We start from the raw sequence: 106,102 nt of genomic DNA, 5'->3' as shown, positions 1-106,102 counted from the left end.
GCCCACGCCGCGTCGCTATTGGCCTAATAGCATCACGTGGGCCCTCGCGCCGTGCATCAGCGCCATTTTTCTCGAGAAGAGTCTACGGAGTGGCTAGGAGCTCATGTTGGCTGAAAGAAAGGAGAAACGAGGAGTGAAGGCGGAGGAGGAGAGCGTCACTACCTTACGAAGTTTTTTTAGTAGACCTCACTCCACGCTTCCCGCTCTATACTTCCCCCTATCTCGTCCAACCGCGTTGAACGCGTTTCGCACTTACGTGAGGGTCTGGGAACCTCTTCGCGGTGTGCCCTGCTTCGGGAAGGTTCGTTTTGGACATTTTGAACACGCCAGCCGTAAAGTTGCAGGCTGCGCTGCCAATTGCGTCCTTGCGCCGTCTCCATACTGTGCATGTTTCTTTTCGTAGATTCTAATTGTTCACTGCGCTCCGACTCAAAAATACTTTTGCCGCATTCGGAATTTCAAACCATTGCTTAGCCGTTGCGAGAGCGCATCCCCGTTCACGTTGAGCATTCGAGGTGCCTGGACGCCACAAGCAACAGGCCGAAAGAGGGAGGCGTGAAACACGAGACGTAGGATACCTGTACCTTTATTACAGTATAAAGTATCTTTTTTCATTTTGTACATTTCTGACAGAATTTGTACAAAGCCACGCATTTGACAGCGGAACCGGTCACAAGGGGAAAAACACATACCTACTATTAAAAAAAAAAAAAAAACGTATTATTTACACTTTACATATGTACAAAAATGCATGGGAAAAAGGAAAGCTTTCGTTAAGTCATTCTCATCGTGCCTCCACACTCCAATACAATGAAACAAGAAACATATAATACAGCACAGTCTAGGACGCTTGAGCAAACTTATTAAAACACACATGCACGCACACACTGCTTTTTCGTACATTTGCTTCTATTTCACAGTATTCGTAAGGCATTGAGGCAGGCAGAATGGTATTGGATTGTCACTTCCATACCACGCGTAGAAAAGTTTTTTCATATGCTTCTTGGAGCCACAGATATCGACACATGCGTCTGAAGAAAAGTAAGGGCAGCACAAAATCGTTTGGCTATTCTAAGGGGAAAGAAGACTACTTATCTAAAAGAAAGTGCATCTATACACACACGCTCAACAACAGTGTACGGATTACACAATCCCCCCCAGCCCCCCAACCGACCAGGCACTTTCTGCAGGCTTCGCCTAGCTTCTATAGCTGCGTAACAGTATGTTCACACATCAGTTATATATATTTATATATATATATATATGTATATACTTATATAATCTTTCTGTTACCAAAGAGTGGATGGAATAGTTTTTCTTTTCAGAGTGATTTGCACGTGCACGTACCACAAGAATGCGCTTTTGCTGAAAACATTCACAGGTTTGCTTAGCATGCAATAGACATGAAAGAGATGCAGTGAGGCACTAAGGCCTTGGCCTGCTAACAAAGCTGTAGCCACGGCAGCAGATGTGATAAGTGTTTTCACCCCAACGAAAGATGCTACAGCATCCTCAGTTTCCCTGCATTCCCCCCAACCTGAGCCCTAACAAGAGACGCAGACAACGACGACGTTGCTGCTACAGATTTTGGCACTTCTTTGTGTGTTCTTTCATAAGTAAAAACGAGAGGAAGAAAGAATAAACAGACACAACAAGCTAGAGAAGAGGAGTGCAACATGACAAGGTGCCCTAAAAATGGCTTTTCAGCCCAACCCTGTTTTAACTTGCAAAGCCTACTAGACTGCTAAAAAGAAAAGTGCCACAGGAGGCGCCACCAATCAAAACTCCATCTCTCCCTCACAAGAGTTTAATGCCGAGTTCCATGGGCAGGTAAAGTGACAGAGCGTTCGCACAACTCCAGACCTGCTGAGCACAGTGTTGGTAGAAGCTCAGTGCCTTTGCTTGCAGCAAGGCCTCCATAGAAAGCATAGAAAGCTAAATGGGGAAAGGTTACATACGGAGGCCACATGGTGACGCAGGTGTGAAAAATGTGAGATGTGTGATGAAGAAAGGGGACTAGGCCCTCCCCTGCTAGAAGGATAGGGTCTGCCCAATATGGAAGACATGAGCTGCATACACGGAGGGCCACGTTTGCGCGGTCAGGAAGGCAAACCAGGCTGGGCACCCACTATGCACAGTTCTAGAGAACGAGACATTTCCCCACAAAGTGCGGTGAGGTGGACAAACGTGTACCCAAAGCTTGGCAATCATGCTTTCAAGCTGTCGATTGGGAAGAAGCAAGCTCCCACAACATGTTAAGAGGAAACAATAAAAGGCACATCACATTCCTACACAATGACAGGTGGGCTTGGTCAAGATGCTGTACTTTAGAAGAAAAGGTAAAAGTTGTGACGAGTGAGAAGAGAGAGAAAGCATAGCAATAAACATGAAACACTAACACACATTAAAGCATGTTGGACTCATTCACACACTTCCTTTCATACAGATTTTCGAAGATGCCATGTGCAACATATGTATGAGCTACATGGAAGCATTTGCATGCATTTCAAAGCAAATTATCAACAAGGTGCCTTGGGGCAACTGAAGCATCTTTTTTCAGGTTGTCTGGTCAGAATTCAAAGGAAGCAATATCTTAAACTGCAACAGCACCAAGAACACTCATTTAGCTAGTTTTGAAAACGGTGTGCAGGCTGTATTTGGCTGCCCTGGCCAAGGTTAGTGCTAAGCAACTCAGCAAAGCTGCCAGTCAAAGCTCAGAGGAAAGTCATGACAAATGAACAGTGTGATAAGAGTGGCAAGGGAAATGTGGAACACTCGTCTTGACCCTTCAAAGGAACAGGAGATGCAACCAAAGCTTCTACAAATGCACCTATGAGATAAAAATGCCTCCATCAAGGTTTGACTGTGGGGCGGGGGTCTGTAGAGAGCCAAGTCAATTTGGACAGTGCAAGAGACAAGCATTGGGGCATCAAGTGCTCACCCTAGCCCTAAAGGCTGTGCTGTGCCACAAGAAAGGAGTTATTGTGATGACCTGATTAAGAACAAGTAGAAAAGAAATGCACAGGTGACTCGAAGCTTTTTAGGAAGCAAACATCTGTTCTACAATAAACATATCTCTCAGGCTGGGCACCGGTTTATGAGAAGAATGAGCACAGGTGGGCGAGTCTGAGAGCTTGAAAGGTGAAGATGACTCAAACAACACGCATCTGATTTAAGTAACTCCATTCTTCATGCTTACCATAATAATATTAAAAAATAACTAGATACAGTAAACAGCGCGAGTTCTCAACAAATTAACACACTACACACTGTCCACATGCTCAACACGCAGCTGCTTGCAAAGATACCGAGTTGCAGCAAAGGGGATACAGACACACCAAAGAGAATGCAACAAGCAATTTGTACTCTGTTCTTTTCCTTTCAGGAGAGGCTTTAGAGAAATGAGAGCAGGGGTAAAATGGGAAAAGGAGGCTGTGCTGAGAGACATCACACGCATATATATATATATCTATATATATATATATATAAAGGCATAGCAGGCAGTCCTTTCTTCCCTACTCAGCGGGAACCACGGTAATAAATAAGCTGACTCGCATGAAGGAAGAAGCTGCTTCGGGCAAGCTAGTACCTTTTGCACTTTGCAACAGAGACTTCAACACTAGGGGGAGCAAGTGGGTCGTCCTCTTTTAAGAGAACAGAAATGTTATGAGAATAGCATAGTGCTTCCTCTCATCAAGGTTAACACATCTCACAAATGATCTTCCCCAGCATTTCACCAAGCAGAATATAGGCTACACGTGACAGTGCAACAGGCTGCCTTTTCTACCTGCCTCACAGATTCTTCGGTCAACACATGTTGCACAAACTTGACACCGGTTATCATAGACTACACCATCAAGCGCTGTATTCATCTTTGCAAGCATCTCGACCATATCAGCTAATGAAAGAGAGAGGGAGGGAGGGGCATCGACATAAACTTACAGCACAAGTCTGGCACATTTTGCATGGAAACCAACAGTATTATTTTAGCGATTTTCTGAAAGACACTGAAATGGTTAGAAAAGATGATATTCAAGCACATAACTTGACAAAATATATAGCTAAATAAATACCAAGACAAGGAATGTTGCCAAATTCTGTAACATGGTAAAAATTGTTTTCAATTTCAATGCCCTTTGCAGTGCCAGGCAAGTTAAATTCATTCCATCATGCTAGCGATTGATGCTCCTACACAAGCAACATGCAGTCATCCAGCTGACGGAAGAACAGTCAAATCATGGGAACAGATGGCCTCAGTACTTGCCTTGGCAAACAGTTTACAGTAGCAATACTAAACTTTAATAGATTTTGAAAAACTGACACTAAATGTGCGTAATACACCAGCATAAAAACCATTTCAGTGTCTTTAATGGTCACAATTAAGACAAGTACAGCTGTAAAGCTAGTGTAAAGAATAGCTGAAGTGTTTCCATCTGCGCTTTGAGCAAGGACAGAACTATTGAATGTGACTGATTTCAGCACATCCTTTCAGAACACACAACAGAAGCATCGGCACAAGCAATTTCTGCTTCTAAACATTTGCCTTTACAGTTAACTGGAGCAGGCACAAGATAGCTGCTAAAACCTCTGCCCAGGGCTACATTCAAGATACAGTAGCAACAAATATACAGCTACACAGTGCCAATAGGAACAGAACTTTTTGCAATATGAAAAATAGGCACTAGTCTTTATGGAATCTAGACTTTTACAACATTTATGTGAATGCAGCCATATTTTATGTACTCAATATGGTATTTCAATGGATTTTTTGTTTTGAAGACATCCATAAGTGCACACACTATGTGTACTCCACTCTTTGCTAACCTGGCAAATAGCACGTACCCAAAACACCCCACAAGAAATGAAAAGCCACATCCCTTTGGTCAAGTAATGCAAGGAATAGGACTACACAAGTCGATCAAGGGCTTGAAATGCATTTTCTAATGACCAATAAGCATATTCATATTCGTTACTCTCTGCCTTGGCAGGTGAGCATGGATTAGAGTACACAGTAGCAAATGAAAAGGTCAACATAATGTGCAATGACGGACTGGGTAGTACAGAGCAACTCGAACATAGCGGCACCTAAAGTCGGTAACAGTCCATCTTTACAGTGCTCTATGCGAGTTAACAAGATGGCATTTACGCAAAATTAAGCTGTGCTCTGCACAATGTTTCAATTTCAAGCTCTCAGACGTGAGGCTTTGATGCTGAAAAGTATGCGATTGGTATACTTGTATACTGATCATGGTAGTTAGATCTTAATGACTGCAAAGCGTGCCCCTGTTAACTGCTTAAATCAAACGACTCATTGTAGCGGATTTTGATCCTCAGTACATACACAAACGAAAGCATGGCAGGTCCATGAGAACAAAACCCAAAATCAAGTTTTTGATAAGCACACTAGAAGAATGGGAGCAGTGCATTTCGAATGCTTGAATAGCTCTTAACTGCAGATGACTAATGATAGCAAAAACTACACTATCTGTTAACACATGGTTTCATAACATGCGCGCCTCGGAGAACACCGGGCTTGTGGCATACGAGCCAATTGTGAGGGTACAATACAACCAATCAGCTGTGAAGAAGTACAATGCGACGACCTGGCCTAATCAGTCGCAACGCAACGCTCGTTTGCCTCTTTGCGCACTCAAGCCAGTTGTTTCCAGCTGAATGGTCGGGGAGCAACAAAGCGAATGAAAGAGACGGTGCCACTTCAGCCTACCCGAGGAACTTCCCGCGCACACGTAACCAGAAAGCTTTCACACACCCTCTGCTTCCTCGGCGCAAACCGTAAAGACCACAAAAAGAAAAAGCCTCTCCCTACCGGGGTCTCGCTCCCTGCCACGACGAACGCGTCCGCGCCGCCTTCATAGCGACGGGACGCAGCCGCTGCCGCGTGTCCGGCCGACACAAGCACGGGGAGTGGGGCAGTGCGAGAATGTTAAGAAAAAAAAAAAAAAATAAAGAGGTCAGGCAGACCCGCAACCCGCGACAACGGCACGGGAGCCTCTCGTCCAGCCGGGGCCGAACAAAGAAAACGAGAGTTCTTTTTTTCTTTTCTTTTCAGCCCCATCACCTGGGCGGAGGCGGCGTGGTGCGAAAAAACAGTTCGAGGGAGCAGGGCAGTGCGGTGACGACCTGGCGGACGTAGTTGGGGCCCCAGCCCTTGACGAAGGAGATGCGCGCCACGTTGGGCGCGTACGGGCCGTCCCACGAGACCGACGGGATGCTGCGGTAGAAGCGCGCCCGCTCCCAGTCGAAGACGCGCAGACAGTAGCCGGGCAGCACCTTGAATACTGTGAGGTTGCGCACCGTGGGCACGTCGAGCGTCGGCGACGCCACAAACACGGCGTGCTGGGAGCGGTTGTAGAGCCAGACGCCGTCGCGCTCGTGCAGCAGGGTCAGGCCCTGGCCGATCTTGGCACGCGTAGTCCGCACCACGTCGCGCTCCTCCTTGCACGGCGCGCCGGGGGAAGAAGAGCGCTCAGCCAGCGAGTGCAGCCGGAGCGCCTCTTCGCGCGCCGACGAGGGAGCGCACTCATCGAAGGTGACATGCAACCACGGCCGCTGCACCGAGTACAGGTCTCCCACGCGCTCGTTCAGCTCCCAGTAGGCGATGCGGCACCACGGTTCGCCGTCGTCCCCGCTGGCCTCCCCGACTGGCCCAGCGGTGCAGTCCACCACAGGGGTCGTCGCCGAGTAGCCTGCGTACGTGAGAAGGGAAGTACGAGATCAGAGACACAGTTTGCATTTCAAGTTGCGCCAGCGAAGCGCCCGGACTACGGCGACTTTCGAGACCCGCTCCTGGCGTCCTGTGAACACCAGACGCGCGTCAGACTGCCACGCAAGCCCGAAACACAGCCTAAAAATTGCAACAGGTAGGGAGGTGGCCAAGGGCGGCTTGGGCCCTGTACAGCGCGGGTCGGCGTACTCAATCACAAGTGCTGCGCTCAGCAATTCAAACGCGGTTGGGGACACTGAGCTGATGCATTGCGGCATACAATGAAAGCAGAGCCGTACCGAGTGAATGGGTCTTCTTCGTGATTTGGGAGAGGGAAAATACGTTCCCCAGCGCTCACTGGTGGCGCAAGAAGCGCCGGCCGCAAGCACTGACACAGCCTGCGAAGGTAATGGTGAGCGAGGGACCTATGCTGCACAGTGCTGTCGGACACAAGTGTGAGCTCTGGGCTGACTTAATTGGCGAGTTTCGTATGGGTGGAAGTTTTTATAAAAAGGTGTTCTAGCACTAAGTACGATGCGGACACTGAATTCGGTCGCCAGGCCTATGTCCCACACGATCGCGACGCTTGCCACCTTGCCAATCAGCAATGCAACAAAAATTGCACTGCCCCGCGCCAGCTTTCACTCTTGCTTCACTACTGCTTCAAAGCTACGGCGGCGACCCGGCTAGAGGGAGAGAAAAATAAAGAAGCGCCCTAATGAGCTGAAAATGAGCGTCTACGTCGACGTCTCCACCATCTGCCACACACGCGTAACGGGCGAAAACCTGCGACGCCAACGACCCGCCAGAATAACCCCCTTTATTATTTTTTTTAATCTCCCCTCCGATACCGGCCACCGTATGCCTTGGGGCGGTCTACCACTGGCGCCGCTGCAAAGCCCCGTCCCTCGAAGGCAGGCAGCTGCTAGCGTGGCCAGTCCGATTCAAAAGACGTGCACGCGCACTTCCCGCCGCATGCCCCCCCCCCCCCCCCCCCCCCCCTCATTTGCTCGAGGAACCCCAGCAGAGGACAAGCCAGCAGCGGTCAGTCAGCAGCGAGACAGACGAACGGCGCCTGGAGGCCCTTCCCCCCTCCAACCCCGTCGCGTCGCCGCCGACGACGGCCCAGCAAGGAAACCGCTCTCTCGCTCAACATCTCTGCCGCCAGTCAAGATGGAGGGAAAAAAAAAGTGATAAAAATGGTGGGCGACCGGCAGGCGCGGCGGCAAGAAAAAGCATAGACCACCACCGCAAGGGGGCTTGCCGCAGCCGACCCAGAATTGCGAGACGCAAAACCTTTAAAAATATCGCGGGCACGATCGAGCGAAAATACTACGTCGCGGTAGCAGCGTCGGCGCGAGCGAACGCGAAGGCCTTCCTGGCGCCGGCTCCCGAGTACAAGCGAAGACCAAGTCCTTGGCTCAGACAAGGCTTTCAGCGAGAAAAAGCTGGGGAGAAACGCGGTGGGCTGAGAGATTCTGAAAAAAAAAAAAGAAAAAAAAAAAAAGACCCTGCGCGCAGAGAACCCAGCGCAGTGGGCACCTAATTTGATCGGCGAGCTCCGTCGAGAAAACTTGAACCATTTTTTAAATCGCTGCCTTCGTAACCAAGACCCAACTAGTGGATACATGTTGCGGGGTGCGACTCCACAGGCTCATCGTTTAAAATCGTACATTTGCCAGAACCGGAACAGCGATAGACACGCACATATATCGCTGAATTGCGACACGTCTTTAGCCAAAGCGATTTGCGATGTGACGGCAGGCACGTTGGCGCAGCAATGCAAAGACTGGGCACACCTGTACCAGCAGTGAGGACGCCAACGGGTGTGCTGCTATGTTCTCTTATCACACAACTACCTTGCAACCAAACAAACTCCTCTTCGTGGAACTGAGCTCACATACCAAATTCTATTCACGGGGAATGGCTGCCAAAGAGGTGTTTCTGGCAGAAAGCCTAACATCGGAATTCAGAAGGCAAGCCAGCGTAGCTATAGAACCGTGACCGTACGGATGGGATAAGGCAGAGTTGCAATTTCTAGCAAATCGTAACGGATGGAAACAACTTTATTTTAGCAAATAGTAATCGTCCTGCGAAACCCACCGCTTATTCTGGCCTCTAGGCACCGAAACAGCGCAACAAGAACTTGACTTGCCGGTTTAAAATACTGACAGCCGATTGTTACTGTAAAGAACGCAAGACGGCGCCCAGTTGCCGTTACCTTTTGCGGTATCGATTTACAGTTAACAAGTGAGGGCATGAACAGTGGCATGACACGCTATTTACAACCGCCTATTCGAGGAACAAGTGAAACTGTTGCGTTACAAGCGAGTTTCGAGTGGCGCACATGGCAGTGCAATTAGCGTGATTTCAACCACGCAAAACGTAACCGACGTTATGCAGCAGAAGGCTCGCGCAGCGTTCGTAAACAACCACGCTAAAAAAAGAAAATAACCCGCAAGAACGAGGCATGAGCTTGGCATCGCAGAAATACCTGATGCGGACGACAAGGACGAGGCCGCAGCGTTGCACCGACGGCGCAGAAGTGCGCGCAGCGCGATGACAAGACGCCGAAGTCTCTTGACAATTCCTTTCGAGAGACGGAGATACTTCTTGAGCCGGCGCAGCCAGGCCAACACCAGCACGCGGCAACTGCACACAGTACGTTCCATGGCGGCGGACGACGCTATGCAGGAGGACGTCGGCATAATCAAGACTACGCTGTCGCAGTGGCCGACGGCGCCAGGGATGTAGATTCAAACGACGACATCGCGCCGCCGCCAGCGCACGAAGAGTGACGCCGCTGCTGTCGAGGCCGCCATTGCGGCGCCCCTGGATGCACGCGTAGAGGGGGGTTCGCTCGTCGCACGTAGACTCAACTCGGCGCCGGTTGACGCGAGAAAGCGCGCGCGGGGGGCCGTCCTCATTCTCTCGCCAGCAACGCACTCCCTCCACCTCCTCTCTCCAGCCCTTCCTCCTCTTCGCCTCTTTCCACACTTCCGTATACGCTTGCCGACACCGTCGACAGATGACGCCAGCAGCAAAGGAGGCATAAAGCCAGGAGGCGCGCCGCTGCGATGTGCGAGTACGCCGGCGCAAACGCGCCCGTCGATCCGAACGAAACTTTTGTTATTGTGGTTGTTTATGTTCTGGTATGACAAACGCAAACCGGAAAAAGCACTGTCTACTGTAACGCTGTAACTCTCAAGAACGCAAACGAAAAAGAGTAGGCACAATGGCCCTGCCTCACCATGGGCAATGCATGATACGCTGAGGGCTATCCAGAGCGATAAAATAAAATAAAAGGATATGTGCCTTGCGGCCTGAAGTGTTTCAGTTCATGTTGGAGGGCCGTGCAGTGATCGATCCATATTGCGTACCCAGCAATTCGAAGCTCTGAAATTTAAGTAAACTTTTACGACTCTTGCTCGGAAGTGTCCTGCAATCCCAACCGCACGGTCCAGTTCTGCTCGCGCGTACTGAGGAGTGAAACGTTCCATTAAGTCTGCAACACAAGCGAACTTTATCGGTCGACAAGTGCAACGGACAGCGAGTGAACTGCTTCCTTACTGTCTCCCTGCAGAGCTGTCTTTATTCTGTTGAGACCCACCTGCATGAGCAACAAGAGTTCCAGAACTTTAGTTTGTGGTTAGTTAGCTACGACACGGAACGCTTTACATACAGGGCGACATGTTCTCAACAGGCCAAACTACCGACTCCGTTTTGACGCGCAGAGCGTGTGTGGAAAGCGTCGCTGCGATGGGCACAGCGGTGGGAGCAGTAGCAGCTATTTTGCTCTGACCGAGTTGCTTCAGTGCAGGTTTCGATACGGCAGAACAAGGTAACCGCGCTTCGTCGATGTTTACTATGAAACTTTAGTAAATGCCTCCCGTTAGGCTGTTCTAGGAGTAACCTCAACAGATGAGCTATGACCTCACGTGCTTACTAGAAACTGCGTGCACCGTTAGGGGCACCCTTCTGGCAGGCCGAGTGCCGGCTTCTGGCTCTTATAACCCTGCACGGAACTAGCGAGAGAAAGAAAAGTACGGGACGTGGATGGCGCCTCCAGCTCCGGCAGGCCCCGAGTGACGTCGCTTCCTTCGTTTTCATATATCGCCGGCGCGACGTCGTGGCTCGAGCCAAAAATACTTTTCATCCGGGCGGACAGGAGGAATGCATCTGCGAGGATGCCGTCCAAAAGCGTTGCCCCTGATCGCGCCTCGAGCTTAGCGACGTCAGAACAGTAGCAGCGGCCCGGGGGAAGCTTCTCTCGGCAGATTTCCATGTCTCTCCCGCGCATGCCACGGCGGGGTTAAAGAATTCCCCCCACCGCAGCAGAGTTGGAACGACTCCGCGGAGTCATTCTGAGCGCAGCTCGGCGCGAAACGAAGACGGGGCGAGCGGAGGAGGCAGCAAAACCACTCGCCAGGTGTGTCACAAGCAACCAAAACGACCGCTCATCTGCGCGTACAGGTATAAGCTTACGAAACCTGGCGCGAGAGCAGACGTCATAGGCGGAACGCCTCTGAAAAAGTGTACCCTCATTGTAAACTAAACGCGTTCGCGAACTTTGAACGAAACATACCGTTCCTTCCGCAGTCCCGTTTTGTCGCATCCTGCTCCTGCTAATCGACGCTCGCGTGTGACCAGGACGCTAAACATTTATTCCGCCGTAAGCATAAGCCTCTCTTAACCTATAGGAAAACGCAAGGTTAGAAAAAGTGGCGGCAGTTCCTGATATATGAAGGCGAGGCCTGACACCTAGGCCCAGCTTACAATGCAATTCGTCGTCATCGCGCGAATTTATTAGCTTGCGATATCCACGAGGTCCCACGGACCGCCCGATCTCAAGAGTCCCCGATCCCAAGCAGTTATCGGCAAAGCTGGCGAAAAAATGTGCCGTGCCGGCCACAGCCTTTAAATCTATGCAAACCTTATTACTATTCCATCTTAACTGCGCGTATACAATGTGCGCAATAATTGTGCGCTAATTTGGTGTCGCGTAGACGGCCCCCGTCCTTCTGGGCCCGTCGGTTTGGTCTTCTTCCTTGCGACTATTTCCGGCTGCAATCCTGGGCCGGCGTAACGTGTGGATTCCCTTTCGCTCGATTCTATTCCCTTCTTGTTCATCATCCACCGTCAGCCGATAGCGGCGATAAGTCCATGGGCGGTACACCACTCGGGCCACTGACGATGCGCAAAAAATAAATAAAAGAAAGAAATGTAATTGAAATAGAATAGTTACATTAATGCAGACCTGTTCGTCTAGCACAACGTTTATGTTGGACCTCGGCGCGCCTGCGTTTAGTTATACCTGCGCGCGCACGTTGGCAGAAATAAGCGGGAGCCCTGCGCCCTCGGTTATGCGCACTTGAAGGCGTCAGCGGGTCGATCGTGCAGACAGTTAACGATAACGCTCCTCCAGTGAGCAATAACGTCTAACTAGCTGCAGTAAAAGTAAAACTGCATCCAGTCAGTCAGGGGCTGAATTCACAAAGATTTTTCGTTCGGCAGTGTTGTTTGCCACTATAGCCGGTCGCCTTCGTTTAGTGCGTCCAAGGGCGCGCTATTAGCTAGTACCTGCTCTTATGGACAGTCCTATATAACGTGAGAACTTTCTGTGTGTGTGTGCGCGAATACAGGACGAGAATGCGCTTTGCCACAAAGAACGACAGGAAGTGCTGCGGCGTGTAACCGTCAAACAAAGCGGAGGCTTTAATCGGGGCCCATTGCTTACGCGGTTACTGGGAGCGTATAGTTCTGTATTTGGCGAAGACGCCCGGAGGTCTTGTCCAAACGTGCTGCCGGAAGCGTCCTTCGCCATTCAGACAAAAGAATCGCTCGCTCCCGTTTGCTGGGACCAGCGTACCTGAGAAGCAGCGGGCCTTGGCGCCCGATCATTCGTCCCTCAACTTTCGGGCTCGACCTTCTTCCGCGCTAAACGGCAGCTTGGTTCGCTACTAGACCGCACTCAATGCGCAACGATCAAGAGGCGAGGCTGGGTCTCGCCGTTTACTTCTGCGAAATGTGCTACATTGACACAGAACGTCCTTCTTCCTTTCTTCTTCATATCCCCTCATGTTATCATTCGTTAAACATTTTACCGTCTGCTGAGAAGCCGACAATGCAGCAGTTGTCATGCCATCACTTTCAATTTCATCGAAATAAATCACTCACTCCACGTAGTTGGGCGTACAGTGTGATTCAGCAAAATTTTAAACTGCGCGAAGAAGACGGGACATGAACAGTAACATATATATGACGCACACACTGCGCTTTATGTGTGCATCTATGTTTCTGTTCATGTCCCGTTTTCTTCGCGCAGCAGTGGCTACAGGAAGCGCGACCTCGCACCTCCAATGGCCGATGCGTGGCTCAGTTTACTTCACCTGTCGAAGACATCTCTCTGCGTACCGTCTTGATTTCACTATGTAATGCAGCGATGGTTTACGGCCTCGAATACAAGTCAGGCGTGTCCTGTTATAATAGGTGCCCAACTAACAGGCGGTATGCACGGCCACCGCGTGGTCGCCTAGTGTTGTACAGCCAGCACGACAAAAACTGCGCGCTAACTCGGCCCACATATCCTATATAGCAGCGATGTGGAAGCTGTGAATAGGGCGACAATATGGCGTGCGTGACGTCACGTGAACACTCTTATACACGCTTACGAGACGAACACATTGGCACGTACAAATCTCAATACACGTAAATCGAAGCGTCCTGCAGACAACAGCACAAACAGATGGACAAACAAACGCGGCGAAGGAGATACGTTCGCTCGGGTGATAGCGATATGTCCGCGCAGTGCCAGGCCAGCAAAATAACAGGAATATATTCGCACGTCCGCTTACCTCGCTATTTTGGCCACAAACGGACGACGTACTGCAGGAATATCTCCACCTTGCATGCAGGCGCAATAATGTTCGAGGGCACATATTGGACACGTACTCGTGACGTACTATCCATGCAAAAGAACTACCGTTCAAAACATAGTGAATGAAGGCCGAGAACCAGCTGGAAGCCATACAATTATTCCGTGGGATTCTGGCCAACAGCGCAGACATTCCGTTTCCAGGGCTCTGCAGACGCGAGTAGCAAAGGAAACGGCGTGCCTCTAAGTGTTACCCCTAACAAAGTCTGCCCAAGAAGCCGTGAAATAGTCGAGGTTTTCTAGAGCTTTAGGCCAACTCAGCAATGCGGAATGCAAACATAGATAGAACTGCCGATCGTCGCGGAGAACAATGCTGCTGCTGACAGAAAGTAAGCCGCAGCTGGGCACTGCATGCACTTAGCAGGCGAACAGCGTGGAAAAAATATGCGGACAAAGGAGAAGCGCGGTCGCGGCTAGGACCGACGAAATGCGCGCTTCTGGCGTCTTGCGATGTGGCGGTACGTTACATATGCATGTCCCCGAGAAACACACAAACCGAGGTGAAGGTCCGGAGACTATATTACGCCTTACCGACCAATTACGATTTAATAAATTCTCTATTTCCATGGCGAGTGAGAGATTGAAAATATTTCCCCTATTCAAGTGACCGATATGTATACATATATCCCTTACCTTATTCTCATTATATGGGTTTACACAGGATGAATGACAAACAAACCAAAGCTCTCGGTCTTCCTACAGCCGACTTCCCATTCTTTCGCTCACCTACACTTCAGTGAGACACGACGCGGGTGAGAATAATCAGAGTGAGAGTTGGGGAGGAGGGAGTACGGGCGATTACGATACGTCGCACGCACAAGGAGACTCGTTGGACTGGCAAAGAAGGTTAAGGGGAAAGAGGTTGCCTTGCCGCAGTTGATGCCCGCCTAGCGCACAATGATAAGGGACGAAGCGAGATGAATAAAAAGGGAGAGAGAATTCCATGAACCCATCGCTTTTTTTTTTCTCTCAAGCAGCGGGCTGCTGCTGCAGAGCCGGCGCGTCGTGACGCACGCCGCATTCGTCATGGACAAGCGGCACGTAACGGCAGCCGTCGCAAAAACCGCGCAAGAGGCTAGCGAAGTGCCCGAGAAAATTTGGCCTCTGGGAAAGATCTCTCTCGTCTCGGACTTCAAACGCACGGCCGCCAAGGCCTCACAGCCCCGCCGTTAGCCTTTCACCGCTGACGTAGAATGGGGCACATTCGCAGCACTCTTGTTATATGCCTTGGCCACCCAAAAATCCATTTGCCGGGCGGCACGCTATAATGACAAGGCGACCGTCAGCAAACCCCAGAAGTTCGGTTCCGCGACGACAGAAGAGCGAGATATGGCGCGAGCAAGCCAGCGGTAGATCTATTTGCGACGATTCAGCGTACTCGGAAAACTGCTGCATGTTGTCTGGATGTCACTCTGCTCTGAAACTGCGACAGGTGAGCCTAAAGAGGGCAAGAGTCAACCGGAACTCCCCTCGCTGCGCACGTCAGGGTACCGACTCCCCTTCACCTCATTCCGCCCCCCTATTTCCTCGAACCAGTAAGGGAAGGTCACGCGCTTGCGGGGACGGAGACAATACCAATTAACGCACATACACAAGAAAGAAGGCAACAGATACACAATGCCATGTCTCTATTTCGTCGAAGAAGCGTCAGCGCCGGGGTCCTAATTGGTCAGAAAAACTGCCTTCTCGGTGGCAGCCCACGACAGGGTGCACACAGCAAATGCAGCGGCAGCCGGCGCCCCGCCTTGCGCAGACACAAAGTGACAACAGCAGACCGCCGGGCAGACAGTCGGTCGCACGACCGCGTCCCCAAAAGCTAAGCAGCAGTGCGGTCGAGAGCACAGCGGCGATAGACGCCACCGCACTAGCTGCCGGGCGCAGAGAGAAGAGGAAGGTTTTCTATGATTAGCAGGAGGGCAGCCCGAGCGACCGACCGCGCGCCGTGCTGGTGGTGGCTGCTGCTGCGGCGGCTGCTGGCGGAAGCAACAAACATCGTCTGCGGCGGCGCCGCCGCCGGTGATGTACGAGCGAAGGCTGGCGCCGAAACTCGCCGGCGCCACCGGCTCTCCCCAATCCCCTCTCTCCCGAGTCGGCGCCGCCGCCGCCGCCGTCGCGTCGGAGCCGCCGCCCGCGATCCAGGGACGCGATAAAAGGCGACCGCGGACACTGCGCATGCTCCGATGACGCTCCCGCGCTGCCCGCGCGTTGCGAGGGGAGGCGAGAGAGAGAGAGGCAAGCAGCAGCGTGCGTGTGTATGTGCGCATAGTGGGAGGGGTCGTCGTCGTGCGTACGTACGTATTCGCCCGTACGATCACTGGTCTCGTCGTCGCCGCCGTCAAACGCTCCCTCGGACAGATGTCGCGCGCCGCACCGCACGCCGGCGCAAGCGTAGCACGCCCACTAAGCCAGAGGCGCCAAAATCGATTAGCCTCTTTACCGTTTCTTTTCATTCTTCTCGCACCCATGCCGACGCGTGCCGTCGCGAAACACGTGCTGTGCGGCGTCAGCCGCAGACCGGAACGGTTTTTGTCAGCACCTAGTGGCGTCGTTCTCTGCGATGACAAGGACACTTCCCTTCACGCGCAAGGACTTCGAGCGCACTGGGTGCACGTGTAGCGCATTGTTGCTCTTCTAAAAGCCGCGTGAAAGGGGTAAGCGAGCAGGCTACGTATAGCCAATTGGAACGTCGTTAAGCCTGCCCTACAAAGCCTACAGCAGAAGTGCTGCTGTCCTACATCGGCGCGTGACTCGGACACTGTGATATTAGGTAGGCTGTTATACGCATGCCAGCATCATCGAATGCAGACAAAATAAGCGGCACCAAAGCGGTGCACAGTGCTAATAAATTAATATCTGATCTGAAAACGTTTAGCTCAAGAACGTGCTGTCGTTCGTTCTCTTCGGTGCTGACAAACGCTGAAAAGGGACCGCCTGCTCTGGAATCCCATATTTTGTCTTCACTGTCGCTGGCGCCCGTCAGAGCTGGTAACACGGCACGAAATAAAGCCAGCATGACACTCGCCATGGTTCAAGATGTGACAGCGCGACTTTGGACGAGAACATAAGATCAGATAGCAAACGAGGGCCACGCAGAACCAACTAGCCCTATCTTTGACGTTAGCTACCTGCGCTATACTCTAACCTATTCCGTCAAAGGTCGGCCGGCAAGCGTCCGACGTACGCACGGTCCGACGGCTCGAACAGCGGCAGCGAAGGTCGCCGCGGCCGCTCCAACAACGGTGTTTACTCTCCGCTGGAAACCCGCGGCTGTCCGGCCACAGGGAACGACTTCGCGAGAAGTCAATAGTGCTCCCCGACCAAGTTGTAGAAGCCAGACCGGCACAAGCAAAGAGAATTCAGAAAGAAAGAAAAGGAAAGGGGGGTCGGAGGGATACGGCAGCAGGCGACGCGCGCTCCGACACGGAGGGAGAGGCTCCTCGGCTCGGTGAAAGCGGCGCCGGGGCGACCACGACGCGAAGGTCGCGCCGGCGCCACCGCATACGACAGGAGACGACAACGCGCGCGTGTCCCTCAGACCGACAAGAGACGTCGATGACGCGATGCCACCGGTTAAATATGATTACCAAGTGGAAGGCGTTTTAAACCTGCTGTGCACGTGGAAAGGCGCGCCACCCACAATTAGGAGGGTGAGAGAAAAAGAAATTTCCCATCGTCTGGCGCTGAGCCCTGGCGCGAGATGGCAGCGCCGTACGAGGCGAACATCTTTCCGAGTGAACGAGACTTGTCGGCGGTCCGATACATTCATATTCGTCATCCAATTTGTTGACAGGTTCAATCTGTCAGGCCTGCTGCCCGCTTTCTCGTTTGCTAGATTTTCGTGTTTGTGAACTCCCGACTTTGACCAGTCTCAATGGACACTTGTTTGCTTTAGTGAAGCCAGCCGTCTCTCTCTCTCTCTCTCTCTTTCACACATATACGGCAGACTTAGTTTAGCTTTTTGATCAAACAACGCGTTTAATATGTGTTTGTCACGAACATACATACGCGTTTGTACGCGCCGTCCCTACACCTTTAGCATTGCAGCGCCGTACGAGGCGAACATCTTTCCGAGTGAACGAGACTTGTCGGCCGTCCGATACATTCATATTCGTCATCCAATTTGTTGACAGGTTCAATCTGTCAGGCCTGCTGCCCGCTTTCTCGTTTGCTAGATTTTCGTGTTTGTGAACTCCCGACTTTGACAAGTCTCAATGGACACTTGTTTGCTTTAGTGAAGCCAGCCGTCTCTCTCTCTCTTTCACACATATACGGCAGACTTAGTTTAGCTTTTTTGATCAAACAACGTGTTTAATATGTGTTTGTCACGAACATACATACGCGTTTGTACGCGCCGTCCCTACACGTTTAGCATGGCATAGCGTACGCACTTGTCTGACAGGACAGTAAGGCAATAAACTAATGAATAATTTTTTTTTGTGCAGCAAACGGTTTTGATGCTACGACGGTGCAGTCAAACGGCATCAAACTTACGTACACGGTGTTTTTGGCCAACTTCTCCCACAACTCACTTTATCAGCCACTGAAATACCTTACGGCTTCCTCGTATTGAAGCTTCGACATCGCTCTCCGGGCTCTTATATTAACTCTGTATCCCCTTGTCACCATCAATAGTGCCAATCGTTGCCGATATAAAAACTATCGTTATCTTGTCATTACGCCATCGCGCAGCCGCCTCTCTCAGACCTTCGCCACACTGCGCTCGATACAAACCGTTATATATCACGGATAAGCCAGTTTCAAGCTGTTATCTACACTCATACCAATGTAATACTTGTAATACTTATCTTTCTTCCTGCCCCTTCCTGAAGTGCAAGATAGCGCCAACCGGGCGATACAATGGTTAACCTCCCTCCTTTCCCACCTTCATCTTATCTCTGTCTCCTCTGACTGGTTGCAAGCATGAGTAATCGTTATTTAGCAATGAACACAGCCTTGCTTGAATAAGCACTAGTTAAAGTTATCCAGGTGTGAGGTTAGGTACTCCTGCAGTGGACATAAAATAGGCTGATGATGATGATGAACGTTATCCAGAGAGGAGTACAGCCTCCTTAATACTTAACCCGAACAGCTTTCTTTCGGATGACGCTGGAGATTGATGGTTGGGAATGGTTCTTTTAAAATGCTAGCATTAGGCGTCTTCCTTCCAAAGCACTGGATGTTTGCTCCTTAAAAACCTGCATTTGTTAAAATTAAGCCGCTAGAGACGCATATTCATGGTTCGGGTAGAGTCTGACGGCGGATGTATAAGTTAGGAAGTGAAGTTGTAAATACAGAACAAACAATGTCTCATTAAAAAAAGTACTACGCTATATTGCTTCTAAACATTTATTATTATTATTATTATTATTATTATTATTATTATTATTATTATTAATCGCTATCCTTCTTGCAGGGAGGCGCGAAAGTTGGATCCAAGCCTGCAGTTTACTGGAAACGCCGTAGAGGGCCATTGTATAGTGGTCTGAGTTTTTCATTCTAGCAACTATAAAGATATCGCGCTTACCACGCGTTTCGTTTTCGTCGAATTATCGAAGCATGACTGCATCTCTTAGTTATCATCGTACAATAAAACACTTATTGTTATAGTTTGCCCGGTCGCTTTAGCTTTCTCGACCAACAGCGAAATCAGTCCCACCTACCTGCAACAGCTTGTGTCTGCGACAGCATAAATAAAGTGCGTACAAAAGTAGCCTTTTCTTGATCTTTATTTTCACGTACAAGGCGTTGCTACAACAGACTATAATTCTATTATCAAGTCTTTTGATTAATTATTCCCACTGAAAAATATAAGGCGCGAAAGACAAGACACGGCGGCAGGCGAATGGTCTTCGTTTGAAGTTGTTCGAATAAATACGCAGATCGCCTGTTTCCCACACGCAGAAGTATCTAGCTTGTTTTAAAACGGGTCAGAAACTGTCGCGCACTCCAAGATGGGCAGCCACGAGGCAAGCATTTTGCAAGCCCACTAGACCGCGTTCCCGGGCAATAAATAACTCACGTGCAACATTGCGTCGAGGTACATAGCTACGAAACGCAAATAACGATTTGTTATGCGAAATCATTAATCCCGCTTGCAGTGGCAGCGCTGCCACTCGCCACGTTGTCGGAAGGAGGGGTCCGCATATTTTCCATTTCCTGGCTATGCGCCCATCTCTCTCTCTTTCTCTCTCTCTCTCTCTCTCTCTCTCTCTCTCTCTCTCTCTCTCAGCCTTCTTTCCGGCAGCTAGCTGTCGCGGCATCGCGTTAAAACCAAACCACGTCAAGGAAACGGTGGAATCTTGAATCTTGTCCAGAACCGCGCTTTACGTCCGCACCAATGCAGAGAAGCGGCAGCGAAACAACACGGATAACAGATACCACTGCCAGCGGAGAGAATCAAGGCACACGAGACACGTGGCGCGCGCCTAGCATTTAAATAAATAACTAAAATGTTAAAGGAAAGCATTCAAGCTATTACGGGTGTTCATACTTTATTCTTGCACTATGTACGAAAAGGCGGGGACAGGAAAACAGAAACAAACGCCCTTTTGAACATTATTACGGGTGCCTCTTAGCGCAGTGTGCGTCAAAACTGTAGTTTAGTGTACGCTCATGCAGCTTGAGCACAACCGAGCCGATCCAACGTACACTGCAAAACGTAGACTACAGGAGGGTCGATGGTGGCGGCATCTTGGTTAACCAAGATATATCTGACCATGACCTCCGAGATACGGCGTCGCGCCGAAAGATGTCGGAGGTCCGTGTGTGGTGCAAACGTATCCGTAGCGGCATCAGCGTACCGAAGTATTTCTTGCAGGTTTTCTTTTTCGAAGGGAAGTGCCGCGCACCACAAGAACGTTCTTAGCTCGTTTGTGGTTGACGACATCGCCGCGAGATGTTTTCAGCGCCGTTACTGCGTCGGAATACATTTTACGGTGCACCCCCGTTCATGCTGAATCTAACAACCTTGCGGATCCCTTGAAAACGTTCGCTGATCGATTTCGAAGATGTGCGTCTACATAAACAGTGCGCGGATCCGGACTAATGTTCTGGTATTTTACGCTGGTATTTCTTGACACCGTCGATCACTGCATCCGGCCTACTCAATAAACTGAAGTACTATGGTTTTTGCAGACAGACTGCAGAGTTTCTCGGAAGTTATTGAAAAAACTGCCAGCAAGGTAGTTGTAATGAATAACTTCATGTCGTACCTACGGCGAAACAGAACACGTGTTCTCCAAGGATCACTCCTGGGACTTTTTTTATCATTTTTTTTTCTGTACATTAATGACTTGCCCAATGCGCTAAGATCTGCAAAAATACTGATGTATGCCGATGATACAGTGATGATATTAACAGGAGATGATGTCCAGGATGTTCAAAGGAAAACTAATGCCGAGCTGACTAACATTTTTAGATGGTTAGCCGCAAATAAATCAACAGTTAAAGCAGAAAAATACTCAATGCCCTTCCACTTTGTGAAGAAGGATGACCAGCGAAGCTGTGTATGTGGGCCCCTTAATGACGAACTGCACCTCCTTCGCGGGTCCTTCCGGCATAGCACTATATTCGGGATTTTTTTTTTCCTACACGCGGACATGATAGTGGAGAAAGTAGACCTTAACAGCTTCGCTGTAAAAATTCACGATCGTTCATTCGAGATATCAGCCTGTAGATATATCTCCAGGTAACATAGTACTTAATGACAATCGTCTCGTTTAAATATCTTGGCGTATTAATAGACTGTCGCCCACACTGAAAAAACCGCATTAATGCGCTATGTAATAAGTTTTCGAGGATATGTTATCAATTATTACAAGCCCGAAATTACGTTGACAGCAAAACACCCTATATTTCGCATTCATACATATTCATTTAACTATTGTGCTGAAAAGCGGGCGTGGACTTTCAGTACATACGTTCAGCCGGTAAGTAAAATTCATAAAAGTGCTAAATAATTATTACTCACTTTGACACATTTCATCATAGCAAACAGCTATTCAAAAATATGCAGGTATAATTAAAACTCGATCTAACGAAAACGGATTTTACGAAGTTCCCGATAAAACGAAAAAATTTCCATTCCTCGGCAGGTACCCATAGTGTTCAACGTTTTCATCAACTTGACTTAACGAAACTAACCTGTCCGAACTCGATTTAACGAACGTTCTCCTGAAATAAATGAACAAAAAAGCGGCGATTTCTTCAATTTTGACACAGACGGGTCTTTCTCGAGCATGCGCTCTAGAGCTATCGCGTTAAAACATCTAGGAGCCATGGTAACGGCCCTAGCTTTACTTTGACGAGGCTGCACGCCGCACGCATGCGCAGAACAGCGCTCTCAACACCGTTTTCGGTATGGGCGGCGGTGGTTGCTTTACTTACTTCATGGTTTATGGTACAGATGGCTGGATTAGAGGCAGGTACACAGCTGTTACAATTTTAGATTTCGAAGGACCGAAAAAAATCCCTTTTCAATTTTACGAACTTCCCGATTTAACGAAATAATTCGAGCGTGGTCATGACTTCGTTAAATCAAGTTTAAACTGTACTGCCATTTGAGCTATTAGTGCAACTAACGACTGTTCTAGTTACTAATGGTAGAGTGAAACATAAACATCCTCTACTCGCGTCCCTGTTCCGGACGACCTCATGTGTCACTAGGAATGAAGCCTCGTAAACTTCAACTTACCTCCATTTCACAACATACCTGGAGAGCGACAAACACAAGTTACTGGTGCTAAAGTATGTGACTCTTTGCCACTAGAACTAAAGGAAGACTAAAACTTCAATACCATAGCGAAAAAAGTATTTCTTCTCATTAATTATGTTACCACGACATTGTCTTCACGTCTCCTCACCCCGTATTAATACCTTGATATATGCAAAACTTTTTTTAATGCGATGCATTTTCTGGCGAATATTTGCTACTTTGATAGTATCTGTCTAGCCGCCTACGTCTTGATGGTCGTTTTGTCAACTTGGTAAGTACCAAAATTGGCATAGTAAGACAAGAGTGTATGAGGAATATAAATGATAGGTCATGACATGAATGACATGACATGCATGTCATGTAGGTCATGAAACAGCCGGATACGTCGTGGTGCTCTCATGGTCGTTGCGTTAACTTGGTAGGCTCCCTGCACACTGTTTCGCATAACATGAATTTCCACACGGCGTGGGATTTGCCGGCTTTTTCTTTTTTTCCGAGTGAAGATTTCTATTATCTAATGAGCCAACAAGAATTTCAAACTACGGTTTGTCAACGTCGTGTGTATAACGTATTAGTGTTCAGTGTATTATATATAGTTAAGCGTCTTTTCTTGTGGCTTCGTCGTTATTTTGTTTTCTCGTCCTTTCTTCTCCTCATATACAAGATGAAGCTTTGTCTATTGTTATCGTGATTTCAATGCGAGTACAAAATCTATACCTGTGTGCCTTACTGCACTTCCGCATTGGACCCATTACTAGACTTTGCCTACGTGTCCAAACTCATGTAAATTCCTGCACGCGTCTTGTCCAATAAGACCGAGTTGAATCGAATTGAAAATTGGTGCACTTGACGTGCCCACAAATCACGGAGCACGACTCATGCGGCAGGAACTTGTGTGTATAATCGAATCCGGACACAAGGTCGCGGTACACACACACACACACACACACACACACACACGCACACACACACACACACACACACACACACACACACACACACACACACACACACACACACACACACACACACACACACACAGAGAGAGAGAGAGAGAGAGAGAGAGAGAGAGAGAGCGCATTCGTTGCGATGAATGTGTATTGGTACAGAAAATGAACAAGAAATCCTTTAGAAGGCCAACAAGAACTTTTGTGAGGGGAACGGAGCATCGATCGCTCGCAGGAGTTCTAATCAGGCGCATTAAGTGTTCCCTTACACCCATGCCCAACTACACGATCTTGCTGGTTTGAACTTGGATTTCAGAGCCTCCCCATTCCGGTCCGCAACCAGCACGAAACGCACATGGGTGGGCGCGCGTTTAGTACAAATGTGCGGTCTCGTGGCGAAACCGAGGCAAGGCCTTCCAACTTTCTCCGCATTTCCGACTCGGGCCGCGTTTCCTGCTGCTTACGCGCGGCGTGCGAAATCGGAGGGTGCAAACAAACGAGCACCGTGCCAACAACGCCGCTGGTTGCAAGTGCCCAGACGTTGTTGCCTCGTTGCCGCCGTTGTCACGCAAGGGAAAAAAAAAAAAAAAGAACACTCTCCCTTGAATACGGTGCCAGACCGAGCACCGTTTATCCTCATTGTGGTAGTTTACAGGCACAGAGGCGATTGCTGGCGCAGTCTTTTTTTAAGTGTAGCAGTCCAATTAGAGGGGTTCTCGGGCTAACCAAAATGCCGTACAAATAATAGCCGAGAAGAGTGGACAACACGAGCGCTGACTGCAAGAGATTTACTGTTGAACAAGATGCTGAAGAAGAAGAAGAAGCAGGGCGCGTATAGAACCACACATTCCACTTTCTTCTTTTACAATTCTCGCCACTGACCCTCACGTCTGCTTAGGCCACTGATATATCTTCGTGATTAAAAAGAATTCACTGTTTTTCTTAAAACGACAATTTATCTGTAGCAAAAGCGAGATGCCACGAGTGCTTCCAACACTTCATTGACGATAGTTATTAAGATCTCGTGTATAATACACACACACACACACACACACACACACACACACACACACACACACACACACACACACACACACACACACACACACACACACACACACACACACACACACACACACACACACACACACTGTTATCTGGTTCTCAGCACCATGGCTATTAAGCTTTGGCACAGGATTCATGTAACTATCTAGTGTCTTACATTTTCCTGCTTGCTTATTATACCCGATCTGCGTTTCCCGTCCACTCTTTGGCTGACAGTATGCGCCCGGCTCCTAGTACGCCTTTGTTGCCGTACAGATCCTTGTATAATGTCGTTTTCAATAATGCTAAGCCAGTAAGGACTCGCAGGCGGGGCTGCGTTCGGTTTATGTACGTTGAGAAACACCGTCGAGACGAAACACAGCGGTCTTCCGCAACTCTTTATTTATACAGACAGACCGAGCAGAGAACGCGGCCACATGGCTTTTCTGCAATCACACAAAGGCCTTCCGCGTGCCGCGAACCAAGCAACCAATCAGACGGGTTTACAAATCTCAAACGCACTCACCGTTTACACGGCGCAGGGTCCTGACACACGCTATTGCTAAATGCTACGAGCGTGCGTCACGCCATGCGCACCGGTGGCAACAGTCCTTTACAAATCACGTTTATTCGGACGGTTACGCAACGTAAAAGTTGATAAATAAACTACATACGCGAGGTCCCACGTGCGACAGTGGTTTCCGGTGTGGCACGCTATCCTCACAGAAACAAGAAAGTTTTAAAGCGTGGTTGAAGGAAGCGCCACAAGATGGCGCTAGCAGTACTGCTTGCTGCTGCCGTCAACATCTCCGATGTCCTGCGGGGTATTCCGTAAACTACACCTTTTAACGGACAAGCTCTGATAGTAAATGAGGTACCCGTATTTGGCGGCATTGAGTAGTTCCCGTATAGACCTGTTACTCGTGCGGGAAACTGTTGTCGCGGGAACCGCAGGCCAGCGCGAGCACAGATAAGCGTCACAGTGCTGTGGTTAGCACGAGCTCAGCATAGGAGCTTAAATGATTAAAGCGACGCAGTAATGACAACGAAATTTCGAAGCAGTACACGTTATCGCCGAGTTTCTTCCTGTGATAGTCTCGTTTACTAACTTGGCAAAAAGTAATTGACGGTAACTAGTTTTCCAGGTGAGAAACGAAATTAGAAGTGTTCGAGCTAACATCGAAATGTTTTTTTTTTCTCTCTCTCTCTCTTGGGCTGTAGATTCGAGCTGTCTGGGGGAAAGCACATGCGGGCACTACGCATTTCTTTGCACGTCGGCTCCGCAGTGGCGGCGCTGCGCAACTTCACAACTCTTCTCTCTCCCCCTCTTCCATCCCCTTCCCCCTCTCGCTATATATTTTCCCACTGGGAGCGTTCCTTACGACAATGGGTATTATTATTAGTATTAGTATTATCAGTATTACGAATGTGCTTGCTGCGGTAAAGCTAGGGAAACGACGGAGCATATTTTATTAGAATGTGAAGACGTCTATCCAGCGGTCGATTTAGGCACTGGCCTCCTTGAAGCCCTTGGGTTCAGCGGGAGCAGTGGTAAAGCAAACAGGTCCGCAATAGACATCAGTAAGAGGCGATTGGAGGATTGGTGGAAGAAAAGTAGGGAAACGACAAAAGACGGAGACGTACAAAAGCACAGTTCGCAATAGGGTATCAGAAAATTTGGACGTGGTAGTTCATAGTGGGGTTTTTTTGTTTTCTCATTGGTTAACCTAGGTAGGATATTAAGCAGCATAGTAGCAAGAGCTTGGTGGCGCAAGCCACCGCCCCGTTCCAAAGGGGACGCTCATAACATCCATCCATCCATCCATCCGGTATAATCGCTCGCATTATTACTCACTTTTTATTTTTTAGACGTCAAGCACTCCCAACTTTAGCAACACTAATCGCTTTCTCAATAGAGGACACAGTTTAGAACGGGCTGTTGGAAGAGCGGCGAACACTGTGTCGAGAGACTAAACGAGACGAAGAACTAGACAATGGAACGAAAAAAAAAAAGGGGGGGGGGGAAGGCAGGCACAGCGGCGCACTGAAGCAGCAGGTGTGGGAAGGCTGAAGAGGGGCGCCCGGCGGGGTTTATTCAGGCTGACACCGTGAATGGCGACAGTAGCCGGCTGACCGGTCCCGCAAGGCGAGAAGGCTGCGGAGGAGAGGCGCGGAATGTGTGCACCGTTGGTATGGTCTTCCGATTCTGCGCTTCCACCCAAGTTGTCGGCACGGTTGAGCTGTGCACAGTTCGTGATAGAGGTTACCATCCATTTCTTCCTTATCTCAAGAACCACTACTACACTACCGAAGTTTCTATGATTTTGTGCTTATTTCACGAGCAAATCGGAGTTTATGCGCAACGGCATTCGGTGAAACAGTCATGCAGGTCGTGCCCTCGGCGCCTCCAACTGCCAGTTACCCAGTTAACAGGTTCTCATGGTGTAGGACGACACTGTAGGGATATCGGAAAAGTGAACCGAGCGTCAAACCCGCAGCAGGGCACTTATATTTAAATCTTCTTTCCTGCGAACGCACTAAGATGTTGCACCGGCGGCCTTCCTCACGACCTATGTCTTCTAACTTTCGGACCACTGATGCTGGGAACGCGGCTTGACTGTCCAGGCGATTATTTCGCTCCCTCCCTCACCGTAATCAAGCGCACCCTGCAGCACTCATAAAATATTTTTGCCCTCAGAAGCGTTATGCGGCAACAAGACCAGGTCAGCGAAGACGCACCACTACGCCACCAGCTTTGCTTCTATTCGCAAGCAAGGCTAGCGGCGACAAGTTGCGAAGATGCGCTATGGCGGTCACCTTAAGATGACGGCGGAGAGGGGAGAGGTCACACACACAGGTACCCCCCCCCCGCCGACCAGGCGAGTAGTGCGGCAGGAGCACTCTTTTTGGAGCCGTTCTTCACCGGGACCGCTCCGGCCCCCTCTTGGGGTCCGCGCGAGCGAAGTGCCCGCCAAGAGAAAGGCATGCCAAGTATGCGAGCAAGCGCGCATGCAACCAGCGCTGCCACCATTGGGGACGCCCTCTGACGGCCGGCGGGAGAAGTCGGCGGACCGGCGCCAATTATTGCGGCCACTTCGCGAATTCCGCGCGGACCTAGCGAGACTTCGAGGACAGCGAGTTGCCCCTGCTCCGGACGGCCCGCGTAGACGGGAAGCTAAACTATCCTGTGCGCGCTAATTAGCTGGTTACCACCGCCGGCGGTCGCCAATGAGCAACGAGCTAGCTCTCTACGTCGAGGGAGCTGGTTGGCGGAGTTGTGTGCAGTCAACGGCACACCAGAGAGAAACGCTAAACCAGGGCAGCGATTTGGGTGCGCTGGTCTAAGTAAGTGAGTGACGTGAATGCAGCGGAAAGCACCGAATTGCGGGAAGAAGTGGTTAGTCGAAAGAAGTACAAACACACGCGCTGCCATAAACACTAAATCAGCTTAAAGTAGTAGGGCAGCAGAGGTCGATTAGTAGAAGAGAAAAGAAAGGCCAAACTTCGTTTCTTTTTCTTTCTTTAATGCGCCTATTTCCCGTAAGCCAGTGACATCACGAGTTCAAAAGTTTTCTACTTCCTACGTTCGGTCTTTGGCTCTTTTAGAGTAGAGCGTGTACTATCTTCACCTATAAATAAGTTGACCAAGCCCTGAATCGCTGACGTCACGGCAAACTGGTCCAATCATTGAAGGGGCACCAGAATAAGTTGTATGCATACTAGAAACAAGTTACACGAACACAATATACGAACAGCGACTCTTACCATAAGAAGAAGCGCGGTAAGCAAGACGCAGGAACGAAATAGCAAGTTTCAAGAACGTTTGCACCGAAGTAAGACTGACGTGCTGGCGCTCCGTGATCACGATTCCTCGCATGTGGCACAACCCCTCCATGGGGGATGGACCACGAACCAGGTGGTAAATATGATGAACGAAAGAATAATGGGCACGAAGTTCAACAAATTGAACTTTTACCTTAATTTCCTGTTGTCACAATCAACTCATTGCCGGGAAATTGCAGAAATAGAGTTTTGAGAATAGTAACAAACAGATTTAGTGTCTTTGTGTCTTCAATGTGCAACTACACGTTGCATTTTTTTTTCATTCACTAAACTGTTTAACTCGTGTCCTGCAATTTCTCACTGAACAAGCTAGTCACAAGAGTTCGATGGAGCAGCGCAGTTGGCTCCCCAAGCTGCCCGACATGAGCATTCCGCCCGCTCGCCTCATCGCGGCTTTGGACTTCGCCTTGCGTCCAAACACGGACGGTGCCGGACGCGTTGCCATGTCGGGGTCGGCTGCCAGTGCCCCGTTAAGAATGTACCGCACTCGGTATCAGTAGTACGCTGACCGCAAAACGCGTCGACTTCTGGGAATCAGTGGCTTCGATAACCGCGAAAGAGCTCCGAAGATGACACGTATCTGCAGCTCGCGACGAAAATACGGGTCAAGCAGCTTCTCCTCTTGTAGATCGTTGCCGCGGGTGTGAGCACGGGTGAGCGAACGACGAGATTCAGGTAGGAATCACGATAAGAAACTCTCGCAGAAATGAACAACAAACAGGGGGTCAAAGCAAGCAAAGCCCCCACCCAGCAGGCGTTCTCCTTTCTGAAATGCCACACATCATGTAAGTAACGCAAACTATTTGCGCGTCCCTTAATCTAAAGCTATGAACGGGGCCTCCCAGATAGCACTGGCGCACTCCAGTGAGATCACTGAGGCCAGGCTATCAATCAAACAGGAGTACACCGTTGGCACGTCTAACGCGACGCTTTTACCAATTCAGCCAGAAAAGACGGCAAATGATATGGGCGCGATGTAATATCTCGTGGATCACTTTCATAGTCAATTTGCACAGCTGGCCCTGTTCTCTATGTATGATTTTTACGAAGTTGCGCGAAGCAGGGGCTGAATTCACAAAGATTCGCTGATATGTTCGCTATCAAGGCTGCTTGCATCTGTTCTCGCGAAGAGAACCAGCCTAAGAACTGCTCCGTGGATGCGGGCCCTACTGTTTGTTTATTTGCTCCACGCAAAGTGCAGGAAAACCGACTTTCGTTTGGAATGACGTCACAGAACAGAACACGCCCTGCTGCGGGGCGATGAAGACGCCCTCAACCGCTTTCGTTGCCACGGAAACAGGTGCGTCGTACCCCAGCCGGCCTGTGACCCCACGTGAGACACAAACTGCCCTTTTTCGGAATTAGACTTACGCGTCACGAAGTTCACGCACCACTATACCGACTCCCAAGTTCATGGGCGCCACTGCAGACCTGCGGTTACTCCGCCTGGAGCTATCCTGGTTATAGCACACGCAGTACTCGTGGTCAGCTCGCGTCTATCTCGGTGGCACATCAGTAGTGCCGTCCACCCAGCACGGGGGCGGCGCCGTCTTTTCCTTCAATCGACGAAAACATAGTGAGTATGCGGCACGGCTCGCGTTCAACTTGAGTCGCTACGGGGCGAGATGCTAGGCCTTTCTACCTGCTTCAACATCCCTCTTTCTCCCACATAGATATCGATACAACAGCAGCAGCAGCAGCAACAACACAATAAGACAGCCACGACACGAGCGTGCAACAAACACGAAAACGGAAGAACAGAGAGGGAGAGGGAGCAACTGCTCGCGGCAGTCTGCAATGGCGCCACTCCCTACGCATTCTTTCGGAGCTGCGTTCTGCTACGCGGGGGTCCTCTGTTGTAGCTAGGACAACGCCGTGCCATGAAGTGAGCGGCTACGCTCTTTGTAGCGGCGTCCTTCTTCCTGCATCGGGGAAGGAACCCACCGTGCCCCACCTACACGGTTTCCCCTCGCGCTTGTTCACCCCCCTGCCCACCCCGCTTTCGCGTCTCCCCTCCCATTCGCGTAGGCTGAAAAGCGGAGCACTCAAGACGACGCTTCTCGCGAGACCCACCTTCACTGCAATGCGCGCGACAAAAGGCTGATCTCGCACGAGTGCGTGTCGAGCGAGGGATCAAGGAGGTCCTCGAAGCGCTGCGGTCCAACGTATACGCGACGACGAACGCCGTACATACAGAGGACATCGAACATTTTTTTTTTCAACGCTATTTTATATTTTTCGTCTCCTGCACAGAGTTAACAACAAAGCGACGACACGAGTTTACCACAAGGAGATACTGCTAGCCAAGGGCAAAGGCTTCACGCGTCGCGTGGCGCACCTTGTCGCCCCACCACGCGATGGCTCTGTACACAAGCAGCGTGTTTACAGTGTACAAGATCACGACCGTAGCGAATCGTACCGAGCAACCAAGGACGAAACACAGGAATACAAAAGATCAATCTCCTAAGTGCATCGCATGGGTAAGCGTACGGCTACGATAAAATCACCTTAAGGTACGTGCTGGCCTCGGTGTCGTGCAAACTGAACGCGAAGCAAGCATTCGGGCATTTGAGCTATTACAGGATTAGCTTCATAATATACCATAGTACGTACGATTACTGCTAGTACTATCACACCCACCGGACGGCATCGGTACACTTTAGTAGAGAACCGTCACTGCTGCAGTGCGAGCGAATTCGTCAGGCGCAGTAGTTCGGCTGGTGCACAAGCACTTGGATGCCGAGGTGACTGTACCACACATACTAAATAAAGAATGTCCAATTTCCGGATTAAACGGAACGCATACAGCTGCACATGTAGTCGCATAACCGAAACCCGACCAGATATACACCCCTTCCCAAAGGCAATGTGCACGTCGAGAGGGATCAGCGCCTCCAGAGGTGGGAACTGCTTGAATGCTCTCCGCCGAAACGTCACTTCCGTTTGGAAGGCTGCCCGAGCGGTGACGTGTTGCGGGCGTGACCGTATCGGGAAAACGGTGGTTCTGCAAAGAATCTTTCTCGCACATACCAAACGTGTTTCGGTCATCGGCAAACGCAGTGTGTAAATATACAACTCTCCCAGCCCAACCCCCTAAGAAATCGAGTCAACGTGGGTATGCACTTAAAACGAGCCGTTTGTTCTTTGCTCGCGCAGCATTTATTCGTTGCCCTTTTCCGGGGACTGAACCCTGTTCCATCCAAAGCACGTTGCCTGAACGCGGCAAATGAAGGAAGACTGTCATTTTGCAGTCATTACGCGGACACAAGGCTGCGCATGCTTCCTGCAAGGTGCTTTCAGCTGTACACTGCATTCAGGCAAGGCGTGTCATGCGAAATGTACGCCTTGCTCTACCAGGTAGTAGAAACGGCCCCGCCGCACTGTGTTCGAAACAAGTGCGCAAACACGCGCCTCGAAAGGAAGCGTAATGAAGTCTTATTGCTATATGGGGCTGGTTTGCTGTTTCTGCATGGTGAAGTGGTGTTGTTCTTCTCCATATATTTCCGGCACCGAGTAAAGCCACACGGTCGCACTAATGGCTAATCTGAACATCTGTTCCGGTTGGCCGCATGCAGTTGATGCTCATTTTATTGGCAACACTTAATTACGCGTGGCGCAACCACGACCGACGAAGTAACTGCACTTTAGCTTTCCAAACAAGGCAGAGGTTCACCGGAATATTGAGACTTGAAATGATCAACAGTTGTCGAGCAAGGGATGTGTAGGCACCAGCTTAAGGTACCTCTTGTTTAAGCACTGTATCGGGTCTTAAAGTTCGTTGCTTAGCTGAGCATAAGTGCAATAGGCCTTAAGTGTAGTTCAGCTTAACCGCGGTTAACGCGCTTGGACAATACACTTCGGAAGCAATCTTTCGCACTACGATATTAAGCGACTATAGCGAGTGCTCGGTAGTTTGCAGGAAGAAATGCGGTAAGTCGTCCTCGAGTAAGTATACACAGCACAGTCCAGGCGAACAGTGCGAAAAACGAGCCCAGTTTACGCCGACGTTTCGGAAGAGCGTGAAACTTTCCGCGATGCGACAACAGCGGCCCGTACCAACGACAATTTCGCACGCGACAACACACAATACCTCCGCTAAAGTTGCGCGACTGGCTGTATAACCTATAGTGTTTATCGCTTGGCGCGAGCCGGCGCTAACTGACGCTTGCAAGTGTGTTGGACGCAGGCAGTGAGTCATTGTGCAGCTCGGGACCCCTGCGGCGGCGGTCATGACGAGCGCACAGAGAATGTGACGTTTTTGAGAAGCAGTTGTCGAGCAGATGCGCGCTTTCCCTGCCGAACACAAGCGACACGTTGTTTCGAATAGGGGGGGGGGGGGGATACTATGTGTAACGAGGATGTTCCCAGCCCAAAGAAAGTCCGCCTCTCATCTCTCTTCAAGAAGCACGACCCGCTGTGCATTGCGAACGCAGAAAAGAACCGTCACACACAAAAAAAGTCTAAATTGTCTCGTCAGGCTTTGCCCGGTGCTTCACAGGAGACTAGTTGGACAACTCCAGGTGCTACAGAACGTTCCTGCACTGGGCAGCCCACAATGACTTGAGGCCAAAGTGAATGGCAGCGCCAACCTCCGATCGAAATGTGGTCGCTGCTCGTCAGTGATACCACACATACCGATTTCCGAGCGAGATAGGGCGAGCGGGTGACGTCCGCGTCAATTGAATGTATTTCTCGAGCAACTCCTCTTCTCCCTAGAAATCACAAGGTAGCTGAACCAGGAGTTTACACGTGCGTTGGAATATAATAATGAAAGGACGAGGGCTACGGCGTGGGGTGGGTCGCGTTGTTACTTGGGTACCACGGACGCACGGTTTGCAGCAAGCGCGGAAGGTCATGCGTGATGCGCAGAGCGAAATGTTGATTCACGGCAGTTTGGGAATCCTCCGGCGACGCCGGCCGAGTGCAATCCGCCACATAAGTGACTCCCAACGTGGGGTCTCGATTTGTCGTGGTCATTTGCACCATTCACGGGACTCCATCTCCTCTCTCTCTCTCTCTCTCTCTCTCTCTCTCTCTCTCTCTCTCTCTCTCTCTCTCTCTCACACACACACACACACACACACACACACACACACACACACACACACACACGGAAGGAAATAAAAGCCTGCTTCCGTCGTTGTCCCTTTTATCAACCAGGGCCAAGAACCTCAAGCATATGCACTGCGGCGGGAAAGAAAGTGCGCCTGCCCTAGCGGCCGGGCCACGAATAAACGGACAGAGGACACGACGCGCAGGCAGGAAGAGGAGGGCCACCGCCGCCGCCAACAAAGGCGCGACCGCCGCAGAACAGCAACAGCGCTCGAGAAGTCAGCGATGCGAAAAAGGGCGCCGCCGCCGCCGAGGGTCAATGCTGCCTCGGGAGAGGCCGAAAGAGCGCTGGCGGCAGACCGTGACGTCAGGGAAGGGGAGCGGCAGGCAGCGCAGCTCAGCGACCGCTGCCTGCGTTGTCCACCGGAGAGGCGAGGGAAACGGCCTCACACAGTGGAGTCCATTCACAAAATATCGGGTAAAGGAAAAAAGGAAGTGGAAGAGAGAGCACGGTTGCACACGCGAACGCCCTACCTAGCCTCATTAATTTCGCGCACCACGGAGGAGCAACACGAAAGCGCGTAACGCAGGACGAAGGGTGGGTGGCCGGGAGCAAGACCGTAGCTACGCAACTTCATTACGGCCAGAGTCTTCCCGCATCCGGTCAGTTTCATGAACGACGCAGCGTCACGACATCTCCGGGAAGAAAAAAAGAGAAAGACACGCAGGGTTCAGGATGAGTGCAGCTGTCACGTTACGTTACGCTGACTGCTCGACCACTGCGGTGCCGGAACGCAACTGCGGTGCGTCGGAGCGCGACGGTTATGTGCGGTGACAGCTTTCGAGTCTTTCAGTGTGGCTTAAACCTGACAAATAGATCGGCGCGGGAAGACGGAAGCATTTTTTTTTTGTCTGTGTGTCGCGCTTAGCGATGGTGGCGCCGTGGACAGAGTTGGAGGTCGATGATCTGCATCCAGGACGAGTTACGATGGCGTAAATACAATGTCTATTGGCGACTGAACGACTTATGACAGGTCACATACCGATTTTCCCCCTCCTACCCCCATCCTATTTTCTTTCTTTCTTTTTCTTTTTTAACCGGGTCGTGTTCGACGAGCTCTAGAAGCACCCCGACCAGGGGGACGGCGAAACTGCGTCTCCATGAAGCTTCCTCAAGTATGAAAAGAAGAGCAGCAGGCTCCACACGGAAGGCATGAATTATGTATGTGTGCGCGACGCGTGCAAATCGACCGAACGCAAAATGCATTTCATCACTGGTCGCGAGGAGAACTTCATCTTGCTCGTGTTTGAAGTCACGAGCGCTCTCTGAGCTCCTTCACGCATCGGCTGCACAGTTCGAAGGGGTCGCACGCAGGTAAAGTAACCAGAACTGTCGCTAGGGTCTCCTTCACGGCTCTCGAGGTGTGATCAACTGGAGGCGCTAGCGAATTGTGCGCGACTTAGCAAACAATCTAAATTCGCACGACAGTTCTTATTATCTGAGAATACCAGACCCATGCACTAGGAGAGAAACGATGAGGGAAACGTAGTTGAAATTAATGGTGTCACGAATAAAGCTGTAATTTCCATAAGGGTATGGCTCGCTAACACCACACAGCCTTGAGGTAAACATAACTCGCGTGTTCTTTTTAAAAGGACAGTTCAATGTAAAACAGCTCACGACACCCCTCTCACCTCTTCTAGCTTCTATCATGCCTCGAAGGTCTCACCGGCTTCAAAAATTTTCAGCGTCGCGCAGACCCGGAAGAACGTACGATTCTATAGTCCATAGGTCCAAAAGAGGACCCGGGGGGTGAGCCCTATCCGCAACGACCAAAAGGTGCGGCACCTAAGTCATACAGCTTCGGGAGAATCTCCAAACAAAGAGTCGCGGCACAAAGAGCCTCGCACAGCTTTTCGCGCCGTTAGAAATGTGCAACCGCCGGCAACCTGAATCCGCGGATTCGATTCACTGCCGCCGCTCGACTTCCCCGGTCGACAATCGGGGCCACCTAGGCAATTGCTAAATGTCCACTCACTGACACGCATCAGCGGCGCGCGATCGCGACTGCCCGTTCCGATGGAACTGTCGCGCCACAAGTTCGACAGCAGGATAAAGTTACGGCGGGCTTCCTGGCCACGGGTACGTCGCAGTACACGCAAGAAAAGCCTGCCGCAAGAGCCGGCCGCATCGCTTTCAATAACAAAAATCTTCCCCAAAGAGTCATACGCCGCATGATACACCCCGTGGCACGAGTACCAATCCGGCGCGTCCTTTCAGCCATCACGGCCTCTGTGTACATACACCAACGCGCTTTGATCGGACACGAGACCAAGCGTGTAATACCTAGCGCGACGCACCGAACGTTACGGGTCACTGATGACGGCGGGGCCGACGTCCTGATGCGACGCCTTCGGGAAACCACGAAGCAACGCTTCGCCTTATGCACGGCGTCTTCCATATGCTCTCTCGGAAGCCGTCGACGTTGTCACCGCTCGCGCGTGCCCGCTCACCGCCAACCTTCCCTCCCTCCTCAAGAACCGCTGCCAGCGCCGGAAGGTCGGAACGCCAGAAATGTCCAGAAACCAGCGGCGGCGGGGGAGTGTAGCGCAGCTTACGCGGCACCCCTTCCCTATCCACGCAGGCGACGACGCCAGAGGAGAGCAGTGCGCGCAACAGTGCGCGGCGGCGGCAGCGCGATCTCCTCCAAGCCGACCGAGCGTATCGTTCTTGCACGCTATCAGCAACGGTCGACGGAACGGGTGTGCAACACGCCGCCCGTGTCACGTAGGCCGCTGCCGCCGAGGTTCGCATGCAGCAGCCGCAACGTCGCGACACATAATAAGCCGCCCACAAGCAGACGGGCGGGCGGGCGAGACAAGACGGCGACGACGCGGCCGTGCGCCGCCCACCCACAGCAATGCATCCGCGGTGCAGTCGGCACGGCAGATTCGGGCTATTGTATACGTGGCTGGCTGTTCACGAGCTCAAGGCAAGGGGATGCCACAAGTGAAAGTAGTGCGCACAGTGCTTAATCGTAATCGTGAAAGTTTAGAGAGAGAGATACAGAACCTAGAAGGAGGGAGGGGGGAACAGAGGGAGGGTGCTTATCAAGTCGCCGCAACACTCTCCTATAAACATGCGCCTGGTATCCCACGTAAAGGTCCTTTTCGTTTTTTCCATTCTTTCTTCTGCCATTTGCCATTGGTCCGCACGGACCCCTGCCTCCGTTATCATTAGTATCGGCCACTCGCCGCGACGGGTGATAAGAAGCGAATAGGCCCGAAGTAATCCTCACACAATACACGACCCTGGAAAGAAGTCAGCGTTAGGTATTGCGTCCTCCACGTGCATGGCCGTCGTGCACACGCATCGGCGAAGCCCCGAGCACTGCAGCGCGACGAGTACAAATTCCCTAGAGAAACCGCGTTGGTGACTTCCGCCGCTGGCCCGCCGCGAGTTCATTCAATGCCGCGAGCGCAGTAAAAGCGAGCGCCCGCGTGCATCGCCCCTTCGACCGCTACGGAGGACTGCGCCCGCCGGAAGGAAGAGAAACGCTCCCCGGCCGACCACGATGGGTCGTCGCCTTTTCCAGCAGGTGACGTTCTGCCGCGATGGAATCGCGGTGCGACGCGCCAGTTGCGTCAGCTCGCCCTGGAAATCGCCTCGAGTTGCACGCATGCGCGACTGCGCAGCGGACCCGTCCGCCACATATATCTTGCCCCATGACACGCATTATTTTCGATAACTACCGGGGCCCGTAAGCTGTAAATCAGGTGGGTTGCACCATCAGATTTGAACTAATCGTGTCTTTCAGGATACATTAACACGCGGCCAGGCTCACGCTCACAAAAGCAGCATTTATGCGCGGATTGCCTAGGTTCTATTGAAAACTTCGCCTCCCTGCTGCCATATAAAATAGCTTCGCCATAAACACTGTAGATAAGGATTTGCCTGGTTTGGGGCAACTCGGTGAAAGTTCAGTTTTTAAGCCAAATTTTTCAAGAACTGATAGATTTCTAGAAAATTCCAGCTAGCCAGGTTCTTAACAAGGTGAGACCTACAACCGTGCACCGGAGTGCAATAGACGACTGTTCTCTTTGCGTGGCTCTAGGCGCGTGAGCACTATGATAAACACCGAGATCGCTTTTAAGCTGGGATTACTCGCGATATGCAGATTCGAATCTGAAATGTTCACAAGCCAAAAAAGTATATCTATTCCCGTCCTCATCTGGCACTTTTATGCGGGGCGCGTGCTTAACTACTACAGGACGTCTTCAAAATAATTTCATTTCATATTTTGCTGCAGTGGGGTATATGACGCCATAGCCGCGTTATAAGCGTTGACCAGTGATTGACAGGTGTACGACAGCCTCCGCTACCGTTAATGCGCCGATTGACCGCGTAACTGCGCAGCATGCAGCAGCGGAGCCAGACGCTGCAACAGTGCCTCGCTCTTCGACCACTAACTTTGTTTTGAGGAGCACCGGGATGTTCGTAACGAAGATCAACGAGCACGTTTTCACCCTCTGAACGTGCGCCTACAAGCTCAAACGCGCCTGGCAGGATGCCCACTCGCATGTCGCCGCATATATTTAAACCGCAATGCACATATTTACCGAGCACGTGCCAACCCGCGTGTTGTCGCATATATTTTAACCGTATTACACATATTTACCAAGGACATGGAACTGCGGGAAGCATTTGGGCCGACTTCGCAGCTGAAGGCGCACTCTTCCGAAACATATGAAACGCAAAAGTTGCGCATCTAATGGGCTTAGGCTGCACTACTATTACGCTCTCAAAGGAAATATCTGACGCTGCCACTTCTAGTACGAAGCGCTGCTCTATATTCGCAACTTGCATGTTATGTTTAGTGTGTTTGCATTGGTTCGTACAGCCTCTTGTCTGAATCCTCTTTTGCGTCATCTGTGCCTTCGCGATGTCTAATCAAGCAAACATTTACCTACGACAGTAAGCTATGATTTAAATCCTCACCCGCTCATGCAATTTTGTCTGAGTCCTCTAGTTCATCATAGGTAAAAGCTAAAGAAAAAGGCGGAAAATGGCGCAAATCGCCTAATGCGAAACTAGATGGCGCCACTATACCGCGCCGCAGCAAACACTGAGGTTTCACCAAGGCGCGCAGTATCTGCATCATCTGCACCGTTCTAGCTCAAGTTCGTCAATGTGCAACTGAAGCGGCTATTGATAAGCAAGAGCACGTACATACATCCAACCGGGAAGAAAAAAAGTCAAGCTCCCGTGTACCATAACAAAACATATATGATAGAAGCGACGTACAGCGCGAAGGACAACGAATTAGCAACTAGCCCAAGCCTCCACCCTCGTTAAACATGACATTCAATTGCACCTCCACATAAAGTCGATATACGCCAATAGAAATCAATAGAAATACAGTAGACATTTCATAACACCTGGCCTGTATGGTATGCTTATGTCAGCGACATTCGCTGTGTGCAATAGAGATCTGAACTTGCTATCGCAAGTCCGTTCAGTGTTGGTTCGATGCGAAGAGCACTCAGTATTTGTGTTCCTTTTCTTCGTAATTTTATTTTTTAACAATAACGCCGTCTAATCGCAAGGTGGACGGTACGCAGCAGTTGTACAGCGACAAAGCGTCAACCATTTTCTCAAAGAAGCGTCCTCAAAGCCCTTGCTGACAGAGAAGAGACAGGACCGCGCAACGAGCTTCACCAATGAGCTCAAGAGACGCACAAACACACCACTGTACCTTGATGCACTCCGCACCACTTCAGCGTGTACGAGCCGGCAGCCCATTTCTTTCGCCTGTCTCGAAATGTTTATCGCTCTCCCGCCACCTCGACTCGTACGGCGATTTCCCAGAACGTCGTGTCAACACGGCAGCGCCAAGTGAACGAAACTCTGTACGCGGCCACCGTTCCCGTCGTCTGTACACAGCGTGCACCGAGTTTTACGATCCACACTCCCCGGGGGCAACGAGCGCCGGCCCGGATCCACATTTGTGGCGGGCCGAAACAATAGTCCGGGGCCCGAAAAGAAAACAATGGCTCGCGTGGCACCTGACGCTGGCAGCGGACACGACGCCGCCCCGAAGCCGCCAACCGCCGACATTGGGAAGGAAGCGAGCGCCTGAGCGAAACCTGACACGCTTGGGCTCCGTCCCGCGCTGGCTTTACGCACGGACCCTGGCTGGCCGCGGTCGACGCTTGCCATGACTTGTGCTTATGCACACTACTGGACTTACAAGCAGGGCATACCTTTGAAGTGCTTTAGAAACAGAGCCGGCAAACGGCTACAGCGTGACCACGAAATACCCGTCCGTACCGCGCTGAATCCGAACTCCGCTTGGAGGCAGGGAGGATAGGGCGGCCGCGCTAAGCTTTGGGTCCCTAAATTCGGGTCTCAATTATAAATGTGGTTATGGTCAAGAAAAGTTAAAAGACGTGTCTTACTCCGTTTTACATATGCCTATGTAACTGAAAAACTGGAGCAAATAAAACATATATATGCAGAGACACTAACGATTCAGCTCGGGTGCATGTGCGACGTAACCGTGGAAGTTGGTGCGACGATATGTACTACAGTGTCCGTTGAGGGACTGTTGATCCGTAAATTGAGCATGGCACTACGGATGGTTGGTGATATGTACGAAGCGGTGCCTACGTGTGCATATTTGGTCGTCTTCGCGGCGTTTACCAGTCCTTGGTTTGACGGCCTGGTATACAGGTATCGGCGGCCGTTACGCAGGTGGTACCCGGTGCCGCCTGCTGGCGCTGTGCACCTTAAGGCAGGTGAACAACAGCAATGGCGCTGTCGCTCACGTTCGACTGCCGTGGGGCTGCACAAATAGCACTTACAAAAAATAATAATACATAATACATTGCAGAGGCGCACATATTCCCGCCGCCACATCCAAAATTAAGCAAAAATCAGTCTGTCGAACGGCAGCAGTTACAAACCAGATCCTATCGGAGTTCAGTTATCATGCACCTAACACACCCAGATTTATACACGACCGACAAGTGCAGATATTGCGACTCTAGAGCCACCCCAGAGCATATGCTATGGAAATGTGCGGGGATAATACACACTAACGGTGATACAGCCTCAAACAGCGACAGCCTCCGCGCGCGCTGGGAGTTCCCGTTGCTCAGCTCGGACCTGCAGCACCAACTCTGAGTCGTCCGGCAAGCCGAGGAAGCCACGAAGGACCAACAACCCTTGACCGAAACCTAGGCGGGGTCCAGACACACCCCACCAAATCGCAGGGCACTCAATAAAGTTATTTGAATGAATGAATTTAGGTTTTTATTTTTTTCAACATAAGCAACTAGAACATTTATTTCGCAATACCTTTTGCTTTAAGGTGAAGGCTAGAAATGCGGAAAAGGTGGTGAGATGTTTTCAAGTAACAAAATAGCATATAGCAGTCAAAACATAACCAGGAACCTCGCCTTGTAGAGAGAAAGTCTTCTCGGATCTCGCAAATTTTTCCTCTGTACCCGCGCACACGGCGGCCGTGTATATACAGCCCACGAGCGACACTCGTCGGGCAACACCGAGACGCGCACAGCTCGAAGCGCTTCCGACGAAAGGATTTCGTTATAAAGAGAGCTACATACACTGCAACGCGTTTCAAACTTCTCTGCTTTCACTTGTTGGAACCGAACTGCACAGACGCGTAACGGGACAGACAGCGAGTGGTTACATCGTTATGGTTAGGCTTAGGCCCTGTCTCATTTCTCTCTCACGTGTTTTCGTGTCAGTTTCTCCTCTCTCTCTCTCTCTCTCTCTCTCTCTCTTCCCACTTGCGTGTACGCGTAGCGCCACGTCCGCTCCTCCGACAGCGCGCGAAGGGACGCGGCCCCGGCCGCACACGGGGCAGAGTCGCGCTACGTGACTGGGGTCTAGAGAGCGCCATATGAAAACGAAGAGGGAAAAATAATGAAGCATGCTATACATACACAGGGGAAGAAATTTTCACGAAGAAACGAAAGCGCACACGGCGCGCAAACAGCAGCCACACACACACACACACACACACACACACACACACACACACACACACACACACACACACACACACACACACACACACACACACACACACATGCAAGCGTGCGCAGCAGCGCGCTGGCGACGCCGCCGCCCACCCCGGCGCCCGCCTGGCTGAGTGCACGGCGGCCTTGGTGGCCTTGCGGTCGAAGCGGGCCCGGCCCGCACGGCAGGCACGCACGCATACAACACACGGGGCGGGGATCGAGAAGGCGAAGAAAAAAGTAACCAGGACGGCAGCCGGCACAGGTGGGCAGAGGCGACGCGACGCGGTCGATGAACAGTGTCTAGACACGGCTCGGTCGCCGCCGGCGTTCATAGAAGGGAGACGCGGGAGAAGCGAGAGGAAAAATCGGAGCGCGCTTGATCGGCGGTCGAACGGGACCGCATAGCGGGTCGAGAGTCTGCTACCGCCGCCATAGGGCGTGAGGTACTTCGTATTGTGCTTGTTCGTATATATGGATAGGGCACACGAGGATTGGAAGCACGTTCCCTTTAAGCATGTTTCACTGTAACGACGTTGAAACGAATTTACCGACGTTACGAAAGTACCGAGTACCGACGAAACGAAAGTACCGACGTTAAACGAAAGTAGTTAAGAGAACTGAAATAAGCGAGAGAAAGAAAGAACGGATATGAGAAACGGGGAGCTTTATTTTTTGTATTGTTTTATTGGTCGGTGTCCTTTTTCACCTTTTATCAGGGAGGTCAACCAGACGAATGTCTGGTTTGCTACCCAACACTGAGGATAAGGAAGGGACAAAGAGAGAGATAGTGGACACTACGCGCACGACTGAAAATGCGCACAAGGACTACAAACGGTCATTCAACAACGTTTTTGTGTGTGTGTGTGTGTGTGTGTGTGTGTGTGTGTGTGTGTGTGTGTGTGTGTGTGTGTGTGTGTGTGTGTGTGTGTGTGTGTGTGTGTGTGTGTGTGTGTGTGTGTGTGTGTGTGTGTGTGTGTGTGTGTGTGTGTGTGTGTGTGTGTGTGTGTGTGTGTGTGTGTGTGTGTGTGTGTGTGTGTGTGTGTGTGTGTGTGTGTGTGTGTGTGTGTGTGTGTGTGTGTGTGTGTGTGTGTGTGTGTGTGTGTGTGTGTGTGTGTGTGTGTGTGTGTGTGTGTGTGTGTGTGTGTGTGTGTGTGTGTGTGTGTGTGTGTGTGTGTGTGTGTGTGTGTGTGTGTGTGTGTGTGTGTGTGTGTGTGTGTGTGTGTGTGTGTGTGTGTGTGTGTGTGTGTGTGTGTGTGTGTGTGTGTGTGTGTGTGTGTGTGTGTGTCGACGACGGATTTGGCTACGGTCCTAGTACTTTTGAAGCAGTGCGGCCGGTGTCCCTCCAGAATCGAAACAAAAACTGACAAAAATCGACACTGTGGGAAATGCCGAGTCCATATCAATATTAAATAATAATAATAGAGCCAGTTTTCGATTTTAACAACGAACATGAGAAAGTTCTATGACAGACAATGAACAGCATGCGGGACATGCCAGACCATAAGGTGAGTTACTCTGGAGATGATTTCCTGGACGTCCCTGAACAAGGCGCATTAAACTGCCTAAAGTGGCCTACCGCGGTTACTCAGCGGTTATAACGTTTTTCTGCCGAATGTGTGGTTCAGGTTTCGAATCCCGGCCACAGCGGCTGCGCTGGCATCGGAAGGTATAAAGGAAAAGCGCTAGTGTACACCCGTGAGCAAAAGTATAGGGACCAGGGATTGCACGATCAAGCTGATTGCCTCCTTTGCCAATGAATATAACTTGCCAAACAGCACTGCAGTCCGAGGTTGGCATTGCGAACTTTCCAGTGCACACGTCAATTCCAGTTTATGCAAGTTAACTACGAAGAAAATCCATTCTTTTGGCGACCCTGTGGTCCGTACACTTTTGCTCACGGGTGTACGTAGAATCGGGCGTATACGTTAGAAAAGCCAATGTAGTCAAACACTAATCCGAAAACCCGGGCTTCAGCCAGTCGCAGCGAGTGTGCTGGTTTGAGATGGTACACCAGTGCACCCACAACAAACAATCCAGCGACCAATTAATCAATCGTCAATTAATCAATAAATAAACAAACATTCTGTGTAGCGACAAAGCTCTATATAGAACCCGCCTGTAGAGTTACTTACCGAGGCCTTTGTCGGACTCGTGCACGGTCTCGGCACGTTCGAAATTATTTAGCGCCAAGCCACTCTAGCACTGCACCGGTCATCAGGGCATCGACTGGAAAATTAGGCACAGCTGGCAGCTACGGCACCCGCCGAATGAACGCGATACGGCGGCTTCCGCGCGAAACTTGCGCAACGGTAATGTTTTCGTCAACAAAGGCATGCCTACAGCGAGCCACGTTTTCGTACGGCATGACGATCTCTTACGCCTCCCTACGATGGCCCTTTCGAGGTACCGAAGCGGAGAGAAAAAAAAAACGTTTTACCATCGACCTCAACGGACGTGAAGTCGTCGTGGCGATATAAAGGGTCAAATAAGCGTATACCTGGCGACCTCGCCATCATTATCCGCTTTGAACGACTTTACAACCACTGAAACGACGGATCTACCCGATCGCCCAGCATCTAAGGCTGCTTCTTGGGCGTACACCGCTGCACCACGTGCTCTTCTTCTAGAAGGAGGGTAGCCCTCTAGCGGCCATCGCCATCTTCCTCGGCCGCCTTGTGTCTCGTGCCTCATGCTGTGAGCTTAGAAGAAAAATGGAATAATAATAATAATAAAAAGTGCGTCTTCGGCTCCTGCCACCAGTCCGAACGGTTCTCAGGTCTTTCACTCGCTGACTCACACATTGTTGTAGAGGACCTAACCTCGGTCCCTATAGTAGCAATGGACGAAACGTGTGTCAGATACACATTTGCTATCTTGTACCGAGAAGATAAGCGAACGGCCTTGCCTTGCCGCCAGACCTCTCCTCGCCTATCTCGTGCAGCAAAAGTGGATATTTACCAGAAACTGGGTTTGCTATGTGGCTTGTCGGCATCCACGAACAGGCTTTAGTCGTTCATCTACCACGTGCGGTTTCCTATCAACCGCTGTAAGGTATCAAATCGAGAAGGAAACCGCACAAAACTCGGGACGTGGCAAAACTTCCGTGCAGCATTCCAGCAAAAGTGGAGTTACAAGCGGAGAGCCTTTTCGTCAAATTGAAGAGCTTAGAATAACGCAACTTCATTATATTAAGTTATTAATTATATTCCTAACTTAATGCTTCCTTACATTTGTCTTCAATTTAGTTATATTAGAGTGCTTACTGCGACGCACTTCTTCGTACGTGCTATCACCCTTGACAGTCGCATGCATGAGCTGCGGCCCACGTGGCACTGAACACCACGCTTATATTATCCCTCGTGCTTGTCCCATTATAGAGCTCCTGCGAGGGCGCTTATCCTGCACTGATATCAGGAACGGACAACCCACGCCTACGATGACCATACGCTGCCTCCAGGATCGGCACGTCCTTGGAGTGTGTCCCCTATTTAATGCATTAAAGTGAAACAAGATGATAATGCAAGGCACACTCACCGAAAGGCGACGAGCAGGCATCTGCCATCGACTGAAAGCTGTAAGGAGGCGGCGGCGACGATTCTGTGAAAAGCAGCAGCGGGAACGGATTCAGAATCACGTTTGACAGGCGGTATCGCGCAACGCTGGAACTATAGAGCTACACAGCTTTAGCGTTCTCGCGTAACTCCCGCAATTAGACGAACGCGCGCAGTTACAAAAAATGATAAAGAAAACAATACGTACTCAGGTCTGTCCCTTTCCCCCCTCAAAAAAGAAAAAAAGAACTGAATTTAGAACTAACGTCGATTAAAGTAACGTGACCCGCCTCATTTCATTAATATGTATTACCATGCCCCCTATCCAGTAACATTTGCAATACGCAGTCGCGAAGCAAGTACATGCACTCGTGCCAAGGCTCGCGCCTGACTCGTGACCCCACGGTCGAATCGACTCATTCGTATAGGGTTGTGCGAATACCAGTTTTTGAAACCTAATCGAATCTAATCGAATATTTTTCTAATAGTTTGCGAATAATGTGCATCTTTGTCGCCGTTAATATCAAACAATTTTAACATCTTGGTATTAACAACAATAGAAAGTTTATAAAACATGCTTTATTAAAGACACAAATCCATCAGTAGGAACGACTAAGCAGCTCGTTAGCAAACTAGGGGCTCTTGGGAGAATACGCGGTCATGCATTAGCAGCTCATAAAGGTAACCTCGAGGACAAATTAATATCCCGATACCGTCGCGACCAAACATGCATGTCGTCTGCGGCGACAACAGAGTGGACAAAGAGAGATATTCTTCCATTCGAATTGTCACGGCATATGGTGCTACTAATGTATAAAGTATGCTGCCCCATGCAAGGTGTTCTGATTTAATCCGATGAAAGGACACAGTTGCTTCCTTTACGGGAAGCAGGTGATGCAAGCTATAAATAGCACCGAACAATACCCACTGCCGAATGCCGCGTCTCAACATTTTATTGCTAGTGATCGTGTTTAGGTGGAAAAGTCTGGCTGTAGGTTGGATGAAAGCTGTCGCATTCGATGTTTGATCGTGTACAGCCGACGACGTCAAGTATTCGAAAAATATTGGTATTTTCAATTGGTGACTATTCGATTCGAGGACCGAATCGAATAGGGCAATATTCGAATCGTTATCCGAACGTTTCACATATTCGCACACCCGTACCCGCTTAAGAGCGCCACAGGCAAACGAGTTGACTCGACCGCGGGCTTCAAGCATCAAGTGACCGCAAAGCGTCATCGGTTGAACCATGGTGCGTCTCACCGCAGTCTACAGTGTTATTTTGTTTTTTATCCCAGCCACGGCGGCCGCATTTCGATGGGGGCGAAATGCGAAAACACCCGTGTGCTTAGATTTAGGTGCACGTTAAAGAACCCCAGGTGGTCAAAATTTCCGGAGTCCTCCACTACGGCGTGCCTCATAATCAGAAAGTGGTTTTGGCACGTAAAACCCCAAATATTATTATTATTATTATTTTGTTTTTTTGTTTCTTTCTTTTACTTTGAACACTCTTCTTCAAAGAAAAAAGAAAGGCCACGAAGGCTCCGCGAATGGCCTCACTAGACAATAATTTTGTGCGCAGGCGGACATCTTTCGCAAGAAATACTAGAGCAATCAATTAAATAATTAAACTAACTGAGTTAATTAACTTCTCAGTTAACCTTTAGAGTACACGTTTAAATAATAAATTCGCAGGGAATGGCAATACATGTCTAGCTCCGTGATTCAACCGTTCAACACGGCCATGCAAGCCAAAATTATGGACTTCAAATTATTTGCTCAATTTACCGGATCACGCACGCAGCACGGCAAAGCACAGCTCGCTGTGCAACCTTCCCGTGACGTAGCAGGGCGGCATAACAAATTGAAGCTGGGTTATATACGGCGCGATAAAGCGGTCCGGTCCGCCTCGCCCCTGCTGCTGAAGTTAACTATATGCATCCACTCGGGAGTTTCGCGTAGCGCCAATGGGAACAAGACAGCGAGGAGAGAGAGAGAGAGAGAGAGAGAGAGAGAGAGAGATTTCATCTCAGCACCCTGTCCGGGGCTACTGGGCGTAAGAGGCAAGTGCGATGTCAGCTTGATTATTACGCCGCCCTGCTACGTCACAGGTGGGTTGCACCACGAGCTGTCTGCTTCAAAGTGCTGCGCGCGTAAACAGGTAAATTCAACGAATAACTTCAAGCTAGTTATTTCGGTTTACACGGCCGTTTTGAAATGCTGAAGCACGGAACTTGACCTTTATGTAACAACTTGCTTCAACTTTCCCGCATGAGAATGAGCCGCAAAAGTTGTAAATAAGAACTAGACTTCTATGACGACTTCCTTCGACTTTCCGACATAAACATGTGCCGCAAATATTGAAACTAAGTAGTTTATTAATGCAATTAGTGTAATTAGCGAAGTGATTCCTTTGCTCTTGCAAATGATGTGCGTCTCGGTACATAAATTATCTGTAGTGACGTGATTCGTGTAGCTGTCGTGAACGTTTTGTAAAGTGTCCGAAAAAAAAAAAGAAGCAAAGGACATTGAAAACACAACGGCTGATGCTTCCGGCACACTCACCAATCGGTAGGTAGCTCTCCTCCAAGGTCTGCAGACTGTACGGTGGCGGTGGAGACTCTGCGACACGAGAAGAGAGGTGGCACTCAGCTACTGGCTCTAGCGAGGCGAAAGCTCAATGTTATGCACGGTAACACAAGTTTAACACACACGGTAACACACAAGTTTAAAGTCGCTGTTCCCAGTGAATAACGAAAACTGCGACATATGCAAATCTATTTGGTACGTGGAAAAGCGCGTCACTGAAGAATGCGCCAGAATGTTATACATGAGATGAAGAAAACCACGGTTGCAGCGCGGGGAAAGGCGTTATACAAGCGAAGAAATCGAGGTAGCTATTCACCACTGGACTTACTGCTGGAATGAGCACGTAGTAAATATCAAAACCATTTTCGAAGTGAAGTCCGCTATAATTCTGCTAAATGTTTAATAGAAAATAGCAAATTTTGGTTATATGCTGGAGAGAGAGAGAGAGTGAGAAAACTAATTTTTTTAAAATTAGTTAATTAATAGCGGAGAAACAAATATTTGAAGCGCCGCGAACCCATGATTTGAGGAGGCGAAGTTAACCGCCAACATAGACGCTCTCTTCATTTGCCCCGTCTGGCCTCCACAAGAGAAATTCTTTCACTGCGTCCTCCCATACCGGAGCGGGATGATCGCATGATGAATACGTCACGGTCCCCGCCTTCTTTTCTATTCCTCTCTCGGGCGTTTCTGCCGAGTGCGCGCGAGTCGCGCTTGTCTCGTTTATGCACAGCGGACGATCTTACGCGCCTGCACGAAAACGCCCGATTGGCGGCATCATAAGTCAGTGCCACAATCACGAGCAGCGAGGCAGACGCGAGAGAAGGAAAGAGTATGATCGCGCGGTTCTGGAACACGGTAGAAAAGGACATAGTTTCGTTTTCTGCGCGCGCGACCGTACGACGCGGGAACAAGCAGACGAAACGGAAGTACATATCTCTCTTGCTACGGTAGGAAGTAAAACAAGAACACGCGGGCATTCCGTTTGTACGTCTTGTTATTTCTCTTCGACTTTAATTCGTCTGTTTAAGCAACACATTAAGCAAATAACTGATGTTGTCTAGAATAACCCTCGCAGTCACATGTCACTGTGAGTGACGTCACAACACTGCCATGTGCGTAGACGCACTTGCGCGCTTGTCGTCGATTCTTCGGCTGGAAGCGCGACACCCGGGAGGAAGAGGGGAAAATGCGGCGTTTGGTTTGATATTTACCGTATAGATTCATGTACGGGCCGCACCCGCGTAACGGCCGCGCCCCTCAACATGGCAGCCTAAAAATTTTGAAATAAAATTCCGTCGGAGAAGCAATCGCGTTCGCTGCCCCGAATGCTGCTGCTTGCGCATCGCCGAATTTTCGCACGCTGCGTACTTCCGCGTGCTGCTACAATACTGCGCGTTGACCCCTGACGCAATGGTACATCCGGGGATCTGGCGTGTGCAGTAGTCGCCGGTTGCGCCGGCACCACTTTGAGCAAAAGGTTCGGTCCTGTGTATAAGCGCCGCGCATCTCGTCGAAATTGCGAGAAAAAAAAAAGTGCGGCCCATATAGGCATGTAATACTTAGCAGACACGATCGTTTGCGCGCATTGTAAGCACTGCACTTGTCAGCTCAATATGGCCAGACCTGGTGAGAAGACAAGAGTCCCAAAAGATGGTGCGCGGCAAGAATCTTAACAAGGAGACAGGTTTTCCATGTGAAACATGTCAAATGCGCCAAGTTTTTCTAAATGCCACCGTTTAGATGAAGCACAAGAATAAGGATGCGCTATATTGCGCGTTGTGTGTGTCCCTTATAATTTTGTGCTTCGTCCAATCGCTCGTCTTCCAACAGGTGAGCTATATGCTACACCAACCGGCCAATGTTTCTACCTTACTGAAACGTTAAATGTATCAAATGTATCGTGGGGCAGAGGATTTACTTACAAAATAAAAGGGGGGGGGGGGGGGGGCTGGGGTGGAAAGGTGTACGTGTGTTGCTTGTAAAATGTTGAAAAAAAATGTAAAAAAAAATCTTCCGTCTCTTTAATTTCATAATGGCGTGTTTCTGTGTTCCTTGTCGTTGTTTTATTTTTTGTGATATGTCATATTGTTCTTCCTTTCTTTTTATTTGCTTCCCTTCTCCCTATCTTCAATCTCTATGCTCTCAGTTTCTATACTCCACTTCCTGAAGAGTATTGGCAAGCGTCGTGCCCCTTCCGGTGCCAATTGCCAGCCTGCTTCTTCCCTTCTTCGCCCCTCTGTCCATAGTACACGTGATTTCGAACATTATCATGAGCGTTAAGAGTGTAGTTCCCCGTACCAAATCGGTCATGCTCGACGAAAACTTTGCGCACATTGGGAGGCGCGACACCTATGAAAATGAGTACATCACGTGACACCGCCGACACGAGGAGAGGCAGCGCCAGGAAACATGACCACGGGAAACTCCTCCACGCAGACAGAAGGCAGGGAACCAGGGGAAAAAATACTGATATTAAAGTATGCGAAAGGAAACGGGAGCTGAATAACCGCAATTCGACGCTTTCTCTATGCACTGTCTGGGAGCGCGCGAGCGATAAGTAAAACCGATTGCGCAGTTATCACATCACATGCCGCTTAAAGGACATATTTTGGAAGTTGCGTGCAGGAACACTACCACACGCGTCTGACGCGTTACGAAAAAAAAAAATAATAATAGCACTTAGCAAGTATAAAGGTCACGAGAAACGCACAGTGTTTTAATTTGATACTAAAGTTGATTTCGAAAAGCCGGAGCGGCTTCAACGACCTTGTCGTGACGCTTGTGATACGGAGCAAAAATTCGTTGACGTGTAGTACTAAGAATCGGTATGATGTTGCTCAGAAGAAAAAACAAACGATAATAATGTGTGCCGCGCGCATGTTTCCCCGGGTCACAGCGATCGCAGGAACGGTGCGTACCAATGTACAATGACGTCATGACTCACGGGGCATTCACTTTCTGGATAACGAAACCGGTTCCTTGCAAAAAATAATTAGTCAATTGTTTGCGGCGCTCTGACGCTTGCAAGAAAATTTTTTCTATAAGGTCTTGTACAATCACTGAGTCAGGTAAAAAAAAAAAAGAAAGGCAAGTCGGAAACGTAATCAGTACGCAAGCAGAGATATCATTCGATTGGAAATTCTTGAATCTATATGACTGTTTGTTTCGCCGCCGACTGCGACTCGCGAGCACAATACGCAGCCTGGCTACTCGCTACGAGATGTTAACGGTCGGTGCTAGTGAAAGAGAGGAAGCAAACATAAAGCACTTGCGTTCAACATGTTTAGGCTCACCACAGTAATTCCACAGCAACGCAGCACGAGAACTTATGTACTACCCTGAAAGGGGTCCTTGAAGGGACAATAAATGATGATGAAGATTAACACTTATTGGCTTAAGAAAGCTTCGCACATGAAACACGTGGTATATTCGCTTTGTCGCATAGCGGCGCGTCATCTACCGTTCGAACGCTGGCTAGTGAGAGGGTCATGTACATCTGTTCACGGCCGTTAGCCTACGGCTGTGCCGTGGGACGTTTACTAATTCCCGCCCGCAGACCATCAGCTCTGATATAAGCTCACACGACCGGGTTCGACAAGAAGGCAGGAACGCGAGCTCGCTCAGAATAGCGCATGCAGCGAGAAAGAGTCGCACGAACTCGCGTGCTTGAAAGCTGCAACTGGACTCCACCACTGGACAGAAGACAGGACGAGTAAGGACACCCACCTCCTCCTTATCTTTTTTTTTTTTCCCCGACACAACGGCAACCCATACCAACCCAATGGGGTGCCCGTGGACCGAAACGCCTGCTCGTGAAAGCCCTGTCCTCCTGCGACCGGCCGCCGACGAGCGAGGACGAGGCCCCTGGGAGAGCGGCTGCCGGACACGCCGCGAGACGACGAGGGAGGTACGCCGGCGCCGCGACGTCGGCCGGCTGCCAAGGCAGCGCCAACGGCCGCTGCTCCGAAGTGGACGAGGGGGAGGAAGCAGCGGCGTCGGCTATCTTCGACGGCAGCAGAGAGAGAGCCGGCGGCGACCATCGAAGAAGAACCAGAAATATCCGCCGCTGCAACCCGGGGGGGGGGGAGGGGGGGTGCTGCAGCGGGGGTTGCACCTCCCTCCCTACTATTCCTCTCGCCTTCCGTCAGCTCCGGAACGACGCCGGAGGCGGTCTGACAACGACTCCGGAGACGATCGCTCGGGCAGCATCCAGCGAGCCCCCCCTCCCCTTTTTTTTCCCCACTCTCTCTTTTTTTCTTTTCCCCGGCGTCGACCGACGGACGTTCAAACGAGACGCGCGCGCGACGTTTCCGCTCCGACGTCGTCGTTCCCTTTATCCGTTCCGTGCAGCACCGGGACATGAGAAGCAAAGGCGAAACGGGAGAGGCAGCGCCGACGTTTCCTGACAAATGGACACTCTGCCGAACGAGGTCCAGGAACGAACGCTTTCGGTATGATGAGCAGCAGCAACAACAAAATCACGCACGCGCCCCGGTGGAGACAGCGGCGCGCGAAAATTCAGGTTTCAGGCTTTCTTTCTTGATATCATTTTTTCCCCACTGACGGAACTGTAAACGCATACAGAAGTGATGTGTAATCGTGTTACGTATCAATGGGATTTTGCTAGGGTGGGTCAATTCTCGTGACTACCGCTCATTCTCTGCCACGATGGCGGAATGCCATGTCCCACACTACGGGCACCACCGTACGTAGCTGTTAGTGGCTGTAGTTTGCGCATGACAGAGGGTAATCTGTTTGAAAATGGATCGCCAAATTAGGGAAAGCGATTGATGGGAAAGCTTTCCCCCTTCCCCACCCACACATACATGTTATTTTTTTCTTGCTGAATGGCCGGTAATAACAATGAACAAAACCTCGCACAAGCCATGGCCGTGTGAGAGATACTGGACCGTACAGCACAGGGTGTTAACAAACAAGAGTGTTTTAAAGATGTAATTGTTTGCAAAAACCCAGGTCAGCCAATGGCGATGTCACTGGCCAACACAGCCCATAGTTCTTACGAACGAAAAGCTTTGCTCAGTCGGGCTACGTGAAGCGTTACGCCATGTTACCTCGTCATAGGCGGAAGTGATCGCACATTTAAAATCGAGCTGTGTTACTACTGCACCCATTGTACAAAGCAGCCAAAACGCTCGACACACAATTGAAGAGAGAACGAGAGAATTGACGTCACAGGCGTAAAAAGCGGTGTAGAGGGAAAGGGCGCGATTCCATTCAGGCGGTGATAAGCGGCGGGCAAGGACGCAGTTCGGCCCCTTGAGCAAACGCATGGCGACACTGCGGCCCGACACGCCATCAGCCCACGGCTCGCCTATTTACCGCACCGCTTATCAGACGCCGCCGCCGCCGCCGCACTTGGAGGGAGGGGGGGGTCTCTACTCCTGCCTCGCGACACTCGAGTGCACAAAACACTGCGCTATCTGCCCGACCGAGATGAGCCTGCCCACTCGAAGGGCCTTACACACACACATACACACACGCACGCACACCGGGGCATACGCGACAGCGGCGAAACACGCTCGTTGCAGCACTGCTCGTCACCAGGGGAGGCGCCTCTTTCCGCAAAGCTAGGGAGCCTACATGCTCTCTAGGCAAAGCAGGACAAGAAGATGCCGTATGAAAGCAACCTACTAAAGTCAGACCGATCTAGGCCCCCTAAGGATACGCGAAATGTACAACGTTCCAGCCGGCACTTTCATCTGCTGTCAACGTATTCCTTTGCAGGGAAGCTTAGCAACGTGATCAGTTCATATCCCAAACACATTATTAAGCTATTAAAAAAAAAAGAAAAAAAAAGACGCAGGACCAGAACGAGTAGTAGTAGCGCACAGCACACGACGTTAGAAGAGTCTGATTTGTATTGCTTTTGGAATTTGTGTGCACAAACCTTTTCGAAGCAAGAACTCCTCCTGAATATGGCATCTTGCGTTGCAACAAGAGGGTGGCCCAGGTACCATTGCAATTTCTTTTCTGCGCGCGCGTGTGTGTGTGTGTGTGTGTGTGTGTGTGTGTGTGCGTGTGCTTTTTTGTGTAGTGGCGCCCTACCCCATCTTTACACACTCTTTCAAGAACAGAATTCGTAAACCATGACACATACTTCGTAACATCGTAGAACGAGCACTAATTCGTAAACTATAGGCAAAAATTCGGGCGAGTTGGTATATGGTCTTCGTTCTACTGACTCTTGCTATCCGACGCTCCTCTGCCATCCCTCGCTTCTCTTCTCCAGTTCCTAGTCATAAGCGCCGACTAAACGGCCTGCACATCGCGCCACAAATGTGGTTATTGGGCGAAGAAAAAAAAAAAAAAAGGAAACGCGCCTTCGCGAGATTAGAACGCGGGCTCCCTTTTATCTCGGCTCACCGTGGCGCCCGAGAAGCACACACGCACGCGCGCGCGAGCGCAAGTCGTTCTCTTTTGTCGCACAACAGCTTTACGGCCCACAGACGGGACGAGGGAAAAGATCTCGCCGGCAGGAATAGCTCCCCTCTGTCTCCCCGCTGCTCAACGCTCACCGGCACACCAACGGGTATACAGCTGCCGCTGCTTGCAGCATCGAGATCTGGCAAAATGACCTAGTTTCATTACTACGGGGCTTAATTGCGCGCGCGAGACAGAATTAGGCACTTAGACATAGATAAGCTGGTAGAAAAGCTTTCAAATGAGTTACGACCGCGTCACACACGGCATGCGCGACGCATGCGCCAGAGGCGCCACTTCGGGAATCTGTAAAGCTGTAAACTCGAGTTCACCGACACAAGACAGTATGACGAGAAGAGGAGCGGCTCCCATAACCGCGCTTACAGCTGCGCTAGCGTCGCAGCGCCAACAGTACATCAGCTCGTCCAGCTAAAGCATACGACGGCCTTCGCGCTGCTCTTGTTCTTAACAGCAGGCAACAACTATAGCTCAACGGCAAACACTCCTGCTGATTATGGATCACGGCAAACGCACCATATATGTGGCGTCGGTGGTTCGGAATTCGGTATTTTGGTGCTCCACCATTTGCTACTTCATCATTCTGAAATCTCCATCAGCACATCTCCGAAGGTCGGGTAGCAGACAGATTATGTTATACATGCCCTGCGTCCTGCCGGGTCCGCGGGACACGCAGCCGGATGACACGGTCGAACTCTCAGATCTGATACCTCGCCCTGCTGCCATGGGCATTGCACGAAGTTAGCTCACTGTTGCAATTTTCTTCTCCCTCGCACACCAGAGGCGTCATCGTCACCTCAAAACTCTTCTTCGCAAGCCATTCATCGGCGCGTAGGTGCTCGTCGATCATCTTCACCGCAACCGCAGCCACCTTTGGTCTCCAAAAGCTTGCTGGATTGGTCACGTTTGTGCGGCGCCGTGTAGGGGGGGGGGGGGGGGGGGGGGGGGAGGTTGAGGTGAAGAAGAGACACTTCTGGCACCGCATGCGTAAGCATTCTAGGGCTACTTCCCTCAGAAATCTGTCTGTGTGTCCGTCCATCTGTTGTCCTATGGAGGCATATATGAGAATTCCTCATGACTGTGTATGACTACCAAGATTTATGGTTACGACTATACATAGAGAGTATTGTTTGGTTTGGTGTATTAGCCGAAGAGCGGAGGCCTGCGTGACTGCGGTACCTATGCGAAACAGCATTTCACCGAGTGAACGTGGGCACTGTAGTACTGATTCGTACCGTAAGGTGCGTCTTTCAGTGACAGGCTGCGGCGGTGGAAAGAGACGACGGAGGGTTTTCCCAGAACTGCAGCAACGAGACGCCAGGAGCTGGAGCGGCTTTACCTTCTGGCGAGCTTTCGCCGTTGACATCTTCCAGCCCCGGTCGTCAGAGAAACGATGGGTCTGGTAAGCTTGCTTCCCCCTTTCCGCGTGTGCTTTGTAAATAAGTTTGCCTACCTTATGTCCATAAACCCTCTTGTTCATTCCTCCAACCTCTCGACTCGTACGCATCACAAAGAAGCAACCCTCGTCGAGAAGGGACGGACGACGGCGTGGGCCCGCCCTCCGCGCGACGACTCTGTAGCGTAGGCTAGGGCGGAGACCCTCTGCATGACACCAGACTCGAAGGCTCCTTTGACATCTATGGGTAAAACAGAGAACTTCCTCTGGCGTTCTAGGCAGTCCAAGAGGTCTTCCTTGAGCTGTGCGAGGATATCTTGTGCCGAGAGGAGCTGTCGGACGCCAAAGATTTTGTGAGGCATGAGTCACGAGCCTTCGAGGTACGAGGCGAGGCGATCGTGAACCATGTGTTCCTAGGAGCTTTCCAGTGCAGGAAATGAGAGATGGGCCGTAAGTTGCCAATTTGTAGTGGTTTGTTGGGTTTTGGTATCATAGTGACTTCTGCGCGCTTCCATACTGCTGGGAGTTCGCCTTTTCCCAGAAGTCATTCACGTAGTCGAGGAGTCCATTAAGACCTTGTCTGTGAGGTTTCGTAAGTTCCTGTTGGCCACCTTGTCATTTCCTGGCCATGTGTTACGGGTGCCCACACCGCAAGAAAAACAATCAAGATGCAGCTTCAGATCCGCTACAAGCCATCGAAGAAGCGTGCGAGGCAATGTTAACGGCACAGAGCAGCAAAGACCAGCAAAGTCTGGTGGACCGGGCCAGGGGCGCGGCATTAGCCAACAGCTTTCTTCAATCAGAGAGACGCCCACATAGGCCGAAGAAAGAACACTTTCGCGCGAGTAAAGTTTCGTTCGTTCTCTGTTGTCCTCGCTTCTCCGTTGGAACTTGAAGCTTCTCGGACGATGATCGGCAGTTGTTGATCAAATGCAGACAGGCAGCGATGGAGATCAGATGTACAAGAAATCTTTATAGTTAAACTTTTCTATATACATGGCAGGTAAAACAAATAAATTACAAACTTCAGCAATTGAGAAACAAAGTCTAACTCTTCGACTGTCTCAATGACTGTTAGAGCCCAGACTCGTTTTAACGTACCTAGTACGGAGGCTCACTGATTGATCAGCAATTCTGATTTCAGCCAAGTCTGAGGGACAGCATGTCGTCCAGATTTTTATAGCCCAAATATACAAAGAAAAGAAGGCGGTAGGGCCGTTGGCCCATCCCACAGGTTCAGTTGCCAATCAGAGTCAACCGTTTGTTAAGCCACAACCCACAGGGAAGGGCTTACTCTTAAAAATAAACATATTGGAAAACAAAGCTCTTTTCCTTCTTCCCTAAAACTCCGTTGCCCTCTCATTTCTCCGTAGTTAGTGACGGGCTCAGCAAAACACGCCAGGCCCGAACAAGTTATCGCTAGGCCGCCTCAAATCCCAAGGGCGTCTCTAGGCCGCAAATGTCTCGGAAGCAGGGGCATCGACACCACGTAGTGCAGCTGTACTCAAAGTTTGTCCGTGTGGGAGACTGACGGCCCTCCTTCTCCTTCAAACTTATTGTCTACAAGACAAAGTTCTCCGAGTGCGCGTTTACAAGACGCCGCCGTCCGAATGCACTCTTCACGTGTGCACCGCATCCCTACAGCGTGCACTGTAAGCTGGCCTTCGACACCACACAGGCAGTCGCACCCAACAACAAGGCTGGCGATTGCGTTCCGGACGCGTAGAAGAATAGATCCCTGCTCCGTATATGCGGCACGGGGTCAAGGCTGCTAATCCCTTCTTAACTTCGGCGGCGCCTCCAATTAGTCATGTACTCGGGAGCCAGACCCACAATACCGCGTACAGTGGTCCCTTTCAAGGCTGGTCTGTGTGTACTCGTGTGACCGTCGGCGGACTGCCAACACCGTGCGCACAATACCGACTTACCGGAATCGGCACTCGCCCTCCTGGCGCCTGCCGCGACGCGTCACCCAACACCGCGCGGTCCCTGTGACCCCACACAACACAGGAACTGTTGCCCCGCTGACATGGGGGGGAAGTGAACCCCCTCTCTATACACAAAGCACCTGGCCGATTCGTGACACTTAAGAACACGAACAATCAGAGCGATCTTACGGCGCGGTTTGGCACAAATAACCCCCGTTTATTGCTCCTCCTCTCTCTCTCTCTTCTCCCGGAATCGGTACGCGCCTCTGACACGGCCCCTCGCGAGGGGAGACGCGAGAGTGGCGTCCAAATCGAAATGCCTAATTGATTAATATAACTACCTCATTTATTTATGTAGTTGCCTAATTGACTTATCTAAGAGCCGAATTGGTTCCAGACATCGGCGCAGGCGTGCCTCGAAGGTTGGGGAGGTAGGTGGAGTCAAGTTGTGTGTCCACTTAAAAAACTCCTTCACACTGGCATGAGAACAAAAGTGGGGACCCTTCGTATTTCTGAAAATGTTGCGCAACCCACACTGTACCGCCGGTACCAATGGCCCACCCCGCGGTCTAGCTAGCACGCGCTCATCATGTCCCCTGAATGGGAGGCGAAATGTCCCGAGTAAGTTGCGCTTATGGTCGCTATAGTAAAAAAATGTGTACATGCACTAGATTAAATACTCCCTCTTTACATTTCTTCTCCTCTTTCAACACTTACTAATATCCTCCTAAATCGTTTTTCTCGGCAACCAGTGCACTGATCTTGATTAGGTCCGTCGCATTAAAAAATAATTTAAAAACCTTGTAGCTGTATCAAGCAGTTTATATAATAAGGCCGTTGTTCTTTCAACAAGAATTAAACTAAAAAAAAAAAACTCGGTGCGTTTTCAACTCTAACGCAGTTACAAATAATTATATCACGTTTCTGTAAACACGCCCTATTAAGAGATCCAAAGAGGGCAAAGTTCACGTAATATAAACCGCTCCGATATATACCACTAATTTATGAGCAGGGCTTCGACAAAATACCTCGCAAACAGCATAGCACTTTCATGCAAGTTCCGAATTCATGTCAAATTTGTTCCCTTCAGATGCCCAACAATATGCAGTTTACAAAACTGCGATATCTGTCTTTGGCGAGGAGTTGCGAATTTGCAAACTTCGTGGTTCAGTTTTTTTTTAAGACTTACCAATTCCCGGAAATCTAAAAAAAAAAAAAGAAAGGGATTCAGGCGCTAAGTTGATATTCTCCTTCCGAGAGTCACCAGAACTTAAATTTCTCTCTGTAATGCAACGAATTTAATTCAAACGTGTCGTAATTGCATTTTTTTCCCCTCCAATAACAAGCAATAGCCCGTTTTGCACCATGGGACGTACAGTACAGCTCGCGCCTACGCCTCTGCCGGCTGCCGAGTTGGCATCAAAGTCGCGATCAAAGTTTCGATGAGAGCGCTACCACCGAAGCCGGACATTGACTCTCTGATCGTGGCCATCGTTGTACGCCAGTCCTAAGAGGAAAGACCGTTCAGTGTCGCTTGCATACTGCACCGCGCGGTCGAGGACCAACAGGTGAGGAGAAGGAGCACGTGGTACAGCAAGCGCTAGAGGGCGGACGAGCGCACGGAAATCCCGGCCGGGCAATGGAGCCCGCGACTTCGACTTCACGCGCGCTGCTTCCGGCGTGGGAACAATCCTCGTGGCGCGAGCAACACAAGGCGGCGGCCACCGTAGCGCGCATCACGCCACTGGCGGCAACGGCGACCGGATGACGACGCCGCCGACGGAAACGGGAGGAGACCGGCGCTGCTCGTCCTGGCCGGTGAAGTTTCGTTTGCTACGCTCCCAGCTCACTTGGTCAGCGCAAATGCTGCGGAAGACGACCACGTGGCCAATCGCTGACCCAGTTCTCAATCGCTACGAGCGAGCAACAACCGATAGTGCTAGGCTGATCGGCTGGAGCTTCTGACGTCTGTACTCCACCTTACTAATTCCATGCTGTATATAGCTAAACTAGGGTACGGGTCAGCCGACTCGGGAAAAAAAATTAAAAATGAGAAAGAAACAAAGCAAAGGAAGACGAAATGAGGGGGCGGGGGGCTCCGATACACTCTATGAAGGTGGTTGGCCGGCGAAGTTGTAGTATCGCCTGATGCGGTAGATCAATGCGACGTAGCCTTGAACCGGGTTTTGCCGAGCCTGAGCACGACATCGTTGTGCATATTGGCGTTGCTGTTCCTTTCGCCGCTCATAATGTTCCCGCTGTTCTTCAGGAGTCCTAACTGCGTAGCCTTTATAGCGCTATCAGAACAAAAATGAAATCAGTTGCTAGGTGGGTTCCTCTTTTACATGTGAAAGTGTAGTTACGTCAATCTCTGCTTCGTATGGTACAGTTGCCGCTGCCCGGCAATTGCAGATTATGCAACCGTAATCTTTACCGGGAAACGCTTGCGGCAAAGGCTATACGCGAAGGCGAGCTTCCTGGTCCTTTTTTTCCGCTGCAAAGGCCGGCGTCACCGCTGCCGCGGAGGCGAGCGCCATCCGGTGGTGCTGCAAGGAACACAGCGGCGCAGGCCTCCCGCTGTGATTGACTTTTTGCCCACGGACACGACAAATGCATTGAGGCGCAGATGTATGCACATTCGCTTTGAAAAACACCAAAGGTTCCTCCATTGTCCGCCTCTGATGGCTTCCTCACGGGCATGCCGTCTGAATCAACCTGATGATTAGTAGCCCACACTGGGCGAGCCCTACTCCATTCTCTGGAAAGCGTATAGCCGGCTCTCCTTAATCAGTGGCTGACACGAGCCCTAACATACGCTGCACTGCACGGAGTTTGTGATGCGACTGCATAGAGTGTGGTCGGCAGATTAGATATCACCGAAGCAATCGCTATCAGTGGCGGGCTCTAAATACTCAACGCCGCCCAATGAGGAAACGCTCTCACGCTAGACAAGTCCAGCGATGCGGGCCCTCTTTGTCAGAAGCCGTCGACGTTCGGCAATATGATGATTTGGCCGGCCTCTTCCAGTTAAGAGCCGCTCGTTCTATAGCCGGCAAGGAAACAGCGCAGAAAACACACGCACAACTTGCCCGAAGTTCACAATTTCATTCAGCGTTCAAACTACGTGAGCGCAGGACCTGAGTGTGTGACCCCAAGTATATATAGCAATGCGGGCGCCATGTTTTTCAGCAGCCGGGCCCTGTCTACGAAATGAACAGTGCGGGCTGGTACTTCGCGAATACATGTTTTTATCTGCCTGACGGCTACTCCGTGAGTTCTTCGTGAATGTGTGCTTCGGTGAAAAGCGGCGAAATACGCGCTGCAACGTCACAGGAGTCCCAACGTCGAACAGCAAGCAAGCAGTCCGGGTGCTTTGCCAGCCAGCATAGCACACGTGGAACCTCTCCGGCAGCGGCAGCATGCAGCACTGCAACGCGGGCGGCTCCTCCGTGAGAGGAGGAAAGCGGCGCGAGGGGTCGTAGGCTGCGGAGGAAGAAGGCAGCCTAAATTTGCGCCTTCTCGGAAGAGATGCCTCTGCGGAGCTGACCGCTTTTATATTTAGTGGAGTGGGGGTGGAAGGGATTGGGGGGGGGAGGGGGCGACATTGTTGCCGCGGAGCTCAAGACACGCAGGGAGGAAAGAACCGGTGGGTGGGGAACGCGTGCGCGACATTGCAAAACTCGAAACCGCAGCTGCAAGCACCTCGACGTGTATATCTGGGGATGACGATAAGGGGTTCGGTAACTATACAGCCGGAATAAACCGCCGCCAGCAACCCACCCCGGACGACTCGGCGCCCCTGTTGGAAATAAATGAACACAGCTTGAGTGAACAGTGGACAGACTATCCTAGGCATGCAGCAGCGGCCAGCCGTAATGTGTTCATTCTGAATGGAAAATCCGCACGAAAACGCAGATGTTGCATTACCGTGCAAGCGTACCAAATCGTCGAGGAGCCACAAATTACAACCGGAAGAAACATGAAGCACAAAACCTCGGGTATGCTATACATACAAACAAAATGAATGAATGAATGAATGAATGAATGAATGAATGAATGCTCTCTTCGGCTGAGAGGCAAGTATTCGCAATATAATGCTAACCGTGTTTCAAGCTCTGCGGCTTAAGTATGCTTGGTTCCACTGAACGAATATCAAGAAGCAGCTCAGTACGCCGAAAGGTCTTCTCGCCAAACCACATTCTTTGCTCAACTCGTGTTTACAATAAGGCAGCAGCACGCCCCGAGCACCCACCCATTTCTTGGACGAAGCGGCGTGGCTTAGTCCGGGCCACGGTGGTCCAGGCCCACCCTTTACTGGTTAGAACGTGCTGCAAGACACATTCCGCGGGCACAACGTGCGAACTGGCGTACTTGGTCTTTCGTAAAGGACGACGATATACACACTGCGCCACGAACGGAGCCTCTATAACTGCGCCATTTCAGATTCGAAGCACGTATTATACCTTGCAAACACCTCTGTACAAGGCAGCTGTGGGAAGCTCGAGCACGCGCACAGAAGCGTGCACACTTACGAGCTATTACGCCCCATTAAACACCCGCGCATATTCAAGCGATGCACCATGGTGCGACGTGAGTACAGCCAACCTAACGAAGCGCCAGCGCATGCATGCAAACGTGCTCCGAAACGGCGCCTTTGTGTAGGGGACCTTTGCCCGACTCCTTGAAGGGCCGGCCACACAACAGAGAAAAATAAGTAGAGATGTGTTCGTTTAAAGAAGAAACGAAGGAGAGAAAAAGAAAAAAGAACGCTCTTGTGGTAGAAGGCTTCGTAAGCGAGAAAAAATGCAATAACAAAAGACCGGTAACGACGCCGCCTTCAAGTACCCGCACCAGCTCGCCATGACGTCATGGATCTTGGCGACGTCTGCTAGGGCCGAGGTGAGTGTGTGAGTGAGTGAGTGAGTGAGTGAGTGAGTGAGTGAGTGAGTGAGTGAGTGAGTGAGTGAGTGAAACAACTTTATTTGGTCCACTATAGACGTAAGCGAACAATTTTTTTTATCCGTATTGTATTCTAAAAGGGACAAAATCAGATTTTAACAAGTTTCAAGACCTTTTTTTACTGAGGCATAACAGCCCAAATACGAGATAATACTTCGAAATTTATGACGTCACACTGGCGTGGTAAATAAAGAGGAACCATGGCTTTGACCTCCTCTTCTAATTACGGACCTATTCACGCGAAAAAACTGACGCTAATAGAGTTCTGAACGGATATTATCAGTCTAAATAGATATAGTGTTTCTCTTTAGTGATTCTCGAAAGCAGCGCCGCCCTCGGCCGGAGTGTCTACTGCGGTACAACGCTCATCGGCAATTCCAGAGCTAAAGCTTCGCTACCAGGCCACTGAATAATCGCTAAGCTTACTAATAACCAACAAGAAGACGAACGACGCGCGTTTTTGGCAACATCGCCAACGCCTCACGATAGTTGGCGTAGAGACTCTGTCTTGGACACCAATGGGCTATAACACATCAATCCGCACCCTACAAACAAAAGCCGCAGTTTCGTCCGAAAGGCGAAGCATCGCTTGCGATAGCAAATCAGCAGACAGCCATACGAAGTAAGGATAATACTTTTATCAGCCGTAACTAAATTAACAAGCGTGGTGTCAGTGTGCAAGGCAAACATTAACACATCGGACTCGATGACCGCGAACAGTCGCCGTCAAAACGCTGGCATGAAAAAACGCGGCAACATCGGCGAGCGAAGTGACCTTCGTGCTGTCTATCTCTTCAACGAAAACTGCGTGCCGAGAAGACACAGCACGCACAAAGCTACGAGCCGCCGACGCACCTATAGACTGCCCCCAACGCAGATCGCTCTCAAGATACGGCGATAAGGCCGTGCGACCGCGCGCAAGCGCCACATGAAAAGTTGCAGTCGCAGTAGAACGCCGCACCCCTCCCACCCCCCCCCCCCCCCCCCCCCCCCCCCCCCCCCCCCCCCCCCCCCCCGGCGCTCCGCACGCGACGGAAGACGGCGCGCTTCCTCCCCGCTTCCCTTTCGCGCGGGCGAGAATGAGCCGCAATCGTCGGCTCCCCTCGCATGCTTTCACTTGCACATACAGCGTAGGGCGCGCGGCGACGGCAGAAATGCGCCTGGAGTGTCCATATAATTGCTATCGCAATAGTAAACGCCATTAAATTTGCTGGAACTGATGGTCTCTCGTCCACGCTGGAACTCCGCAGTCTGACTCTACCTGGCCTACCGCCCGACGACTCCAGTCAGACTTCGCCGGCTTCAATCACTTTCGTTGCAACTGCAGTGCGTTACGTTAAAGGAACTGGTGATGACGACGTTGATGGCTGGTTGTACAACTACGAATGAGTGAGCGAGCATTATAAATGGGACGGTGCCAAGATAACGCGATATTCTACCTTACCGACGTGGCTATAATCTCTGGCACCGCAACCACGAAGCGGACCTTCGCTCCTGCATGGTCAGTCTTTAGGACACCTTCGGCGGTCCAGCGATAAGAAAGCTTCGCGCCAAACAACGTACGTTTGCGGACACGCTTCCAACAAGCCACTGAAACCTTCACAAGTTACATCAGTACGTCGTTGAATTAGGCAAGCGTGTCAATGTGTCGATAAGTGAAGCAAGGTAAAGCACGTTCGGCAACTGACGACGACGCATTCCAGAAGAAATAGAAGTGGAGCTAGGACGCGATAACGAACCGCACAAAAATGACAAGGCGTTTCAACCATAGCGTCCCTTTAGATAGACGCTGTGTAGGAATACTGAATCAGTTCAGCTTTGAAAGTATTTTCACGTATTTTGGCCACTTCGGTATACTTGTCCAAACTTCCCAAGTTGAACGTTCTGTTCTTTTATAATACGATTTGGTTCCTTTCTTACTTTATTTATTTTTTCGACAATTAATGAACTAGAACTACGCCACGGTGGACGCTGTCAGCAAAATCCATGACATCACAGCACGCTGGTGTGCCAATTTTAGGGCAGTGTCGCCGCCAGTTTTTCGTTTTTGCTTCCTGCAGCTGCCTCCGCTTAGTGAAAAAGAAGGGGATAAATAAGCAAGATTGTAACAAAAAAGTTTATCTCGCTAGCTACGGTCGCCTACGAAACGCTCAGTGAGGGGGCGGTGAATTGAAAGGGGGATGAGTAAGTGGTAATACGCGGTGTACACGACGGCGCCACGCAGACAATGATAATGACAGAGGCCAGTCGTTCTCAAGGAGCACGAATGTGCCTTCACTGCCGTGCCGGTCGACAAATGTCGCAGACGGCGTTCCAACAACGACTTTACGGACAGTGTACGATGCAGTCAGTCGTCTCACTGCGCTGGGGTGTCTGAAAGCCATAATGAGGACAGTGGTGGTCGCTCTGCTCGGCCACAGACATCGCACGCAGAGCTAGCTGTCAGTCGTTACGCGTAAGCATCCGTAATGGCGACACCTAAACCAAAGCTGACATCGGTGCAGTCCCTTTGACGCGACCTCCTACTGAGCGAATGAGCCATCAGGGATCGTCTCGCTCCCTCGGGTGGGCAGCGGAGGAGCGATGGATGGATCTCGTCACGGCGAACGAGTTGCGCGCAGACTTTGGCGGCTGCCTGCTGGAGCCGAGCCAGCGCGAGAGGGGCGACAGCTCGGCGCCCGTCCACACGTCTCCGTTCCGCTCGGTTTACTGGACCCCCTTCCTGCACGAGCCGCCGGTCACGGCCTTCCACAAAGTGACACTTTTTTTCTGCGAAGTGCCCACGCACTAGCGGACACTTCGCGGAAGGCGCATTCCGCCTTGCGCCACAAACAACGCGTTAACTACACCAACACCAACCTTTACGTGAAATGGATGCGAGCGGGTCGCGTCAGATGTTGGCTTGACCCAACCCGACCACACCGCAGTTACAACTATGCTTTCTCAGCCCAAGGGGGGTCGGTAAGCCTATCCACGCCTAGCAGGCGACCTAACCCGCTCCGAGGCTCCCATGGTCCCACCCGCTAGAGTACAAGGCAAATCGGATTTCGGTATAGCGCAGCTACAACTAACAAAGCGTCTCCAGCGCGACAGAGCGACGAATGACTGAGGTTTTAAAAAAAGAGGAAGGTACAAAGCGCGCTTCCTTGTCGTAACTAATACTTCAGATCTTTAGATTAGGGCAAGCAAGAGGAATTGCGTTCCGCTCGAGCACGCAAGCAGCCTGGGTCCCGGCGAAACCGAAACAGGCTTTGGGTTTTCTTGGGCGAGCAAGATCCCGTCCCCTATAGACAAAAATCATTTACAAAAAAAAGAAAGAGTCGCTGAGAGACCGCCACTTACCGTAGAGTCAACATGATTATACAACAGCAATCCGCCCATCCAATCGTTCCTGAAATAGTACTTACTCCTTGATTCGCTATAAATGCCACTCCCACCAAACAAGCCCATGACACGCGTCACGCACCGTTTACCCACTAGCAGAACGCGACGTGTTGCTATTTCAAAAGAAGACGCGAATACGGAATGCGAAACGTACACATTTTTTTGCAGCCGGAAATTCATACCTAGTCTCGCACGTATGCAAACTATCGAAAGGCGCGGAAGTAAACAAAAAAAAAATCGTAAAGAAGGTCAACAGGCAAAAATACGTGGAGCTACGCCCAATGCACACTGAAGAACCTCTCGAAGAGACTCGCGTCTTTAAAATGCCACGGCTGGCAAGGAGGGCAGTGCACCTAGTAGCAACACCGCCTATATAGAAGCCAGCAGTGCAGGAGAGGGTGCCTCGACGGCGACGAGGTCATCGAGGCACCCTTACACCTAGCAACGGCACTCGTTCCTGCCACCACATAAGGGTCTCTCGATCGTCTCGGGCGTCCCTTTTCAGAAACTGTGCTGCACGATGCCCCAGCTCCAAGGGAGCTCGTTGCTCCGGCTACGAAATATAAATCGCCGAAGTAGCAGCGCTACAACTACCCACATACACAAATGAACAGGCTCAAGCAACGACGCTGTCGTGTAGCGTGCACTTAACCTAATCAAGAACATGTTCCCAGCACTTTTAACAACGTATTTGAGAGAGAGAGAAACAGATAAAAAGGAAAGACAGAGAGGTTAATCAGACCCTCGCCCGGTTTGCTACCTTGCACTGGGGGAAGGGTATATAAGGATGGAGAGAGAGAGAGCACAATTTAGAGCGTACTCACTGTCGCAGGGGGAATAAAGCGTGCACACTTTGCATGAGCGTTGCAGACCACCTATACCATCGAACGAACAGTATATACTGTCGCGCACCGACGTCAGTACAGCACGAAGACCAGACAATGAAGCTAGAGAGAGCATAACGGAAGTTAATTGCAGTGTTTAATTTAATTGTACAAATAATAAAGTAAAAGGAAATGAAAGTGGACGAAAAGTCAACTTGCCGCAGGTGGGCAACGAAGCCACACGTTAAGCATCACGTATGCGGTGCTTTGTAAGCTACAGCGGTGCCACCTCTCCGTTCACTTTCTAGCGCGTTTGTGTACATTAATTAGTCCCGGGATTTTTAGCTAGCGCCGCTCATGGTCAGGACGGCGGACGTGGTACGACTGTAACAAAAAGATATCAGCCGCCATTCTACCCTGTGAGGTAAGTCGACGTACAGCGAAGCTGTTGCCGACGTTACACAGGCACCACCACCACAAGCGACGTACTTCACACGCGTGCGCGTGTGCGGAAGTGCAGCATATATCCTCATTCTCCTGGGCCCTCCGCCAAGCGCAAGTGCATTATTGAAATAAATGAATGTTAAAAAGTTGCGCCGTAAAATGCGTAGACTTGCGCACAAGCTGCAGACGTGATAGCTTCCGATTGTTATTCGAATATACGAGAAAACATAAATCTGTTACGCGGAAACTGAAAGGCAAAGCCGTTTTCCAGCTGCCGTTTGAGGTCTGTCTGAGTGGCCGCAGCGGCTATGTGGCGATGCCGTTAGCACAGCATACATCCTCATTCTTGTAGGCCCTCCGTCTAACGCAAGAGCGTTATTGGACAAATTGAATTTTTCAAAGTAAAATTCGTCAGAAAATTCGTAAAGTACGACTTACACACAACCTGCGGGCATGATAGCATCGGATTCTAATTCGAATAAACGAGAAACGATCATTCTGTAACGCGGAAACTCCAACCCAAAGCGTTCCAGCTGCCGTTCGTTTTTGGGTGAGCACGCCACGAAAAATGCCGACCAACTATAAAGCAACAGCCTCGCTGTAAGAAATCAAGCCCACCAGACGTGAGCAGCCGCACTCAATGAAAGCAATGTACAGTACAGTTCACTCGTTAAACGGAACCTCCATCCAGTAATAAAGCGAATGTAACTAACAATTTTTTTTTGCTTCGTACCGGAAATGAGTTACCAAGAAATCAACTGAATCCACATTTACACATTAAAAATTGTTCACGGTCCTTTATGCCCTATCACAGCAATAATCGATTCCCGAATACTAAATGCGCGTTTCTTTTAAAGGGTACCGTGCTGAACATCGATGTAACATCACGCTCTACTCGGAAACACAATTACGATACAGCGCGAGCTGCAAACCGGCATCATCCTACGGGAAAACTCTCTTGCATGGTTGCGCAGCACAGGGTCCGTCTGCACAACCGCACAGCAGCAGGACGGACGGACGAGCGCCGCCGTGACGCATCCAACTCGCCCCGCTAACCGCAGGCAGAAGCGGGAGCAACAGTCATCGGCGTGTCGACGTGCTCGCCAAGTCGGCAGCGGCCGCGGAGCGCTCTCCGGGAGGGCGCCCCGGCGCCCGACCCAGTTTTCAATTTTCGGCGCAACCGCTGCGCAAGCGGAGAGAACACGTCGCTGGGACGCTTGCACACCGGTTCACTATGCTTTCCGGGAACCACAGCGACCGCTCGCTATACACCTTCGCTTGCGAGGAACGGTATACGTGCACGGCGCGCGCAGCGAGGAGGACGCATCATGCGGAAAGTGAGCGCACCGCTGCTCACTCCGAAAATAGTTCGGTGTCTGCACGCAAGGGGCGACCAATCGTCGCGGTCGTGATCCGCACTCGCTGCATAGTGCGAGCTCAGTCCCAATTCGGCACGGTGTTCCATCACGCTCGGTTTCCACTTATCGCTAAAGACACCCGTGCCCACAAGGCAACGCCCACGATGGACCTCTTCCAGGAGGAAGACGTGCCTGGCGATACACGTTCTGCGGGCGTATAACGCCGCCGACTCACTTCATCTGACGCAAGTAACGACGCCGGAGGGTCGCGAGGAGCGCATCCATTTCGTTTCATTAGAGCCGGGGGCGTCGGCTTGCGCAACGCGGGCCGCACGCGGAAGAAAGAAAGAAAACGCGCTCGAGGAGACGTGCATTATATTTCGCAGCCTCGCTGCGAAGCAAGGTCCTGGCGACGGCGCGTCTCTGCGTTGAATACCGCTTCCTCGGTCGGAATGCATCGCGCGTGAGGGCGTGCATAGCGCGAGACATTTCTTCTACTTGGCCGCCTGACAACATCCCGGGGCGTCACCAATGCGCGCTTGTTGTACACTGTTGGAACACATTGCTCCGCCGTTCAAGAAAAGAAACAAAGGTGTTGACCAGAGAAGGGTGGCGCGATTCTGTCGCGACCAAGGCGGATAAGTGTGGAAATTCGGCGGCTTGCAGAGTGAGAACCACCAGAGGGAGAGAGAGGGAGAGAGAAAGAGAGATAAAGAGAGAGAGAGAGAGAGAGAAAAGAGAGAATGAAAAGCACGGTTAAAGTGGTGCACGATTGGCTGCACTACACTTGGCGTTGTCCTCCGCACCGCTTTAAACCAGCTAAATTGAAGGCATTCTCGCAGAACACAGCACCTCGCCTCTTCTCAGCCAATTAGACAAGGAATGCCTGTTACAGTAGGCTACAAAGATCTTGTAAACACAGTCTCGCACATTGCAGCTGGAGACTTTAGGCCACTACAGAGCACTGCTGCGGCTCCTGAAGCCATCTGGACTGAGCGACCGTATCTGCGCTAAGAATTCCAATACGTCGGCAACACCAGTGCATATAAACTCTTGCCTCTCATTCTCTAAATATCCCCCTTTCTGTATGTGTAGGCCAGCCAACCGGGCTTAGTGTTGGTTAACTTCCCTGTCTTTCATTTATCCTGCTTATTTTCCTATCTGTCTCTCTCCACTTCGAGAACGGAAAACAAAAAAATACGACTCAGTCAGTGCGCACACGTCGACAGAGGAACGTCCCCTGACACGCATGCCCTTGACACGAAGGCGCCTAGACTCGACGACCGCCTGGTCACAGGCGGTCGTTGAGTCACAGGCGGTGTGATTATAGTCATCATATATATATAGCAGTATGACTATAGTCACAGGCGGTCGTTGAGTCTAGTCGCCTACAAGAAGCGCAACAGCGTTTTAGTGGCTTTATGCATACAAGAGCACTTCGGCTAAGGTCCCAGGATATCGTCTTGAGAGAGCGGTCTGTCGGTCTGTCTAAGGGGAGAGCCATCAGTACGTGGCAGCCCCAAATGGTCCTCCCGGCGAAGCAATGACTAAGCCCTGCGCGGCTTGGCCGACGGACTGAGTAGCGTCCCGTGATCGAACGGAAGCTTGCGCGTTCGGAATGCGCCCCGCAGTCATCAATTTACGACTACATTCCGAGTAAACGATGAAGCGGGACCACAAATTAGGACTGACTATACCGGCGAGAACAAGGCCAAGAACCGGCCTGTGGCGAGACGGACGAGTCAAGGACGAGTCAAGCGTCCAGGCTGCAACGGCCACGTTAGTCCAGGAGCTCTGGAAGTCACGTGGCTCGGGCCACGAGCCTCGCACCTCTCGGCCGCCAGGAGGCGGCAGCACTTGGGTCATCCGCGTCGTCTGCTACAGAGTGCACAAGGACGAGGGCACGGTTGAGTTAAGGAGACGCCATGGCCAATAATAACAATCGTTCTATAATGGCATGGCTGATTCACTTGAAACACTATCCCTACTTCTCCGACAGAATAAGGTTGACCAAGGCAAACTAACGGACAAACTTTATTTCTTTGGCAATTTCGCGCCCGAACCGTAGGGCCAATTACTTCATTAGGGAGTTATCGATTTTGCGTGCGCAAACGGGAGTTTGGTTACCCAAAGAGACCGTTGCGCACGCAAAGCGCCACACCCAGCTTGCGTTGTTTACACTCATTGGCGGTTCTTTTGTAAGCCCGGCAGTTTGCGTCCCCTAGTTTTTGCGCATGCAATATAAAAAAACTCCCTATTGTGACGTCAGTGATTTCACAGTATGCTTTAGCGTATCTGGACCCGTTTTGCTGATAGAAAAGTTCCACGAACCTTGTTTATCAATAAGCTAATTGCTACGAGCAGATAACGCGGTGTGTGTGTGTGTGTGTGTGTGTGTGTGTGTGTGTGTGTGTGTGTGTGTGTGTGTGTGTGTGTGTGTGTGTGTGTGTGTGTGTGTGTGTGTGAGAGAGAGAGAGAGAGAGAGAGACAGAGGAGAGAGAGAAGAGAGAGAGAGAGAGAGAGAGAGAGAGAGAGAGAGAGAGAGAGAGAGAGAGGAGAGAGAGAGAGAGAGAGAGAGAGAGCTGAAGCAGGTATTCGAAAGTGGCGTCGCCGCCGGCCCCCTTTCGGCACCCATTTTTCGCTCACCACACCTGCGCTCCTGAAAAGACTGGCCCATTCCCACTCCTATAGCAGTGAAAGCCATTTTACCCGTATAGCTCAAGTTATTTCTGACATAACAATATTTTTACTTGTCTTACTTTATTTTGCCCCTTCGAATGAAACACTAATGTCTTTATACAGAAAATATTTTAGCAAGCGGCAGATTGCAATAAATGCATCACTGTGATACATGAGAGAGAAATAAACTTTATTGTTAGACCAGGCTTGAAAAGAAAAGAAAATTCTGGGATTTTGCATGCCAGAACCACTATTCCGAATGTGACGCCAGCCGTACAGTGGGGGAACTCCGGATTGCGACCAACCGGGGTTCTTTCACGCGCACCCAAATAACGTTGCACGAGCGCATTTGCATTTCGCCTTATTCGAAACACGGCCGACACGCCCGGGAATCGAGTCAGCGACTTAGTGCTTAGCAGCGCGCAACGCCAAAATTTTATTACTAAGCCACCACGGCGAGTACTACGATACTTGCTTCTACAATCTAGTTTCGGAGGCTCGCCCTGTTCCTGCGCGCGCTCGTTGCGGCTGCCACGTACACGAACAACAGAAGCCAGAAGAAACGCACGCAACTCTTGTTTTAGTATCGTTATTATTTATTTAATTTGTGAGCAACGTCATCGTACCCAGCGTTATTGCTACACCACGTCAACAAATTCTGTCCTGTGTAATGACGCCGCGATAACGTCGAAGACGCCACGCGCTCGCATTCCCGGACAACTTTAGTATAGTATAGTTATCTTAAGTTTCCCAACCTTCACCCTTCGTCATCTCTCTCTCTCTCTCTCTCTCTCTCTGACGCGCGCCGTAGAGATTCTACAACTATGCGTATGTGTCAGCGCTGACACAGTTGGGGCAGCGAGTTAGCCAACGCTACTCGCAAAACCACCCTCATATGCGTTCTCGTCACGTCTCCGAACAATCGTTGTTGCTTCGCTACATGTTACAGTGCCGCCTTCGAAGCATATCGTTTCCGGTCAACGTTGGAAAAATTGTTGCCCAGCGTGACAAGCGCCCTCAAGAACGAACAGCCTTACAGTAAATGAAATATAAGACCAACAACATTTGCTCGCACCACCCACGTTAAGAAAGAAAGAAAAAGGGGTTGACCTATAGACGGTCAGACACTGTCACTATACTTTTCCAAGGCAACTTCAAACTCTGAAACGCCTGCGCATATGCAGTAAGGACTTGTTTTATTTTTTTATCTTCTTCTTCCTTTTTTTTTTTAATAGCCGACAGCCACACGTCAAAAACGTCGAAAAGCTACGGCTTTGTTGTTCGGCGTTTCGTTTATGTCGTTGTGCAGCGCGGCATCAAGGTCCACAGCAAGCTGTCTCGTGACATCGAGTGGATTAGTGCCCGTTCCCCGCTGCATGTCATGCCCTCCAGGGCTCCTTGCAACATTAGAAACGCAGGAAATAATGACGATATATTCATTTGACTGACACAATGCGCACCGACTGTGCAAACTTTCACAGCACACGTGTTAATTTTGCTCTCCTTCGCCTTATGTTCCCGTGAGAATATATGTTAACAAGGCCGACGTATGCTTCGCTCGGCTGCGTGTAGTTAGTTCGTTAGCTGTGTGTGTATGTATATGTATATATATATATATATATATATATATATATATATCAACGAAACCCCCCTCTCCCATACTCTTCCAAACACACCAACCAGATGGCTTTGGTGTCAGATCACTAATTCCTCTTAATAATCGTCAAATAAGAGTTCGCCGAGTTACTAAATGCTCGTATTTAAAAAGTTCAGGACCGCTGATCCTCTCGCCCAGATGGGCAGAGGGCCGGTCGGACCACTGAGTACGGTTACACCAACCCGCTCCAGTATATTAACTGACACACAGGCACGCATGCATTCGTGCAAAAAGTTGGCCGTTTCGACTGCACCTCGCCGGGCAATGAACTGAAAACCTTTCCCGCTCAAAGCTGTGGTACACGCCCAAGGCGCTCGCCCCTGGACGCGGGGGTGGGCGGCAAAATAGGCGAGACGACACGAGTAAGCGTGAGGAAGAGGGTCCACTACATCGCCTAGCCGCTCTTTGCGGCTCGGTTTACACGGGCGGCGGCGGCACGCTCTGAAGAGGACCGAGACCTTCTTCCCACCCTGTCCACGGCTGCCCCCAGCAGCTGCGGCTATAGCGCGCGATCAGGTTACGGAGCAGCAGCGATGGGACGAGGACGCCGCGCATTCCTGACCGCATCTGGCCACGGCTCACCCCCCCCCCCCCCTCCTCTGACGAAAACATGAACGCAGGCCGTAACCGCCTGCGTTGCGGCCAAGGGTGCAGGAGGCGGCGTGGAGCAGGGCTTGCCCACCGGACATGGGAACCCGCGACAGTGCAACGACGCAAATACGAGCGGCGAAGAAAGCGACGGACACGGATCAAAGGTGCAGGGGTCGTATGCGAAAGTTTTCAAGGCATGAACATACCGGTCAGGACAGCGCTCGAGCATGCGCCGCGGTATGACTTCCGGGATTGCGTGTAAGGCCGCGCTGCTTCGCAGCCAGCCTCTGTGATCGCCGCGCCATCTCTGTCGCTCGTACACCGGTGCGGCATTACAAACAATCTGGGAGGCCACGGTTTTGACAAACTGCGGCCGCAATAAGGAGTTCATTCACCCCTTTGGCGAGTTTTGTAAACTCCCGTTGACGTTATTTTACTAATGTAACTATGACTGTACAAGCGAAAGGCGAGGTGTGAAAGTGCCCGTACATGTGTGGACACCGCGTCGCTTTTCGGTGGATACTTCGCTGCAAAGTATAACATCGCTCTGCTATAGGTAGACGACACAGCAGTGCAAGCGTGCGCAGTGGGAGAAAAAGATCGTTGATTTGCTCGGTTTCTCGAGTGCCGGGCTCTCAGTCCAGCCATAACTGTTATTTTGCCATCTTTGCTACAACAACTATACGATAACTAAGAGCACAACTCGCCTGTAACAGTTAGCGAGTCATAATAACAGGAAAACGAAAGCGAAATCTCTTCCAGACTGGCACAGTGTACGCCTCACCTTGCCGATGATAAAAAAAGACTCTGGACGGCTTTCGCGAAACGGCGCTACACGAATATAAGAGCCAGCGGAAAGCGCAAAACACCAGTGCGCGTTGAAACCATCCGACAGGCTGCCGTATGGCTGGATCACCCCCGCGGGCAAGACATACCGTCAGATTTTCGCGTCAAGTATCCAACTGCTTCGAACAGTGCGATGAGCCCCACGTCCGAAGAATCGGAGAGTTTTTCTGACGCACGTCGTTCTGACGTTTGTTTACCATTCAAAACAGAAAACACACGTTACGATTGTGTGTGCGTGATCCGACGTCGTATCCGAAAACCGTATGCGTACAAGTTTTCAACAGCTGTCATCAGGAACCAGCGAGTCCCAACATAACCTCCTTCCGGAAGCGTCGCGTTACATATATCGGCCACCGCAACTTACCACGCGTCTACCGCTTGAAGCCCAAACCGGAAGTTCGACTTTACACGCAATGGCACGAAATCTTTACACTAGGCACCTTATACTAATCAAAAATTGCGTATACAGTAAACGGCCCGCTGTTAGAGGGAACGCATGAGTGTAGAGCATTTCCTTCTGGCAGTTGAACAATCGCCCAGCATTGCAGAACCCTACTTCTGATTGGTGGTACCGGCAACTCCCAGTGCCCCTTTGCGGTGCGTGCATTGACATATAGGTTCAGTTCGCCGCCACTTGCAGTTGACGCGCCAGCAAAGTGAAAACAGCGAAGTGAGAACCTCACATTGAGGTGTTCTTTTTAACAGTGGACCGCTGCAATACGCAGCTCAATACAGACCACCACCACCACCACCACCACTACTACTACTACTACTACTACTACTACTACTACTACTACTACTACTACTACTACTACCGCTGCTGCTGCTGCTGCTGCTAATGCTGCAACAACAACGCGGTAGCATGGCTGTTTAACAGTTGCGAAAGCGTCTCCGCTCTCTCGCGCCCATGACGGGTGTCCCCCGAGTACCCGACAGCAGATGGGCAAGCGTGGAACGGAGACAGTCTGGTCTCGTCTTGCGGCGCCAGAGCAGCCGGAATCCCGCCGAGGGGAAAGCAGCGACGAGGCTGGGGGTCGGGGACACGAGGGGGGGGGGGGGGGGGGAGGCTAGACTTAACACGTGCCGCCGATAAATCAGCGGGAACGTGAACAAGTGAAAGAACACTCACTCACGCACTAACAATGAGCATTGTGTGCACAGTTGTCGCCCGCGCGTGTAAAGCCGAATGAATAACGACAAGTGGTGTGCACCCTAATAATCACTCGCAACCTCCTCTTTACGAACGGCGGTGATTGCGTATCTGTGCTCCCTTTCTTTCTCTACTTTCCTGTCACTTTACCTCCCTTTGCCCAATCTCCCCAGCGTGGGGTAGCAAATCGGATCTTCCCCTCTGGTTAACCTCCTTGCTTTTTCTTCCGTCTCTCTCTCTCTCGCTTTCTCTCTCTCTCTCCGGTTTTGTTCCACAGCAATCTTCGCGCGTGGCTTTGGCATAGGCAAACGACGCCCGTCAAACGGTGCGAATAAAGTGACCGCGAGCGGCGCAATGGTGATTTCCGTGCTGATCTACAATAAGCATTCGTCACTCTCGTATCCAATTGCTTCCGCGTCATAGTACACTGCCCCGTAAAAAACAAAAAGAAGGAAAAAAAATTAACAAGCATTTGTTCTTGCGCTTCGGTACTTGTACCTTACGACTGAAACGAATAGCTTCGTTCGTAGACGAGGTTCGTCTAACTCATTCGCTATTTTACAACTTCCGTGCGCGCGCAGATATATATATATATATATATATATATATATATATATACGACTGATTTAGTTCAAAGCGGATAGCGTTCGCTTCCCGTTCACGAAATGGAAGGCACACGCTTAAACCGATAACGTGGAAACCACTTCGGAGGGCTACGGGTGACAGGTTACCCATTTATAAAACATTTCGAACTTGATCAGTGTGTGCTCCGAACCAGCGTACTAAATACGCGGGTCTAGCCAGCTCTGGAGAGCCTGCCACTTCCGTCAACGTTGCTCCTTCTCGAGTTCATCCCGTGTATCAACAGCGTTTCGAAGAGCGAACTTGTAAATATTATACCTTCTTGCTGCAAGACAACCCTCACGTATGCATTCCGATAACCCTACATGGTATGATTAACCGTTTCGGATGCATAAGGACTGCGTGAGGTATAATACACTGTTCACTAACACTATTATGCGTGTATGTGTGTGTGTGATTGGTGTATTGGTATTGAACGTGTTACGACATACACCAGAAGCCTAGGTACACTTCAAAACAAGTCAAAGCCATGAACCCGCAACATCTATCGTCGTGCAAAAAGAGAGCAAAGGGACGACAGGAAAGGGGACCGTGCGCAGCGACTGAAACCCCCCTTTTATGAAGCTAGGCGCTGCGACTGCGAACTGCCGAAGAGACGGAGGGTGCAGCCAGCCGGAGGGCTTCTTCATGTAACCGTAATTCTAGCTAGTCGTGCACACCCTCCTGCAGCCCCGCATGCAGCTGGAAGCTGCAATTAGGCCACCGGATGGCCCGAGCATCGTACCGACGTCATCTCTTCCCCCTCTCTCTCTTTACCCGCTTCCTGCGCGTGTGAGAAGAGAGCAACAGGATCATGTGCAATGCACGCAAGGCAGACGAGAAAAAATAGAACTTAAGCGCGTTTGTGTACTTATTCCCCCTTACGGAATAACGTAAGGCTGCAGCGCTGCAACCGACATCTCGTTACGTTTTGGTCAACCATAAACCCGCGCAAATCGTAGCGCTAGAAATACATTTCATCACGTGTGTTGTACATCAGAAACTCTGTCGCAGTAACACACATTCCCACAATATATTCTGTGTTGTTTCAGCGGTGCACTCGCTGAAAGGCAGAAGACAGAGGGCGACTATACGTCAATGATTGTTGCTCGCAACACCTTAAGACCAGCAGCTAAATATGACATGGTCATAGTAATAGACCATCTTCGCATTTGTAAAGCTAGCTTTCTTGCGAGGAAGAGTGCCCAACTAATGGGCGGCTTAGTCATATTTGCTAACAGCGCGTAGATGTACATTCTGCGTGTATCATGAGAAGGAAAATGTAGGCGTGGCCCTCGTTACGAAACCATGCGCTAGAGACAATCCGCAGCAGGTACGGCTAGCACATTGTCTTGATTTGAATGATGGCCGCGGCCACGATTAGTTGGGCAAACGTGAGGTGCAGAGAAGGCGCAGTTACGAACGAGGAATTTTAAGGGTCTCTCTTACAGTTTTGTATGCTCTAGCAGAACTACAAGTGTCACAAGGTGGTGCCGCCAGCGTTCCGCGTCTCCATTGTTCCATAAACGGCAATAGCCGGATTACCGCCATTGCAGCTTAGATATGACATTTCTCAATCGAAATTTCGTCTGAGTAATTGTCCTTAAAATCTCGATTTCAAGAAATATACGCTTCAAGATTCGTTTTACCGACAACTGCCGAGTGTAGTAAGCATAATAACTCATTGTGATTGTTTGTGTTGTGCTTCAATTCGTTTATATTTCTTCGTTCTTCCTTTTTTGTCTGTTTAGGCGGTAAGATGTTCACGTCATCGCCCTTTCTTCGTTGTGTCTAAAACCAAAGCATACCCCTCGCAACGGTCTTGCTCGTAACAGAGTCCTTCAATATTGCTGAAGACAACAGCATCCATAAATATTCTGACCACACACATGCCCAGACGGCGAAGGAATCGAGGCACACGGCATCGAACAGGGAGAAAAAAGATGAATGAAAGAAAGAGGGAAGCAAAACAAGAGAAGTCAGATGAAAGGAGCACGTCGGAGGAGATGGAGGGGAGGAGAAATCGGCCGAGGGAAGGCGAAAGCAGCAGTGGCGTCGGCAGCAGCCGGCGCCGCCGTCGCTACAGCCGAGGCAGACAGAGCAGAAACGCCGGGGCCCAGTTATTACCGTGCTCGCTGATTACAGGTTCCACCGCTCGCGAAGGGAGTGAAGGAGAGGACAGCGAGAGGGTTCGGCAGAATGAAGAAGCCACGGCGGCGCCCACGAGAAGCGCAGCAGGAGGAGAGCGAGGAGGAAGAACCGACTCCCGCAGCACTCAGCAGCCGAGCGCATTGTTTCTCTCTCCGGTTTTTAGTTCTCCGTCCTCGCGCGGAAGGCGCCACGCACGCACACACGTCGTCATTTGCGGGCGGCGGCGAGGCGCCTGCAATTGTGACTCCGCACGGCGGCGGTGGTGGTTGTTTCTTCGCATTCGTCCTCCGTCCCACTACCGCTGCCGTAGCAGTGCCGGCTGGTTGGTGCTGCTTCCCCCCCCCCCCCCCGCCTCCTCCCTTCACGGGGGACACGCTCATCAAGCCCCGTTTTCAAGACGCTAGGACCTGCCCTCGAAAAGGGGATTCCACAGCGCCGCGCGAATTTTCTTTTTTTTTTTCTCGCTCTCTTTCAACCTGCGCTCGCACATTAGCTTAAGTCCAAATGTGCACCCCCCCCCCCCCCCCCCCGCCCCACGTTTTTTACCTCCGATAGAAGCCACTCCACACAGCCCACGTGCTCCTAATTTTGGGAACCTTAAACTAAGGGATCTGCAGAACTGCGGAGGGAGGGGGGGGGGAGATGGATAGAGTTTCATGTCGTGGGTTGCAGCTGCGAGACATGGCGCAACTGAAAGCGAGAACAAACCCAAGCCATCCAAAGCAGAACGTACACACAGACACACATACATGCGCGCGCACACACAAAGCAAAAGACACCGAAGAGAGCGAAGCTGCCTTCACCGAATCCACGCCGCGAGAGAGTCCGGCTTTGGGAAACCGTCATCCCAGAGCGCATTACCTGTGCTCGCTCATTGTGATCTCCGCGACTGCCACGTACAGTGCAAGGTTAGCCCTAATTAGAGAGTCCCTTTTATTCTCCACACCCGCCATTACACGGACTAAAACATTCACCGACGATTACGATTCTCCGCAACGCGAAATTTGAGCGCAGCTCTACACGTATTTTCATTTCGCGATTTATTGACTGGCGCGGACAATATCTCGTGCAGCACGTTGCAAACGGAGGGAAGAGTTGCAAAACAAGTAACACTCAATCACAACGATAGCGGCAAGCAGAGTCGGCGATGGTCGAAAATTTTACCTGCGAGTTAAGCGCGTCGGATTTTATACAAGACTCTTCGAAGGTTCCAGGGTAATAGCTGGTGCCTGCGTAGCTTCCAGAAAGTACTACACAATTCGCGTCGCGCATACAATAAACAGATTACAAAAACGTTTTAAAACAATTAAATTATGGGGTTTTACGTGCCAAAACCACTTCCTGATTATGAGGCACGCCGTAGTGGGGGACTCCGGAAATTTCGACCACCTGGGGTTATTTAACGTGCACCTAAATCTAAGGACACGGGTGTTTTCGCATTTCGCCCCCATCGAAATGCGGCCGCCGTGGCCGGGATTCGATCCCGCGACCTTGTGCTCAGCAGCCTAACACCATAGCCACTGAGCAACCACGGCGGGTCAAAAACGTTTTGGTAACAACAGCCAACGGATAGAACTATCGATAAAATTCGAGAAACTTCTGGTACACGCCAGGTGCGTCGTTCGTCGAGGGATAACGTACACATTTGTAGCCGATAAAAAGCAGCGACCTAAAATAAAGAATTGAACGGATGACGCGACGCGCGGTACTTTGTCGCCATCTCGTAGCGATCGTCGCGGAACACCTCGTGTGCGCCACCAGGCACGCTTTTATCTTTGATACACTTTCATGCTTCGCTGTTGTGCTCGTTCGCTCGGTTACGTCGCCGACTCTCGCCGCAGCAACGGGCTATTAAGAGCTGCGCTCTAAAAACAAGGCTTCCAGGTACACCTAATCGCTCGCCCTCTGGAGAATGCGCGAGCTTTCGCGCCGCCGGAGTTGTCCACTACAATGCAATCGTACCCTGGAAACGGCGGATGAAAGCTGGAACTAGATAATAGTAATTACTGACCCCTGCGTCCGACACCGAAGAGAAGAAGAAATGCAATCGTCGCACATAGAAATGCACGCAACGATGAGATAGTCAACAGAATTATATTTACGGTAATTTCGCGACAGTGGGTTGATTATTAGGAGAAAGTCAAGGTCCAAGTTCCATGCTTTAAATTTCGGACGGGAACCTTCGTGTCTGTACGGCAGTGTGACGTCACAGATTTCAATGTATTCGTATACCGTGCGTTGCGGCTCAGTAAATGTTGTCGAACTTTGCTAAGTTCTGTGCTTGGCGCTTTAAGAGTAAGTGTAATCCAACTTTACGTATAAAAAAATAAAATATCACAATAAACGATCCCGAGCAGGCCACTAATTCATGACGTCACGACGGGCTGCAACCATTTTTTTTTTCGTTCTTGAGCATTTTCTTGCTTATCAACCTCTTATCGGAGTATAAGAGCGCCTTTTTTTGTATTGCAAAATGGTAATTTACTGATAGAGCTCAAATTATTTTTCTCATTAGTGTAACTTTGAGTGTTCCTTTGTAATTTGCTTCGAGCTTATATTTTCCGTTATTAGTTATTAGCTAACACTGCATTGGCAACCAAGACTATCGCATATATATTAATTTACTGCCAATCCATTTCTTTGTGTTCATTGTTAATAACCACTCCCCTCTGTAATATATTTGGCCCACAGGGAATACTAAATAAATACTAAATAAAATGTGAACGCCTATGCCTGTGCAGATATTCAAGATAGCTGGGAGCATGGTGGGAAGTGAAGGCATTCGCGGCAATACTTGCGTCTGCTGAACGGTCCACGTTCAGACCCCCAAAAGTAATGATAGCGATTTGCGCGATAACAAAGACATCGCAGCTAGGGAAACTCATCCACCAAGCCCACCGACGAATAGGTCCCGTAGTAGGAATGAAGAAAAAAGGGTTTATTGGCTTTGTTACACGGCTCCAGTTACGGGAGCCCACTCCATGCAGGAGCAAATTAAATATCCGAGTTCACATCAGGACCCTCGGCCCCACTGCACGAGAAGTCTCCGCTTTTAAATGCCGTCGTCCTCCCTAAGCGAGTCGACTAGGGAATCTGAGGACTGTATCGCAGCAAATCACAATCGCCGAATCCGTTGCGATACCACGCCCATGCTATCGCAACGCTCCGCAGTAACTCCGCCTCCGAAGCCCGATGGCATGGAATATGTCAGGATAGCAACCTGCGAATCCAAGGTTGTCGTCTTTCTTCGGTAGCATTTGATCTTGGCCCTTTTCATCATTAGTTCATTAGTTAAGGCCGTCAGGTAGTGGTAGTGGCCTTTTGTGGACCCGTCAACAGTCGGTGTCCGCGCTGCGTTGACGTCTATAGATAGGCGCTGATCGATGGGTGGGGGTTGCCTCGTGGCAAACGTCTAATTAATGCCCTTGGCCGTGCTGAGACGTAACAGTGGCCAATAGCGGAGGGAACTTGGCCTCTGAAGTTTCGTGACTACGCGCCCAGGGTCTGTACTTGAGCTAGAAGCGTTCCTAAGCGCAATTATCGAAATCGGCCGGCCCAATGGCAAGGTGCAGTTAAGAAAAAAAACCAATGTGAATGGCCGCATGTAAAAAGTATTTTGTGACAACTGAAAGTAACTGCATCACAAGCGGTTGTACATACGCACGACTTCAATTAGGGCAAGTTCGTCATTGTTAACTGGCGAGAAAGTAGCAGACAAAAAAAAAAAAAAAAAACAATCAGCGCCCGTGTACTGTGCTTCCTTATTCCTTACCTCGATGACCTCCCCGTCGTATGTGCGCTGCGTTCTCCCCGAGTGAGCGTGCGCTGGCGGGGCTTTTCGATTAAAGTCCACTTGAGACACTTCCTTTCAATTCCCGCGGACATTGTGCAAACCAGTCGGAAGGGCTCCCGAAATGACGCCCAATCCGCGAGCCTGATTTATACTCGAGAGCCCGCGCGTGCCATGCACCACGTAAGGTCCGAGTGATTCAGCGAATGCAGAGGGCGCTGGGACTCCTGACGATGACTTGGTGGCGCAACCCACCGCTCCGTTCCAAAGGGGACGTTCATAACATCCCTCCCTCCATCCATCCATCCATCCATCCGTCCATCCATCCATCCATGACGCAGGGATTCGGCCCTAGCTTCGCGATTGGTTACGCTGGGAAGGTCGAGCTCTCGCATCCATCAACCGCCGGAACGTGTAGATGGCTGCAGTGCAGGCGCGACATTGGCCTCGCCTTCGCTTGCCACCGTGGTCGCTCATTTGCGTGCTGGCAGGCTATTTTAGTGCCAGCCGCCGCTTCCCCGCGGCGGGCCTTCTTTGTTTTGAATCATGTCGCTGCCCCGGCGGCGCTTTCAGATCCAACGAAACTCCAGCAACAAACTCGCCCCTGTTCCTCTCGCCCAAAAAAGAAAGAAAGAAAGGAAAAAGCGGTTCCACGGAACGCGGGAAGTTGCGTAACCGCGTGGAAGCCACAAAAGCCGAAAGAGCAAACAAGGGCGACCAGTGCGCGCGCGCCAGTGCGGGACACCGTGGAAATATCCAGTAGCGAACTGGCAAACAACGCATGTGCAAGGCTTAACGCGCCTGCTCGTGCAAGCGTTGGAGAAATAGAACAATCCATACGCAAGTGACAACAATGGCTGTAGCTCAAAGACCAGCATCAAGGGCACTTTGTTTATCTGTTTATTCATTTAATTCGTTGTTCCTTACGTATGAACCCACCATATCGCGGCGTTAAGAAACGAGCCTTCTACTTCATGATTAGTCGTTCGACTGCCGAATGGAAGTGGGACTGACAGAAGCTATACGCGCGAAAGCTGGAGCGAGGCAGGAGATCTTATACGAAACGAGAGCTCGCAGACTACCTGCACAACCGAAAACGAACAATGAGCAGTCTGGTCTCTTCAAACGTAACGGGTGAGCGTCCGCGACTTTGTATATTCAGGCTGCACCCATCCCTGCGCCACGCCGAGCTATGCAGTGCTTTGGTCAAAAATATGCGGGCTACTCGACCTTTCGCCGTATACATCGTTCGGCTATGTAGCGCAGTTCCCCTGGGGCTTCTGACACTACATACCTCTGTATATGCGAGCACGAGAGTTCCTTTAAATCCCCGAGGGGTTGGAATTCTGACACACCACTGGAATTACATTTAAAAGGCCGCTGTTAGCCTGGCCGTGTCACGCAACGTCGTAGCCCGTATATTCATGACACAGAGTAGGCCAGACAATTCTCGAGTAAAGTATTTCTCCATAAACGGGAACACAACTTTCGGCCGCAGCAAGTTACAAGTCGGTGCTAAAGGCACACCAAGTGGGACCGTGATTCCGCGTTGCCAAAAGCGTTCGCAATTGCATCATGGTGCATGCCGCCCATTCGGCACCCGGAGCATCGCAGCTACATAGGAAAGGGCGAGATTCGGCGTCCCCTCAGCGCACACGTAGCAAGCGGAGTCCGCAAGAGGCTGCCCTTGTGCGTGTGTAGCGAGCTCATCGCAACGCCTGCAGCGGGGACGCGGGTGGTAAAGGGGAGGGGGGGGGGGGGGGGCAAACTCCATGGATGGGGTAGGGGTGCTTTCACCCCCTTTACATGTAGTCGCCCGGGCGAAAGTTGCGGGTGGAGAGCGCAACCGGAGCTGCGGCACGCAACCGGGGGCGAGGAAGAGAGAAAGCGGGCAGCAGCAGCAAGCACGCCGTGGGGCGTCGGAAAGGCGCCCTCAACAAGGCTGTCCCTTGTGCCGCCGCCCGCCGCTGCCCGCCGCCGCTGCTGCTCTGGCGGTCCGCCGTCTTCCGCTCTTCATGCCTCGGCCGCCCGCAGGCTCGAGACGAAGAGGAAGGGGAAAGCCGAAGAAGTAGAAGACTGCCCTCCCCCCCCCCCCCCCCCCCAACCACACGGACAGCCCGCTCTCGCTCGGTCGGGAGGAGACGCGGCGGAAACGCTTCTCGAGCCACACAACGGCACGCCAGAGAAAAGTGGTGCGCGTGTGCTCGGGGACCGTCCAACATCCTAGAAGAAAAAAAGGAGAAAGGTGGGGGAAGGGGGCAGCAAAGTGAACGCGACGGAAACTTCTCGGAGCGCCGAAATCGCCTCGCGACTCATGCGAAATGCGCGCGCGTGAGTGCGCAAACAAGTTGGTGAGAGGCAGCGGAGAAAGTCTACATTTAGTCTGCTTCGGTCGATTCGCGCAATGTTGGACCGCTTTATATATAAAGCGGCCACCTTACAGGAACGGAATACGTTGGCTTGCTCAGTGGTACAAAAACACATGCCGTGTGCTTCATTATCCGTTGTTACTCTCTAGTAATCACAGTGGTAAATTGTGCCGACAAACGCGTCAGGGATTTGTGATGAAGTGCAAAAATTCAGAGTACTGTGTACTGTGTTGCAGTTAGTGTGTTGCAGTTAGTGCCTGCCACCGACAGCGCACTCGCGGGATTTACAGTGAGTGCGTAGTCTAGTGAGGCAACATCGATAGATCCGTTCATGGGTGAAGACAAATATATATATATATATATATATATATATATATATATATATATATATATATATATATATATATATATATATTATTCTATTTGGTGCCATTATGGACCCTTTAACTGGTTCGCTTCACATCAACTATGCACTTTCCACAAGGGGGTAAATTAGCCAATACTATAGTGACCGTAGATACGAAACCAGAAAAAAGGACACGATAACAATAGTGTAACATTGATAGCAGGAAAGGCAGCAGTGTGGATTAAAGATAAGACGTGAGTATGCATATTCTGGTTTATATTACGACAAAGAAGAAGCGGGGTGGGCTGGAGCCTTCATTTTTCGTTCGGCAATGACACTGGAATGGACCTGTTTGACACAATAGAATTCTTATCCTTAACGCATTCGACTTCCAAAATCGTAAATGCAATGAATGCAACAATTAGTGAACGACGCAATTCAATTTCGCTGCGGACGAAACTTAACAAAAAAGGAATAATAAAGTATGGTAAAAAGTGCTTTCTTTTCTATTTATCCACCAGTAGCGGCGCAAGCCACAGTGAATCGGGCGCGGCACCCTACTTTACGGCGTTGTACAAGGACGAACAATGTCTCTTTCACAAGAAACAAAAAAAGAAAATGCAAATAAGCACGGATTCCAGAAACATTAATAATAGCGGATTATGCGCGTGTTTTGACAGACAGCCGCTTCCAAGCAAGGATAAAAAAAGCACTGAAAGAGCGACGAGGAAGCTTTGTAAAAACAGAGGAAACAGACGAGCAGATATGCATTCTGCGGGGAGGGAAAGTGTGAGAGTCTCGAGCCGGCCTGGCCGGCGCCTGTCGCCATCACTACTAGGCCTAGTTCCCACGTGCAGTCGACGACAGGCAGCGCGCAGGAGCGCTGCAGCCTAACTGCAGTCTCGCCAGCACTAACTGGAGAGAGCACGATAGCGCTCGCGCGCGCGAGCCAGCGGCTGTTTGCGGAAGCGCACCATGCGTGTAGCCTAGCCTAACCTCCCCCCCCCCCCCCCAACTCCGGGGCCGAGCAGCAGAGAGGCATGCGCGGCGGAGAGCGAGTCAGGCGATGAAGAACATGCGAGAAACAAAACACAGCGGCGGAGAGAAACGATAGGAGAAGGAGAAAGAGAAACGGAGGAGGAGGGTGCAGGTCGCCGGCAACGGTTGTTACGCAACAACAGCGCTCCGCTGGCCGGCGCTGCTGCAGCGGTGAGAGAAAACGGAAGAGAGCAGGGAGAGAGAGACAGAAAAAAAAAAAAAAGCGGCCGCCGACGCCGGCTGCCATTGTTTACGCGCCCCAGCGGCGTCGACCGACCGGCCACCGTCGGGCCCCGACGTCGACGATCCACGGAAAACACGAAACAGCCGCCGCCGCCGCTTGCGCGGCCCCACGGAAAAAAAAAAAGAGAAAAAGGAAACGACGCAGCATAGGAGGCACACAGTACAAAATCAGGCGAGAGGAGAGCAAGAACAAAACGTAATAAAAACAAAATGGCGTGAGGTGGGGTCTGGTAGCGGGTGAGGTAAAGGGGACTGTAGCGTTCGCGGTGGCTTTGAGTCGGCGGCGAAGTTTAAACACGCAGAGACGCAAGGGAAGAAGGGAAAGCGCCAGGATTCCGAGAGGAGTCGCATAACCGACCGACCGACCGACACCGCGCACCGTTGGCTGCTGCGGGGCCCGACAAGTGGAGCCCACCGCACGGCAGCACCACATTTGTCTTGGCTGCTCGGGCCGGAATCTGCTGACACAAACGGCAGCGCTAAACAAAAGGTTGGGGGAGGATTCACGTCGAGCTGGCAGTGGCAGGAGCCGAGCCGGGCGCCGAACTAAACAAAAAAAAAATGGTGCACATCGGGGTCTCCGCGGCTGACTTCCGCTCCCGTGACATGCTTTTACCGATGTCGTGACAACGAGGTCGGAAGTATTCCGCGACGGTCGTTGCAGATGTGGCATACCGTATGCAGGATTGATTCAACACAACGCTGTAAAAGGCAGAGTTAAACGTGAATGCATCAAACCTGAAAGCGAAAACCCACGAGGGCAGCTCAGGAAGGATGCTTCGCCACTGATTAAAAAAGAAAAGAAAAAAAGATCTGTTTTTAACAGCTGAAACCGGGAACTATGGCCTTTTCAGGACAGTCACTATACCAACTTTAGCTGACCAGGAGGCCAACGGATCGGATGGATAAAGCTATAGTTAGGGTGGTTTGTTGGGCAAGTTGCTGAATGAAGTGAAGGTATGAACGCTCCAGCAAGGTGAAAAGACACGAGCACAAGTAGAAGGAGCACGCAGCTAGGACAAACCGTCAAATCTATAATTAACAACTACAAACAAACTTCCCATTACTGCGAGAAGTAACTGTACACTGTCTCACCAACTATGGTGAAATCGTGTGTTCAGTCGTGGTGCACAGTACGGTGCAGCGAAGGCTATGGATGGCGTCAGACAACCAGAAGGGGTCTTGCATTGTCTACCTCTAAACGCCCTTAGAATGCCTACGCGCAACACCCGAGGAAGAGCGTCAGGAAAGGTTTAGCAGCGCGCACAATGGGCGAGCCCTCTACCCTTCTCTGGAACACGGTGCCAGCTCCTCATTACTGACTGGCTCACACGAGCCCACGTCACCGCACGTGGAAGCTAATAACTAATACCGCACGCATACGCCCTCTCGCTTCAGCAGTGATCGCTCGGGCAGACCACACCCTTTTACTCACCGATGGTTTTTATTTGCCTTTAAGGCTGCCATGACAGCTACACACAGCCCGCGGACACGGCAGAGGGAGGCTGATAGACAACACGTGCATTCATCACGGAGAACGATCACGCCCAGCCAGCAGAGAAAGCAACGAAGAACGATGGAAAGCACGTAACCAAGAACAAATGCGGGGTGGCAGCGATGGTTCGAACTTTCCATTCGGAGCCGCATTCTGGAACGAACAAGCAATACAAGGCGAAAAGCAAGTGTCGCCGCGCGGGCTAAAGTGCTTAAAGCAGGGAAATACGACACTTCATTTTAAATCATTACATTGATTACGTGCATCTTGCAGAAGCGTATTCACAAACTGTTGTACGGTTCGATTTATATCAATTCCGGCAGCGTTGAAAAGCACATGCAATTCGCAGTATTCTGATATCTACTTTAATTGGTGAGATGTGTGTACATGCTTAGAAAGCGTTTTTGTTTTCTTTATTTTATTTTTATACAGGAGTTTTGTTGTTGTTGTTGTCAATCCTTCATGGTGCGTATGTTCTATACGCCATTCAAACAAAAAGCTATACGATAAAAACGGAAAGAAGAAATGAAGGAAGAAAGTGATATCACATGCACACCACCCTTAGTGGGGGCGAGTCATGTCATAGGATCATCATCATCACTGCAACGGCAGAGATACCAGAGATGAGATACGGGACAACAGCGAAAGCCCCGTCCAAGAAAAGACAACGATCGCACGTTATCATGACCTTTCCCTCCTAGTCGGCACCACGAAGTGACCAAAGCAATAGAACCGAAAGAACACGAGATCGTCAAAGAAAAAAAAAAGAAAAAAGATGAACAAGCAGCGCTCTGAAAGACGCAACAAGAGCGTTCAACCCCCGACCACCACGAGAAGTGACTCGTCCGTCCCGGCGTGCCTTGTGGCGCCACATTTCGCGCGGATATCCGATGTCAGCCAGTGTACAGAGGCCTTACGCCATTGTTCTTCTCTGTCTCTTTTTTTCCTATGGCCCTTCCAGAAAGTGTCGCGTTACCGTGACGCCACCGTCGAGGTCGAGTGGCCGCCCCTTCAGAAGTGAGTCGCCACCAAAACTGTCGAGGAATTATTGTCCGTGACTCGAGGCGTCGCCGAGGAAAGAGAAGACACGCATACCGCGTTTCTTTTCGCAATGCTGGGCCAAGCGACAACGGATCACTGCTAGACAAGACTTTCGCAACTGATTTGCCAGTCGGTAAACCAACCTTCCTAGATCTACCACACCAGCGTGATTGGCGTCGCGACGCACGGCAATCGCCTCCCATCTTGAAATTCGATGTCGTTTTGGCAAATCGCCCCCCCTCCCCCCCCCCCGCCCCACCGTTTTGCATTCCGATGGTTGACTCGCCACAGCTAGACATTACGTCCAGCGGTGGCGAGTCAGGATAAAGAAAGGAAAAAGAAAGAAAGATACGTCTAGAAAGAATGAAAACATAAAGTAAGATAAAATTCCGAGCAAATCATCGTCATCATCATCATATAGTGGCTTTTTCACAAAGACTGCGTGTTCTGGGCCGCAAACTGACGACTTCATCTTTCAAAAAAGAAAAAGAAGAAGAGGAAGCAGGAGAAGAAGGAGCGAGCGAGAGAGAGAGAGAGAGAGTTACCGAGATTGGTCGAGCGCAGTCTCAATTTCCCGACCCCGTCGTTTAGCTTTTCCTGCAGCAACTCATAGAGAAACGTAATATAAAGGCTATTTATTACAGGCTTGAACGATTGCTTGGGAATTCCAGGAAAGCTTGTTCCAGCGCAGCAAAGATGGATCGCAGTGTACGACGTGACAGCTATGTGTGCTGCCATGGCTAAAGTGAACGCTCCTCGCGCGGTTGTGCAGCTAAGCGCACTCAACGAGAGTGACAGCTATCTACTGTGCTTATCGTTGCGACGATCACATCACGTGAAATCCCCACAACTCATGACAGGTTAGTGTGACGAATAACGACGAGAGCTAACGAAGCGCCAAAGCGAGGCCAGAAAATGCAATCCCTTTACACCGCTTTCCCCCGGTTTCTGCAACGCGCTGGATCAGGCTGGGCCTTAGTCAGCCGGGAGAGGTGATTGAAAGCTGAATCATACGCTACAAAAGCTGTTAACTTTTTAACAGGTGGCCGCGACTACTTCCGCCAAACTGAGGCACCCCAGACAGCTCGGGTCGGCCGCAATGCCTCACGCGTCTAGACAAGCTCGTCCTATGTATGTTCCGCTTCGTACCATATATGCCGAGAGATAAGATAGATGCTGATTTTAATTAAGCGCTGAGCATATTAGCCTGGATAATTGCCTGGCATGGCTGGCAGGTGGCACATACCTATAAGTATCTGCTCTGTCCAATAAGCTGCTGCCTTCCGCCTCTACAGGCACAGGCATGATTATAGCGTGTGCTGCAAAAGTAAAGCCTATAAATCACTTTGATCATATACGTAACTAAATGAGGCCAGAACAGCACTACTGCTCGCCTTACACTGCTCTCTATACTTTGCAACTGCGTGCAATGATTTAAGGCTTCAACTGCTGGGAGGTCGCGTCAGTCGTACATTAAAAAAGCTACGGTCCAAGTAAATTTACTGTACACTAGGAGCCATTACTGTACACTAGAGATGCCATTAGGAAGTTACAATGCAGGGTGCTAGAAGTGACGAAACTCTCTAAGGTGCACATAAAATGTACACCACAATCGTGTCACGTTTTTTCAGTCCTTGCTCCACTGCACCTATACATTTATACATTAGCAAATAAAATAAATAAATAAAAACACCTTCGCCGATTTTAAATCAAACTTCACTGTTCCATTAGTGGTACACATATATACATGTTATACAGAACGTGGTCCCACAGTTTAAAACTTCAGCGGCACATCTTGTTCTTAGTTGAATACATTAATAAAAAGGCGTCCATTTCAATTAGAAATAAACAAAAAGAAAACGTTTACGGAAGTTATACAATGATGAAGCAGTAAAGCTTAACAGATCTCTGCAAATCCGAGCAACTGGGAGATCAATGCCAGCGAGGCTGCATGAGTGCTGTTCTCGTAACCGAGTTTTGCAGACGCTTGACATACATCCGGTGCCGTACCTTCGCTACACCGGAGTATTTTCAGACGCTTCACAATATCGGAGCTTAGCACTTCTATACTCTCCGTTATATCCGAAGCGTGTTCCATGTATGCTGTGGCCGCTTCACTCTGCAAAATGCGTTTCTGCTTCCTCGATATCGACCACGTGCGCTGCCACAAACACGTTCCCGCCGTAGAAAGAAGACCGCTGCGGAACACCCCTATATACGTCATCGTTGTATAATGTTACCCACTAAAACAAGCCACAGTTCAATTTGCAAGCGACGCAATACATGTTAACACAGCACATGGAAGCAATGTCAAGTTTTAAATGTTCTTTTCTCATTCAACTAAGGCAGTGGCTAGCTCTAGCCTATTTACATCAACGCCATCACCTCCAGCTGTCTCACCTGTACATACGTCGTGATCATATATTTTCTTGTACCGTTCTTTCCGCTTCCCACTCTCCTCCTCCTCCTAGAAACTTGCTGTCTCTGATCCCTTCCCTGCGCAGAGTAGCGTGTAGGCCCTCATTTCGTTAAAAAAAGATTCTCTCTCTCTCTCTCTCTCACGGGGGCAGAAAGGAAGCCAGAACCCGGCGGGATCCACGAAAGGCAATCGACCACGTGCGCTGCCACACACACGTTCCCGCCGTAGCAAGAAGACCGCTGCGGAACACCCCTATATACGTAGCAAGCGGCTTCCAACTTGGCGCTACACACCCCTGAGGTGGGGCTGCTATACGCACGAAAACCGTGACTCAGGGCATGAAATAACACTCGTCGTCTGGGCTAGGTCGGCTGCCCCCAGGCACGTTAATTCCCAGACAATTAGTCGCCCCCGGGGGCTAAAAATAAGAAGGCCCGCCCGCTCTCCAGCGGCGGCGAACCGACGATGCAGAGCGCAGGAAGCAGACACAAGTAGAATCGCGGCCAACGCGCGGAGCAGCAGTCGACGGGACATCATGCTGGAGCGTGCCGCTGCAGCGTGCAGTTAGCACCACAGTGGAGCCAAACGCTGCCGCTAGGGGTCGCATCATCACGCAGGAGAGAGGAACGTGCGCCACGCACCATGGCGGTCGATCCCGCAGCGTTTAGCATACGGGGGCCTACTGAGGAATATCTTCAAGGGGCAAGGGAACTAAAGAGAAATATGGTATCAGCCGTATTAGTAAACTACCCTCCCACAATAGCAAAAGAAACCCTCTCTCACCGCGAGAAGATCCTCAGTAAGTCAGAAAAGACGCAAGAACGAAAGACGGGTGGCGACGCTGAGCCTTGAAATTCTCGAACCAACACGTTTTACGCCGTCTGCTTGGGCCTAATTAAGCTTTTATCGGTCAAAGTATCTTTGACTCGGAGAGCGGTCTTGAGTCCAATCTGCTTAAGGTTGTCCTCAGAGAGAGTCAAAGATACTCGGACTGTGGTCACATCCGTCACTGGCACGAAAAGCGATTCGTGCACTAGTACACTACTTGAAGTGCATCGGCTTAAGAGACCGTTTGTAGTGTCCCTGTGCATCCTCCCACAAGCACTCAGTGCTCACTCTTTCCCTCTGTGTATTCCCCTTTCCCCACTCCCAGTGTAGGGTAGCAAACTGGGTGCTCGTCGGGTTGACCTCCCTGCCTTTTTTGTCCTTGCTCTCTCGCTCTCTCTCTCTCTCGGTCAAAATGGATTACACTGTATTCCAAAAGAGCGAAAGACTGAACTTGGGAAGTTTCAAGAACGTATTCTAAACCGCAACGGCCAATACGGAAAAAAAAGGAATGCAATCCGTGACGTCACGCTGACGTACCAACCCTGAGGTTCCGGCGCGAAATTCGAAACTGAATCTTTGACGATAACTTAACCCTCTTAAAATTAGCGTATTACCGCGAAATGAACGTAGAGTTCTCTAAGAATACTTCACCAATCTAAACTGATTCAGTGTTTCTCTTTAGTGTCTCTTTAAGCTAGGATCTCGGAGAGCACGGTGCTCCCCTCAGAATGGGAAGCATAAGCTGTAAGTGTGGGTTTTTCTTGACTTCATCCAAATCAAATCAAATCAAGTTTATTCATTACAAGAACGGAAACGGTTGCATTTTTGTGTTACAGACGAGGGTCCCAAAGTCGAAGACTGTTACCGGGAACCTCGGTGGCTAAGTATAAGAAAAGGAAATTACACAGGTGGCAGGACAGAAATGAAATTTACAAAATCAGGGTGTCTACCAAGTTGACATTTCCAAATTCCCTGAGTTTTCCAGGTTTTCCCTGAGTTCCTTTGCAAAATTCCCTGAGTGATGCAGAACTATGTTTTATATCAAGACGGGCTGAAACCATATCGCTCAATGCTGTCACTCTCTAGTAAGCATATGAAAAAAATTAAAAAAGACAACTTAATGAAATTTGAATACTAAGGAGTAGTGTTTATGCTATTCAAAAAAGGAATAGAAGGGAGGGGTTAGTAAAATGTACAGCAAATAAAAAGCCTTCGAAAAAAATCGCAAATCGAGTCGGACATTCTCAAATACAAATAAAAAGGAGATGCATACAGAAGCAAATATTGTCAAATATGAGCTATTTCTATCAAGTGATAGCAAGCTCAGTGGTATGAGGCCCGAACATTGTCACAATTGAGATTCTCTCTCAACAGCTTGTAAGTCAATCTAAACTGTCCTGACATACTCTCAGCCCGCGAACGACGCCTCAGTGTTGTGTTTCACTGCTTTAAAGAGTTTATTTTGGTTTGGATGAGGGACACCCGCATCTCAGCTGGTGGCCAACACTGTTTTCTGAGCTCAAAACGGCGGCAGCACGCTTCCTTTCCCGTTCATTCCCCAATGCGTAGGTCCTTTCTGTTCTTGTCCGCCTTCCGCCACTCATTCGCCACAGGGACCATTTGAAGCATCTTCTTGGCAAGTTTCAAAGTCCACGTCCGATTTTTCGAACTCCCCAGGGGCCGCGAGAACTTCCGAAAATCGGCCGGTTGGATAAAATAAATGCATGTCATTTACTGCCCTTAAGGGCTCAATCCGCGACAGGCACATTCGAAAACGCTCTGCAGGCATGTTAGTACATGTATTAGGCATATTGGTGCTTGTACTGTGACAGGAAATACCGGGTGCACGCGTGTATAATTAAGGAATGCATACTGCGTCTCGTGGCAACAGCCCCTTCCCACGCTTGTTATGCTTCACTGCAATACTTTTGCATGTGCTCCACCAAGTAATTTTCTGTACAGAGGCGAGGCTGACTTTCGGTAACCGGCATTATGCAACGCACCGTGCTTTCCAAGCTTCTAAACCAATTGCGAGGACCACAAAGGCGGAGTCCGTACCATTGCTGACAGCAGCAAATTCTTTCAATAAAGAACGCTGCACTCAACGGCAAGAAGCTTCATAGCGAACGTCGAAGCAGCTGGGCCTAGCGTTGCCGCAGTGGAGGCTACGGCTGCCAGCGGATCATCGTGTGAGAGCGGCGGTTCGAGGCGGCGAGGTCATCATAATGGCAGTAGTCGTGGCTTTGAATAATGCCGTTTTGGACCTGTGGTCTCGGCAAAACGTCTGGAAAATCGGACGGCGAAGAGTTCTTGCGTCTGAAATTTCAGACGTTCTGATACATTGACTCTATGGGGTACATGGTGGTGCCGCGAAGCCGTCCAAATTATCGGGAATCCGGAAAGTCGGTCGTTGACTGTACACTAGCAACTCCTCCAGCCGACGACAGGGCGTCAAAGACTATTCATTGCGATTCCTGTCTGTTACTCGAGCCAGCGTTACCGCGACTTTCAACCCTTACAATAAACTTACAGCTAATTTTCCCTGATAGAGGCACAAATTCACTGAGTTTTCCCTGAGTTTTTCCAGACTACTCAAAATCCCTGAGAATTCCCGGTTTTCCCGGTTTTCCCGGTTGGTAGACACCCTGAAAATGTACACCGAGAGAAACAAAGAGGTGAAGTGCACTGCACTTCATCCACGTCGCTTATTTATGTATTTATTTACTTATTTATTTATTTATTTATGATACCCTCAGGGTCAACAGACATTACAGAGGGGAGTGGTATAAAAGAAATAGAAGAGCCAACAAAATTTTAAATACAAGAAGCAGTACAATGTTTCTAATTATGCAATAATAGCTATAAAGAGCAACCATACCACAAAGATGTTACCCAGCATTGGTTAATAAGGTCACAAAATTTTCATTGTCGAGTTGTGCGCTATTTAAGTGATAAATGGGCAAACTAGTAATCTTTCTACACACTCACTTGAATTTGTATTCTTCAATGTTTAGCTCCATAAGCCATGCATTACACCAGTCAAAGACGGCGTTAATGTCAGACTGAAGAAGAGCGGCGTCGTTTGGAGCTGTTATTTCTAAAAAAATTACGCAATCATCGGTAAATGAACGGATGAGGAAACGCAAGGTGGTAAATTGTTAATGTAAATGAGGAAAAGTAGAGAACTGAGCCCTGCGGTACATCAGAATGGACTGTGCATTCTTCGGAATTCGTGACGTTAGCTGAAACAAATTAGTAGAGGTTAGCAAGAAAACTTTCAATCCAGCAATCATTAAACTACTTCTTTGTTTCAATACAGATTAAAATTCAGGCATCAAGCTTAAGTAGTCGTAACTTATGAATGAGCAGTTTGTGACACACTATGTCGAAAGGCTTCAGAAAAGTCCAGAAAAATGCAGTCAGCCAAGGACCTATTGTCATGAATCGTGTTTAGTTTGTGTAAAAAAAGTTTTAATTCAGTTTCACACGAGTACCCGCCGTGGTTGCTTAGTGGCTATGGTCGCGAGATCTTAGCACGAGGTCGCGAGATCAAATCCCGGCCACGGCGGCCGCATTTCGATGGGGGCGAAATGTGAAAAGACCCGTGTAGTTAGATTTAGGTGCACGTTAAAGAACCTCAAGTGGTCTAAATTTCCGGAGTACCCGCTAAGGCGTGCCTCATAATCAGATAGTGGTTTTAGCACGTAAAATCCCATATTATTTTTTTTTTTTCACATGAGTATGATTTGCGAAATCCACCCTGCGATGGTGCGAAATGAATGCGACTCGAAAAAGGGCACCTAGGTGAGGAGCCAGGTTATGATCTAGCATCTTGTGCAAGGTTTACCAGTGAACGAAATTGGTCTGTAGCGCAAAGGGTAATGCTTACTGCCTGATTTATGGATTCGAATAATCACCTTCCCGACTGTTATTCGCATGCTTCCAATATGCATGATTTTTACCCTTCGGAAACGTGATGGCTAACCACAAAATGACGAGACATCAGCTCGAGGACTAGCACTGTAAGGCTACGTCCATTTGCAACTGCATGACGTGCGCGCGGGTGCCCACACTCACACGCACGCAGGCACGGACAAACGGTCAGAATTCAATACACCTCGCAGCTTCCGACTGCGCTGTAGTGCACGTACTCAGCGCGATGGCACTCGCAAGTAGCACTCGCGCGCCACACATTACAGCAGGCACGACGACGCCTGCAACAGATAAGCCAAGTCATACACGCGAGATCAGCGCGCCGGTACCCAGCCGATGTGCATAGACAGCGAGAGAGAGGAGGCGATAAAGGTAGAAAATAGTTACATGCAGCAGCATCGAGGCAGCGCGCGCGCGCGGGTCCATCAAGGACAACACGATGCAGGGACAGCGCGCGGACGATATCCAAGCGCCGTCTTTGGATTCCGACGCGAAGGCGAGATGCGATATAGGCTCGCCACGCGGTTCTTCCTGCGCGGAGCTTCGCGGAACGGCCCGCGTGCATCTGTCCCGTGGGATGATGCCAAAAGCGTTCGGCGCAACCATGTAGTTTCTTGGCTGCGGTGCCGCGGAGCTCCAGAACACCAAGTTAGTTGGGGAAGCGTATCTTTCTCTGCTCCTTTTCGCTCGTTGAACGCTGCATTAATCAGTGTCGAGCGTCACCTTATTAAGCGCCTTTGCGGCCCCGCAACACTTGTATGCAGTCGGTGCACATTGTGCAAGAGCTTGTGCCGTCAACTCACTGGTGTGGCGTTTTTTTTTTTTTCTTCTGTTAACTGTGAAACCTAATCAGCTGATCAAAATCAACACCTTTCGGTACGGAAAAAACCATGCTGCCGGTGAAACTTCCCAACGGCGCAGGAGAAACTCTGGCAACTATGAACAAACACTCAACGCCGTGCGCTCGTGGGGGGATCTGGCGGTCAACCGGCACATTGCAGGGTTACTACGTTCTCGTCTTGCGTAATGAGAGCCCGAAGTTTCGACAATATTATTGACGCAAATGATGCGAAAAAGAAGCCAGGATGGTATACGTCTACAGGCTCAAACACGCAGAGCGTTTAAAAAGCCGAATTGTCAGGTCCAGCAGTAGGGATATATTAAGTTCGAACCAGTACCGAAACAATCCTTGGCTATGCAGTTCGAAGCAATGGAAGGCATTAATTGTGAGACGACACACCGTTTGTGGCTCGAGGTCATGGCGCTCTTTCGCCATACCTGGCCCTTTCGCCAATAAACACCATATACATCATCATCATGTGGTTCAAGGTGGGGAAACGAGCTGCCGGTTTAAATTTAAGCCACATTTCTCGGGGCCACGGATGCTTTCACGCTTTCAAGTTGCCCCAGCGCTTCGCAATGTGAGCTGCCTGCTGTTCGTGTCGCGATGCTCCTCTCGGAAAATCATCCCTGCTTCGCAATTAGGCCAGCTGACCACCGTGGCGTAATGCGCCCTCGAAACAATCTGCCGCACTGTTTGATCATGCCGCATCCGTATGCACCCTCGCTGGGCGAGATGTGCCACATCGCGTCGCGGGCAATGAGACGTCCGCGCTATTTGTGTGACACAAAATTGCACAACAGCGACAGACGATCCTATTAACAGCTCTGTCAATATCACTAGGCCGTAGTTTGCGGCACTGAATATACGTGCCCTCTGTGTCCGTGACGGCAGGGTGTGTTCCTCAATAGTGTAGTGGCCATTCTGTAGCACCGTTCCTCCTGTAAAAGCTTGGACCTGTAACGCTTGAGAATTTCGTTCACAATACGACCACACGGGACGTGAGCTCCTGTAGCTCCCTGTCAACAGGGAGCTCCAGAAATAGCGTACCTAAATACAAATACTATAGTGCTTGCTAGATGTATACTTTATAGCCAATGATGACGATCCGAAGAAAGGACACTGTTTAGCCTCGCTGACATTACAACCACGAGAGAAGCGACGTATAGAGCAACAGGTCTAGAGTGGCAACGAGTCCGGCTTGTCTATGCGCACGGTGGCCTCGCTGGACAACCGTATACGTATACGGTCGTAGTGAGCTCAATACGCACGACGAGTACGCCACTACAGCGCGTACGGAACTCATTTCCCTGCCTCTTCAACTCTCATTATCTGTCTTGTACGCTGCCGCGGCGCTGCTGATGCTAGATAACGCCCTCCTAAAAGAGCCCTAAGACATATTCGATCAAGATGGCAGCTTACGCAACGGTACCGAGTGCGACAGGTGTCATTGCAAAAGGAAAAAAAAAAAGCGTGGCTCTAAATTTTGAATGAAAAATTATCACATTCGAGAGGCAGAAAAGAAAGGGGCCAGAGAGCGGCGTCAATGGTAGTGAGATCCACAGCCGCATGGAAAAACGGCGCCTCCGTTCTACTTTTTTTTTTCCTTCTACCTACATTCAACTAAACTTTTCTCTGGAGAACGTCAGTTCCCTTATAAGGCGCATTTACACTGACACAATTAAAAGAAGAAAGAAACTGTCCCTTCATGTCTGCAGGCAATCTTGAACGCGCCTTCCCAGGTCAGTGCACCCTCTGCTTGTTCCACGGCGCGAGGGGTTCAAGGCCGGACTATGGCTGCAGTAACATATTTTTTTTCTTCTCCTGCGTTCCGGCTTTTGCCCTCGCATATAGAGGAGCCAATAATATATTGCTCTAAGCGGTGTGAGCGTATGAATCTTGTTTCGTGACTCGCTGTTGCGTAGGGCCGGCGTGACTCAAAATAGCCTAACAATGATGCTTTGTGTAACGCGTAGAACAATAGCTCAGCTCGCCCTGTTTCTTTCTCTTCATTTTTTCTTCCTTCCGCCGCGATGTCCTTTATTCATACTGAAGCTCCTCGCAACTGAATACTGCCAGCGACCGGGCAACGAAAGAATGTCGAAAGACTGCCTTATTGCTCATTTTCTTGCTGTCTTCCAAATAAGGGCGCTTTTCTTTTTTTAGACCCCACAGATTTTTTTATAAAAACGTTGTAAGCGCAGCGAACGTGGCGTTTTCACAAAAGAGTTCCTAGGCGAAGTGCAGATACTTTGCCGCTAATAACATCAGCTTCAGACTAATAATAAACAAAAAATCATTAATAAACTTTCATATTGGTGGCTTGGGGTCAGTTGTTTAAATGACAAATTTGGAAGAAGTCACATTTTAATGCACTCCCTTTAAAAATCTTCAACATCGCACCCAATTCGAGATATTCGTCATCGAATTTCGAAGCCTAATCGAGTAAATCCAGGTGCGCGCTACGAGAACGCCATCGACTTGGTGTTGTTCATTATGCTGTTGGGCCACACACACACACACACACACACACACACACACACACACACACACACGTTATATATATATATATATATATATATATATATATATATATATATATATATAGAAACCCGTTTTTTGCGAAGTTGCCGATCTAACGAAGAAATTTACATTCCACGGCAGGTACCCACAGGGTTCAACGTTATCATCAAGCCGACTTAACGAAACAAACTTGGCCGAACTCGGTTTAACAAAGTTTTTCCATAAATGAGTAAAAAAAGCGGCGATTGCTTTCTACTTTTGGCATAGACGGGCTCTTCTTCGAGCGTGCGCTCTAAAGCTATCGCGTTAAAACATCTATAGGCGCCATGGTCACATCCCTAGCTCTATTTTGACGAGGCTGCACGCCGTGCCAATGCACGGAACAGCCAACTCATCACCGCCTCGGTAAGGGCGGTGGTTGTTTTCGTCATTTCATGGTTTATGCGACAGATGACTGGATTACGGCAAATACAATGCCGCGGAAGCCTTTGAGCGTCGCTCCGTTGAAATTTCAGATTTCGAAGGACCGAAAAGTTCCTTTCTCGATTTTACGAACTTTCCGATTTAAGGAAACAATTCACGCATGGTAATCACTTCTTTAAATCGAGTTTCAACTATGTGTGTGCGTGTGTGTTACTGTGAGCTTAGGCCATCAATTAACAATAATTACTCAAGCAACTCTTAAAGAATGCAAACGCTAAACCTTAAGTGCGAAAGTTGTAGAGCCTACGGAGGCCATTAATTAACGATAATTACTCAAGCAACTCTTAAAGAATGCAAACGCAAAATCTTAAGTGCAAAAGTTGTAGAGCTTACTGAGAAAGTAATTTCCCAAGTAATTCCTTTCCAAGTAATTTCCCAAGTAATTTCTTTCCATGAACACAGCTTCTGCAGTTTTAATTTTTCGGGGATGCAAAGAAAACACTGTGGACCTACGCTATCTCGAAACTTCCTCTAACTTGCGCAAAACCCATTTATTCGGTGCCCCCCCCCTCCCCTTCCCCTACGTTGAAATGTGTGAGAGTACTCGGACCATTTATCGGCTGCGTCATATACCCGAGCAGCACTTGTTCTTGTCGTTCCTGTGCGATGTCATCGCCGTCGTTATCAGCCTGCAAAGGAACCTTGAGGACCTTCTCAGTTAATGTTAATTTACCATTACGTCAGCCCTGCACATTATGACATCTTCGACAATGGAGTAGTATATGAACAGAGAAACACAATTTCCTTTTGACTGAGCGAGAGCTTGTTAGATTTAGATCGCTCGCTAATCCGAGTAGATAGCTGACTGCCTTGGAAGTCTGGCTTAACCGAACGGGCGATTTGTGTTATGAGGATTTTTAAGGCCTATGACAAATCAACCAAGCATTCGCACATCGTTCGGTACATCCGAATATAAGGGTATTCGGAATAAGGGTTCGTCTTAACGGGAGTACGCCATACTTTCACATCAACCGCTGGACGGATACTCTGACATTCTACCAGAATGACGTACGCACGAATCTTCCTCATTTGCAACGTTTATCCTACAATTGCCCGTTCCCCGACACCATGATCTCGCTTCCAACAGCATGGTACTTCCTTTTTATTACCTTTACTATCGTCCCCCCCCCCTTTCTGATAATTCATTCATTGCCGCTCGCTACACGTGCGTACTTTTATAGCTACCTTCCACTTCATCACGCCCCCTTTCTCGTAAACTTTAATGCAGTTCTCCTGCCCCCTTACGGAGTGTGACTGCCTATGCGACCAGAGCTAGAATCTTTCTACTTCACGCCGTAGAGTCTATAACAAGGAGCAGAGTAGTGACTGAGATGGAAAACAAACAATGAATGGTGCAGCGGATACAGCGCATGTGCTCCGTCGCCCAATAGACGCACACGTGCAAGTTATGGATTGTAGGGGATATTGAATTTTTTTGCATGCATCAAGGCAGTGAAAGGCTGACAAAAAGCGCCAAGTAGTGCGCACATTCTATATACATGGCCGTGGCGGTAATTACGTTTTTAAGTGTACCGCTACAGCGGCAGCCACGTTGCGTCATCTAGCGAAAGGCACAAGCGCGTCTCTTGTCCTGACCGTGGAACGACTTCACAATGTTGTAACACATACTACGTTTCGTACTTGGAAGGCAACGCTGCGAAAGTTGCCCCCTCCCCCCCCGAATCAAATATATCCTTGCTTATATCCCTCTACGTCTACACGATTTAAGATAGTGGTGCCATCGGGATGGTATAAGCCAGGCAGAACCGTGACGCGGTCCCGTTTACAGAGTAGCATTACAGCATAACGCGACGCGAGCTGATTAAAAAAAGGGGAAAAAGAAATGGAAGGGGGGGGGGGGGGCATGTCCTCTTACGAAAGGCGCGCGCGCGGTCTCCTTCCAGACGCACACACGGCGCGCCTTTGCCGGCCACCGGAATTCATGGCCAGAGGAGGAAGAGGGAAGTGGGGAGGGGGGGGGGGGAGGGGTTAGCTGGTCGATCCATTAGTGCGGGCGCGTGCCAGCCGGCCAAGAAGGAAGGCGCCGAAGAAGGCAAGATTCCGTGTGCCGCCACCGCCGCGACGACTGATTAATGACCCCGAGCAAGACCACAAGGTCTGTCCAGCCAACGCGCCCAGAGGGAAGAGGGAGGGTACACAGCAGAAAAGAGAGGGTGAACAGGAAAGAAAAGGGACGCGAGCTTCATTACGAGCACAAAACGAGTTTATTTGACTCGCGAACGAACGCACAATAGCGGGCGTCACGGTAGCAACATCGAGGGAAAGCTGGCGTAGAAAAATTTTGGACAGCGGAACGACGCAACGAAGGAATACCACGGCGGAGGCAACAACCGCAGACATCCTCGCTGTGTTAAGCTTTTCAATCTGCTTAACTGCCCATTATATTGCTTGAGGGATCAACAATGGAGGCCTCAGCCTGGTGCCAACGATTTAACAGCGGGACATGAGGGAGATACGTGCGAGCGAGGCGGTTTAAAATCTTTGCGTCTGAAGGGAATTTACGGGGATTTTCTCTATTCCCGGTGGGTTGGGGGGCATTTCGAAGCGAGTCTGGCAGTGCAGATGGCTTGCACCTAATGTCAGGGACGAAATAAAGAGTCATTTGCAGCTTTCCACAGTGTTGTCATGGGTATAAATAAAGAACAGACAAAAATACAGGAGAAGGGTTTTGCATATTATGTAACGGGACAAGCTACGACCAAATTTCCGGATCAACAACACGAACGCCTTGACGATCGTCGTATTCGTCTCGCTGTGCCTTCTTGACGGTGCGGGAATGGCCTGTGGCATAAGAACTTGCTGTAAAAATGAGCATTGCTTGAGATCAAGAGGATCGGCTCAAAGTATGACTTTTCGTCATGGCTAAACAGCAATAAGACAAACACACAAAGAGAGCGCAAGTGTGTTTCTTGTGGTCTTCTGACGTTGTTTGTTAATGCTTCGCTACACCAATTAACTTAGGAAGCTTGCGATGCACTGATGCCGGACCAACGTCAGTGCGATCCACACGAACAGCTGCACGCGCACAATCAATGATTATTTTGGAGTGTGTGCAAATTCGAAACTTTCCAATTAACGAATCGAATATTCTCCCAATTCGATTCGACCCTTGTATCGAATAGGCAGTGTTCGTAAATACCAATACTATTCTTAAATAATATTCGAACACCTTAAATCGTCAACTGTGCGCGATCTAACATAGAATTGGAGCAAAAGTTCAATAAATTCAATCCCGGAGGCCATAAGCGACATCAGAGACGAGAAGCCCCGCAGTGCAGCATGCACAGGGAGCCAGACGTTTCCGTTAAGCCGCAATCATTCGCACCCACCGAAGGGTGCCGTGTACGCGAACAAATTTTTGTGTCTTTAATAGACAACGCTTCATAATGTGCAATGTAATGACAGAAGCTTGCGAGTGTTGTGAATACACTAGGATGTGAATACCATATTATATTGCTGGTGCGAACGACTGCTCATTATTCATAAACTACGAAAAGCATTCGATTCGATCGTGGCACTGATTCAGTCTCAAAAATGACTGTTTGCGCGTATCTAATTATTTTTTTTTTCAATTTCACAGTGAAAGTTCGGAGTGTATGTACACTTCTGCGCACCTTCTGTGCATACAATGAGGCTGAGCCAACTCGCCTATGATAACACGTAGCTTCACGGCAAAGCACCCAGAATATAATGGACGTATATAGTACATATAGGACGGCTATTTGTCCCAGCAGTACTTGCCGAAGCTTTCCATCAACCCATAAAACATCACAGGACAGGCGCAAGACGTGGCAGCGCTAAGATATGGCTGGCATGCGACAGCATTTGACCTCGGCAAACGACCCGCAAATCTGCCGTCTCCAGCGCAGCATTTCAGAGGCCAGAGCAAATGAAAGCACTCAAGGACTCCAGTACCGTCAAACACATCGCTCAAGGATGCGCACCACCCTACACGAGCTGCCATAAAGAACGTGCTCGGTTTAAAAAATGACAACGCACAATTTAAACAGGCGCAACGCAGCACGTCGGCGTCATATAGCCACGCCCCCGGCGCGTCTCCAGTGCAAGCGCTTCGTATCACACTGCGCGATCTGTGTCCGTATCCAAAGACCCCAAAGCAGCTCGAACACTGGATTGGTTCGCAAAAACAACCGGTAAACGATCACTTCAGTCTACGTATCAGCGATCACAGCCGGCCAGTTGCATACAGTTCTTCCGAACGAAAAGCGTTCTAAATTGTTGGTCAGTGCGTTTTCAAATGAAGCAGAGTTTGAAAAACCGTCAGCGATTCGTATGAGAAGCGCAGGGAAAGCGTGCGGCGAAACCACGCTAACACCCCAGCACAGGAACGGTAAACAAAGCATGCATGTTCTAAGCGCCGCCGCCCAAGTCGGCGCAAGAGTCGCCTTGGTCGCCATTTTTAGAAGCCGCTCGCTCAGCCAACGTCAAGGCACTGCTTTATTTTTCGTCTTCCCGTACAGTGCGCGCTTTATGTCCGTGGGGTACTTTTGCCTCGCTTATTTTCGCTCCTGCAGTTTCTCCCCGTACACGTTTCCGAGCAAAAGTGCTTTGTCGAGTCTTCCTTTTAGCTGATGCCAAACGTTTCTGGGAAGTCTAAACTCGGCCAACACACTCACTCATGCCAAGATGACAAAAACCGTTTGCTAAAATTTCCTTACGTTTAGAGCAGAGAAGAAAAAAAAATATGCCCATATATATTCACGCCTCGAAGGTAGTAAAACACACGCACACGCGGAAATGAAACAGTCCCTTCGCCTAAAACGAATTGGAATTCGTTCCAAAAGAAAAAAGAAAAACGAGCCTCCCGCGCACAGTGCAACTGGCTAAGCCGTTGTAAATTTTACTGCCTTCCCTTCACATTTGGCGCAGTCTTCGCTGACCAGCCACTGCCGACGACCGAGCGAGCTCCATCCAAAACATGTGGGAAGGGAGCGAGCGCGCTGCCAATGCTAGAAACGCTGCTGAGCTGGCTTGCAGCCACGACAGCTTGCGCATGCCGTTGCAGTCCGGCGCTTTGGAGGCGTGCCTGTGTCCATTGGCTGCACCTGCGCCTAGCAAGCGGATTCTATCCAAACACGCGGGAGTCAGGCTAGCGGACGCCTGCTGTTCCGAAGGCCGTTAACGAGCTTCTACCGCTACCACGAACCGATACCCAAGCGCAAGGGGCGACGGGCATGAACGAGAGGAAATATAGTGTGACCGCGGGCTAACGTCAGGGACATAAAACGTTTTACTTCCCGTCGGTAGGAAGAAGCGCTAAGATGTCCGGCGATTATTCGTCGCGGTACCAAGGTCTCTCTGGAAGCGCGCTAGTTGGGCCATATGCAGGAATATGAGCGGCGCTCAGCAAGCTGCCAGCAGGCTGTCCGATCATGATGAGAGAGATCAACGCGAGCAGTTCGTAATTAACGTGCCTTGACGCATAAGAGATGGTGTAAGTGGCAATAAAAAACCCCGTTCAACAGCTGTTTCCAGAAGCGAGTGATGAGGGCGCCGACAGGTTTGACAACTACGCTGCGGTTGATATAAGCGCGTTATTTTGAATATACCAAACGTCACCAGGGCGTGAGCCTTCGCGCAATGAGCGCAACGATAGACAGCAGTTGAGTGCAAACGTCAGGCGCGTTGCCTAAACGATGCGAAGCGTAGCGAGCTAGGGCCTCCGCTGCAGTGAACACCTCAGTCTGCCGCATCTTCATAAGCAGCCTAAAGAAACGAATGAGAGAGAGAGTTGAACAATGCGGCGTTTACTCTCCCCAGATGGCTTGCGGCCCACTCTCGCCGCTCCCGGTACTGCGGGAAAATATAAATATACTCCCCGCGCCGGCGCCGATCAAGCACAGGAGATAGGGAGAGAATCGCAGTAGTTGCCAGCCGCAAAGCCGGCATCCTGGCGGCGGCGGCAACAAGCTGATCGACATCTTACCTGGCTTCTGCACGATGCTCCAATGGTATGGGTTGCAGCAGACCTTGGGTGGCGACGCGGCCGCGCACCAGGGCAAGCGCCTCAGTTCGTAGTGGTGCCGGAGCTGGGGCCAGCGCCAGAGTCGGCAGCAGAGCACGTGCGGCGCCACAACCTCGTGCAGCAGCTCGACGTCGTGGTGTGGCAACAGCAGGCAATCGCAGCCCTTACGTCCCTTGGTCTGCACCGCCTGCAGCATCGTCTGCAGCTGCGGTACGCACAGATGCTTCAGCATCGACTCGACGGCCTTGCGGTCCTCCAGCGAACAGAAGGCTTCATAGCTGACCGTCGGCGATGCCGCCGCGCACAGCGGCGGCTGCGGCGACGCGTAGTACGACGCCACCAGTTTGACGCTTTCTTCCCACAGGCGTTTCAACAATTTGCACCGCTTACTGGCGAACATGAACGCACACCATAGCGCCGAGGTGTCCCAGCTCGCCGTGGCATACAGGCCGCCGAGCGGGACGCGCTGCTCACCGCTGCCGCTGTCGCCGCCGCCCCAGTGCGGCCCCGCCGGCCCCCATGGCGGCGGCTCTGGGGCTCGACGGCCGCCCGCGAGCACCGCGCCACATGCACACGGTCGCCACTGCTGCACACTGCTGCCGCCGGGCCGCACTGCTAAACACGACCGGCGCTAGAGCACGGGCCCGCAACTGCCGATGAGACACGCTTCTGCTGCTGCTGCTCGGCGGCCATGACTACTGCGACGACGACGCGCGGCGCCCCCACACGGTAGATGCAGTCGTCCCACAACAGCACTCGGCGCATAGCAAGAGGCCGACTGGCGCGTCTGCTGGGGCCCCGCTGGCGCCGGCGAACCCTCCTCGCCCTCGGCGCGCTGCCGGCGCAGTCG

At 50.4% G+C, this 106,102-nt stretch overlaps 1 protein-coding gene across 1 annotated transcript; it reads right to left on the bottom strand.

The window, feature by feature from the left end:
• Positions 1-570: 570 nt before the first annotated feature.
• On the bottom strand, positions 571-105,874 carry LOC126531316 (mothers against decapentaplegic homolog 6-like). Its single transcript, XM_050178812.3, has 4 exons — positions 105,214-105,874; positions 47,423-47,479; positions 44,841-44,903; positions 571-6,707 (listed from the first exon to the last, which is right to left on the bottom strand). Exons 1-4 carry the CDS (start codon positions 105,650-105,652, stop codon positions 6,076-6,078), a joined length of 1,191 nt encoding a protein of 396 aa, XP_050034769.1. The 5' UTR covers positions 105,653-105,874; the 3' UTR covers positions 571-6,075.
• Between the last annotated feature and the right edge of the window lie 228 nt (positions 105,875-106,102).

This window comes from Dermacentor andersoni, chromosome 5 (assembly GCF_023375885.2).
Source record: "Dermacentor andersoni chromosome 5, qqDerAnde1_hic_scaffold, whole genome shotgun sequence".
Lineage (NCBI taxonomy): Eukaryota > Metazoa > Arthropoda > Arachnida > Ixodida > Ixodidae > Dermacentor > Dermacentor andersoni.
The sequence above is the reverse complement of the archived record's forward strand: the minus strand, read 5'-3'. Positions and strand labels throughout refer to the sequence as shown.

Bases quoted from the DNA above. Each gene is read 5' to 3' on its own strand.
- LOC126531316 (XM_050178812.3), bottom strand. From the start codon at position 105,652: ATGTTCGCCAGTAAGCGGTGCAAATTGTTGAAACGCCTGTGGGAAGAA. The intron at 47,480-105,213 runs GTAAGATGTCGA...CTCGTGTCGCAG, and splicing joins GAGCATCGTGCAGAAGCCAG to AGTCTCCACCGCCACCGTAC. The intron at 44,904-47,422 runs GTGAGTGTGCCG...TGCTTTTCACAG, and splicing joins GGAGAGCTACCTACCGATTG to AATCGTCGCCGCCGCCTCCT.